Raw genomic sequence first — 144,179 nt, 5'->3', positions numbered from 1 at the left:
TTCACCTGGCACTCACCACATTAGCACTCCGTTAAAATAACTCCATTTATTATTCCAAAACAAAAGTAAAATCTGATTCACCAGACAAGGTAAATGAAATTATATACATATATATACAAAAGCCAATACGGTACCTGATCCTAGGGTTTCACTCCCTTCTAAAGGAGCTCTCTCCATTTATTATAACTTTTTTCATTTGTTTCCAACAACAAGTCAATCACAGGTCATTCTTTTATACAAGTGACTCATTCTCTTCAGCAGAGAATGACTATCTTGAGAAACAGTAAGTAAAACTTGTCAGTCTCAAAGTTCAACTTGAAATGTCCCTCAGCTACTTCTAAACATCGGAAAGTGTAAGCCCAAAGCTCTAAGTAAACCCTCAACTCTCTGATGGCCACTTTTGTAAACTGTCACTTTCAGATTTCTGACAGTTTGTGTAACTTCCCAATGTTACCTGAAAATAAAACAATCCTCTTCAAAAGTCCTCTCCTATTTTGTCCCTAAGGTCATTTCTTAGCCTTCAGGAAGCAGCAAAGTGTGGTAATCAAGGTTAGTCTGTACAATAAAGAATCAAATGCAAGTTTGTTCACACCCTGTCTCTGACATTACTGGAGGTAGTTAAGCAAGTGTCTCAAATCCTCTAAGCTTCAGTTTTCTAGCTTATAAATTACAGATAATAATGTCATATTCTTTATATAGTAGTTGAGTGGATTAAATGAACTGATATATGTTAGTACATTGGCAAGAAAGTATAATTGCTTCCTATTATTTTTCCCATTAATAACTTCTATTACGCATGTCATTTTATTATATAAGAACATTGGAATTTGGCCTACTCATTACAAAAAAACAAGTCAATCTATTCTAGAACTTTCTATTTTACTATTTTCACAACCTGGGTTGAGTAACTAAATGACAAGAGCTTTTTGTTCTCTTCCCTTACATAGCACTTTAGTTGAAAAGGGCTTTTCATGAGATTGCCTTTGTCTTCATGGTTCTGCATATATGCTTTGTTCTAAATGCACTTTATGCATATGTTCTTCCAAAGAGTAAATGCAATAACAAAAAATTAAACTTAGAGACGGGTGCCAATGACTCACATCTGTAATCCTAGATACTCAGGAGGCTGAGATCTGACCATCATGGTTCAAAGCCAGCCCAGGCAGAAAAGTCCATGTGAGACTCTTATCTCAAATTAACGACTCAAAAACTGGAAGTGGTGCTCTGGCTCAAGTGGTAGCACACAAGCCTTGAGTACAAGAAGCCTCAGGGACAGCACCTAGGCCCTGAATTCAAACCCCACACCACCAACAAAAAAATTTAGTACATCAAGGTATATTGAAATCAGTTTTTCTGCTTTCTTCTTCCCTCCTTCCTTCCTCCCTTTCTTTTTTCTTCCTTCCTTCCTTCTCTTCTTCCTAAGACAATTTTCATTCTTTTAAGAGAAAAGTATATTATATCTAGGCATAACCTATAATCCTAGCTTCTCTGGAGGCAGAAATCAAGATAATCACTGTTTGAAGCCACTAGTGGGGGAAAGTTTGCAAAGCCTCTCAACAACAACATAAAAGCTGTGCAAGTTGGTACATACTTGTCATCCTAGCTAGAGAAAAAGCATAAATAAGGGATGATGATGGTCCAGCAAGACTGTAAAATAACCACAGCAAAGGGGCTAGGGTCATGGCTCAAATGGTAAATTGCCTACCTATCCTGAAATCCTGAATTTAAACCTCAGTACCACCACCTCCGCAAACACAAAAAGTCAAGTGTAGTGGTACACACCTCTAATCCAGCACTACAGAAGCTAAGGCAGGAGGATCAGAAATGCAAGGTCAGCCTGAGTTACATAGTGAGACTGAAACTTTGTCTCACTATGTTAGTTTCTGGTCTGCAGTGATTTTAATGAACTTTACTGAGCAATTTTAACATCAAAATTTCCTAAATGCTTATCCAACAGTGAACATTATGTTGAATCCTGGAAATTCAGAATTGCCTGCTCTGCAGGAGCACAATACATATTTGATGGCACGGGGCCAAAAAAAAACAAACCCTGTAGAATCTGGATTATATAAAATCAGCAAAACAAATAAATGTGGCTCAGCAGATAAGATAAAGCAAATTTAAATTCATCAGTAAATTTTACACAAAGTAGGTAGAACTAAGGCCTGATGTCCACTGAACATGTAATCATGAATATGGACACTCTATCCACATTACGCATTAAAAAGGATGACAATCTATACAGTGATTGTTTTTGGCTACTCTGAGTTTTAGATTTTCTTCTCCTCTGTAGCCCACCTCCTTTATCCCACTTTATCTCACTGCTAATCTAGATGGCCAGCCTGTAGTTTCTAAATTCAAGCCTAGTGTAGAATTCAATGAGGTAAAGGTTACACACTTATGTAATCTAGTCCCCTTTACAATAAGCCTGAATTGCCATAAGGAATAAAAAAGGTTGGCTGATTCTCACCTTTATTACTCCCATCTTCCACAGGGTAGCTGGAATTTCCAGCTGTCTTTATATCTTATAATTTAGAGCTGGTGACAAGAGTTTCATGACATAGAAATGCTTAGATCCAAATGTGAAATACATGCTAATGCTCAAAATATATCTATTACTTTTTTTTTCAAATTTTTATTATCAAACTGTTGTACAGAGAGGTTACAGTTTCATACGTTAGGCATTGGATACATTACTTATGCTGTTTGTTTCCTTGTCCCTCATACCCCCCTCCCCCCTCCCCTTTCCCTTTCCCCCCCTCCCTGAGGTGTTCAGTTCACTTACACCAAACAGTTTTGCAAGTATTGCTTTTGTAGTTGTTTGTCTTTTTTTACCCCGTGTCTCTCAATTTTGGTATTCCCTTTCAATTTCCTAGTTCCAATACCAGTATACACGGTTTCCAATATACTCAGATAAGATTACAGAGATAGTGTAGGTACAACCACAGGAAGATGATACAAGAACATCATCAATAATAGAAGCTACAGATACACATGGGATGTTGAAAGTAGTTACAACTGTGATATAACAATTGTCTCCATAACATGGAGTTCATTTCACTTAGCATCATCGTATGTGTTCATAAGGGTATAGCTTTTAGGCCTTGTGGTGCTCTGCTATGAGTTGCCTAAACCTGTACTAATTATTCCCAATAAGGGAGACCATAGAGTCCATGTTTCTTTGGGTCTGGCTCACTTCACTTAGTATAATTTTTTCCAAGTCCTTCCATTTCCTTAAGAATGGGGCAATGTCATTCTTTTTGATAGAGGCATAAAATTTCATTGTGTATATGTACCACATTTTCCTGATCCATTTGTCCACTGAGGGGCATCTGGGCTGGTTCCATATTTTAGCTATGACAAATTGTACTCCGATGAACATTGTTGTGCTTTAGTATGTTCTTGTTTGTGGTCTTTTGGGTAGATGCCCAAAAGTGGGGCTGCTGTGTCAAGCTATAGTAATAAAAACAGCTTGGTATTGGCACAGGAACAGGCCTGAAGATCAATGGAACAGAACTGAAGACCCAGAAATGAACCCGCAGAACTATGCCTACTTAATCTTTGATAAAGGAGCTAAAAAATAGGATGGAAGAAAGATAGCCTCTTTAACAAATGGTGCTGGCAAAACTGGTTTAACACATGCAACAAACTAAAACTAGATCCTTATATATCACCCTGCACCAAAATCAATTCCAAATGGATCAAAGACCTCGAAATACAAACAGATACCCTGAAAACACTACAAGAAGAAGTAGGAGAAACACTTGGGCTCCTTGGCACAGAACAAAACTTCCTTAATAAAGGCCCAGAAATGCTACAAATCAAAGAAAGGCTGGACAAAAGGGACTGCATCAAACTGCAGAGCTTCTGCAGGGCAAAGGACATAGCTCCCAAGACAAACTGAAAGCCCACAGATTGGGAAAATATCTTTACTGGTCATACAACAAACAAAGGCCTCATATCTAAAACATGTGCAGAACTAAAAAAATTAAATTCCTCCAAAACAAAATCACAAAGAACCAACAGCCCCCTCAACAAGTGGGCTAAAGACTTAAAAAGAGACTTCTCTGATGAGGAAATGAGAATGGCCAAGAGACATATGAAAAAGTAGTCTATGTCACTGGCCATAAAAGAAATGCAAATCAAAACAACATTGAGATTCCATGTCAGCCCACTAAGAATGTCCTTTATTAAGAAAACTAACAATAACAAATATTGGAGAGGAAGTGGCCAAAAGGGAACCGTATTTCATTGTTGGTGGGAATGTAAACTGGTTCAGCCACTTTGGAAAGAGGTATGGAGATTCCTCAGGATGCATTGTGTCTCTTGCAGGAAGGAGGTGGCTATTTTCTGTAGCTTGGAGTCTCTACCAGGGAGCGTGAGAGTGGGTGGGGGTTGAGGCCTGTCTAGAATCAGTGGGGCTAGCTACTGAGACAGTCTTGGCCCAGCCTGCAACCACTCTCTGCTTTTACAGACTATCCAGGGCTTAACTCCTGCAGCTGGCTAAACTGCAGTTCTGCAGAGGGACAGGGCCACCTCTGGCTGTGTTTACCTGAAGCAGAAAGCTGTCTGACCCTGGGAGGAGGTAGGTCCCCCACCAGGGTGAGGCAACCTTCTCTTGGAAGGAGCTGACTTTCACTGCTCAGATTCCTTTGTCCTGTTGATAAATAGCTCTGCTGTGGCTGCTTCTCACCCCCCAGTTATCTGCTAGCTGCTCTGGATAGGTCTTATCCAGTATCAAAGATGACATTCTTTTCTGGTGGTGGGAGAAGGGCCACCTTCCAAATGCTGTTCTGTGAGCAGGAGTGAATGTCTTTTGTGAGGTACTCACACTTCCCCTTCATTTTTTTGGACAGTCTGCAAACAGCATCTATCTGTGGCCAGCAGGCTGAAGGTTTCCATTTTAATCATTTGCTTCGCACTAGAGGTGAGTGGGAAGCTGCGTGCACTCTGTCTCTGCCGCCTTTATCCTGGTTTTCTCTGCTGCTGATGCTGCCATCAACATGTGCTCAAACCTGCCTTCTTAAGCAGGCTGCCTAAATATTTCCTTTCTGGCCAAAATCTGTGTACCATTGTGGATCACTTGGTCTGACTGTCTAGCTGTAGACTTTTCACTGGAACACTAAAACTAGTTTCTTGGCAAGAGCTCAGTTAGAATCCAGCTGTATCTCCTCCATCTTCCATCTCCATTTCAATTACTTGTTAGCGTTTACTTCAGTGAACCTTCTTCTTTCCTCAATTTAAGCCAATTGAGTGTACAAAGTTCAGAGAACATTCTGAGGAGTTTTGATTAGTTTGCTCTTGTTCTGCTTGGAATCTGACAATTATATACAACAATCATTAAGTTCAATATCAACAACCTGCTAGTTTATCTAACACATATACTTTCTCTGGGGATTTCTGAGATAAAAGATGGCCAAGGGAGCCCACTTAAAGCCTAGGTGGCCAGACTAAATACACACACACAGACACACAGACACACAGACACACAGACACACAGACACACACACACACACACACACACACACACACTCTCACACACACACACACAGTAATGCTTTTTGGAATTTTTTTGTTTGATTTTTGTCTGAGACCAGGACTTGAACTCAAAGTCTAACACTTTTGCTCACTGGGTGGCCCAAATCATGACTTCAAGCCCAGATATCAATTCTCAACAGCTCTGTTCCTTTATTTTGAATAGCTTTGCCCAACATGCCTAAGAATCAGTAAACAAGAAAATCATATCCTGTTATAAATGTAACCTCTCTATCCTTTTTCAAAATATGGGAAATTTGGAGGGCAGTAGAATTGAAATCTCAGTTTTCACAACAAGAAGAGCACAGGAATCTGAGAGACATATTCTTCTATATTGTATGATTACCCATTAGCCAAAACATGAGGGGTTTTTTTAACCATGATATGATAGAAAGATGTCAGATTCATCTGAAAGATCATAGTGATCTCAATAAATACATTTTTCAAAAGGGAAAAAACTTCAATCTTTCTCTTATCTGGTCACATATTCACAGCATTAAGGAAGGAAAAGTGGGAGGAAGCATGTTTGTTGACTAAAGGTAGACTCTATTTCTGCCTCCTGATGGGAACTCCTGAAGTAGGCCATGTTTCTGAACCTAATTCTGCCTGCCTTCATCACAATGTGAGAAATTTAGCAACCCTTATGATCAGTTTTTGGTTCTTACTAAAAAAAACAATTTGAAGACAATGGGAAAGTCCCATTCAATGACCAGTTGCATTTAATAGTCATTCCAAATTCTATAAACATTAGTAAAAACTGATATACAAGATAAGCCCTAGAAATGCTGAAATTATCAATGAAATAGCATAACCACTAAAGTTTTCTTCACAGTTGAAAAATTACCAAACCTCTTTGCTAAAGCAGTTCAGATTTTAATCTCAAAGTTTCTCTATTAAAAATATGTATGTATGATACATCTAAAGATACGTATCACATGCAGAAAGTATGCCAGATAGATATGCCCTACCTAGGAAAATGATAATATTCACAAGTCAGTTACTGACTTATGCTTTAAAATCTCCAGGCTCACAGCAATATTGCCAGCCTTCTGGAATCTCCTCCCAATTGCAGGGTGGCGAGGAGCCTGCAGATATCTCACAGACGTTCTTGCCAGCTGTTTTCCTGAGGGGCTCTGCCAAGGGGAGGGACTGTCAGGAAAGGCAGAGGAGAGGGAGAAGACTTTGTGTGTTTTTTCGTCTACTTCTCATGCTATATAGAAACATTAGGGAAGGGAACAGGACAAATCGTGCAGTCCTTCTGTGCAATGCAGTTCCACAGGAATGTCAATCTTGGTACTCTATCAGTTTTAGCAGCATGGTGTTATAGCATCTGGCTCCAGCAGCAGCAACTGCAGCCACTAGAGCAGGGCAGTGTGGCTTTCTGGATTTTTCAGCTCAGTTGGGGCATAGGCTGCAAGTGGCCTGTAAATCCTGGTGATAGTTACAGCAATGGAATCTCATCCACCTCAAGGATAGCAATCCTGAATTCTGGGTAAACTTATTTCCTCTACTGCTACCCCATTCACACATGTAAGTAAGTATAGGCAACCTCACCATCCCTTCTTTACCCTTTCAATCTTCTAACAATGGCAAAATCAACATCTTCCATGATTTCCCTAATTTTCCTCACTGAACACTTATGACTATGCACTATCTTTCTTAATATTAACAAATCAAGTAAAAAAAGACATTTTGTTCATTTTTCCATAAAGATGGGCATATACACACTAAATGGTTCAAAATCTGATTATTAAAAGAAACTTACAGAAGCATAACTGAAAATGAAAACTTGAAAAGTTTAAAAACAAGCATATATATATATATATATATGTATATATAAATCCAACTAAAATAAGAGTAAAGAAATAAGGAATGCACTGGGTGCCAGTGGTTCAAACCTGTAATCCTAGCTACTCAATAGACTACAACTTGAGGATTGTGATTCATAGCCAGTCCAAGAACAAAAGTTTGTGCACAGTCTCATGACTAATTGACCACCAGAAAGCTGGAAGTAGAGCTGTGGCTCAAGTGGCACTAACCTAGAGCACCAAAGCTCAGGGAAATTGACTAGGTCCTGAGTTCAAGCCCTAGTACTAGCACACAAAAGAAAGATAAATACAAAGAAAGGAGGAAAGAAAGAATAGGAAAATATAGAAGAGGAAATGAGAAAAGAAGGAAAGCAGGCAACAGATACCAACAAAATTTCTTAAATTGGAAAGCAGATGAACTAGTGTAAATGGTGGCAGAGCTCAAAACCTGAATTTGAAGATTAAGTAACAAACCTTTATTTAAAAGTCTTAGGAATATACAGATTCCAGTGAGCTCTGAAGGCAAGACTATGGGTTGGAGTTAAAAAAAAAAAAAAAGGGAAGAGAGAATCAAAATCTGCATAAGGCATAATTTTCTGTCTCATATCATCTACCAGAGCCCTGTATTTAAGGGCTCCCACCTACATTTAATTTCATGGAAAATATATTTTTGGAGTCAAGAATAATAGCATAATTGACATCAGGCATCAGACCCTATTCTAGAAGTGATATTAAAATGATATTTTCATACTGAACATTGACATACCCATTTCCCCACTTAACACTGCTCAGGATGAGATCATCTACATTTTACACTCCAAGAAATTTGGGAGATTACCCAAGAGAGAAAATTTTGGTAAGTAGTGCATCAATGAACATAGTTGGCTAGTGGCTTTACGGTAGCCTTGTTTGTTCTCTATTAAATACATGTGCAGAAGTGGAATTTCTGGGTCATAGGCTAACTCTATGTTTAGCTCTTTGAGGATCCTCCATACTGCTTTCTGGAGTGGTTGAACAAGCTTATATTGCATAGAGTTCTCTTTTGAACACATCCTCACCAGCATTTGTTGTTGTTTATTTTCTTGATAATGGCTATTCCAACTAAGGTAAGGTAGAAAATGTTCTTTTTACTTGTATTCTCTTTATGACTAGAGATGGACAAATGGATTAGGAAAGTATGTTAGGTCAGAAGTGAGATGTGGATCAAGTGATTCACTACTAACCTTTAGCACAAAAGCACAGGGAGGTTATGTTACCAAGGACCTGAATTCAAGCCCCAGGATTAGTACAAAATTTTAAAAAAGAATTGAAATAGAGACCAAGTTATGCTAAAATGCTTTGTTAATCTTGCAACCAAGAATACAAGACATTCATTCCTTATATCAACTGTATTCAAAGTATACCTATTTTTTTTCTCAAATTTTTATTATCAAACGTACAGAGAGGTTACAGTATCATACGTTGGGCATTGGATACGTTTCTTGTACTGTTTGTTGCCTTGTCCCTCATGCCCCCCTCCCTCCCCCCTTTCCCTCCCCCCCCCAGGTGTTCAGTTCACTTACACCAAACAGTTTTGCAAGTATTGCTTTTGTAGTTATTTCTCTTTTTTTACCCTGTGTCTCTCAAATTTGGTATTCCCTTTGAATTTCCTACTTCCAATACCAGTAAACACGGTTTCCAATATACTCAGATAAGATTACAGAGATAGTGTAGGTACAACCATAGGAAGGTGATACAAGAACATCATCAATAATAGAAACTACACATACACATAGGACATTGAAAGTAGTTACAACTGTGATATATCACTTTTTTCCATAACATGGAGTTCATTTCACTTAGCATCATCTTATGTGTTCTTAAGGGTATAGCTATTGGGCCTTGTGATGCTCTGCTATGGCTTGCCTAAACCTGTACTAATTATTCCCAATAAGGGAGGCCATAGAGTCCATGTTTCTTTGGGTCTGGCCCTATTTAAAACTAAAATTTTATGGGTATCTGATAGTTTTGTTAAAGAAATGGAACATACATACTTCAAAAAAGAAAACAAAACAAAATGTGGCATGTATACACAATGGAATTTTACTTATCCATTAAAAGAATGATATTGTACCATTCATAAGGAAATAGACTTGGGAAAAAAATTATATTAAGTGAAGTAAAGTAGAGCCATAGAAATAAAAGTTGTATAGCTCCCCTCTTTTCCGGTAGCTATAATGAGCCTGTAAATCTATACATAAACACATTGGATGTTTTAAAAGTGGTTACAAATCAATTTCTCATACTATTTATTCACTACTAATGCAGTTTGTAATTTCTATAATGTTCAAAGGTAAATTTTAACCAAAATCAGGTAAAATTTTTATGAGTTTTGAATTATTTGGCCATCAAATTATTCTGGTTACTAAGTCACTTTAACAGATCAGGTCTTTATGACTACATAATGAATAGTCTGAAATATAGAATGTTTAAACAATGATCACTGGTTTGCTATGATCTCTCTTAGATTTGGGGTCCTTGCTCAGGGTGTCTCATGCATTGATATTCAGCTGGTGATAGTGGCTAATCTCAAAAGCTAACTTAAATGCATGACAAGCAGTTGAGGCTGTTTGTTGGTTACAATCTTAAATGATGGTGTTATTATTATCCATTTGCAGCATCTCCTATACTCTTATTTCCTTATAGCATGTCAGTTTAGTTCTAATAATCAATATTCCACATTGTCCAGGTAAAACTTTATCATCTTTTATGATCAAGCCTTATAAGCCACATAGCATTACTTTCTCCGTAATCAAAGGCCTCTGTAAGTCCAAAGGAAGGGAGAAGATGTTCCTACTTCTCAATAGAATGAATTGCAATGTCTTACCATAAGAGCAGGAGATTTTGTTACAGCTTTTTTGTAATATGTGCAGTCATGGGTCCTTTTGTTCCGGTATAGAAAATCTGCATTCATATACTCTTGAGTAACAACTGTCTTCAGAAGGATACGTGATCAGACCAGAAGATTTTATGCTGAGATATGTATACTTTAGGACATAAATAATTTCAAAAAATAAAATGCTTTAAATGCACTCATCCATCACAAAAGTGTGGAAATAGTCACACATTAAGAAAATGGCATGCCTTCATCCATTTTGTCTACCAGAATTTCTGAGTATCAAAAAAAAAAAAGCCTCCAGAGTTACAGAGAATAGGAGAACTCAAAATATCGGAGTTGATACTGAGAAAAGTAAATGACTCGTAAAACTGAATAATGAATCTGGAATTATTTTTGATTCTTCACTTTTAATAAAATTGAAAGCAAACCTAATTGAGATGACAGCTGGTGATCATTAAAAATAATTTTTGATGATAGATAACTATGTAATTTTTGGCATATAACTTGGAAGCAATTCAAATATTTGAGTGACATTGCTAAAACAAAACTCCATTCCTATCTACTTATTTATGGGAATACATTTTCTCAGCTCTTACATCCACAGAAACAAAAATAGAATAGATTAATGGTGTGTTTTGTCTCATTCTAGCAATAAATGATATTCCTCCACTGAGACATTCATGTCTGAACTAAAAAATAACCTAACCATCAGAACCATGGATAGATTTATAATATATTTTATGTGTATCTAAATGCAAAATTATATATTTGATTTAGATTGTGTGCTAGTAAGTATGATAAAATAATTCAAATGAAATGTTAGCACCTAACAGCTTGTAACCACAAATCCTTAATTGCTTTTCAATTTACGTGAGTATTTTTAAAACAGAAAAGAGCCATCAAAAAATTTCCAGGTAAATGAATGTAATAAACAAGAATAAAATTATATCACAAAATATGTATGGAAAAGTTCAGGGAGAGAAAAATTAAGTGACAAATATTTTCTAACTCATACAGATGAATTTGTCAAACATTTTAATCTGGACTTTTCTGGGAACCAGATACTTTTAGATACTTTCTAGGTTTGAGTTATTGAGTTTTAATGTCAATATTTATAATTTCATGTAAACTATATGTTTTATATATATTTAAGCTTATGATGAGAAATTATATAGTTCAATTTAAAAATATGTATGATAGGATATAGTGTTCGAAATTTACCTGATTACTGATTTCCTTCAAAACACATGAAACTGGAGCCTAACTTAACTGCATTTTACTACTTGCATTTGCTAAAAGAAGGAGCTTTTTAATATTTTCATATAGTATTCAACTGTGATATTTCTTGTAAAGTATGTGGGTGATGATGAGTCAATTGAGAAGCACAATTAAAAAGAAAATCTTATTTCTTAAGCATGGCAGAAAATTTTTATGATTGAAATTTATTATGTTGACTAAAACTAATTTAAAAAGCTGGTATTTCTAATTTTACCTACAATTTAAAATACCTAAATTATTGAGGAGTATAGGATATAGAAAAATACAGAAATAAATGTTTGCCCATTTCTTTTGAAAATGATTGTTAATGTTTACCAAATACAAGACTTGAAATCCATATACATGTTCATCCTTGCTCTCTTCAGTGTTGCAGTGTCCCTAAGTAGAAGCTGGTATAGCCAGCACCAAATAATTTTAATGATACTGTTTATCCCAGCTTCATTATGGTGCCTGGCACTGCATGGATGTTCAATATCCATTTGTTGGATTACCAAATGAATGAAGGCACTGAGGTTCATTTATTTAGTGAGTCTGTCAGTCCGTAAACCTTTCCCAAAAGTTAACACATACTCTGACAGCATCAACGTCACCCAGAATGTTATAAATTTAGCTTCCTTTTCCTTCCCCACACTACTACTAAACTGCATACTTCAGGAGAATGAATCTGAGAACCTTCATTCTTAACAGGCTCTCCAGTTTTGAATGGCATACACAGAATTAACAGAAAGCTGAAGAATCTCTTTTGGAAACAAGATAAACCTAGACCAAGTCATTCAGAAATTGAAATAGCAGTAAATAGCCTGGCACCAATGGCTCATGCATACAACCCTATCTAGTCAGGAAGTTGAGATCTGAGAATTGTGGTTCAAAGGCAGCCCAGGTTAAAATTTTTCCTCTAAGAACAAAAAAGCCATAAATGGAGCTGTGGCTCAAGTGTTAGAGTGCTAGCCTTGAACAGGGCGGGGGGGGGGGGGGTTGCAGGAAAGCTCAGGGACAGCACCCAAGCCCTGAGTTCAAGACACAGAGGCAAAGCCTCAGGGGAAAACTAGTTTGGTCAGAGTACCATTGACGGAAAGGAGCAGTGCTGAACATCTGTCACTGTTCAAGATTTGTATTTGTGGGACAAAGTGACTGTTGTCTACAGTGTTTCACATGATCCCTCCCATTGAGAGTGAATTCAGGGCCCATGATCAACAAACAGTTACACCAGACTGAATGTGGTGGGGAAGAGGTGCTACTTTAAGCATAATTAAAGTGATGTTAGAGAGCAGGAAGGTTTTATATCTTGCCAAAAAGAAAATTTCTAATATATGGCTACAGAGAGAGGAATGTAATGTCCCCTGGAGTAGGACATATTCTGTCAACAAACTTTTTACTGACCCTAAGCACTACGGAAAAGATTACTGCATCAAGAGTGACTAGGTAACCTTGATGATTTTCTTCCACTTGAGTCTATGACTCTGAATTACTAAATGCATTCCAAAATTATCCAAGTTTCATTGAAAGACAGTCAAACATTATGTAGAATCTTTTAGAAAAACTGAGTAATTGACTACATTGTTAACTTTCTTGCCATTATGTATTTTAAGTTGTGTGTAATGACAGTATAGTAGATATTGTCTTTTGCAGGAAACTAATTATCCGCTCAGCATTCAGACCTTCCAACCAGTCTACCTCCTCTGCTAAATATAAACATGTTCAACTTTTCTAAACTTTATCCCCTAGCATTGTCCATGAAGAAAATTGTCAGTTAACCAATTGTTTACTCCCTTTTCTCTTTTCATATCTCAATTTTTTACTTAAAAATTTCAAATCTAGCTGGGTATAGGGGCACACACATAATATAAAGATATATATATATAATACGCACATATATGTAACACACACAATATACATATGTATGTATGTGTGCATATACACAAGCCAAGCACTGGGGATGAGGAAGAAGTATGATTACAAGTTCAAGATCAGCCTGATATACATGCTGTGACTTGACTCACCTTCATTCCAATGGGGATAGCCTTTCCTTTGGCTCCCAGTATCTCCATAGTGTTAGATAACAACTGCCTACACCTCCACATCCTGAAACCTAACTGGGAATCCTGCTTTGCCATCTTGGATTATGTTGGCCGGATTATTGTCTAACTATCATCAAAACAGGAAAGTTTAGTGTGTTCATAAATCTGTGAATAAATGGTCACATGTGTAGATGTTCACTATTTAGTCAGGAAGCAAACATGGAAAAAATTCCAAATAAATAAATCACTACATTCTCACACTACTTTTCAGGAAATCAAATGCATATGTGTTTATTTTTTCTGCTTCGTGTCATTACTCTTTCAGTGATAGAACGGACATGGTATGCTGCTCTGTGAAGAATACCTCATTACCTGACACAGCTCTCTGAATTTCATCATGTTGCCAAAAATACCCTTTGACTAGAACAGCCTAGAAGAACAGCACTCAAGAGAGTCATGTTTCCATTCCACTAAACTTAGTCAGTAGACTGCAGTGGGTGATTGAATGGCACACTGCTAATAAATCAACTGGTATTACCCTTTTTTTCAACCTGCATTTTAGTTTTTCATTGAATATCATGTAGTGATATTTATTTATTTTCATTAGACATCTATCTATATTAAGAATTGCCTTTTCTCTCTTAAATTTGTTTTGATTATTGTCTTCAACATATTGAATAATGGCCAACCTCTTCAAAACTGCATACATGGTTATCTATAGAACAAATCCAGGAAAATAATTTTGCTCCCCTCAAGATAGAAAATATTGCAAATACATTGAGTCATGGTAGAAATCAAGTTTTTGAAGAAAAAGTCAGGCTATAGTTGATGCTTTTATTAGTGCTATAAAGAAGTCAATGTACTATAGCCCTGTGATAAAACCCAATGATATCTACCTGAATTATATTTTCACAGTAAATAATATTGATGTTGTTCAAGTATTATTAAAGCAAATAAAAAATAAAGATGAGGTAAATCTAAGTCTCTAAGATTAACCCATAAGAATCATCAGATTCTAGAAGATAAGTTATCCTGATAATTTTGAGAATTTTTGTGTTCTCACACTATATACTCTACATAGACAATCCACATTTAATAGCGATAATGGGAAATCTATAGTCAGATACAAAAGGTAACGAGGGAAGAGGCACTGCCAACTAGAAGTGGCACCATTAGAAAATCTGATTGTCTCCCTTAACTCAGTGGTTGTGACAATATGTGTGTCCTTGAGTATAAGCTTCTTGATCTATAAAGTGAAAATAATAACACCTCACTCATAAGACAGTGGGAGAGTAATGGGAGATAATAGAGGTAAAAAATGCTTTGTAAATTTTAAAGTAGCATGGAAATAAGATCCTATTAATTCTGTTCCTTGTTAGTGCCAAATCATGAGCTATGATGACATAGGTAATAGTCCTGGAAAGTACAAATTTAAGATGAAACATTTGTCAAAGCCACCCCATTAGAGGAGCAATATAAACAAATTTAATGAGCAGTCTCATGCTTCTGGATACAATAGTAGATAAAATATTACCAAAGATGTTAAACAAAAGCCTTTATTAGGAAGGCTGTTTTAAAAGGCATACAAAGCCCATAAAAGCCATTCCATAGTATTTCATATAGACAGGAGAGCCTAGCCATCACTGGACTACTATTCAAACAAACTGTCTCAAAATATTAATCAATTAGGGGGTTGCAATTTGCCTCTACAGGTGAAGATGAAGACATGCTGGTGCTAGAGTATCTACATATTTTGCAGAGAAACAAAGAACTATAGATGGAAAAAGCCATTGTTTCTATCAGTGTAGGATAAAAATCCATCTAGAGCTACAGGAAGAGTTAGTGATAAAGGTGAGCTAAAAGCTATATGGAGTTAGGTTCCCCAGAAGTCCCAGACCTGTCATTCTCCTAGCTACTAGGATACTTTCCACCACAGCTGTCAGGTTGAATAATAGAAAAGCTTCTGTTGCTTTCTGTGGATACTAGGTTCGCTGAAGGAGGCAATTTAACCACCCACTCTATACTTGGTTCTTTCTTCCGTGACAGATTGAACTTCTTCCAAGAATGATCTTCCATATTTAGTGCATCTGCTGGTACAGATATTTTTATAGCTTTTGATATCCACTGTAAATTTCCTTCATGAAAAAATAGGACAAATATATATTACAGGTAACACTTTGAAACTGTGAGTTTTTCCACATTTCTACAAGTTTGGTAATCATAGTTTTTCTTATATTACAATTATTCAAATGCAAAAAATAGAATGATCTTTTCTGGTCATGATGAAAGATAAAAGTTGAACCAAGGGGTTTGTAAAATGATTTAATAAGGCAAGTAGTATATTTTAAGTAAGAACATTTCATCAACATTGCTCTCCAAGCCTTTGTATGATTATGAAGACTTTACTATTTTTGATATTTACTTGTGATCAAGAATGTTTGATATATTATGTCGTCATTTGGATGTAGCTATTGAGTTATTGTCATCTTCTGCTAGGACTATCCTAGACATGTACTATTATTCCCAATGAGGGAAACCATAGAGTCTATGTTTCTTTGGGTGTGACTCACTTTACTTTGTATGATTTTTTTCCAAGTCCTTCCATTTCTTTATAAATGGAGCAATGTCATTCTTTCTGATAAAGGCATAAAATTCCATTGTGTATACGTACCACATTTTCTTGATCCACTTATCTACCATCTATGGAGGGGCATCTGGGTTGAAATCCAAAATATGGAAAGAAATGATTTATCTTGGTTTTTGTTATTTTCAACATGTCATGTGAAATTATGCCCTTTTTCTTTTGTCTTTCTTTCCTGTGGTTTTACCCCTGATATCACTGTAACTGATTTTAGTACCCTGGATATTGTATATATGTGTATTGGAACTAAGGAAGAGAAAGGGAATACCAAAATGGAGAGACAAATGATTAAAAAAAAAAAACCAAGTGCAATAGCAATACTTACAAAACTATATGGTGCAAACCAACTGTACAACCTATGGGGGGGCGGGAAATTGGGAAAAGGGAGGTGGAGGAAAAATGAGGGAGGAGGTAACAAATTGGATAAGAAATGTACTCACTGCCTGTCATATGAAACTGTAACCCCTCTGTACATCACTATGACAATAAAGAAATGAAAAAAGTTAGTAAAAAAGAATATTTGATGTTTTGCTTCATTTATCCCCACAATATTCACAGTGTCTTCACAAGCTGAACATACACCCTCACTTGCACAGAAAGCAACATCATCCAGAAAAAGAATGTTATACAGTTATATAACAGAATATTGTAAAACAATAGAAACATAAAAGAATAGCGATAAAAGGACCACAGATACACTGAAATCTCATCAGTGTTAAGAGAAAGAAATAACAGAGTATCTAATGATAAGCATACAGATTTTTCAAAAATGCCATATAATCTATGGTATTAGAAGTCTGTTTCGGGGCTGGGGATATAGCCTAGTGGCAAGAGTGCCTGCCTCGGATACACGAGGCCCTAGGTTCGATTCCCCAGCACCACATATACAGAAAACGGCCAGAAGTGGCGCTGTGGCTCAAGTGGCAGAGTGCTAGCCTTGAGCAGAAAGAAGCCAGGGACAGTGCTCAGGCCCTGAGTCCAAGGTCCAAGACTGGCCAAAAAAAAAAATGACTGTTTCCTTTAGGGAGAAAAGAGAAAAATAGTGTTTGAGAGCAATATACATGGGTTTTCTGATATTTTGTAAGCATTCTATTTTGTAATTTGGGTAGTCATTTCATGAATCTGTTCATTTTATAATGAATGTATACTTGTATGTATACTTACATTTTAGAAACATTTTAGTGAAGATTTCCAGAAACAGTTTTTAGTTTTAGTTTGACCCACAAGGTTGACCATGATCCCCTTACTGTTTTTCCAACCTCATTTCTTCCAAAAACATTATTCTCTAACTATATTGATTTATTCACATATCCCAGCCCAAGTTACCTTACCTTTTGAAATTCTTTTGCTCATACTGTTTCTCACTAAAAATTATTTACATGCATTCATATCAAAATTCTATCCATTTTTCAAAGCTCTGAGATGCTATCTCTCATCTTTGATGACTTCCCTGATTGCAGCATCTGTTCTCGCTGAGTTGCAATAATAAATTAAACCTCTCTAATCAAGTTCATTGTACTCATTCCTTTATTTTATAGTTATTGTTAATTGTCCTATCCTCTAACAAATATGTAAATAAATAGGGATCTTGGAACTAAAAATTATATACCTGATATTTCTCTGTTACTTTACATACTGCCAGCATATCAAGTCAATAGTTAGATGATTTTTGTGAAAGTCACTGAGTCATTGCCTTACAAATCATTATATAACTCCAAGATGACCCTTGGATTAAGCTTCATCCTAGCTCAAATACAGATGTGTCCTCCAGTGTCATCTTGATTCTAACCAACCAACTAGTAGATGAATGGTAGAAATTTATGTAACAGTTTGTATCCTATTGGGCTCCAAGTTACCAGATAAGCAGAATGATGAAATCCTGGAATTGGTAAATCTACTATCGGCTAAAGGACAACAGGATTTTTTTTCTTGTTCACATTTACTCATATCCTTCTCCATACTCACCTTCTACTCATCTCCTTCTTTCTTCCCCTTCATTTTCAGTGGTTAATAATAATATCTAGAGGACTGCTAACTTTGTCAGCAACCAAAATGTTCATCTATTTTCAGGATTTTGTGGTGAAATAAAAAACAGAATCATTAAGAGGTAGGATATACACCTGAGATTTATTATGAGCAATTGATTCACATTACTATGGATGCTGAAAAGTCTCAAGATCTGTAGCTGAAGACCGAGGAAAGCCTGTGGTGTCATTCTAGTCTAAGATGGAAGAACTGAGAACCAGGAACACACTTGTTACCAAAGAAAAACTGAATTAAGGAATAAGACTGAGGCCATAGCTCACTCAAGAGTTTCCACTTATTAGTACAAAAGTCAAGCTTTTTCTTCAGTTTAGTACTCCAATTTATTGGATAAGGGCTACTCCCATTAGGTAGGTCAATCTCCTGTATTCTTTCTATCCATTCATATCAACTCATATTTCAAAACATCTTGACAAATATATGAAGGCTAATATGAGGCCAAATAGACAGACACCCCAAGTCAGAGTCAAGTGAACATAATAAAATTAACCATCCCAAGGCTAATGAGATTGACAGGAGTGCTTTTTTTTTTTTTTTTTTTTTGGCCAGTCCTGGGCCTTGGACTCAGGGCCTTAGCACTGTCCCTGGCTTCTTTTTGCTCAAGGCTAGCACTCTGCCACTTGAGCCACAGCGCCACTTCTGGCCATTTTCTGTATATGTGGTGCTGGGGAATCGAGCCCAGGGCCTCATGTATATGAGGCAGGCACTCTTGCCACTAGGCCATATCCCCAGCCCGACCCGAGTGCTTTTAAATGATCTGAATATATTATCTACTTAAACATAGTCTTGATACAAAAATTGGAACATAGCACAAAGTCCGTTGATAATGACAATAGACAAGAAACAAGGAGCACTTATAAAGTAATGCTCACAAATACTGTGCATCTTAGCCACCACAGTAATGCACAATGTTTCTAGGAAATGTGCTTCTAGGAAAAAGAAGCTTCAACTCTTAGGCTGGATTTGGTACATAACGATATGATAAGTGTAACCTCCATATCCATGAGACTCACAAGAACTGTCAGCCTGAGCATACAAAAGCAACCCAGAAGAGGCGCAGGATATCTTATGAGCTCTGAATCAAATTGAACATGGATTTTTCAGTTATATGAGCCAGAAAATTCCCTTTTTTTATTTAAGCCAGTTTGAGGTGAGTTTAATGGACTTGCAACCGTAAAATTCCTAACAGATATAAAAACTGATACCACAATAGGGCGTTGTAAGGAGCACATCCTATAACGTAGAAGTTACCTAGTCAGGTAAGTAATAAGGGAGGGCTGAGTGTTCCCAGATGTAATGATAGGATCAAAACCCAAGCTAACTTACTCAACTGTGGAGTCTGAGTAAGAAAAAAAGTGTTAAGACATATTTGATGATATAAAAGTTTAAAATGGGGACTGGGAACGTGGCTTAGTGGTAGAGAGCTTGTCTAGCATGCACGAAGCCCTGGGTTTGATTCCTTAGCATCACATAAACAGAAAAGGCTGGAAATGGTGCTATGACTCAACAGGTGGAGTGCTATCCTTGAGCAGAAAGAAGCTCAGGGACAGTGAGTGCCTAGGCCCTGAATTGGCCAAAACAAAAGTTTAAAAAAATATTAAAGGCTGGACATGAATATAGCAAAAGGAAGCACAGCCAAGACTAGTAGTTATATTACCAAGATCTGGGAATATGTTTTGAATCCTGAGACTTTTTTTTATCTGTCTAGATCCAGTCAGAATGTGGAACCCACACAGAAAGATACATAAGGTGAGTTTGATAAGGCATTATTAAAGTATTGCAAGAGTAAATATAAAATATAGTGAATATACTCTAATGCTACATTAGCAGAGTACTTAAGGAGAGAAACATTTGGAAAGGGGTTTCATCCATAGGCAGTGTAGTTCATATCTGTGACTCACTGGATGACATTGAAATTAATAGATCTTTTCCAGGTTGGAGCTCTTTTATAGTCAATTAGAGATGAACATTCTAGAGTGTAGGTGAGTAGTGGACAATCTGCAATGGGACAGATGTGCAGAAAGGTAGAAGATCCACAAAGGCCATATTAGCAACCCATCATCTTAACCACTACACCACCTCAGTGCAAAGGCCTTATTTTAAAGGCCCAGAACTTAGAGAGGATGTGGCACTGCCTTTGTGGGAAGCCTTGAGGGTAGCAACAGTTTTCAGAGACCCAAAAGGGGAATGGGCACTGATGCAGACAAAAAGCCTTTGAGTACCAATTTCTACATTCAGAGCACAACAGGAAGGCTATTTACAGACCAAGGCTACAAGGTTGTAGAAGGACCATATTCTCAGTGCATGGCAGAGGCTAATCTCCACCAGAAATCTTTAGATGCATGCTGCTTGCCCACAGAATGGCAACCAGCGCCCTTCTTCTGCAATGTCCTCCCAACACTTTCTGTGGAAAAAAAAACTTAACATAGGCTCCACTATTTAAAAAGAGGCACTAAAAGAAATTATCTACAACAGAAGAAATAGTATAGCATCAACTTGGACCCAAGGAGAAAGAAATTGATAACTGGTACACAGATTGTATCAGCTTACATTAGTCAATAAATTACATTTTTCAGTTTAGACATTTTAATCTGGATTTTCTGAATATTACAACTGAAAAATGGTGGGTCCCAATCTCAATATCATCTATAACTAAGCAGAATTTTTCACTAAAAGTTATGCTTTTCTGGACAGCCCTTCAGCTACTAGTCCTGTTATAAAAAAAAATAAAAAGTTGAGGATACTTGGTCTCCTGTTCTTTAGATTCCTACTAATTGTCCATGATATAGCTGTGAGCTGCCTATCAGTAACATGTTTGTTGTAATAAGAACATTCAAGAAAGCACAGGCTTTAAGATAAAATGATGGGGCTGGGGATATGGCCTAGTGGCAAGAGTGCTTGCCTCGTATACATGAGGCTCTGGGTTCGATTCCCCAGCACCACATATACAGAAAATGGCCAGAAGTGGCACTGTGGCTCAAGTGGCAGAGTGCTAGCCTTGAGCAAGAAGAAGAAGCCAGGGACAGTGCTCAGGCCCTGAGTCCAAGGCCCAGGACTGGCAAAAAAAAAAAAAGATAAAATGATGATGGAGTTCTTATGTGTCTTGAAAAGATGGTAAAATATATTTTTATGACAATTGGCAATTTGAGTTGCCCTCAAATAATTAAGCTACTATCTGTAATAATAAAAGGCAGCCAGAACTTTCCATTGAGTTACGATTGCTCTCATATTTGTGGTTCTAGAATTCTACAGTGGCAGAAAGACATAGCCCAATAAATAAATATTGATCTTTCTCAATCTTTTCCCCCATCCCGTGTGTGTGTGTGTGTGTGTGTGTGTGTGTGTGTGTGTCTGCATGTCTCTGTGTCTGTGTGTGTGTGTACAGAACTACTGATGAGGGGTAGAACTTAAGAAATAAAACCATCATTCTTTATAGAATATTCTTGTTGGTAAAATAATTACTTTATGGAACAGATTTCCAAAGCAAGTTTATAACATCCATATGTAACCCTTTTAAAAGTTTGATTTTAAGATTAAGACTAATACATCTTTTAATTTTTATCTTTAGCAACTTTTCCTAAGTGTGTTAGCAGTCTTATCTTCCTTGACTTTTATAACTACAAAGTTTATTATTTAAGTTTTAGTTCACCTCAAATACGTTATGTGCTGTTGGAAAAGAAAGAAAAGAAGTATTGAGGGGGGAATTCATGTAAGAAGAGTAAACCCAATTTAACAAAAAACTGAAAAATTGTTGATGAAACGCTTTGTGTGTGCAGCCCAAAGGAAGCATTGGAGTGGCTCTGGGAAAGGGAGGTCGAGTGAAATGATGCAGTATCTCCTACTCTGCTGGCTTGTGTTGGATAAATGGTTCCTTTTATTGTCAGCTTGCTTGAGACTGAATGTCGACATTATACAGAAAGGTCTCAAAGGTATGCAGCAGTGAGAATGCTATACCAGCTTCCTTTACTCACTCCTATTAAATGAGTTCACACACTGTAAGATAAAAGTTAGATAAATTGAAGGCCAATAAGTACCTAGTTTTATAGCTGTAGTTTAAGTTCAAACTCCTCATGAGTTTACGTGTGTTTCTGTGGGAAGACTGCATCTAAAACAAGATTCTAGCAGATGAAATTACCAGAGGAAACAAGCCATGTGAATTGCTGATTTGTGGTCTCCTTTTTCCCCCTTTCAATAGTAATAGCACAATAATCAGCTCCAACAATAGATGGTATATTTGATTTAAAAATAGAAGAAATTCACTCTATGCCTATTTAAATTTTTTCTGGATTATCTATCAGGAGCACTTATCCATTCATTTCACAAAAATGATTGATTCCTTTCTGAATACCAGGAAACCATAGTTTCAGCTTTGGAATCAGTCTAGCATATAAGAAAGCTTTGTTCTTGTTTTAAAAATATGATTATTATGTGTTAAATGGGCATCACACATGAAATGGGATATGTAACAATAGTTTTTATATAGTGATCAAACCTCCAAAACACGTACGGATGCAAGCTTTCCAAAATGTGCACCTATGTGCATGGGCGCACACACACACACATGCACATAACAAATGGGAGAAAAGAGGGAGGAGAGAAGGAGGAAAATGATAGAGAATGAGACACTGAGAGAGAATGCTAATATTAAATGTATTTACCAAGTTTCACAGCACAGTATCTAATAAATCAAATGTAAATGGAATAAGATTGAGTTTTTTTATTGTCAAAGCAATGTACAGAAGGGTTACAGTTACATAAATATAGCAGTGAGTACATTTCTTATCAAACTTGTTACCTCCTCCTTCATTTTCCTCTCACCTTCCCTCCTCCCTGGATTCCTCCCCACCTTCCCACGAGTTATACAGATGGTTTATAGCACATTGTCTCTTAAGGGCCTCCTATCTAACATACACGTAGAACTCAAAGAAATAAATTCCCCCAAACAAATTCTGAAAGAAACAACTGCCTCCTCAATAAATAGACTAAAGACTTAAAGAGAGACTTCTCTAAAGAGGAAATGAGAATGGCCAAAAGACACATGAAGCAATGCTCAGCATCACTGGCCATAAAAGATTGAGTTTTGTAGTTCACACCTGTAGTCTTAGCTACTTGAATCCTAAGGTAAGGAGAATCATGGTTCAAGGCAGTGCAATTAAAACTTTGCAATACACTACAGGCAAGTTCCTCAGAATGGAAATGATCACTTATCCATCTCCATTATCAGTAAGAGGAGGGCTAAGAAATAAAGAATCAAAATAATGGTCATCACATATACTCTTCTGATTTTAGCCATCACTCAATAATAATTACTAAGTTTTTACTTCCTGAATATTTCCTTCATAAGATTCAGGACTGGACTCCTGTTCTGAATTATCTTCTGAATATATCTACTGCTTGTCCTACAAAGCCCATCAAACCGAGATGTTAAAGGGTGAAATAGATTCTCTATAAAGTATGTTTTTCATCCTGTATTTCCTGGTTCAACAAACAGCATTACTTCTTTCTCCATCACTATAGAAAGAAACAGCACAGTGGATTCTGGAAATTGACAATCATGCTCAAACCTGGCCTCCATAAATTACTAATGGTGTGGTACTTCTAGTCTGATCAGGCTATAATAACAAAATGCCATACACTCCATGGCTTAAATAACAATTTTCATAGTTCTGGATACTAGAAGGCCAATATCAGGACTTTGATACAGACAAGAGAGAGAGAAAGAGAGAGAGAGAGAGAGAGAGAGAGAGAGAGAGAGAGAGAGAGAGGCAGAAAGACAGAGACAGAGACAAAGAGGTATTTCTCTAATTTCTTCTTAAAAGGGCACTAACAAACTACTTATGAGAACTCCACTCTCATGACCTTCTCCAAACTTAATTACCTATCAAAGTACCCATGTTCAAATACTGTTGAATTACATTTAGATTTAGAGATCACCTTATAAATTTGGCATCACTTATTCCAGTTAATAGCAATATATTTGGTAAATTACTTTGTAGCATTTCATTTCTCTCATCATTGTTTTAACTTCCAAAAGTTTATTAAGATGCTTTGCCAAACCACAGAACTAATTTGTGAACTAGATATCTGAAAATTATTCTCAACTACTTCCTTTTGCTTGAACCTCAGAAAAATCTTTATTTTTTTCTTCTTTATTCTCAAAGTGAAATATAGAAGGGTTACAGTTTGGTATGTAAGGCAGTGAGGACATATCTTATCCAACTTGTTACCTCCTCCCTCATTTTCTCCCACCTCCACCCTCCTCTTTTCCCTCTCCTCCTCATGAATTGTACAGTTGTTTTATACCAACTGGTTTTGGAAGTACTGCTTTTGGAATCGTTTGTCATTTTATCCTTTATCTCTCGATTTTGGTATTCCCTTTCCATCCCTAGTTCTAATACAGTATCTAGGGTACTAAGTTCAGATACAGTGATAGCAGGGGTAAAACCACAGGAAGGGAATACAGAGAAAAAAAAGAACAAAAAAGGGAAATGATTTCACATGGAATATTGAAAATAATTACAGCAATGATATACCACTTGTGTCCATAACATGGAGTTCATTTCACTTAGCATCATCTTATGTGTTCATATGGGCATAGCTATTGGGCTATTGTGATCTTCTGCTTTCACTAAGCTAAACTTGTACTAATTATTCCCTATGAGGGAAACCATAGAGTCCACGTTTTTTTTTTTTTGTTTTGTTTTGTTTTTTTTTTTTTGGCCAGTCCTGGGCCTTGGACTCAGGGCCTGAGCACTGTCCCTGGCTTCTTCCCGCTCAAGGCTAGCACTCTGCCACTTGAGCCACAGCGCGGGGGTCTGGCTCACTTCACTTAGTATGATTTTTTTTCCAAGTCTTTCCATTTCCTTATGAATGGGGCAGTGTCATTCTTTCTGATAGAGGCATAGAATTCCTTTGTGTATATGTACATTTTCCTGATCCACTCACCTACTGAGGGGCATCTGGGTTGGTTCTATATGTTAGCAATGACAAATTGTGCTGTGATGAACATTGTTGTGCTGGTGGATTTAGTATGATCTTGCTTCTAATCTTTTGGGTAGATGCCCAAAGGTGGGGCTGTTGGGTCATAGGGGAGCTCTTTGTTTAGCCTTCTGAGGAACCTCCATACTGCTTTCCAGAGTGGTTGAACAAGTTTACATTTCCACCAACAATGTAGTAGGATTCCCTTTTGGCCACATCACCTCCAGCATTTGTTATTATTAGTTTTCCTGATAATGGAGATTCTTAGTGTGGTGAGGTGGCATCTCATTGCTGTTTTGATTTGCATTTCATTCATGGCCAGTAATGTACAGCATTTCTTGATGTGTCTCTTGGCCAATAGCTTCAAAACACATAAAATACTTAGGAATAACCTTAACCAAAGAAGTGAAAGACATCTATGATGAGAACTTTAAAAACCAGAAAAAGGAAATTAATGCAGAAATAAGGAAATGGAAAAACCTCCCATGCTTCTGGATTGGGAGAATTAACATTGTGAAAATGTCAATATTGCCAAAGGCTATCTACAAATTCAATGCAATAGCCATCAATATCCTGACACCATTCATTAATGAAATAGAGGACGCAATCCAGAAATTCATATGGAAAAATAGAAGACCCCAAATAGCAAAACCAATCCTAAGTATAAAGAACAGTGCTGGAGAAATTTCAATACCAAACTTCAAGCTCTATTACAAAACTATAGTAATAAAAACAGCTTGGACAAAACCATTAGGTGTAAACCAACTCTACAATTTATGGAGGGAGAGGAGGTGGGGGGAAAATGAAGGAGGAAGCAACAAGTTGAACAAGAACTGTACTCACTGCCTTACATATGAAACTGTAACCCCTCTGTATTTCACTTTGACAATAAGGAAAAAAGGAGAAAAAGAAAGAAAGAAAAATAAATTGATTAATTAAAACAGCTTGATATTGGCACAAGAACAGGCCTGAGGACCAATGTAACAGAACTGAAGACCCAGAAAAGAGCTCACAGAATTATGGCTACTTAATATCTGATAAAGGAGCTAAAAAGACAGGATGGAAAAAAGACAGGAAATGGTGCTGGCAAAACTGGTTTAACACCTGTAACAAACTAAAACTAGATCCTTACATATCACCCTGCACCAAAATCAATCCCAAATAGATCAAAGACCTGGAAGTTAAATCAGATACCCTGAAAACACTAGAAGAAGGAATAGAAGAAACGCTTTGGCTCCTTGGCACATGACGAAACTTCCTTAATAAAGGCCCAGAAATGCAACAAATCAAAGAAAGGTTGGACAAGTAGGACTGACTGAAACTGCAGAGCTTCTGCATGGCAGAGGACATAGCTTGCAAGATAAACAAAAAGCCCACATATTGGGAGATCTTTACCAGCTATACAATGGACAAAGGCCATGTATCTATAATACATGCAGTACTCAAAAAATTAAATTCCTCCAAAACAAATCCTCAAAGAACCAATGGCCCCCTCAACAAGTGGGCTAAAGACCTGAAAAGAGACTTCTCTGAAGAGGGATGACAATCGCCAAGAGACAAGTGAAGAGTGCTTTACATTACTGGCCATGAATGAAATGCAAATCAAAACAGCACTGAGATGCCTCCTCACCCCACTAAGAATCTCCATTATTAGGAAAACAACAACAAATGCTTGAGGGGATGTGGCCAAAAGGGAATCCTACTACATTGTTGGTGGGAATGTAAACTTGTTCAACCACTCTGGAAAGCAGTATGGAGGTTCCTCAGAAGGCTAAACAAAGAGCTCACTATGACCCAGCAGCCCCACTTTTGGGCATCTACCCAAAAGATTAGAAGCAAGACCACAATAAATTCACCAGCACAACAATGTTCATTGCAGCATAATTTGTCATTGCTAAAATATGGAACCAACCCAGATACCCCTCAGTAGATGAGTGAATCAGGAAAATGTGGTACAAATACACAACGGAATTCTATGCCTCTATCAGAAAGAATGACACTGCCCCATTCATAAGGAAATGGAAAGACTTGGAAAAAAAATCATACTAAGTGAAGTGAGCCAGACCCAAAAAAACATGGACTCTATGGTTTCCCTTATAGGGAATAATTAGTACAAGTTTAGGTTAGTGAAAGCCAGAAGATCACAATAGCCCAATTGCTATGCCCATATGAACACATAAGATGATGCTAAGCAAAATGAACTCCACATTATGGAAGCAAGTGTTATATCATTGCTGTAATTATTTTCAATATGCCATGTGAAACCGTACTCTCTTTTTTTTCTCTTGTATTTTCTTTTCGTGGTTTTACCCCTGCTATCACTGTATCTGATCTTAATAACCTGGATACTGTATATACATGTATTCGAACTAGGGTTCGGAAAGGGAATACAAAAAACAAGAGACAAAGGATAAAATGACAAACGATCCCAAAAGCAATACTTCCAAAACCATTTGGTATAAACCACCTGTACAACTCATGGGGGAGGGGGAGGGAAAGCGGCAGGGCGGAGGTAGTAGAAAATGAGGGAAGTGTAACAAGTTGAACAAGAAATTTACTCACTGCCCAACATATGAGACTATAACCCCTCTGTAATTCACTTTGACAATAAAGGGAAAAGAATCCTCAAAGAACCAATGGCCCTCTCAACAAGTGGACTAAAAACCTAAAAAGAGACTTCTCAACCACTTTCTTTCCCTTAGTTTCTGCATCTCCTTAGCACCTGACCTCTAAGTTCTATCAGTTCAGTTTTTATTTGTTTTCTGTGTTTGTTTTTGTTGCCAGTCCTGGGGCATGGACTCAGGGCCTGAGCACTGTCCCTAGCTTCTTTTTGCTCAAGGCTAGCACTCTACCACTTGAGCCACAGAACCACTTCTGGCTTTTATCTGTATATGTGGTGCTGAGGAATTGAACCCAGAGCTTCATATATACAAGGCGAGCACTCTACCACTAGGCCATATTCCCAGCCCTCAGTTCAGTTTTTAAATACTTCTTAATATATGCATTTGTCCTTTGTCACTTCCACCATGCTAATACAGGATCTAAACATACTTCAAACTGCCTATTCCTAGCCCTATCTAGCCTTTCTTCACACAATTGCTAGAGATAACTTTTAAAAATAAGCATAAATCAAACCATATCTTTTTACTCACTTTCAAAGTTTTGCGGTGTCTTTCTCTGCCTACTGGTCATGACAAACTCTTCAGTATCTAACTGATAGGGATCGACTTTCCTGGAATTACCTTTGTAGTGTCACTCTACATCATTTCCCATCTTTTTTTAAATTTTACACTGCCATTCTCTGAGCAAACTCTTTTGCCTTCATGACTTCTCTTTCCCCATTTTCTCAGTCCCCACTTCTCCTCTGAGAATTCCTGCTCAAACTCCAAGGCCCAGCTCAAATGTGATTTCCTCTCTCCTGTCATTTCAGAACCCCCAAGTGACACATGCATTGCTCCCTCATCTTTTTCCCACAGGACTGAATGCCAGCCTGTCAGAGCCTATATCACACGATAGTGCAGTTATTAATTTACTTATCTATCTTCTCAGCTCGACTCTAGGCTTCTCCTTAGAGATATAGACAGTGAAATATTTATTCTACATCAGTAGTCCTAACACACTACTTGGAGCATACCAGTGCATGTTATATACTTTACAGATATCTGCTGTGAAAAATGAATAAAAGGGAGGGGGTATAACTTGACTGGCACCTGGTATAGTTAAATATAATACTAACTAAATCCAAATTCAAGTTCATAGTAAAAGAAAATCTTTTAAATAGGTACTTGAAAGACATTATCTTTAAGTATCTTTCCAACCTGGAAGTTCTATCATCTTTTTTTTCTTATTTATTGTCAAAGTGATGTACAGAGAAGTTACAGTTTCATACGTTAGGCCATACGTACATTTCTTGTACTGTTTGTTACCTCCTCCCTCATTCCCCTCTTCCCCTTCCCCCTTTCCCTCTCTCCTCATGAGTTGTTCAGTTGGTTTACACCAAATGGTTTTGCAAGTATTGCTTTTGGAGTCGTTTGTCTTTTTATCCTGTGTCTCTCGATTTTGATATTCCCTTTCACTTTCCTAGTTGTAACATCAGTATATACAGTTTCCAATGTACTCAGATAAGATACAGTGATACTGCGGGTACAACCATAGGAAGGGGATACAAGAGGATCACCAACAATAGAAGCTACGGTTTCACATGGCATGTTAAAAGTAATTACAACAGTGATATAATAGTTGTTTCCATAACGTGGAGTTCATTTCACTTAGCATCATCTTATGTATTCATAAGGGCATAGCTATTAGGCTCTTGTGATCCTCTGTTGTGACTAGCCTAAACCTGTATGGACTCTATGGTCTCCTCATAGGGAATAATTAGTTCTATCATCTTATTAAGAACAAAGCTAAGGTATTCCTCCAGGCATACTTATGGTACTTTGTCGAGTGTGATCTAGTGTGTGGTTCAGGGTGTGATTCCAGTATTCCAGGATTCCAGGATTCCAGTATTTTCCATCATATTGACCTTCATAAATGGTTCTTTCAGTGACATGTGAGTCCTCAGCACCAAGGATCTATGAGGGAGATCCTTTCACTTTGTGACTGTTACTAGAAAATTGGAAAAAATATGTTAAGACCTGCCCACTTAAACTGTTATAATGCATTTTAATGCCTTTCACAGAAGGCTCTTTATTTTATTAGAAAATTCTAAGCAAATGATATTTATTTAATTATTTTCAAAATATAAGCACAATTCATGTCAAAATTGTGTCACTGCCAACTGTTTACTTGTGTAAGAAATCTGTCAGGCACTGGTGCCCAAGAAAATAGGGTACCACATAAAAAATCTCTTGCTGAAGGATACAGCGTATGCTCAATTAAACAAATGCAGCATGTGTAATGGTCTGATTCCATTTTAAGAAGAGCTGTCAGCTTTCTGTTCTGGGATCCGAATTTTCCTAATATTTGAACTTCTCAGTAATTCCCATATCATGAATGATGCAATCTTCAAGTTGATATTTCAGGGAAGGTTGAGCTTTTCTTTTTGTTTTGATACTCAGAAATTCTTGGAAATGTCACCCTTCCATTCTCATATACTATGTGTCTCTACTCCCTTTCGATAGCTCCTTAAACTTGTAAAATTTCTTAACTACAAGTTAAAGATTATATGTATAAAATACCAAAATCACAGCCAATTTTTTCAGAGGAATCAGTTATGGTTTGCGTGTTAACTTACTTGAGAAAAAGATTTCAAGTCTATTATTTTTTTCAAATATCAAATATACCCATATATGCTTCCAAATAAATGTGATGATAATGAATACAGTGGGAAATTCCACCATGTGAATTTTTTTCTATATATATATTTTTTTAATTTTGACTTATTTACTACTTTGTGTATGTTGGAGGTGGGAGGGCTTTGAGCACAGGACCTGGATGCTTCCCTTCGCTTTGTCCCTGAAGGCTAGTGTTCTCCCACTTAAGCCACAACTTCACTTCCAATTTTTGGTGGTTAATTGGTGATAAAGTCTTAAAGACTTGCCCACCCAGGCTGGTTTTGAGCCACTATTCCCAGATCTCAGCCTCCTGAGACTTACCACCAATGGCTCACTCCAAAAATTACAGGAGTAAGCTGCTAGTGCCCAGCATGTAATTTATTATTTTTAAGTAGTTGTACAAAGGGGTTTCAGTTGAACAAGTCAATTTATGAGTAAAATGCATCTTGATGATTGTCTCTTGTTCCATCATTCTCTCCTTACCTTTCCCAGTCCCATTCAATATCCATTTGATAGTCTATATTTGACAAGTTTATAACAATTCTGAGTTTCCAAGAGAGAAGAGATCATTTATAGACATGGTACATGCTCGCTTTTCCACAAAAAAATAGGCAGTATTAAATATATAACACTTAAGATATTTTTTCCTCTGTATTCTAAGAAAATATTATTTCTAAACATGAATTCTCTGCCATGACAAAATAAAATGATATTCTATGTTAACAAGCTGCCATCTACTGGATTTGTTCATTTAATACACAGTGCTTTAAGATATCACATTTTTTCTAATGACTTTTTTTTTCAGCTGTTTCTTGACATTCTTTCTTTCCCTGCTCCTATGCCCTACAGCCCAAGGAAAAAAATGTTTCAACTAATTATAGTCTTACCAAATCTTTTCACTTCATTTAAGACTTAGATTGATTATTCACAATGTCATGAAGACATGTCAGTTTCAGACAAGAGGAGGTTTAGAGAGGTTCAGACGCTGCAGAGTGCCACCTGTTTCTAAAGGGCACACTCATTAAAAAGCTCCAGGTGCAAGTTGTGGAAGCAAAACGGCATAATGAAGTCCTTCAGCTCCTTGTACACCTTTGAATTAATAACATCCTCCATCAGCTCCAGCAGATTGGGTACCACATTTGCTACGGAAAACTTTGAAGACTCTCCATCTTCCTCTGAATAAGGCAAATTGTCATTTATCTGTGACCAGAGTCAAAAGAATTAACAAGAACTACATGCTCTGGCACAATCTGCTTTAGAAGAAAAAACTAGCTAGAAGGCATAGATTGATATTTAATCAATAAGCAATTATTAGCATGTGCCACTGACAAAATGTTGCTTTTTTTCCTCTTCTATTTCCACACATAGAAATCCAACTAATTTTCATACTGATATCTGAGGGCAATGTAAAATTCTGAGTTGTGTAAATACACTGGGTGGTAAGCAAGGGATTACAAATGAATTAACTGAAGTGTCACAGACTCCAAGGAGAGTGCGAACTGTGTAATTCCTTTAAAATATTAAACCAAAGCCCACCAAATAAGTACTGGGAAATGGGAACTTCCCAGAGGGGAGGGTGGGGCCAAGGGAAGAGGGGTAGAAGAATGAAGGCAAGAATTCTTTTTATATTCCACAGAATTGAGAAATACAAGAGAAAGAGTGGGTTGAAGGGAGGTGAAAATATTGAATTGATGACACAGATCAAGGCACGTTGCACATATAAACTTCCTTGTTATATAGCAAAAAAAGTAATACATAACCTAAAATTAACATAAGTAAGGGAAGGAGTGAGTTGGGCAGGGTGACATTGATCAGATGCACTGTATTCATAAACCGCTTTGCTGAATGGCAACTGCTTTGTAGAACTACTGAAAGATAATAAAAATATTTTCAATGGAAATGGAAAGTTTGCATTTAGCAAATAACTCTTTATTATAAAATGTCATTGGTATTTCATATTTTACCTACATTACAGCTTGAACAGATAGATATCATTATCCACATTTTGATACTATGACTAAGGTTCAGAGCAATATTAAGAGCTAACATTTATTGATCAATTCCTATTTTCCTGTCATTGTCTTAATCACTTTAAAGGTATTACTGCAATTAATCCTTAGAATCACAACCAGGAGGAGATATTGTTACTGCCCTCCTTGCATTAGAAGTGATTTTAGTAAATAACCTACCCACAATCATATGAATTAATAAGCGGTACATATTGGATTTGAACTCAGTTCTTATTTACCCAAGCATTATACTATGAAAATATGTGTGTTGTAGATGTGTGTTATAATGCTAAATATGTATGTTAGTATTTTTGTTTTAAAAATTGGCGGGGCTGGGGATATGGCCTAGTGGCAAGACTGCTTGCCTCGTAAAAATTGGCAACTGTGTATATAATATTTTGCATGCATTATCTCATGTAAAAATGATGTATATATGTAATATTGATCCCATTTTACTTTTCCAACACTTTTTTTTGGCAGTCCTTGGGCTTGGGACTCAGAGCCTGAACACGGTCCTGGCTTCCTTTTGCTCAACGATAGCAGTCTACCTCTTGACCCACAGTGCCACTTATGGCTTTTTCTGTATATGTTATGCTGAGGAATTGAACCCAGGGCTTCATGCAAGCTAAGCAAGCACTCTTCCACTAAGCCACATTCCCAGCTTCCCATTTTACTTTTATGGAACTGAAGTGATGTTTGGAGAATCTCAATAACAGTAACAATGACAGTAAGGATCAAAGTAGCCCTTACTATATGCTAGATATTCTTCATACAAACACATGCAAATATAGTACTTATTTAAATACTGCATGAACAACATGATGCATTATTATTCCTATTACACAGATGAGAAAACTGAGGGGTAGAACAACCTTAGTTCCAAAGGCCCCCACTAAACATTTTAAAGTAATCATTCTGTTTATTGAAGCAAATGTTTGCAGCATTCCTTGACTACAATAGCATTCATCATAATTAGACATTTTGTTGCCTACCAAATAAAATCATTATGCACACTTGGAAAATAGTGGGAGGGAATCAAGCCTGTACAATTTCACATTGGTCAGATGTGCACAGTTTCAATGACAGAAAAAAATAAAATTCCTCACTTTATTTGTTCTAGAAACTCTACTGACTATTTTCCAGGTGCAGGAGTTATGAAATAAGACTCACTTTCCATCTGTGATGAAATGGAGAAACGTAAACAGGTAGTTAAATATAAAGGGATAATTGCTAGAAGTTTTCTTCCTTTCTTCCTAACTCTAAGCCAAATTCATAAAAACATGATATGTTGCATATAATTATAAGAGTTCATACATAGGATAAGGTAGCAAAAGAATAAGAAAGCACAACACCCCTTAATAAACACATTTAATAAAAGTCAATAAATAATGTTCTATAATAATTGCAATCTTACTTAAAATTCCAATAACGTTTGTGTGAACCGAAGTTGGAATCCCACAAGAATTTTATGATAGATCTATTCTTTGTTTCAGAAGAGCCTTATGTATATTTTTCTATCACAAAGATATTTAATCTCTGACAATTACTCTTATTTGCTAGTCCTGAGTTCGCAGGCCTTCTCAGTGAGGCCCATCCATTCAAAATCCAGCAATAATTAATCAGAAATCTGGGTAACAAATAAGAGACATCAATGTGGTTCAGCTCTTGCAGAGAATGTGTTGAATTGGCTTATATGACTAGGGCTTCCAAATAATAGAACTGATTCAAATAGGGCTAAATTCAGAGTTTCAAATGCTGTATTCACAGTTCATGTTTCAAGTCAGGTGTAATAGTGTATACCTTAGTCCCAACAACTGGGAAGTTGAGGCAGGAGAATTGAGCCAGACTTGGCTGTGTAGTACATTACATAATAATCTGGGCTAGATAGCCAGAATATATCTGAACTAAAGAACATCTCTTTCTGGATACTCTAGATACTGTACTACTCTTCCCTCACAATTTTCTCCCTGAGTTCCTGTTTCTGCTCATCTTCTGTGAATATTCTCTCTGTGTATATTGAATGTCATTTTCACATAAACACAGCTTAGCTACTTCAATAAAGAGAGAAGTTCTGATTCCCAATGCTCCTAAGACAATCTTAAAGAATCTAGGATTTTGATTGATGTTTCCTTATTCTGCCTTTCACCACTCTTCATGACTAGGTGAGTTAATACCCAGGATTGACTTATCAAAAATTTAAAAATGGGGCTGGGGATATAGCCTAGTGGCAAGAGTGCCTGCCTCGGATACACGAGGCCCTAGGTTCGATTCCCCAGCACCACATATACAGAAAACGGCCAGAAGCGGCGCTGTGGCTCAAGTGGCAGAGTGCTAGCCTTGAGCGGGAAGAAGCCAGGGACAGTGCTCAGGCCCTGAGTCCAAGGCCCAGGACTGGCCAAAAAAAAAAAAAAAAAAATTTAAAAATGACATCACACTTTACTAATTATTTCAAAAGTACAGGCAATCAAGAGACAAAAACTGAGCAGAAAAAGGTCTAGGATATTCTGACTCACTTGCCAGATTCTTCCTTTCAGTAGGCCAGGTTAACAAAGAGGTTTTCTATGGGCCATTGTGCATTATATTACAAACCAGGGGGATGTAACTTGTGAACGATCTCTGTTTATGCCTCAATTATGTAATATTACATAATGTTCTCTAGGAAAGCCATGTCCTAGAAATCAATACATTCCAGGTTGATTTATTTTAAAGTAATTCTTACCCAGGAGAACCCACATATAAGCTTTCTGTTTAAAAAAAAAAAGGTTTCCTCTGCCTGTTTCAAATAATTATCTTATTTATATAAATTTTCAGTTGACAAGAGTATTATACCAGGCTACCTGTTTTCTTTTCTCTAGTGTTAAGAAAGGAAGTTAATTTATTTCTTGCCTTCAGGAGATTGGGCATTTATTCCTTGGAAAATAAGAATCCCAAATTATGATGAGAGGTTCTAAGAAGTCCTTGAAGCAGGAGAGCAAGAGGAAAGCACATTGACAGGATATAAACTTTGACTGTTTATATATATATATATATATATATATATATATATATATATATATATATATATATTTAGTGTACTACTCTTGTTCAGACATGAGATGTTAAAGGTTCTGATGATGTTACATCTCTTTTGTTCTGAATGTTGTCTACTGTCTAGTTTGTTTCTGTGAAATAGTTCCAGCTATGTTCTATAGCTCACAGACTATAGCAAAAGAACAAATCATGGCAGTAAAGAATGGAAATTGGGGAAACTTTGGGGACCTGTTCAAAAAAAGCTAAAGGAATACCTTAAAAGGCCTCACAGAATGCAAATAGAAGGACCAAGCCTGGTGTTTCATGTATTTAATCCCAGTTCCTCTGGAAGTACAGACAGGAAAATCACAAGTGTGAGGCTAGTCCTGGCAAAGACAGTGGTGAGACATTTTCTCTAAGGTAAACACAAGTATAGCACAGTGGTAGAAAGCTTGGCTAGCATATGTAAGGTTCTGGGTTTGATCCTCATCACATCAATGGAAAAACATAGAGAATATATACATACTCAAACTAGGTTATTTTCTATCCTAGTCTCATGTCTTTCCATCTATTTCTGTACTCAGCTAGAGCAATTGAATCTCTTTTACAAGCAAATAACTACCTTACTGACCTAACGCTCCAACTGTGCTATGATCCTCTTTGTAGCTGCCATATCTAGACCTGTACCTGCTGAGTGAATCAATTAAAAAAATGAATGCATTTTTAGCATCCACTATCCCATTTCATGTGTACAATACAACACCTAATGAAGTCTTTTGTTTAAAAAATATTTTGTTTTATCATATATTGATGGTAAATTTCAGTGTGTTTTCCTATAGTTATAGTGTGATTCTTAACATAAATTTGCATATAATTTTGTATTGTTCCAAGGTTTCTTTTTTCTTTAACATATATGCTCAAGAAAACACTGCAGAAGATTTGCAACTGACACCATGTAGAAGTTTTGCCTCTCAGTCTCCAGCAGGGCCAGCCTCCTTGACCTAATTAGAATTTTCCACTCCCATATGGCTAGTAAATACTATAATTAATTTATAAAGTACTCTGAAACACCAGCTGGCAAAAATTTCCAACCAATGCTTTGTGCAGAATGAAAAGAGCCTGTAAGCTAAGAGCAGAGAAGTACGTGTGTATGCTTGTATATTTACCTCTTTTAATACAGTAAAGTTCTAAGAAAGTGAAATGATCAGATATATTAAAGAAATACTGTTTAGTAAGATCTTGTCATTTATTCCAATATATTTCCTTAAATTGTGGTACATGGGGGGAGGGGAGGTATGTGTGTCAAAATGTGCTCAGAAATGTATATTTGAGATATGTGAAACTTGAATATCAATGAATATTTGTAAATGTTAGTAAACTAATATGCTGTTCTCAAAAAGAAGTCAAAGAGAAGAAGGTGGAAAATTAGTTTAACAAAGATTTCTTAATACTTGAAAGTTACACAATTACACTGGTCATCTTCATAGTGTCTACCTATTCAAGAGCCTATTCAGGTTGGCAGGATTTTAACATGGCTCCAAAGATTGCCCTGTGGTAAACCGTGCCCTGTGAACATTAAGGGATGCCAGTCCATCCATTAAGTTATTAGCAAAGGTGGTGAAATACTTTCTGGTATAATCTCATTTATTAAGACTTCAGCAATAATAGTAGTAATAGTAAGTACTCATGGAGGTGTCATCAGTAGCAAGCTATAGAGAAACTCTCCTGGCAGCTTTGGAGAGGTAAACCATGTGTTTTCAAAAGGCTATGTGAACAGAATCTGGAGTCAGTCTCTTGGAGGAACAAGAAGGCCCTGGGAAATATCTGAAAAGCCTGTGGAGACTTCAGCGTTGTAGCTGCAAGGATTGGATTCTACCAACCTGAAGATGCTCGGAAAATGATATAGCAGTCCATTGTACCTTGACTGCTCACTGGTTAGGCTCTCAGTTCTAGAATCCAATTTCAACATTAGCAAACTTCTCACTAACAAAAATTGGAGATGGTAAATTTATGCTAACTTGTTACACTGCACGAGAAAACCAACACAAGAACTAGGTGCCATTTTTTCTACTTTCCCACTAGGTGCCTCCTAGCAGCTGTGCCCATACATTAGACCATGTCCCTGCATACTTTTCATAATCCATTGCACAAAGGTGCACCCAGGCTAAGAGGTTACAGTAGAGATGCCTTGAAAAAAAGAGACAGGGAGAAAGTTGAACCCTTTAGCAACACTATCTCCCATCCAGGGAGATATGCTTCTATGGCATTTAAATATATGATGAAATTCTTGGAGGAGGAGAAAGTAGCTAGGCAGGACCTATCTATAACAGTAATTTCTTCCCAAAAGAAATTATTGAGTCATGAGTGGTGGCTCAGAGCTGTAATCTCAGCTACTCAAAAGGCAGAGATCAGGAGGATCAGAGTCTGAGGTCAACCCAAGCAAAAAATTAGTGAGACACAAGTTTAATCAATATGTTGGGTATGGTGGTATGTGTGTGGAATCCAAGCTACTTGCAAGCATAGGTAAAAGGATCACTGTCCAAGACAGGCTCATAGCAAAATCCCTAAAACCCATCCAAAAATAAGTGGAAGAAAAATGGTCTGGGTAAATGACTTAAATGGCAGAATCTAGCAAGCACGACATTATGAATTTATGCCTCCCACTCTGAAAGAAAGAAACAAAGGAAGAAAGGAAAAAAGGAAGGAAGGAAGGAAGGAAGGAAGGAAGGAAGGAAGAAAGAAAGAAAGAAAGAAAGAAAGAAAGAAAGAAAGAAAGAAAGAAAGAAAGAAAGAAAGAAAGAAAGAAAGAAAGAAAGAAGAGAGAGAGAGAAAGAGAGAGAGAGGGAGGGAGGGAGGGAGGGAGGGAGGGAGGGAGGGAGGGAGGGAGGGAGGGAGAGGGAGGGAGGGAGAAAGGAAAGAAGGAAGGAAAGGAAGGAAGGAAGGAAGGAAGGAAGGAAGGGAGGGAGGGAGGGAGGGAGGGAGGGAGGGAGGAAGGAAGAAAGGAAAGGAAAGGGAAGGAAGGGAGGGAGGGAGGAAGGAAGAGGGAGGAGGGATGGAGGAAAGGAGGGAAGAAAGAGAAAAGAAAGGCAAGCAATTGACAAGTCATAGGGTAAATCATTTAGGGTAATCCTTAAGGGTAGACTTAGGGTAAGGCAAACATACTAACGTTGCACATGAAAACTTTTCCTCATTTTCAGGTACCACTTCTTTGTGTTCTTGTCAATGATAGCATTCCTGGTTAATTTCATATCTCCTGTTGCAAGGCAAAGTTAGCAATACTATTGTATACAGTGCCATAGCTCTTTAGATCCTCTTTAAAATTGAAGCAGATCATTTTTTTCCTCTGACGTTCCCTAATGGCATTTGTTTAATGTTAATTACAACTCACAACCCTACACCATCTATTGTGGTGCCTGTTACTTATGACTTCTAATAACTCTCAAAATGTTGTCATTGTGTTTTCTATATGAGAACCACAAACACAAAGGCTATCCAGAGAATTCAGGAGAGCCCTGCAAGAGGACAATGGCTGTCTGAGATGCCACAGGAGCCTGCATAGGTGTGATATGACTGCCCTGTTTGCAAGCAACAAGACAGGGGTGGGGACATTCCAGGATAAAGGACTCTGGCAGCCACTATGCCTCTCTTAGGTACTCTTAAACACACACTCACATAGGCAACTCCAACCCAAAGACATGCACTGGGCAGTGGGTAGTCTAGAACTAATCCTATGCATGTGTTAACGAATATTGGCTTCATACCAATAAACCAGCAACATTCTAGTGGCCCAATCTTGTGAGATGCTGTGAAAGAAATACTGCCAGGACTATCACCAACTTTGGATAGCCATCTAGCCACTAGGAATTTATACGACCACCCATCCTTAGTCCATTTCACAGAGGATAGACCCCATTCACTCCTGGGACAGTTAATGGACCCAGCACACAGTAAAAGAGCAGTATGCTAGAGAGAAGTGTGATCAGGAGAAATCAGGATTAGTAAAGCTAGTGTGGGGCCTTAAGTGCCCCCCGCCCCCCACAAAAGTCCCTCTCTTCTGCCCAGTTCCCAACATTAGATAGAATACTTGGGGGCTTCCTTTGTCTAAGATCCACACCATACTGGGTTTGGAGTGGTCCAAGACACTAAGAAGTTTCTACAAAGCACAGCCAGAACAGGTTGCAGGTTAAGAGCTTGGCTTGTTCAAATTTTAGGGTGGTATTGTGTTTTACTGTCTTGTGAACTAAGTAGGAAAAGCTGGTCTGATTAAAGAAAAGTCAGGCAAGAAACAGAAAGTGTGCTGCTGCAGTACAAGGTGGCTTAGCCTTTTTCTGAGTTTAATTTGCCCTCCTTCCCCTAGCATTCCATAAACTACCTCTTTACAATGTAACTCCTTCACTCCCCAACTCCTTTGAGGTGGACTGTTAAGTCATGCTTCCTTGAATATATTTATTTACATGCAAGCCTGGAAAGCCTAATACAATATCCAGAAACAACATTTTGACTATGTAACTTTAGAAATTCAATTTCACTATGTCTAGCACAGCTAAATAACTTCTTTGGAGGCAATATTTTAGGAAGACCTAGAAGAAACTGATATAGATATCAGAATGCAAATTTATTAACCTATATCTAATCTAGAAAAATAACTTATATAGACAATTAATGCAAGGGTTTCGACCAAGGTAGGTTACAATTACTGCCAACTAGAGGATTGTTTGGTGAGCAAATAATTATAATAGAAAGAATGGGTACATGGGCCCCAGTATCTCACACCTGTAATCCTAGCTACCTAGGAAGCTGAGATCTGACGATGGTATTTCAAAACCAGCCTGAGCAGGAAAATCCATGAGATTCTTACCTCCAGTGAACTTGCAAAAAGTCGGAAGAGGAGCAGTGGCTCAAATGGTAGAGCACTAGCCTTGAGCAAAAAAGCTCAGGGACAATCCACAGACTTTTGAGTTCAAGCCCTAGGAGTAGCACACACACACACACACACACACACACACACACACACACACACACAGTGGGCGGGAAGACTTCGTAGTTCTGAACAATATTTTTCAAGTTTTTTGATAGTTAAAATAAATGTGTTCTCTACTCTAAGAATAGTTTCCTTTCAAAAAAAAAAAATCAGTTGTACCAGCCACTAATGGCTCATGCCTGTAATTCTAGGTACTCAGGAGGCTGAGCTCTGAGAACTGAGGTTCAATGCCAGCCCAGACAGGAAAGTCTATGAGATTTTTATCTCCAATTAACCACCAGAAAACCAAAAGTGACGCCGTGGCTCAAGTGCTAGACCTCTAGCCTTGAGCTGAAGAGCTCAGGGACAGTGCCGAGGCCCAGAGTTCAAGCTACAAAACTGACCAAAAAATAAAAAATAAAAAGTTGTTATTTTTTAACTCAAATAACCTGTTCTGTCATTCCCCAATACATCCTTACATTATGCTCAGACTACCCTGGCCTTATTGTAGAAGTTGTTCCTATTAAAATAACTCTCAGAAAAGTTTTACTAACTACATTTAATGTTTGTTACAGTATTTGTATGCCATTTATCAGCACTAGCATCAACTAATTTAGCATCTACTAATTTTCATATCTCCTTTCAGTCACTATGGATTTTATGGATTCTAATTTAATGTCTTTCATATTAAGAATTCAGGTATGCTGGGAGCTTGTGTTTCACACCTGTAATCATAGTTACCTACTTAAGAGGCTGAGAGGTGAGAATTGAAGTTCAAATGCAGCCTGAGCCAGAAAGTCCATGAAACTCTTATCTCCCTTTATCCACCAGAAAACTGTAAGTGGAGCTGTGGCTCAAAGGCGTAGAATGTTAGCCTTGAGCAAAAGAGCTCAGAGACAGAGTCCAGACTCTGAGTTCAAGCCCCATGATCACACAGACACACACACAAACACACACACACACACACTTCATATACATGTAATCTTGAATATCAAATACCATTTTATGTCTGTTTTTTGCAATTCCATACTTCATAAGTGACATTCATGATGTTTAATGTGGTCACAATGTATTACTCTTATTGCTGTATATAGTACTCACAATTCCTGAGTGGTCATATGACAATTTATTTAAGCTACCAATAATAATCACCTGGCTTTTGTCAGGGAGTATTATGAATAAAGCAGTCATGAACATTGTTATGCATGCCTTATTTAAATGAACATGCATACCGGGCACCAGTGGCTCACGACTGTAATCCTAGTTACTTAGAAGGCTGAAATCTGAGGATCTTAGTTCAAAGCCAGCCTGGGTAGGAAAGTTTGTGAGATTATTATCTCCAATTAACCACCAGAAAACCAGAAGTGGCACTGTGGCTCAAGTGGTAGAGTGCTAGCCTTGAGCTGAAGATCTCAGGGACAGCCCCCGGAGTTCAAGCCCATGACCAACAAAAAAATAATAATAATAAATTAAATGAGCATGCATCTATATCTTTGGAAATACACATAGAAAAGTAATTTGCGGGTTGTAATGCATAGATACAGTAAGTTCAGTGGATTCTGCCATTTCCCAAGGTACAAATACTCCTTGATTTATGATGGATTACATTAAAAAAAAAAGCTATATGAGAAAGTGATTATAAGTTGGAAATGCACATTGCTGACATCCAAGTGACACCAGACACTGAAGTATATCATTGTTTACCCTGTGATTCCTTGACTACTTGGGAGCTGAAGTTATCTGCTACAATCGAGAATCACAAAAATGGGTACGAAATATTCCTAGACTGAAAAAAAATCATAATCCACAATGTGACCTATGAGATTGGTGCTGTTGGCTCATGGCTCTAATTTTAATGACTCAGGAGGCTGAGATCTGAGCATCACAGTTCAAAAGAAGCTCAACAAGAAAGTCCCTAAGTCTCATATCTCCAATTTAACCATAAAAATCTGCAGGCAGAAGTTCAAGGACATCACCTGAGCCCTCACTTCAAGCCCTAGGACCACCATTTAAAAAGTAGTGAACCACAATCACTTCTGAATATGCATCCTGGTCATACCACCATAAAAACCAAAAAAAAATTCTAACTCAAACCATCCTAACTTGAGGACCATCTGTAGATGTATCAACTGATATTTCGAAGAGCAACATGAGAATGCCCATTGCTCTTCCATTCTCCAACACATAGTATTCTCCATTTATCTTACTTTATTCATTTTGATGGAAGTATACTGACATCAAGTTATAGTTTCAGCATTTTGTTGATTTGCTGTGCTTGCCAATGTAGAGTAAGCTTACTAGAGTCCATCTTTTCCATTGATTACAGTAAACATTTCAGCATAAAATACACAAAGCAATTGCCTATGGACTCTGAGAAGTAAAAAAAAAAAAAATCTTCAAATTGGGACAGGGACTTAAAATCTACAGAAATGCAATGTATGGCTTTCTTTTATAGCTTTGACCACCAACCTAGCACCTAGTGGATCTATAGTGCAGTAGCACAAACAGCAATAATTGAGGGTTAAAAACAGTTTTCTGTTCAGATGTATGGGGGAAAGTTCTGTGAGTCAGAAGTTTGTAGAGGAATCCTTGGCACTTTTCCTTGTTTCCTCCCCTTCCCCCTTTGCTTTTCTTTTTTTCTCCCCACACCCTTTTATCTAGTCTTTGATAGAAGGGAGGGATGTGAGTATAGAGTTGATCTATCTATGAGAAACAGTCTAGACAAGGTACTGAGAAAGGAGGCCTCTGTTATCTTATGGGTGTGGAGGAAATATCACACCTTTCTCTCTTTCCCTCACCATTCTGGCCCAGGTTAGGGCTTAGATAACTACTATAGTTATGACAGACAGCTAAAACTCCAATAAAAAATTAGTATTTCTTCATAAGGGGACAAGGAAAAATTAACCTTGCAAGACAGGGTGTCAGAATAAAATAAAAGAGAGAGCTAGAGAGGAGATTCCCTAGTACTATGTAGGACCAATCCCACTCCATACACAATGTGCTCATACCAGAACTGAGTATGTGAAGGAGTGATCAGTGCAGCACAACAAATGGTGGTGAGCTGAACGACCACTTAAGATACCATCAAAATACCAAATTAGTTCCTGAGTGTGGCATGCATAGAATACACTCAAAGTATAATAACAAAGGCTTTGCAAAGCCAGTTGACATGGAGCCATAATGACAAGCAAGGGTGAATCAAACTGGTAGCTATTTTCTAACACAAAACAATCAGCATTTCCCCAAAGGTAGGATTTTTTTTTCCTTAAGACCAAGGTGGATATAACATAAGATTCAAAATATACAAGATACAATTCCTAATTACATAACATAAAAGAAATAAAAAAATATGCTCAATCCTCACAGGAATGTATAATCAAAAGCTGCTAGCTTACCAGCTAACAAGGAATTATAATTTTTAAAAATGTTAAAGTAAATATTAAACTTTAAAAGTAATTTAAGGATTTTTCTTCTATACACATATGTGTGTGTTTCTGTAAAATTTCTTGGTTTATGTACCAGAATCGATACATAAAGATGTTCACAATAAGAAAAGAAGGGCTAGAGCATCATAGAGCACATTATATGTATAGAGAACTGAAAGGCACTAGAGCTGCATGCAATTTTATGTCACCACCCAGAGTTAATTTTAAAACGTTAATATTATATGCAAAAAAGAAAATCTTACATAATAAACTATGCTATGTGACCCACCAGCAATTTAAACATGCAACTACACAAACTAAATCTTTTTTTTTTTTTTAGTATTATGAGTGTATGTTATAGGGAATTGCTATGCTTTCCAGATCAGCCTCAAGTTAGTGTCCCTCTGGTATTACAAAAAGCATCACTACACCTAGCAAAGTAAAACTTAAAAAGGCAAAAGAATAAACTTAAAATACATAAAGGTGTTCTACTTGAAAGAGGGATGGGATGAGGAATGATGGCAATATTCACAGTACTGCTAAGATCCTAGTGGCTGGTTGGTTCCCTTATTGCGCTGCTTAGCTGCTATATCTATGTGGGGTTATCAGAAAAAAAAATAGCTTTCAAAAGTGCAGCACCAGTGGCTCACATATGTAATTCTTATCTACTCAGGAGGCAGAGATAGAAGTAAACCCAGGCAGGAAAAGTCAATGAAACTCTTTATCTCTAACCACCAAAAGGCCAGAAGTGAAGCTATGGGTCAAGTGATAGAGTGTTAGCCTTGATCCAGAAAAGCAAAAATAAAACCTAAGGGACAGTGCCTAGGTCCTGTGATCAAGGCTCAGTAATGGCAAAACAAAATTAAAAAAAAACAAACAAAACAAACTCAAAATGAAATTTCTCACAATAAACAAACTGCTCAAGGTGATACTCTACCACTTGAACTATACTTTCATTTCCTCATTCACAGAAAGTTTTATGAACTTGTAATGTGAAGGTCAGATCTGGCCAGCACCATCATTGGCCATATGGCAAGGTGTACTATCTAGCATCTTGTCTTGATGGTGTGCCTGGATTCCTACAGGAAGGGAAGTCCCACCCCCAGGAACAGGGGTAGGCACATGGCCTATAGGTTACTGAACCTGTCAGTCAAGTGCTTGGGACTGGGAGTTTCCTGTGAGCCAGCCCCCTGACCTGACCCTATTTAGGCCAGCTCAGGTGCCATTACACCATGCCACATGTCTCCATGTTTGCATCCTGTGTCTTGTTTCCTGGCTCCTCTCTTGACCCCATGGTGTCATTTGTTGGTATCATTTTTGTTCTTTCCTCCCTCTCTGGCCTGATTCCTAATAGTGTTAAGGGCATGTGTGGGCTGCAGGAGTTACTTAGAAATCTTCCAGAAGTAAGTCTCTGTGTCTCTGTCCTGTTTTGTGTTACATGTTTTTCTGAAACCTGGGACCGTCCATCTGGAACTTCCCCAATAAATCCGTCTATTCTTGAGACTGTTTCTGAGGGGTGGAATCTTTGATGGATAGGGAATCCCCTCCTTCGAACCCCATAACAAACTTGTGGTTGCTGTGCTATTGTGGGTACATGAGACTAATTAGAGAATGAATATAGGAGATAGAAATAACTGAAGGTCTTGGAAAATTTTTGAAGAATTGGATAGAGAAGAACTAATAAGGAGACCTTTTTACACATGACCAGTTATAAAAGATTAAGACAATCTTGACCAATGGTATTGTTGGTTTACACATAATCCTTAGTATGAGATGTGTCAAACCTACATAATTATAGTTCCAGGATCCTCCTCAGTATGAAAGTCTTTAGTTATGCTGTTGAACAATCTGCCTGCTGAGTCAGCTACAGTGCTCAGTACCTATACCCTTCAACTACCAGGAGTGCATTAAAAAAACAATTCTTCAGTTCTAAAGAATGTGGTGGGTTTTCTCAAGGTTATCTGTACTTTTATAAATATAAAAGTATTGGTTTAAAAGATATCAGAAAAGAAATAGAATGCAGTCAAGAATTCAATTCATATACTACAAAATTAAAAACAGAAGAGTTGGGAGGAATGGGGTGAGAATACTGAAAGGGGTGACATTGATCAAGATACACTGTATTCATGAACTGGTTTGTGGAATGGCAACTCCTTTGTTTGACTACCTTAATAATAATAACATTCTAAAAAGAAAAGATATTCCCAGAAATGGAATAATTACATTGATCCTTCAGCATGCACAACACAATACTAAGTGGTTGAAAAAATGAGTATTCTTAGGAATATTTGGGGGGATTATTTAATAATATTTGTTAAAAGTGGCAAAACATCGTTGTGAAGTATCTTAAGTTACTTAAGTGTGGGGCTGGGAATGGTAGAGTGTTTGAGTGGCAGAGTGGTATTGTTTCCCTAGCATGCATGAAGCCCTCTCTTGAATTCCTTGGTTCCACATAAACAGAAAATGCCAGGAGGGACACGGTGGCTCAAGTAGTAGGGTGCTAGCCTTGAGCAAAAGCTCAGGGACAGTGCAGTATCCAGGCTCTGAATTCAAGTCCCAGGGCTGGCCAAAAAAAAAATATATATATATATAATATATATATAATAAAGTGACTTAAATGTGAAGAGATTTAATCAAGATACATTGCATTCATAAACTGCTTCAATGAATGGTAACTTTTCTGTACAACTACTTAAAAATAATCAATATATTTTTAAATTAAAAAAATAAAATGCTCTCTCAAAAACCTGAAATAAATTCACATTACATGATGATATCTAAATACACATATCAACATTTGGAAGGAAAAAAAAAAAAAGGTCATCACCTTTAAAGTACCCACCACTAACTTGAATAGCCTACCCTAGCCGACCCCAAAACGCAAGTTGGATGGCCAGTCCTTCCAAGCCCAAAGAATCATAGTCACTTCCGCCACCACCCCTCTAGCTCCGCCCACCAGAGCGGAAGGATTTTCCTTAGGGGTCCTCCCGCCTATAGGGGGCTCTCCGAAAATTCTAGTGCCACGGAAGCCTACTACCTAGGCTGTCCTAACGACGCCCGTTCGGCTGGTATTAGAAAAGACATAATATCATAACTTTTTGGCCAGGAAACAATCTCTCTGGCATCTTAACCTGGATAGTAACGTACAAATTCAGCCTGGGTCTCAAAGGCCTGATTGTCAAACCCCGAGGCGACGTTGGGCGGGAATCAGGCAGTATGAGGGCAGCCCCAAGGAGCTGAAAGCCCCCAACCCGCTTCCTCGGGTGAAGACGTAGCTGCGGGTGGCGGCGCTAGTGGCGGCATCCAAGATGTCGACCAAAAATTTCCGAGTCAGTGACGGGGACTGGATTTGCCCTGACAAAAAGTGAGTGTAAGGGCCCCGTATTGGGGCGGGGTTTCCTAGCGGAGGCTTTGCGGAAACTTCCGATTCGACATTATTACTAGTTTGTTTGTTTTTCCTCGTCACGACCGGGTGGAGGTGGCGAACTGCCGGCTCCAGGGCGGGAAGCGGCGCTCGGGCTTTTCCTGAGAAAGGGCGGGGGAGGAAGCTTTGTTGGATCTGGCAGCAGCGTCTCCCCGTCTTTATTTTCTCCAGGTGGCTGGCGTCTGTTTAATGCGGTGCTAGGTCAGCCTCCCTCCATCCCCGGTCCGATGGCAGCACCCCGCCGCCCCGCCGCGGCCCAGACCCGGCTACCGGGAACGGGGAAGCCTGCCCCAGTGGAGGCCGGCCCACGGCCCGGTCTCCCCACGTGATTTATTCCTGGGGAACTTTATATATTCTTGCTTTCCCTCCCTCGTCCTTTTCCCTCTTTTCGTTTCCCTTGCCTTGTTTTGGGTTTTTTTGGTCAACTTTTCATCTTGTTTATTCCATTACCCTAATGCCTTGTTTTGGAAAATTCTGGTTTCTTTTCCTTCTTTTCTTTGGCGATGTTTTAATTTCTCCACAAGGAATGGAGCTCTTTCCCCTTTAAGAGCTTGCATTTTTGCCTGCTCAGCCCTTGAGATGCCCGGGCACATGTATCAGTGACTCTGCCTTTTTATTTTTTTTTAAACATTGTTGCCCTTACTCTGTAGTCCTAAAGGTAAGCAGATAGATGTAACTGTTTAGGAACCTCAAAAGAAATTGTGGCCAGACGCTGCTGGTGGCTCTTATGCCTGTAATCTTAGCTACTTGGGAGGCTGAGATCTGAAGCTTAGGGGTCAGTTTTAAAGCCTGCCCAATCAGGAAAGTTTCATTTCCTGTTAACCACACCGAACCCGGAAGTGGACTTGTGGAAGTGGTAGAGTGTCAGCCCTGAATCAGCTCTCCGACCCTGAGTTCAAGCCCCAGTCAGTACCAGCAACAAAACACAAACAAAAAAACCCACTTTATTTCTTGTTCCTAGCCACTGATTGATTAAAGAGCAAAAATTAGAACAAACCTGGGTTTAGTCCCGTTTCTCTTTATTGACCACCTCTTTTAAGTATTTTATCTTTACCGAACAAGAATTGCTCTTTTACAAGGAACACATGAAAAGTAATGTGAATAGTGTGTGTAGAGCAGAGAAATATGGATGCCTATTAATAGTAGGTAGCTATTGATAGCTGTTACTGATATTAACATTAATACCTGTTGGTAGTTGTTCAATATTAAGACCATGAAAAAAACTCAGACTGAATAGAAGTTATGCCAGAAATACCATTTCTGTAAGTAGAGTGAGGCTTGAAGACACTTGATCAACTTCTGACTGTATTAGTGATCACCTTAAAATAGTGTTCTATAGTCCCAGTAAAGAATATTACTTGTATTCTGTTGTGAGATGCTAGTGGTTCACTTTTGCAGTCCTTGCTACTCAGGAGGGTAAGATCCTGAGGATCTTGGTTCAAAGTCAGCAAGGCGGGAAAGTAGGGGCGGCTCTTATCACCAATTAGCCATCAAAGCAGAAAGTGTTGCTGTAGCACAAGTGCTAGAGCCTAGAGCAAAAAAGCTCAAGGATGGTGCCAGGATCTGAGTTCAAGCCCTCCAACTGACACACACAAAAAGATGTATTCTTAATAACACAAACATTTAGGAGAACAATTTATTTTTTTATTGTTACAAAGGGGTTACAGTTAGTGTAAATCGGATAATGAATATATTTCTATTTTGACGTCACCCCTTCCTTTGCTCTTGAGGTGACTCAAAGAGTGAAATGTATATAGTCTTGTGCATTTCAGTTCACTTAAAAAATAAAATATTACTTCTTGACATGTATAAATCTAGAGGACATTTTTAGAGTATATTTTCATGGTCTATTAGCGTCATAAGAAATAATTTCTTAGGGGGGAAAGTCTTTAAAATTAGAGTGATTCAGTTTAGTGCTGTAACAGTATAAATATTTTTTAAATTTAAGCATTACATATCATTCAGAACATTTAACGTGTTTTACTTTAGTAGTTTTTAAATATAAGCATAAAGATATACTGTTTTACTCCTTTTCTTATTGGTTTGGTTGTGGAGTTATTTTTCTGTCTCAAGTTTGGTAAATACTCCATGTAAGACCGAATTTTATTATTACTGAAAGTATTTTTAGTTAATATAACTTTTCTTTACCATCCTTCATCCTATTAAAAAAAAAGAACATCAGGATCTATGAAGACCTTCTTTATCCCTCATCCCCACCCCCACCCATTGATCCAACTATAGAATTTTGTATTATGAAAACGTCACATTTTCCTATTTACTTTCTTTCCTATACTGAGAATTAACTTGAGTGTTTTAGTTTTTTTAAACTCCCTCATGTCTTGTCCCTTGAACTCCCAAGGGTTTCCATTGTAATTAATGATATGATAGTATGAAGATAGCATGGAACAAACTATAAATGACTTAATCAAGGTTGCATAACAAGTATATATAAGATTGGCATTTGTTGTCCTGGATTTGTGACTCACAATTCTTTTTTCTTTTTCTATTACATTTTCTCTAGTTATAATGTTAACATTAACATGACTCAAGTTAATTAGAAGTACTTATATTCCAGATTCGTTGTGAGGACATGTGAAAAAGTAGACTTTTTAAAGTTCTTTCTATAAATATTTTATTTTCAGATGTGGAAATGTAAACTTTGCCAGAAGAACTAGCTGTAATCGATGTGGTCGGGGTAAGTTCTTAATGAAGATGCCAGTAACAATTTTTATATAGATTGTTTCTTTTTCCAGATTTATATTGTATTATTTTTCTATTTTCAGAAAAAACAACTGAGGCCAAGATGATGAAAGCTGGGGGCACAGAAATAGGAAAGACACTTGCAGAAAAGAGTCGAGGCCTATTTAGTGCTAATGACTGGCAATGTAAAACGTATGTGATTCAAATTGTTCCAATCATACATCCAGCCATTAACCATTATATATTCTTACCACATTGACAAACCAATATATCTTTTCTAATAAATGGACATTTGTGTGTTAGCTAATAACCAGAAGGGATGAGAGACATTACAAATAACCATTCTGACTTCTCTGTTGATACATTTTAAAAGGTTTTAGCCTCGGTCATTAATGTTAAGAACATAGCAAAATTGATTTGGTTTTCTTTAGAATAATTTTGCCTGCCATGAAATACCATTCCTAATTAAGTACTTTGTTCTCAAGTAAATTTACTTCTGTACTGATTCTTTTCCACTATGCAGATGAATCCTACAGAAAGGACACTGAATCAGGGAACGATGTTATGTAAACCTTGATCCTATAAAATTTGTATTGAAAAAATGTTTTATAACTTATTTAACTTATAGGATTTGGTGCATTATGGAATTTAGTACTTAAAACTGATTCCTTGATGAGACTATTTGAAAGGTCTCAATAAAATTTTACTTGAGATGAAATCAGAGCCTGAAAAGTAGTAGGAACTTTAAGGTAATACTTTTTTCCTAAGATTGCAGAATCTGAAGTTACTATGTATTGTTTCTGCACATCACAAAGGCATTTTATATGCTGAATAGATTTTTGTCTCTGCCTAAGTGTTTCAGTCTATTGCTGGAACTCACATTCTCATTTCCATTGTCCTTAATATTACAGTGATTTCATTTTGAGATTCTAGGATGTTTAATAACTTAACATTTTTCTAATAACGTATTAGGACTTTCTGATCTGGTATTTCTCTCTGTTTTAGTTGCAGTAATGTGAATTGGGCTAGAAGATCAGAATGTAACATGTGTAATACTCCAAAATATGCTAAATTAGAAGAAAGAACAGGTAAGATAAAAACCAAATGATTTCTAAAAGAACTAAAGATTGTGTTTTTTGTGTTTTTATTTTTCAACAAGGCAACATTTACTTCTGTGCGGAAGGGTTTGCCATTGACAACTAAGCACAAGATTGGAAAGAATTTTAATTAACTTAGTTATACAGAGGGTAATTTCATCGTTGCATTTCTACATAAGTTTACAATGTTGCTATGATCAGTCTTAGTCACTTACTTCATTCCTTTTTTCAGTACAACTTAAACAGGTTTCTTTGTCCAGTTTTCATAGTTGCAATCTGTCAACCATATTCAAAATATATTTAAAGATTTTTCACCCTCTATTGTTATTTTTTTTTCTTTATCTCTTCTCAGTCTTCCCCAAGTTATCCCTTAGTTACAGTCAGGTTCTGTGTGTGTGTGTGTGTGTGTGTGTGTGTGTGTGTGTGTGTGTGTGTGTATAAATTGGTGTCTAAATGTATGTATGTGTTTGAATATTTATTTCTTTTACATCTAACTTCTGTAAGTGGATGAAACATTTGTTTTCTGAGCCTGGCTTATCTCAGTATAATAACCTCCAGTTACATCCGTTTTCCTGCATATGACACGATTGAAATGTTTCATCTTTAAAAAGTCACAGAAATAATGGAGCATTCTATTTTGTTTTGGGGTTAGTCACAGAGTTTGAACTCAGGATCTGGGCTCTATCCTTGGCCTGGGCCTTGACTGTCCCTAAGCCTTTCTGCTTAAGGCTAGCGCCTGTCACTTCATAGCTTCTCTTCTGGTTTTCTGGTGGTTAATTAGAGATAAGAGTCCCACAGTCTTTCCTGCCCAGGCTGCCTTGGACCATGATCCTTAGATCTAAGTTCTTTGGATACGAGTCCCCAAATCCTGTAGAGTATTATCTCTCAGTTACTTACATTTCACATAATCAAAGTTTGATGGTGAATTACTTGTCTGTTATCATTTTCTTTAATTTCAGATTACCTTCACAGTCTATTTGGTTTCTGGGGATTATGAGCCCACTGATACTTTTTAGGCACTACTGCTTTTTATACTTTCAATTTTAAAATATGTATGTGCTAATGGTCTAGCTTTCCAGCACATTCTTACATTCTGCCTATTATTCTTGGGAAGTGATTTTGACTTTTGACTCTGTGGTTTAAAAATGCTATTCATTTTTATTATTTCATCACTCCATAGTCAGTTTGTCTCCAAAGCCTCTCGTTATTGTCACCTTTTTAAATTGATGTCTTCAAACTTGCTTCAGCATTACCATGTAATGTTAACTTCACTATATCCTAATCAAGTTTATGATTTTCCCCCACTAGGACATGGAGCTCTTCCAATTATCTCTTTCTGTTTATTGGTTTTGTTCTCCCCTAAAGATTAATTTTGTTGTAAAAACCCTTTTGAATATTTTTAAGATTAAAATCCAGAATTTTTAACCATTTGTAAAATTTGTAGAAGCTGCAGTCACAAACTGGTTGGTAGGTAGTTTACGTTTGATTCTTCCTCATGTTGCTTCTTTCATTTTCTCTGCATCATTCTGGTACCCTGAACTTTTCGTACTTAACTGGCTACAGTATTTTTTCTGGCTGGCAACAATTGTAGATATCAAGTAACTTATCTAAGGTTTATGTGACTATAGAACTCTGAGAATAAATAGAAGCTTAATGCATACCCTGTGAGAAAGAGTGACTATTGCATAATGCCCCATAACATTGTGCATTATCTTATCTATCCATTTTTCTGTCTCAGAATTTACAGTTCAATTTTTGTCTGCTTTTTTTCATTGTAACCACAAAAACTGACTGCATAGAAGCATTATCTTAATACAATGGAATTGCTATTCTTTTAAATTCTCAGAAATTGAATTCACCATTCAGAAAATTTCCACCTAGTTCCTTAATTAAATTCATCCTCTCTTTTTCTCTCCCATTTCCATTTTATCACCCTAATCCAAGCCTTCATTTTAAACCTCTATTTGATTCTATATTGGTTCTTGCCCAGCTGATTTAAGTTTTAGTGTGACAAATTTGAAAATATCTTCCCTTTGGTTTTAGTATAAACAATATTTTTGTTTGCTTATTTTAGCTAAACTCTAGTTAAAAGCTTTCTAAAGAAATCGAAGTTCTTTAAATGCTACGATAATTGTGCTTTATATTCTTTGAAAAACATTACCCATTGTGTATTGTGTTTGGTTTACATGGATGGAAAAAAAAAACATGTATACGCAAAGGCTACTGAAAGTACTGTTTGTGAAAGCTGTGTTTAAGCTAAGAGTTTGAAAGATGATTTACTAAACAATGGTTTGATCAAAATAATGAAATGGGAACAAAGAACTCTTAGAAACTCAGTTGAAGAACTAGTTACCTCCAGAAAACAGACAAAAGATACAGGCAATGGCCATGTAAAGCATAGGAAACCGTTTATAAATATAATAGACATTTAGTTATAGGAATAATAGGGTTCCAAATTTCTCAAACATCTAGTAATCACTGCAGTAGAGAGATGACAAGAATAAAAGTAAAAAAGTTTTACAGTTGAAGCTGAAAATAAAAGAATAAAGGGAACCAGAATATTACTTCTTTAATAAACCAATTCCTCAATATAAATGGTATGTTCCATATGTAGGGGAAAATGAGTTGAATTTGTTTTCAGCAGACTGTTGTATTTCTCTTCAATAGTCTAAAAGAACAAGTAATTCCTTTACAATAGTTTTATGTATTTTTGCAAAATTACCTACATGAATTACAGTTCATTTTATAATCTTACTATATAACTTATCTTGAGGCCATTTCATGTTTTTAATTATTATTAAATGTAAGCATTTAACTCTTGCTCAGATTCCACATTACCTCTTAGTGAACTACACTGTACAAGTTAACAAAGGTTTCTATGTAGACAAAAATTTTTTTTTTTTTAGTGTAATCATTAGGATTTTATTTGTTTTGTTTTTTGTTTTGGCCAGTCCTGGGCCTTGGACTCAGGGCCTGAGCACTGTCCCTGGCTTCCCTTTTGCTCAAGGCTAGCACTCTGCCACTTGAGCCACAGCGCCACTTCTGGCCGTTTTCTGTATATGTGGTGCTGGGGAATCGAACCCAGGGCCTCATGTATACAAGGCAAGCTCTCTCGCCACTAGGCCATATCCTCAGCCCCAATCATTAGGATTTTAAAGTTTTCACTGATCTGAAATGCAATGAAGGAGCTAGCACCAGTGGCTCGCATGTGTAATCCTAGCTACTTCACAGGTTGGGACCTCAGGTTAGTAGTTCAAAGCCAGTCTAGGCAGAAAAGTCCATGAGACTCTTATCTCCATTTAACCACCCCCAAAAAAGCCAGCAGTGAAGCTGTGCCTCAGTAGAGCACTAGCTTTGAGCAAGAAAGCTTGGATAGCACCCAGGTCCTGAATTCAAGCCCAAGAAGACACACGTACACACGCACGCACGCACGCACGGAAGGAAATGAAAGGATGTTTCATTAATGTAATTGTTTTCAGAAAGTATAACTTAAAACATTTTAAATTTTTATTCTTGGCAAATTTAAATTTTTTTCTTAAAGTCCTTATGTCTAGGAATTTCTACCTTTATACTGGGATTAGCTTAAAGTATATTATTTGCTTGCTACTTCAAAGAACCTGACTGAGTTTTGACCATGCAGTAAGAAACAGTTGACATTCAATCCAAATCAACCAAGGCCGAAGGATAGTCCTTAATAATAATTTCATTAACTTTGCCTGTATAACGTTTTGGAAATGAATTGATGGTAGGGTGGAGGCTGGAAGAGAACGAGAGAAGGGGTGACATTATTCTAAAGGAAATGCATTCATTACCTGACTTACATAACTACATCCCCTTTACAATGATATTTAAAATTTTCAAAGAAAACCTAATGAAGTTGTAGAGAATATAAACAAATAAATTTGCCTGTATACCTCCAATTTTCCAAGTTCTAATTAGTTTAACAAAGTTTATCAAAAAAATTCAGGCTGCCTACAATTGGTAAACAGGAAATTTCATTCATGTTTTTTTCAAAACCCACTTTTCCTAGAATTCTGATAAAATATAGAGGAAAGGTTTTTTTAATACCAAAAAAACCCATGGTTATAGTAGAAGTTTAAAATCTGTTGATATTGTCCACACATATATTCTGTGAATGATCTGTGGTATAGCAAATTTTGGAGTTGAGAAGAGCTATAAATACAATCATGACTTTCTAAGTAAGATAATTAACTTTGAAATTATTCTCTATAATGAATTTTAACTTTTAAGACTGATAACTAGCAGGCAAATGCTAGAGTTTAGATTTTCTCTGCTGAAAGTCATATGGTTATAATTTTGTTATTCCAAAGAACTGTCATAACAATTTATGCCCTTTTTTGAAGGATATGGTGGTGGTTTTAATGAAAGAGAAAATGTTGAATATATAGAAAGAGAAGAATCAGATGGAGAATATGATGAGGTAAGTTCTACTTAGGTATAAACAATATAAATGATGGAAATATTAGAGAATATTCCTAATCCAAAGGAACATTTTTAAATTACTTATTTTTGTAAGGACAATAGTAGTAATGCATTTTCAGCCTACAGAAGTAATTTTGAAATTGTTTTCTCTATAGTTTGGACGTAAAAAGAAAAAATATAGAGGGAAAGCAGTTGGTCCTGCATCTATATTAAAGGAAGTTGAAGATAAAGAATCAGAGGGAGAAGAAGAGGATGAGGATGAAGATCTTTCTAAATATAAATTAGATGAGGTAAGCAATGTTGTTTTGTTTCCCCTTTGTCTTACTTGAACCGTTCCATAATATGAATACTTCCATAATATGAATGCTTTTGGCAGCCTTGGACCTTGGTGAAGATATTACGAACTTTTACTCTTCTCTCTACAGGTTTTGCTTTGAATATATAATAGTGACTAAGACAAAACCACCCTTACTGAATTTTGGAGGGGACAGATTAAATGAACAGCATAGTTTCAATATTGGTATTGTTGGGAAGACAGTGCATCTAATGGATAATAAAAAGAGATGTTTTGGTTTCATTGGGAAATTTCTGAAATGAAATCTGAACTGAGAATTGAGTGATAAGAAATAGCTAAAGAAAGAAGCTGGAGTGAACGTACATTCAGGCAGCAAGTTAAATGGAAAATAAGCCAGCAATGTTTTGTTTTGTTTTTAAGTCATATGAATTAGGCCACTGTGGCTAGAACACTGGAGAGAATAATGAGGAAATACTCACCTTAGTCTGGTGGTGTTTGTTCTGTAGGACTTGAATGTAAATTTTATAGTCTTGTTCTAGAGATACAAATCTAGCATTCTTTGGAGTCTGACTTTAAGAGGCAGAATGGTTTTCCAGAGCTAGAGAGACCAAGTACGAGCTTAATATGGGAGACAGAAGAAAAAAATAATTCTAAAATGAGATATGTGTGTGTTTATGTATATATGTGTATATTTGTATGTGTGCATGTGTATGTGCTATGTTGGGTGGAGTGGTAAGTCCTAGGATTTGAACTATGGGCCTAGGCACTATCCCTTAACTGCTCAAGGCTATCACTGTAACATTTGAGCCACAGCTCTGCTTCCTGCTTTTTAGTGATTAATTGGAGATAAGAGTCTCAGGGACTTCTTTGCCTGGGCTGGCTTCTAAATGTGATTCTCAGACTCCTAAGTAACCAGGATTACAGGCCTAAGCCATTGGCACCCAGCAAAATTTAAATTTCTGATAGCTAACTTACTAGTACATTATAGTAGAAAGAAAGGAAAGGAGTACAACCCAAATAGTTAAGTGTGTATAGCTATGGAGACATTCAGTAGGTGAATTCTAAAACTGAGAATCAATTTGTTTTGAACTGTTGGTAACATTCATATGAAAATATCTAGCACACAGACCTATTTGTTTTTTCTGGTAGGTGACATTTATAGCTAATTTTGTAAATGTAATTAAATTTTTATTAGGATGAGGATGAAGATGATGCTGATCTCTCCAAATATAATCTTGATGCCAGTGAAGAAGAAGAAAGTAATAAAAAGAAATCTAATAGACGAAGTCGCTCAAAGTCTCGATCTTCACGATCTTCATCACGCTCATCCTCCCCCTCAAGTTCAAGGTCTAGGTCCAGGTAAACGGGTACAGGTCAAGGGTAACATCAGTGAAAATGTCAGTATCTAACTTCTTTACTTACAATTTTTTAATAAGCCTTTCTTTGTATTTTAAACATTTTAGTCAAGTTATCCTTTGAAAGATTACATTTTGGTATTATGTAGTTATAACTATTTTCAAAAATGCGAAATGTGGAGCTGCTTTATCCTACTTTAGCAAAATACCATTTACTAGAATAAACCTAAAAATTTAATTACTTAGGGTTATGTTTAGTTACTTAATTCACATTAAGACATTTTTTAATAAATGAAAGGGAGATTTCAGTATGTTAAAGTAACAAATTTAGCAGTACTCGTTCTATTATATAACTCTAATTTGGAATTCCCAGAAATAAGTAGAGCATTAAGTTGGGGTTGGATTTGTATATTCTTTAAGTTTATAATGTAAAATATATATCATCTGTGATTTTATAGTTAACATTAACGATAACATTTTAGTTGAGAAAAAATCAAATCTTAGAATTCAAATAGGCCATCTATCTCCCTTTGTGCCATCTTTTCCTGTGTATGTTTTTTTTTTAAATTGTCCTTGCTGAATAAATGGAAAAACAGATCAGATACACACCACAACATTTAATGCTCATTGCTAGCTAGATAATATAGGAGTTTATAAATGAAAATGGTTAGAATTCTCCAAAGAACTTACCTTCCTGGATATGTTAATGGTAGTTGACTTCTAATGAATTATTGGTGAATATAAAGTATCCATTGTCTAATAAAGTGATAGGGTTCATTGTTTATAATCTAGTGATTTTAGAGTAATCATATTTGAAAAGTGATAGCTAGTTTTTTTCTTTAACTTTTTTATTATAACAGTAAAAAGCTTGAGGTGATTTTTTGTTGAAACTGTGTAGTTTGCCTGGATACCTTTTTATATGAAAATGAACTCTGATTTTTTTCACTGTTCATATCACAAAGCTTAATTAAATGGTCCTGGAAAAAAAATGATTCCATGTTGTTCCAGGTCCCGTTCAAGAAGTTCTTCCAGTTCGCAGTCAAGATCTCGTTCCACTTCCAGAGAACGTTCGAGATCTCGTGGGTCGAAATCAAGGTGAATGAGGTAGCAACTCTCTGTAAAACAGAGAGGAAAAAATATTTAAAAGCTGCAGAAGCTGTTGCTGCTTCCCCCCACCACACACACACACACACACACACACACACACACACACACACACACTTATTTTGCTTCTGTTAATTTTATTTTAGCCTTAGAAAACTAATGCACTTAACCTTGGCTTAATTTTCTCACCATGAAATGTTTCCATTACCAGCAGTGTGCCAAGACATTCCCATGATTGAATTAAGGTGACTATTTCATGTTATAGAAGATATGTTGTTTTGGAGCTAGAATGTGTTCAAATAGGAAGGTAAAGCCAGTTAAGAGCACTATAGCTCTAGTATAGTAAGATTTTTATGGTAGTGGAAGAAAATATTTGCCTGGAAACAGAAGGTCTTTTTTGAAAGGCAGATACTTACAGAAACAACTTTGCCAATTATATCAGATAAGGTTTCTAGGGAGTGCTATATACATATTTTCACTTCTCTAATTTTAAGTGGTATTGTAAATTGTGTTTGTAGAGTGGACATCTCTCTTAAAAGTAGAACATTAATTAGTGTGTGGCCTTAGGCATTGCTGTAAATTTTTATGTTGTATGTAGTCAAACCTGTGTTTATTTCTAAAGAAATAAATGAAATACTAAGTTTTGCTCTCAGTTTAAGTTAATGCACTGATTAATAAAGCATTTTACATAGTCCCACTTACTGAAATTCACATTAAAGTTTAATAATGTCCCTAGCAGTTGGGGAAAATTCAGTTTAGTCATACCAAAGATTATGTGCACATTTGTATTAAGCTAATACAAATAGAGAGCAAATAATGTTTAAGTTTTAGTATTTCCTCTGAGAACTAGTCATTTAGATGTATAGAATAGCCTTCGTATTCTTCCTAAACATTTTTAATTGCTTATAACTTTCCAAAGAATTCTTCTTTTGGGCTTTCTGCTTTATTAAGCCCAAAAGTGAATTTTTTGGGAAGTTTGAGCTAAATTCCTTCAGTCAAAATATGTAAATGAAGAACATTTGCATTTAAATACTGCATATTTACTTCTACCTGAAACATGTGAATGTCAACACTTCTTGCTTCATGAATATTGATATTTCATGAAGGTAAATATCGTGAATATGCAAGTTTTAAAGTTATTCACTTTTCTTTGAATATTTAGCTATTTGCTACAGCTACAGTTCTTTCTTACTCTTATACCATATCCTTTATTTTTCTATAGCAGCGCAACTAGTAAGTTGCAGAGTTCCACAAGAAATTACATTTTGTTTCACTCAAGTTGTATATAAGATACATATTTTCTCCCTTAATGGAAGAATATAATTTCTAAAACTGAAATAATAGAATTTCAGTTACCTGTTTATTTTACTGTTTATGCATTTTAAATTGAAAGCCTACAATGTGTGTTAATACAATAAGCCAGTTTTCAATTATAAGAGTAAATGCTTAGAATTTTTTCAAAAAGATTAAAATAATTGTATTTAAGTAGAGTATTTTCATGGTTGATCCAGAAGCCTTCTGTTGAGTAAGCTGTAAGTATTCCTTCTTACAAAATTCTAATAGTCAAGAGTTTTTTTTTCTGTTTTTGGAAATTGAACGATCATCTTTATTTCATCTTTTAATGAAATGTCTGATTTGTTTCTCAATCAATGAAGATCCAGCTCCAGATCCCACAGGGGCTCCTCTTCCCCACGAAAAAGATCTTATTCAAGTTCTTCATCTTCTCCTGAGAGGACCAGAAAGAGAAGTCGTTCTAGATCTTCTTCACCTGGTGATAGAAAAAAAAGACGAACAAGATCACGGTCACCCGAAAGGTTTGGGTTTCTGTAGAAATAAGAATGGGTGTTCTTAAGTGTATTTAATACATAAACTAAACTTCCTAGTCAAGGGTTAGATTTCTATCTCCAGTGTTCCTTTATTAAATTAGGTGTTTCATCTTTTTTAAGAATTGGATTGCTTTGTTTATCCTCTTACCTGAATGGAGTTGTTTAGAAAAGGTACAGATCAAGCCAGTCTCTGATAATTTTATTGCTGAAATTTTTATTTCCATGTAGTTATTATAGCCAACTCTTGGTTATATTTGTCTTTTAAAGATTACAACTCAGAAGCTGTATGTTGAAATAATAATACTGAGATTGATTTTTTTATATATATTATTTTATACTATTCTAAGTTAAATATAGTACGAATTCTAGGCCATCTCATATTATAAGTTTCAAGATCATTAGGACTTTGTCCTTATTTAAGTATGTATAAATGTATTTCCATTTAAAGTTGTTTTGTTCCTTTTATAAAAATATTTTTCTTTTGAAAATAACATTTCTCATCTGCAGACAGTCGTAAATCCATTTTTTTCTTCTAAAGAAGGATCTCTACTAGATTAATCTGTATATGTATATTATATTACAATTATTTATGTGGCTTGATCTAATGGCCTTAGTCCAGTCCTTTGGTCAGCTTTCTTACTGAAAGCTACTGCTCTACCACTGGAGCCATGCCTCCATTTGTCACTGGAGGATTTGTCTGCCTAGGCTGGTTCCAAATTTTGTTCAGATCTCAGTTTACTGAGGAGCTAGGGTTACTAAGACTGAACCACCAATACCAATTTTTTTTTTAAATTTTGATGGTTGTCATTGTCCTATGTCATTATTTTCTGCAACAGGCTTATTCAGCTTCATTAGTTTTGTCTTAGTGATCAGTATCCAACTATATTATTTTGCTGGCTCATTTGTAATCTTGGCAAATTTTACATATCCTCTTAATTTGCAAAGAGTTAGGATTTTGAAAGTCTTATAATGGATTATTTCATTCCTGCATGTACAGAATGGTTTTATTTTGAAGTAGATACTAAGACTACACACAATTAGTCTTGTTTTCGTACATTTGTTTCTTTGTAAGAAAATTACTCTGTACTCGAGTGCAATTTATTCTGTTGCTTTCTTACCACTTCTGCAAATTTTTATCTTAGCCACATATAATCCCCCTAGTTTTGTTGTCATCTAAACTTAATAAACATGTTCTCTATTCCATAAGCCAGGTGATTGGTGAAAACACTAAACAACCCTGAGCCCAGGGCCAACCCCTACGGAACACCACTACTTTACCCAGGTTGATATTCACTTATTCATATTAGCTGCATGAATATAACACTATAACTAATTGTACAGTCATCTATGTGACCAGATTTCCCAAACTTCATTGTTTATGAGTATATTTTTCAATACACAGAAGCCTTGCTATGTCTGTTTTACATACGGACTTTTTACCACACTTTTCTAAGTGTATCACTAGATTGGTCTACACACTTCCCTTACCAAGTTTATATGCCTTTGTTTTAGTTTATCTGTAACTATGCATTTTGCAAGGCGTTTCTTCATTTCCTTAAATAATTGAGAGGTGGCTATATTTTTAAAAGTATATTTTATAGAGTTTTTAAATTATACCATTACTGTGCTCACATGCGAAGTATAAATAGCAGGTGGTTTATGTGTGTAAATTTGTTCTTAATTATTCTTTTTGCCAGCATCAAGGTTTTAATTTTTTAAGTCATAAAGAATGGTGAAATCTAACTCTTGCTTATTACATTGCTTGTTTTTTCTCATTATGTCTTACAGGCACCACAGGTCATCTTCTGGATCATCCCATTCTGGTTCCCGTTCAAGTTCAAAAAAGAAATAGTGTATTAAAATTTACATCTTACAAAAAAAAAATCCAGTACAGTGCATGAAGCATATTTTTTAAGAAATTGATGTCTTTCTTTGTCAGAAGTGCTAAATCTGCTAGTAGAGGTGCATGCCTTTATTGATTTTTCAGAACAGAACAGTACAACTGTGTTTGTGACAGTAAATTGCATTTTAAGCCATAATTTCCCCCAAGTAGATGTTCTATTCATTATTTTACAACCACTTGCTTAATTTAAAACCATAGGAATACTTTGTTTCCTAATCTAAGTATATCCTGTCTATTGCATAAGGCAGGATTTTGTAGGTTTGCCTGAACTTTGACATACAGGCAAGACTAAAGGAAACCTGTTTGTTGATCTGGGAAAAGTCTGTTTATGTTATTAACCCATGTCAGAATGGTTTTTTAAGTTTTAGAACTCCAAATGAAACATTTTTATTTTATATTCCCTATGTTCAGGGTGCCTTAGAATCATTTTCTTTCTTTTATCCAGCTTTATACCAGTTTGCACCACCATCTATCATGCAAAAACAAATTGTAGAAGGAGAATGGTTTTCCTTTCTGACCCATGGGCAAGGAAGAAAGTCCTAACAGTTCATCTGATGTTGTCGACTGAAAAGAACATGTTATTCAAAATGTTTATCTTAAAACTAAGAAGCTTTTATTGATAACCTTTAAAAATCCAGTTGTCAAATATGACAGGGTTGAAAAGTCTAAATCAATAATGAGCCCATTGAAGAAAGCTTTCAAGGTATACATCTGGTGAAAAGCCAACAAAAACATTGTGAATTTAAAAGAATGTTTGCCATGAGATGTTTAATTTTCAGTAAGCTTTGTAAAGTTTGCTTAATAACAATGCTTATTTCTTTATGATTTAATAAGCAAAACCCATTATTCTTCTTCACTCAAAAAGTTTTTATGGCTTAAAATGCTTTGTTTTATTTCTCAGAATTAGTATCTGGTCATTTGAACTCCCATTCTGTTTTTCTGGCTAAAAAGTAGAAAGGTTTCTCTTAACAGTATCTTCAAAGACAATATAAGGTAAGTATCCTGAGGGATATAAAAAATGTGCTTGGGGTTCTTTTTATGGGGTAATGAATCTCCTATTCTTGTTACTCCCCACCCCCTAATATTGTCAGCTGCAATTTAAATGAAAAGGCGTTTTATGGTGTTTAGTAGACAAACCAAAATGTTTTTTATTTTAAAGTGGGTTTTTTTCTCTTCACCTAATCTAAAGATGAAAAAATATGTAGAAATATTTTGATAATATTTTTACAACAAGCTTTCCCTTGTTTTTGTCTTAATTTTCCTTGCTACATGTATGGTAGGTTGCACAAGAATTTTTATTCTCTTGTAATTGTGCCTCGACTTTTTGAAAGTCACCTTCTAAGTTGCCCAGGTGATCTTCTAAATGATACATGTAACATTGGTTTATTCTTGTGCTTTCTGTATTTAAATTTTTGGCTGTACTAAGCAAATGCAAGATTCTAAATTTAGCTAATAGTTTACAGACAATTCAGATGATTATGATTTCATTTGGTTCAACTGAGTTGTACTAGTTCATTTCTAAAGGAAATAATACTGTAGACAAATGTAAATAAAATCTGTGAGTCAAGCATCAAGTGGTGTTAGAAATAAACTAAAAATTTCTGAGCTGTTATTGGATGTTCATTTTTAAGCTAAGAAGTTTTTCTTTCTTTGGTTTTTAAGTGGTAACTTTTCATTCATATGAGTGCTGGGTTTAAAAGATTCCAAATGATCATTACAAAGTTAGGTGCTCTGATTTTTTTCATAATAAATACGTCTATTAGAACATTACATGCTTTATCCTCTGTAGTAAATAAAATATAAATATCATAGCATGCTTCCTGAATTACTGTCGAAAACTCTCCATTAAACTGCCAAGTTTCTTACTTTCCTTTTTGGAATCTTCTTAACTGAACAGTGTTGACTGGTAAAGGATGATAAATGTCCTAATTGAGAACAAGGATTTAAATAAATACATTACCATTTCTAAGCACAATTACAAAGATAGGAGATTATTTACAATTTTATCTCTTACTGTCTGGCATTCGTATCCAGTATTGTAGATACTTGTGAAAAGGTAGGGAATTTTTCCACTGCCCACTTTGTTGACAAAGGGGAGGGAAAGTTGCAATATTGGAGTTTGATCTCAGGGCCTTGCACTTGCTAGGCTGGTGTTTTACCAGTATAGCCACACCTCTACCTCTGATTTTTGCTGGTTATGGTTGAGATAGGGTGTTCCCAAACAGGCATGTAACTAACTGAGCAGCAGTCTACCTACTTTAGACTTCCAGTCATTTCAGGGATCCAAGTTGCATGCCACCATCCAGCGTTCTTCCATGGAAGTGGAGTCTTGTGGAGTCTTAAGCCTCAACTGTCCTCGAACATCAACCCTCCCAATCTCATTCTCCCATGTAACTTGGATGATAGGTGCATACCCATGCACAGTTTTAGATTGAGAAAGGGACTTAGGAACTTTTATGCCCTGTAGCTAGGATTACATGTGAGACAGCAGGGCCCAACTGAAATATTTTTAAAGTGTAAAATATAGTTTCTTTTGACCAAAAACTTGTAATATTTTATTTCTACACATGCTACACAATTTTGATGTACTATTAAACAAGGAAATTGAAATTTTGTGTAAGGACACTTAATTTTGTTGTTGCTGTTTTCTTTGGTGCCAATCAGTCCTGGAGCTTGAACTCAGCGTCAGAGCTGTCTCTGGGCTTTTCTACTTAAGGCAAGTTCTATACCACTTGAAGGCACAGCTCCATTTCTGACTTTGGTGATCAATTGGGGATAACAGCCCTCAAACTTTCTAGTCCAGGCTGGCCTCAACCGATGATCCTCACATCTAGCCTCCTGAGTAGCTTGGGTTATAGTTATGAGCTACCAATGCTCAGCCAAGTGAATTTTTTTTTCATCCCATTTTTGAGTTCTAACCACCTTTCCTGCTTTAGAATATTCATTCTCCTTAATGGATGTAGCTGGTTGTTCTGGGTGGGGAGTTGTTGTGATTTATCCCTCTTTTTTTTTTTTTTTTTTAATCTCAGGGACTAGGTTTTTCTAAAGGACATCATAGACGAGAAGTAATTTTTGTGGCCTGTGGGTGGTGCACATTATCTCTATAAGGTCCCTGGGGGTGTTAAGCATTTGTTTAAGGTAGGGGGTGCCTGTTTTTCCTTAACCTATTTCTTTAACAAGTTATTACGTTTACCTGACCAGTATATGAATAAGAGAATAAATAAAGGTTGACTGACCCCTTGCTAAGGGTAGATGGCTACATCTATTTGGAATTCTGCCATAAATATTTATCTCTGTTGTTTGTATCTAGATTTGTTATGTCTGTATTGCTTATTTTACTGCTTACAGTGTTCCAGCTTTGGTCATTGAGATTTTTTTTCAGATTGGTTCCTGTGTCCTTTGATAAGACAGGGATGTCTTAAGGAGAAGCAGGTGATGAAGACAGGGAAGAATTGCTGAAGAATAGCAAATAAAGGAGTAAATGGGCCCTTTCTGATAGTGATGATGGTGTCTCAAGTAAGAACCTTGGTAATAGCACAAGGTGTTGGACCCAATAGAATCAAGTTTATGGTTATTTGAGAGATCCTTGTTTGTTTTGTTTTTAACTATATTGGAAACTATTTGGGTTCTTATCGGATATTATAATAGTGAAGACTTATAAGAGAAAAACGAGTAAAGGTTAAATACCTTAATCAGATTTTGAGGAAAACAACCATATTCAGAGAAAATTTTCAAATTCTGGATTTGAAGCCAAAGATAGAAAAGCACTTACAAAATACTTCAGAGTAGAATTAGTCTCTGGGAAGTGGGAAGACGAAGGACAGGTTTATAGATGAGTAAGATGAGCTTTCTGGGAAAATAAACTGATCATGTAGGAAATAGAGCTACTGTAGCTCTGGGGGTGGGTCTTGGAGAAAGAATGACTGATGTTTGTAATAATGCTATTAGAATATAACATAAAACAACAATAATGATTTGAAGGCCTTAGTGTTGAGCCAAAACAAGGAAAATCATGTACCCTCCCTAAGAGAACATACATGTGGCTTTTTGAAAATAATGAGGTCATCCCAAAGCAGGTAAATACACATTATCTCCCGTTAGAATCAAAAGTACTTTTTGTAGTCCAGGATGACTGCCTCTTGAGTATGATCATTTTGCATAGTGTGTCATACCCATTAAATGAAAATAATGGCATCTATCTTGTATGAAGTAGAATTCTCAAGTGTGTTCTTCCCTCTCCTATAGAGTACTGGATTCATACATTAGCCTAGTTTGTATACATCACATGTCAAACCAGTCCACTGTCCTTGCTTTTCACATTGACCTAGCATCTGTAATTAATCTCATTCTCTGTTTACCCTCTGACTTGAAACAAAATCTATTTATTTAGAACTCAAAGCTGCAAAACCAAGCCTACTGTGTACTTTGTTAACACTGCCACTGTTAACAGAGCCGAATATTTTACTTGCTTCCTAAATGGTCTTCCTCTGATATTCGATAGGTTATCGATATTTTCTAAGTCTGCTTACGGAAACACTTTCTTACCAAGTCCTTTTCGTGTCATTTCTTTGCTTAAAACCTTTCAGTTGCCTTCCAGAATTAAACTAGTACTTTCTGCATGTTTTCAGTGTTTACCAAACTTCCTCTTTTTCTTGTTTTTTTTTTTTTTTTCTATCATCTGAGCCACACTTCCAGTTGTAGCATTCTTAAGCACACAGAACCTTTAGCCTTGCGGAGCAGCAAACATGTTTTCACTGCACAAGGAACATCCAGAACACTCCATTTCCACTCTACTGCATAACAGTTCAGAACACTTAAGTTACCATCCCAGGCTTTAAAACTTAATGTCTCTAAAAGTACTTCTCTTCCCAGTAGCCCTCACCCTTAATCCTTTTTTTAGTCACTTGTATATTTCTTCCAGGGACAAATATACAACAAATAATTTGTCCAGTTTTTTTGGTGGATAAGGCTTTAGTTCTGAACTTAGTTGGCAAGATAGACCATTAGGATAATTAGTAGACATTAATAGGTGTTGAGAGAAAAATTACTAATTTAATAAGTCCTATTTTTCACAAGTTGGGAGATGTTTGATGTTCCAGTCCAGTATAGATTTCCTATAAGCAAATGAACATACTCTCGATATATCTTGAGATATATACTTGGACAGCGAAACAGCTCTGAACAATCTCCAAAGGACATTCTACTCTTGACAGCAGTGGAGGCAAAGTGGAAACAACTACAAAGTAAAAAATTGAAATTAATGGAATCTGGTTTTTAAAAATGTTACTGTAAATGTTGTATATAAAGTGGTTACAGTTACATAAGTAATGAGTTTATTCCTTTTTGAACAGTGTCACCTGGTCCCTAATTTTCTCCCAGTTTCTCCCTTCAGCCCTCCTCCCCCCAAGTTGTATGGTTCATTTCTAGCATAGTATCTAGTGAGTATCACTGCTGAATTAGTTCACCCTTTGTCCTACTGTTTTGTTTTTAAACTGGAAACTTTTCAGAGTTGTGATGTTCAGCTAAAGTGGTGTCTGGAAATGACTGAAAACATAATAGAGTAGGAGAAATTGAGTATGTTAAAGTTTGATTTCAAGAATGCAGAAAAATAATTCGTAAAATACAAATTAGAAAATGAGAAGTAAACGAGGAGCCAAGAATTATTCAAGGTAAGGCTAACCTTTCCACCTGAAACATGGCAGCAGTTTTTGGTACTTCGGACAGAGGAGATTTGAGAAAAGGAGATGAATCAAACCTGCCTGCCTACTTGGAAAGATGTAGTATACATTGTTAGCCTGGGTAGAATATCTTATTTGCCCTGAGTTGACATGAAGGTGGGGAGGGAGTAAGCTCAAGGCCTTTTAGTTTCCTATGAATCAGTACCAAAAAGGATTTGTGTACATATATAACATATGTAATTTGTTTCCTGCCCTTAGTTAAACAATCTGTTGAAAAAGTCTGATGGAGAAAGCTCTGTAAGAGCTCCACAGATGGAAAACCTAGTTATAATGAAGCAATTTGTGCTTGTTTATAGCTAGTAATAGAGCAAAAATTTAAAGCAGTTCTGTATAAAACAGTGCTAGGAATTTCACCAGATTTGTTAAAAGTAGCCAGAAGATTGTGTGACTGACATTCTGTACATTTCAAAATATTGAAAAATAAAACTGCTCTTTAGTATGTTACAAGAACTTGCTAGATCTCTAATACACAACAAACACAGCTGGGTTAATGCGGAAATCTGAATCCACATGAAGTGATCGCAGATTTTTACTGTGAGTAAATTTCCTTGCTTAAAAGGTTCTAATTACGTAGTTAGGCTTACATGTACAAGTAAAATTTAACAGCATACAGACAACTGATGATTTCAGATTCATACTACAAGCTTGAAATCCTCTAAACCAAGTTACACATGGTCAAATGAAGGGGAAGGGAGTGGGATCAAATACCCAGTACAAATGGAACCAGAAAAAAGTCTAAAGGGAACAATAGGGTTGTAGTTTAAACTGGAACTTATCAATGATTAATGTCAAGGTAGGTGAACATCACAATTTTAAAAGTAGTTGTCACCACTGGAAAAACTAAGACCTGTGTGCTCTTAACAAACCTAATGGAAATAGACTAAAGAAAGTTTCAATAGAATAATGATTTATTAAAGAAGTGGTATTATTCATGCAATAATTCACAAGAATAACCACTATCATAACCTTTACTACAAAACAAATTTTTTTGAATGTAGAATTAAAGGCATTTATATGAATTAAGCAAAAGTGTTCTCAGATGTAAATTTGATACAGGACTTAGGGCGACACACTGAAAAGGACTTCTAAAAAATGGAAATGTGTACATTTTCCTGACTATAATGACAAAATGGTAGAAAAAGTAAAAGGCAAATGACAGTAGGCAAATGAGAAGCTGTTGATATCTTTATATAAAGAGCTACAAATTTCATAATAGAAAATTCATGAAATTCAAATGTAGAGCTTAATTGCACTAGTTAAGAAATCCAAATTAAAACACATTTTATGAAATGCTGTAAGCATTTTCAACTGCAATAACATGCAAGTCTAGCAAACACTAGAGAAGCTGAAACAATGTCTAATGAAAATATCTTTGGGCGTGAAGAGTGCACCCCATTCTAAAAAATTAATTTGGAAGTGAAAAGAACGGTGAGATTACCATTTTAAATTTCCATATGCTCTTTAGGTTTTAATACAGTTTTAAGTGATAACAAAACAGTAGATTAGAGATTGTATTAACTTCAATATGATAGTGGCTAAAAAGATGAGTACAAGTGGATATATGTGAGACCAATGATAGAAGACTCAAGAGCAGACTAGGTTTCTGGCTTGAATCTATGAGTGGTAGTGTACACTGAGATGAAGTTTCAGCCAAGAATGAGGAAGAGTTGAAATTCTGTTTGAACATTTTGAGATGAGCTATAAAAATGGTATAACAATTGGACATGTAGGCCTAGAGTTAAATGGGGCTTCAGAGGTAACATGCTAATTTGGCATAAAAAGTAACAGTCAACTTGTATTTGTGTAAAAATGGACATACCAATATGCACAAGAATATTGACCACTTTTTTAAGTAAAACTTACATGTCACCAAATGTTCCAAAATAATTGTTTAGACTTGTTATTTGCAAATTAAGGAATCCTATGCATATACTAAAAAGAGATGCAAAAGTTGTTTAGGTAAGATTTAGGTTCACTTTAACACAGGCTGGATAATAACAGTTCTGTAGGCTTTCGTTTTAATAAGGATAACTAATTCATCAAAGGACTGACTCATGACCTCATCACCTCGTCAAGACTTATCCTATCATTTAAATTTCAATGCCTAAATTTTGGAAGGCATATATTTAAACCATAGCAATGTCTCGTGTCAAAATCACACTGCCTTATAGATGACAAAATGTTGAAATTTTTAAACATAAAAACATTTTAAATTGTTTTAAGCTGGCAACCTTTCAAACAATCAAAGCAGAGAGAAAACACAATGGCAAGGTTTTGCTTTTTGTTTTTGGTTTAGTTTTTTTCAGTGGAGAGTACTATATCCCAATCACTCTGAATTTGGCTATAGGAAAACTCAGCCTTACTAACAAAACGTGGCAGATTTGGAAATAAGACTTATGAAATAAAACGAGTTTGGAAATAAGCCTCTTCAAATTAAAGCAGGAGATTCTGACAATGAGAACCATAGAAGACATGAGATTGAACTGCCCAAATCCATTTGTCACAACTAAACTGTAATGAGAGACTGGGAGAAAAGCAAAAAGCAGACAAGATTTAGTCTCAAAAGATAAATTTATTCAATAGGACATCTATGGTGTTAATGCTTTTCCTAAAAGATAACTTTTTTCACTGTGAGTTCCTTGTGTGATAGAAAACATTCCAAACTCAGAATGTCAGGATACAGCCTTAAACTGTTGTCTCTGAAGCCTCCACTTGTTTAACTCCAGCTTCACATGTCCAATTGATTTGTTATCCCATTTTGCCAACTCAGAGACACCTCAAAATCTTCAAATAGATTCCAAATCTTCCTTCCCATCCATGTGTCTACCTAAGACTCCATTTCAGTGTGTACTACTACCACCACCCATTCAGTCAATCCTCCCTAGCAAAGGAAACCACAGAAAGGCAACCCTCATCACTGACTGGCCAGCAAGTTATAGAGGCATGTGAGGGAAAATTCTGCAGGGAACACAGCTGAAAGAGCAACTATCGAAAACTGAGAACAGCATAGAACACTGCACGACAGGACAGGCAAAACTGGCAGTTTGAATACACCCATGTAAAATGTTAATGGATTCAAGAATTCTCAAGAAAAGGTATAATTTTGTCACTACATATATACTATAATTCCAGTTTTCATCAAATTACTAGGTATGTAAATAAACAGGAAGAAAAGGCAGCCATATCTTATTTTTGCATATACCCAGATGTTTTACAATTCAAAGTATCTCCTTCATTTTGTTAGTATCACAATAGTATTTACAAATGTTTGTTTAATTCACCTTGAATTCCTGAGATAAGCTCACTTGATTATGAAAGCTACTACCTTTTTCAGATTTTTCATGTAAAGGCATTTCATATACTTCTACTATAGAAAATTACTGGAGTCAGTGTTATTTTGTCCATTATTTGGATTTTAAAATCAAAATATTAACACCAACATATAAACTCCATAAACATAGATACTTTATGTATTGCTTTTGTATCCCCAAGAAATAAAATAGTGTCTAAAAGAGACAAGTACCCAAGGGCATTGGTTGCATAAATGGAAGTCTAAAATATATTATTAACACTGACTCTATGGAGAAAGAATCTCACTTTCTACCATAAAGAAGCAATGAGTGGACTATTTACATAAAGCTAGTTATCAGTATTCTCTTGAATTTGCATTTAAGAGTTCTTAGTAAACATTTGAAAGTAAATAGCAAAATTAATTCAGCACTATTCATATATGTTGTGAATTTATAATTGTAAAATACAGAAGTAATACAATTAGTGTTCAAAAATATTTCTATAGCAAAGCCAAATGTCATATTTCAAGCCTGTAATCCTAACTACTTGGGAGGAAAAGATTGAGGATTGAGGCTTGAGGTCAGTCCAGGCAAGAAAAAGTTTGAAAAACTATTAGTCAGTGGCTGGATGCAGTTGTGTGTACCTGTCATCTCAAATACATGAGGGAGCACAAATAGAAGGATGGCAGTCCAGGTGGGCCCTAGCATAAAGCAGAAACCTATCCCAAGAAATGACCAGCATAATAAGGACTAGTGGAGTGATTCCATTTGTACAGCACTTTCTTAACAAGTGTACAGTCCTGACTTCAAACTGTAATACTACATACACACATACACATGTATATGTATGTATATATACATGTGTATGTGTGTATATATGTATATATGGATTTCTACAGTGGAAGTTAAATATCACAGGTAAATAGTTTTAAATTTTATATAGCATGCTGCATGTTATTAGCCTCTAATGTCACTAGAGGGGAGTGTTGTTTCAGATCAACACAATACAATACAAATTTATTTTCTTTTTTTCTTTTTGGTAGCTTAGCAAAAAGTACGAACCAGAATCTAACTACCAGCTTTATACTGTGTGACTCCTCAAATCCTCAAAGTACCTGCTCACAAGGCAAAGAGCTTCAAAGCTAGGGTGAAAAGAATGGTGAAAGACTTGAAATGCTACTCATTTAATGCAAATTGTGTAGGTGAATAAGAGACATTTAACTCTGCTAACATTAGGCATGTCCTGATGCTTGTCATTTTTACAGACTGTAGCATGAAGTACAGTAGAAGTAATAGTGTTAAGTCAAATATCTCATAATACTAGTTTTGTATAACTAAAAAGACATAATTTGCTTTGCTATATGAATTGTGAAATACACTTACGTTTTTAAACATTACGCTAGAATTCTGTTAAACTCTGAAATTGAATTTGGCATGGATATCCATCCAAATGCTTATTCTGACATTTATGAATAATACCAAATATTGCTTTAAGTGAAGTTATTGTAAATAAGAATACTTTCCAAGTCATGAACTTGAAATGAACATTTAGAATAATAAGACAAAAGTTTGGGAAAGATTTAAAAATAAAACCATATTCATATTCATTGTAAATGTGGCAGTTTTAATAAACTCAAGTGAAAAAGCTTTTAATAACCACAAACAAGAGAAAATTAGTATTGTGATTTAGTCATTATAATGTAATTTGAGTCTTATTCATGCTTTCCCTTCTTGGAACATCATATAACTGCAATGATATTTTTCGATCAAAACAGCACATAAACAATCTCATCTCTTTTTACTCATTTACACTCAAAATAGCAAGGCTAAGCAAGGCAGAAAACTAGCCATGCTTGCTCTGAGATCATGGTCTTCATAATTCATGATTAGGTCTGATTCTTTAAAGATGAAACAAAGATTGTAAATTTTTTAATCTTTTCAATAGTAATCTGGAGGATCTCTGATAAAATGAAAATACAGTTTTAAATATTCACAACGAATCATGAAAATACATAGACTCGGCATAGATTTTGCCTGTTTTCAAAGGAAAAGTATTGGTATGATAGACCTTCGAGATAGCTAAACGCATTTCTTAATTCTAAAGGTATGAGAAAGCAAGGAGTGAAGGATGGTTGAAGACCTTATGAGGAAAAGCCTCCTCTCCTACCTCTGTCATACCTGGGCCAAATTCAGATATGTAAGAGACTGTCAAAGGCCACTTGCCATTCTTGCCCGTTTTGACTCTATTGGCTTTCTTTTGAGATGAGAGGGCAACTTTAGATGAGAGTAGATGAGAGGGCAACTTTAGATGAGAGATTTCTTACTTTTTGAATTAATCATCTATTTTGTTGTTGTTGCTTGCCTAAATCGAATTCCTTAAATCTCCAGGCATTCTCTCTCCCTCCAGACATTCTCCCCCTCCCCCCACCCTTGGTACTGGTCCTGGGGCTTGAACTCAGAGCCTGGGCACTGTCCTTGAGCTTTTGTGCTCAAACCTAGCTCTCTACCATTGAACAATAGCTTCACCGTCGTGTGTGTGTGTGTGTGTGTGTGTGTGTGTGTGTGTGTGTGTGTGTGTGTGTTTAATTGGAAATAAAGAGTCTCACTGATTTCCTACCCAGACTGGCTTTGAGCCCTGATCATCAGATCTCTGCCTCCTGAGTAGCTAGGAATACAGCTGTGAGTCACCAGGGCCCAGCTAGGCATTCTCTTTTAGTTGTACAGTTTCAGTGTTGCTTCCAGCACGGGGGTGGGGGGACAGTGGCCATTTCACTACCATTCTGCCTCAAACGGGAAATATTTAAATAAACGAAACTGCAGTGCCAAACCGAGTGTGCCTTACTTAGCTTGATTCCTCCTCCCACCCCGCCCCACCCACCCTGGTTGCACGTGTATGGATCAAGAAGAGGAAAGGCAGGCAGCCAGATTACTTGGCAGCTTGACCTGGGTTTGGGAAGTCCAGACTTCTTAGCGGCTCCTATCCACACCCACGCTGCCCCAGCACTGCGGGAGGCACCACTTCCCTCTGGAAGGCAAGTGGGCGTCGCTTCCCGCCAGGAACGGGGGCGTTTCCCGAAGGTTTACCCAGCCTTGGTGGGAGCCAACCCGCAACTGCCTAGAGAGGCGCTCTGTGGCTTCTCCGCCCTCTGCCCACCTAATTCTGTCCACACCCCTGGGCGCCCCGCCCCCTCGGCCTTATAGACGGTGGGGACGCCTGGGCACGCCCGGCAGCCAGAGGTTTACAGGAGCCGATCGGGCGCTCCTCCCCAGGGTCGCCTGGAGCCCCGGCAGCGGGGCTGCAGCTAACCAAGGAGCGGAGCCAGGCGGCGGCCGCGCCCGCACCATGGAGCTCAGCCCGATCCCAGCCCTGGTCTCCGCCAACCTCTGCCATCATCCGTGCCCTGTCTACCAGCTCTCCCTGCTACTCGCTCCGTGCGGTTCCCTCCTCACCTTGAAGCCAACATGAAGGAGCCCCGGGGCGACGGTGGAAGCGCCCCTTTCTGCACTGGCTTCAACCATTCCTACCCCGGCATGTGGGCGCCCGAGAGCTCCACCGAGGCTCGGGGCAACCTCACCCGCACCCCGGGGTCCGGCGAGGACTGTGGCTCCGTGTCCGTGGCCTTTCCGATCACTATGATGATCACGGGCTTCGTGGGCAACGCGCTGGCCATGCTGTTGGTATCCCGGAGCTACCGGCGGCGGGAAAGCAAGCGCAAGAAGTCCTTCCTGCTGTGCATCGGCTGGTTGGCGCTCACTGATCTGGTGGGGCAGCTGCTCACCAGCCCCGTGGTCATCGTCGTGTACCTTTCCAAACAACGATGGGAATACCTCGACCCATCGGGGCGGCTGTGCACCTTTTTCGGTTTGACTATGACTGTGTTCGGGCTTTCCTCGCTCTTCATCGCCAGCGCTATGGCCGTCGAGCGGGCTCTGGCCATTCGGGCGCCGCACTGGTACGCTAGCCACATGAAGACGCGCGCCACCCGCGCCGTACTGCTGGGCGTGTGGCTGGCCGTGCTGGCCTTCGCCCTGCTTCCTGTGATAGGCGTGGGTCAGTACACCGTCCAGTGGCCCGGGACTTGGTGTTTCATCAGCACTGGGCAAGGGAGCAATGAAACCAGCTCTTCTCATGACTGGGGCAACCTTGTCTTCGCCTCCACCTTTGCCTTCCTTGGGCTCTTGGCGCTGACGGTCACTTTCGCCTGCAACCTGGCCACCATTAAGGCTCTGGTGTCCCGCTGCAGGGCCAAAGCTGCAGTCTCGCAGTCCAGTGCCCAGTGGGGCCGGATCACAACCGAGACGGCCATCCAGCTCATGGGGATCATGTGCGTGCTGTCCGTCTGCTGGTCGCCGCTTTTGGTAAGTCGTAGTTCCTGGGTGGAGGAAGGCGGAGGGATGCTGGAATTTGCAGTCTTTCGGGAGGCTGCACCCTGGTGAATAAGTTTGCAAACTCAATGTTTTAGGGAGGGAGACTCCTGCGCTATCCTGGTTCTATCTGCAGAGATGAGCTTCTTGCTGAGCTGCCCAATGCCCACACTCCACTCAGGCATCGCACTACGCACCGGTTCTGCACACTTGGCTTTGCTACTTGTCTCTAATCCAGGGAGGGGTGGGGGAGACACAGGTTGTGCTTTAATGCCAGTGCTGGCATAGTTTGCACCGGACACATAAAAACAGAATGGTGATGGCCTCTGCTGGTACTGTGTGTTTTCTCTTTATTTGTAGCACTCCTCGATTAAGGTGATTTTTTTAGCCTGCAAAATAACCTACCTGCCACCTCAGACAGGCACCGCCTTTTTGCCACGTGTGTGCCCTTGCTGCCCAGCGAATGTGAACCTGATTTCTGGATGCACTCATGACCCTGACGAGGTGGGGAGAGGCGGTGAGGTGCAGAGGCCCTCAGTCCCCCGTCGTGTGCTTCAGTCTGCAGTCAGTCAGTGGAGGACCTGACATCCCAGAAGTTCCCCTGTCCTGCATTTGCTAGTTTGTTTGCTTGTTTTCTCCATAGTCCAAAAGTGCTGAGTTTGGGAGAATCCCAGCAGAGAAGGGAAGCGTTTTCCATCCCAAACACCATCAAACTATGGAGTGACCTGGGAGCAAATGGTACTTTCACAGGCTCTGAAATATTGCCTCATGGTCTGAGTTTTGCTTCTGTTTCTTTTTAGCTAGAAACTTCGGTAGGTATATGCTGTTGACTGGTTTCATGAGGATTGGGTGCACAAGTGGCTTACTTTAATAGATATTACAGAAAAGACCACCCTGTTACATCACTGTTATACCCAGTTAAACACTGAAGACATGCACATGTATTACACGGCTGTGCAAACCCTTTGAAACACAAAGGCAGGGGTGGAAGAACCCACCACATAAGATGGTGTTTTTTTTTTTAAAGTAAAGTAAAATACACATAACAAAATTTACTTTTAACCATTGTTAAGTGCACAGTTCAGCGACATTGAGGGCAGTGATATTATGGGGCATATCTAGTTTTAAGTCTCTAGTTTTGTTTTTCTTTTAATTAGAGAAACTGTTTCTTCCAACCTTCTCTGACTTTTGACAAATTCGGCATTGAAAGATCCCTGTGTGTAGCGGTATGGAGCATCTTTGAACACAAGCTTGGCCCCCAAACCAGTGATGTGGTGATCAGGAGAGCTATGTGAGGACCTAACTACCCACGAGTCACTGATTACAGCTCTGGGTTCTGGGAACCTGCTCTCAGGCTGATGTCATCTCCCCAAGTTCATCAAAACCCACACCAAGTTTAGACATTTATTACTAAGGTCAAGGCATGGACTGTGTAGGTGGCCATGCAGAAGGAGGGGAAAAGAGTTCTAAAAAAAGCATTTTACTGAAACTAATCTAACTTTAAAAACAGAGTGTATCAGATTTTCACAACTGTCTTTTGGGTCTTACACTTGTGAGTTTGTTGTGGCACACAATTTAAATCCTAGGGGAAAATGCAGGTGATTCAGGGGAATCAAATACTTTACAGTAAGTAAATCATATTTGTAATCCTTGTTCGCTCCTTTGTTCTGTTTATGAGTACAAAATAATGCAGTTTTTTGTTGGAAAGTTTAATTCACATACTATTCAGTGTGAGTGTATCAAAAAGAGTACATTTTGGTCTTGATCACTGTAACAGGATGGCCTGTTTACTATGGATTTGCTACTCACAGGTAAAGTACTTGCTTAGTATGTTCAAGGCCCTGAGTTCAGTCTCTAGTACTGACACAAAAGTCCACATAGAGGAAGACTGAATTAAAACGAGGCATATTTAATTTTAATTAATAGCCTCACTGAGATGTTTACTGGTGTGTAGCATTTTATCTGTTGGTCGTTTCTCACAAAAGCATTGAACTTAAATCCCACATGTGGTCATATCAAAAAGAAGAAATCCTCAAATCCAAAGTAGATTTTCTTGAAAGGAGCTAGTTCCATTTTCTACATTTTTCTGCCACTAAAATTAAATCTTACCTTGGTTCACAATTTTAATCTTAGCTAAGCAGGAGGGAAAGCCTAGATGATCACAGGTCAAAGGCAACCTGGGCAGGAAGGTGTATGTAATCTCATTTTCAATTAACCAGCAAAAAGCCACACTAAAAATATGGCTCAAGTAGTAGTGTGCTAGTTGTGAGCATGAAAGCCTAGTGAGATTTTATTCTATGCCTTGAGTTCAGACTCTGGTACTGGCACACATTTGGGCACACACACACACACACACACACACACATACGCATGCGTGAAAGAAAAAAGGAAGAAAGAAAACAAAAGACAAAAAATGAAGGAAGGAAAGAGGGAGGGAGGGAGGGGGAAGGTAGGAAGGAAGGAAGAAAGGGGCAGAGAGAGAGAGAGAAAGAGAGAGGGGGGATCTCCATGTATCCTAAGAAAGAGCTCTGGTACAAAAGTGGAATTATTTGAAAAGAAGGAACTGGTTAAAACTGCTCTCTTAATAGGTTAGTGCATTACAGAAATGAAAAAACTAGAATCTGAGGAATTAATTTTTTTCAGCCTCTTAGCATTAACATGAAAAATCTTTTCTTACATCTTTTTTTCTTACTATGAGTAAAGTGTCAATTTCCTATTGGCTTTGGTTGAGTTAGACAGCAAATACTACCACAGCTTTAATACTGTGTCATTGTCACTGCTGCAAAACTTAATAGAACCAAGTGACCATAATAGGAAAATGTCCCAACAATTGCAAATTCTCCCAGCATAAATACAGTGTAGTGCAAATATTTTCTTCATTATTTTTTGTGGAAAACATTGTAAAAGATCAAAATTAAGAAGAGAATGAGGAGGTATGAGTTTTGAAATATGACCATGAGAGGTGAAAAGTAATTGAAAACTATCATTACAATAGACATTCTATTCTTCTTACAGTTCTACACTGTTAATACAAATACAAGGTGTCAAATTGCCACACTGTTGGAATTAGCCAGTTGGAATCAGACAGTTCACAGCAACGCACTCTGTTAAATATATGTATGTATGTGTGTGTGTATTCTATCACTTGAATCATGCCTCTGGCCCTGTTTTTATATTGTGTTTAGTTTGGTGATGGAATCTCAAAGACATTTTTCCCAGGCTTGCTTTGAACCTTGGGCCTGCGCACCTCAGTCTCCTAAGTAGCTAGAATTCCAGTGGTGAGCAACTGATGCCTGGCTATTAATATTTTTTTTTCATGAGCTATACTTACCAAATTGCTCAATTATTTGACAAGATAGCCAACTTTTCAGGAAACCCTAGGATGTTGTTCAAGCAAACCCATGAGTACATTTTGTTCTTTATAACTTGGTATCCCCAAAAGGTAGATTGTGAGGAATCCTGTGTGGCTTTGAGTTTACTCATGTAAAGATAGACATATATATCATTACAATAGTAGATATAGAGCTAATTACATCGACATTGTAAAAAGAAAGTGATGAAGAACAAGGACTTTTTGTTTTAATCTACAGTAGTAGAACTTGATAAAAGCAGCCTTGAGAGCCTTTGGATTAAATCTAGATTCAGCAAACTTCCCACACAGTGTCTATAAATACAAACAGGTATGCTTTAGTTTGAGAAGCTATTTCAATACATATATAGATATGTATGTATATATATACATATATATATATTTGGTGGTGGTGGTGGTGGTGGTGGTGGTGGTGATGGGTTGGTGGTAGTGACTGGGCTTGAACTCTGGGCCTGGGCACTGTCCTTGAGCTCTTCAGCTCAAGCCTGGTGTTCTACCCTTTGAGCCACCGACCCACTTCTGGCTTTCTGGTGATTAATTAAGAGTCTCATGGACTTTCCTGCCTGGAGTGGCTTTGAACTGTGATCTCAGATCTCAGCTTCCTGAGTAACTAGGTGTGAGCTACCATCGCTGGGCTTCACAATATATTTAAAAAAAAACATTTGCACTTGCTTCTCTCTCTCTCTCTCTCTCTCTCTCTCTCTCTCTCTCTCTCTCTCTCTCTCTCTCTCGTGTGTGTGTGCATGTGGACTTGCAATTACTAGGCAACTATTCTACTACTTTAGCCAAATCTATATCATGACATTTCCTTTTAATATGCTATATGTGGTAGATATGTATGGTAGATTATTTGTAGAAGAATGCTATTATACAGTATATTCAACTCTTGTCAACTCCTTGTCACCTCTATATATAAATTTCAAATTTCTGCCATATTTCAGCTGTTACATCAGAGAAAATAATTAAGCATATCATCATTCCTTCATACTAGGAAAAATTTCCTATAATTACTCTTTATGAAAGTTTTAACTTTATTGTCACATCTCATTCTACAAGCCATCAGTTACTGCCCATGATTAGTTATGGAAAATGCAAGGATAAGCTATTCTTTTCAACCCTTCCGTCTGGTTTAGAGACTACCTTTAATCTTAACATTTAATAAAGTGATCACACTTAAAAAAAAAAAAAAAAGAAAGTTGAGGGCTGGGAATGTCGCTTAGTGGTAGAGTGCTTGCCTAGCATGAATGTAGGCCTGGGTTTGATTCCTCAGTACCACATAAATAGAAAAAGCCAGAAATGGCACTGTGGCTCAAGTGGTAGAGGCTAGCCTTGAGCAAAAGAAGCTCAGGGAGAGCACCCATGCCTTTAGTTCAAGCCCCAGGACTGGCAAAAAAAAAAAGTTGAGATTATTTGAATTCTTTACATTTCTGAGTTTACTATTAGAAAGGCTATTAAATAGACTTTCCTTGTCACGCTGTTGATCAAACCCAGGTCTCTAAACATTCTAAGCAAGCATTGTATCACTGAGCTACACTTCTAGACCAAAATAGAATTATAAAAAATCTGGTTCAAGAGTTCATTCCATTCAGAGAAGCATGCTTTTCACATTTATGAGTGAAACATCTAAAGAACAGTGAAGCAAGCAAGGAGATACTTCATGTCTTTGGCTCTCAGAAGAAAGTCTATCTATATTTGCCAGAGTGAGCATCCATGAAGATGTGGCATGACATAACTTGGCCTCATGGCAGACCTCAGAACACCAAGAACCCAGCCAAGAACACAGTGTACACACTAGAACAAAGAGAATAACAGACAGAAAATGCTCTTTAATCCAGATTGAGATATTTAAACTCTGAGTGGCAGGTGAAGACTTTGCTTTTTTGCCAATAGGCAGTAGAACAGCTAGTATGTGTCTTTGAAGGATGAAGAGAGTTAATTTGTTCGGTGCCAGCAGTGGCTCATTCCTTTAATTGTAGCTACTTAGGAGGCTAGATCTGAATATTGCAGTTTAAAGCTAGCTGGGGTAGGATAGTTTGTGAGACTCTTGTTTCCAATTAATCACACACACACACACACACACACACACACACACACACAGAGAGAGAGAGAGAGAGAGAGAGAGAGAGAGAGAGAGAGAGCCAGAAGTAGAAGACACACACACACTCAAAGCCAGAAGTAGAAGTGTTGCTGTTAGCTGTGAGTGAAAAAACTCAAAGACACCACGCAGGCCAAGAGAAAGAGAGAGAGAGAGAGAGAGAGAGAGAGAGAGAGAGAGAGAGAGAGAGAGAGAGAGATCTATTGTGTCCTGTCCTCCTTAGTGAAGTTTTCCTGCACATTACCTCATTTAATTGTCTCTCATAAGATGGTTCTCGCTGCTACCTGCACCACTCCGATGAAGTAGTTGAGCATGAAGAATATTGGGACAAAATTTATAATTCAAAATAGCTGACTGAGTTTACTTTCAGGCTTGGTTGTCTTCTGTTTAACCTGGAGACCAATAACTCTAAACCTAACAGCAGTACTGGAAAATTGTTTTTTTCTCATATATGGAAAGTACAGAGATAGGCCTAGACATCTTTGCCCAGTTACAGTATTTTCATGTTCTTTAATTTGGGATAATTACAGTCCTATGGACCAAAAGGGGACTATTTAGTCGATGGTGTGTAAGGATGGGTGCTATGTGTAACTGCGGTGTTGAATATGGTATATGTGAGTTGATGATGAGTTATTTGAATGATATATCCAGAAGTTAATATAACCCAAAGATTAATGAGCTAAATCATAGCTAAAAGATGTTTATTTAAAATTTTAAGTTTATGAGAAAGAGCCTAGGATTAAACATTTCTTAAGGTATCATCTTCAAAAAATTCAGATGATCTAGAACTGGAGCATAATTATGACTCACTGACCTTTCTCATTTGAAAAAGCTGTAAAGGTCAATAGCTCAATGACAAGTTTCCATAGATTTACCTTTCTGGAAATAGTACTCTGGCATATGAATTGTGAGCATTTGTAAGAATCTGAGATTGATCTCAAATGCTGAGGGGTAGCAGTGAGTCTCTGTAGGCTCTTTCAGATATGATTTCTGGACTAGTATTGCAGGGAAATTGTGGAGGGGAGAGAGAAAGCCATCCTTAAGTTTTTGCATTTGTGTCTTCTCTATTTGTATCATTCGTCTAATTCATTCACTCAACTCTGATATCTACAACTGTAATATGCCAAATTTTGCCTCTCCCATTTTCTGAAATTCTTTATCCTGGAGATAAGTACAAAATTTGTGATTTAATTCCCAACCACTGTTCCTATGGAGGATCATTAGTTTATCTCTCAAATCCTCCTTTTCTCCAGAGAATTAGAACTTTCATAAGTTAAAGATAAGTTAATTCTTTGATATTTTCTTTATATCTTTCCTCCTCAGTATATGAGATTTTTTACAGTAAACATAGTGGCTTCTTACAAATATATGAAAGTGTCTAACTTCTATAATGAGAGGGATGTACCAACACAAATACATATACACATAAAACATCTGTAAACACACACGTAGATTGTAGTTTCTACTCAGAATGCTTCTCTGTCCATTTTCCAGGTGTTACTTGACTCCTCAACCATTCAAAAGTGTCTTCCAAGTATTCATCCTTCTTGAATTGGTTGCATACCCCAGGCTCTAGTCCCATAGGGCCCTGCATTTTCCTGTCATATACTACATCACACTTCATTGGACATATTGGTAGTGTTTTTGTGTTCTCACAGCTCTCCCAAGGTCAGGTACACGAGTCTTGTCCATCATTCTTTTCCTGGGAACTCTCATAACTCCCTTGCCACATAAGGTATACTTAATTCCTTTTGTTGTCTGAATACTTGAACATCAGATTTGAGAAGACAGGTTCTACTCCCACTCACAAAGGCAATTATGCATGTCACTTTTGACAATCACTTGATGCCTCTGTGAGCTTTCTTCTTATAAAATAGAAACAAACATCTACCCAATCTGTGTCACAGAATTGTAATTAAAAATAAGATAAGTACATGTGAAAATAAACAAGAGGTGTACAGAGCTATGAGGATGCTTTATTGCTTCTGAATCCTGTTAGCAAGCTGGTAATATTTCTTCCATATTAGGAATACCACTATGATGTTTTACTGGACAACTCTGTTGATGTTTTGTGTTCCAACAGATCTTCCTCAAAAAAAATGAAGAAAAGAGGCTAGTAATGTTTCACAATTTGATTAATTATAGTTTACTGGCAAAACAAAAGAAAAATATGCCAGAGAATCTAATTTTTCCAAAGAAAGAAAAATTAAAAGAAATAATAAATCACATGTGCATAAATTTGTATAAAACATGCCACCCTTCTTTCCTTCTCCTTACCACTCCCTCCCTCTCTCCCTCCGTCCCCCCTTCTCTCATTCTTTTGCTTTCTCTCAGCTCTGGAATTCACTCCCTTTTAGAGCTGCCAGTTAGCTTCCTAAATCTAAAATATACTGAATTTATTACTCTTTCCTTAAACTTCAAGATTAGCCACTACCTTGTATTCTGCAGACCTCTTTAACAGGGGTAGAATGTTCTCCTTCTCTACATCTGTCAGAGGGAAATGACTTGTCTTTTATATTGGGGCTTAATACAACCTCTGCTATGGACTCAAAACTCAGAATTGAATTTACATAAGCCTTCAATGAGACCAGAGTGAAAAGCACAGAGATGCAACCTGTCTCATACAGTGTGAATAGATCCTGGTAATGTGTTAATATTATTTACAGGCTATGAGTAGCATAAATGTCATTTCCTGTTTGGTGATCTGCACAGATATTCCTTTTTTTTATATTTTCAAGGTGATGTACAGAGGGGTGACAGTTACATATGTAAGGTAATGAGTACCTTTCTTGTCAAACTTGCTACTTCCTCCCTCATTTTTCTTCCAAACTCCCTCCTCTCTAATCCCTCTACTCCCTGAGTTGTATAGCTAGTTTACAATATATTGCCTTATAAGTATTGGCGCTGTATTGGCTCGCCTTTTGCTCTTTGTCTCACCATTTTAATGTTCCCCTTCCCTTCCATGATTCACACAAACATATATATATATATAATACCCAGGGTACCAAAATCAAATACAGTGACAACAGGGACTAAACCATAGGGAAGATAAACAAAAGAAAAAAGAAATTATTTCACATAGTGCATTGAAAATAACAATAACAATAACAATGATAAACCACTTGTTTCCATAACTTGGACTTTATGAAATGAACCCCAGATATTCTTTGGAGCAACATTTATAAGCACTGTGCAGTGACAATATTCATGTTTATTCAAAGTCTGTGCATTGCTTTAGTGGTGCTAGTTTCATGATAGGAATTTGAAGAACAACAAATCTAAAAATGAAAATTGGTGGCAGGCACAGGAAAGGAGATTTGATTACTCACAATTTAATTCTACAAGCAAAAGGAAAATTAGCCATTAATTTAGATAAAAGCTATATAGGATAAATCTTACATGATCTATATGAAATAGCATAACTTCTTTATTAAAAAAAACCTTGGAGCTGGACACCAGTGGCTGTAATCCTAACTATTCAAGAGTCTGAAATCTGAGGATTGCTGTTAGAAGCCTGCTAAGACAAAACAACTAGGCCCAAAGTCAAGTTCTAGTACGGGCATGTGGCTGCACACACACACACACACACACACACACACACACACACACACACACACACACAAAACCCTTGGTAGCCCAATACTAAAAGATCTGGAAATTTTTTTTTTTCTTTTTTGCCAGTCCTGGGCCTTGAGCTCAGGGCCTGAGCACTGTCCCTAGCTTCCTTTTGCTCAAGGCTATCACTCTGACACTTGAGCCACAGCATTACTTCTGGCCATGTTCTATATATGTGGTACTGAGGAATCAAACCCAGGGCTTCATGTATATGAGGCAAGCACTCTTGCCACTAGGCCATATTCCCAGCCCTGGAAATTCATTTTTAAAGCAAGTATTTACTTAAAAAAAAAAGTTGTGTCATTTAAATATACACCTTTAACTAATCTATTTTTTCTATTTCTTGAAAGTATATTTGATATACTTATCTTTTTACCCTTCTCTGAATTTAATGTTATTTTTTGTGATTAAGAGTAAGCTGTTGCATGACTCATGAAAATTTGGAGGTAAATTGTTCAAGTTGGAAACAATGAGAGGTTGTGAAAGGTAAGATGCACATGTGGGAATCCCCATAACAGTGAAGTGGAGATTTGATTGTCTTGATGTATCATTTCTTTCTGTCAAACACCTTGCATGAGTTAGCACTTCTGGCAGAACTCATGCATCCATACCTTCCCACATAGAAGAATGCCTCGACAGCCAGCTTGCCAGCAGACGGAGAGTAAGTGACTCCCTGAATGAGAGTTATTGAAAATGCAGCTGAGGACCGCAGAGAGAGGAAGGCATTGGAGAGCAAGAGGCCTGGAGCTAATCCTTCTTTCATGTGTAGAAGTCACTTTATCTCACTGGTTTTCCTTGTATCAATAGATACAATAATTGAGATTTTTGTTATTTTCAGTTTGGACTGCCTATGTTTATACATAAAAGGGTCCTTGTTGTAGACACTGTTTTAGATTCATGTCAGAAAACACCTAACAACTTATTAGGATGAAGCATAGAAATGTATGCAAATTGGAAAGGGCCATATGCTTTAATTTTCAGTACTATAGACTGAATCCTAGACCTCATGTAGAGTAGACTCAAATGTTCTTTTAACTATAAATATTCTATAAATATTTATTTAGTACTTACAGTGGTAACTGTCTCATATAATGGTGATCATTATTTCCTATAGCTTGTGTTAAGTATAGCTCTAGAATATTCTATTTGATATTACATTCTATATGAATGATATTCCTTCAAGTTGAGCAGTATACACATATTCATACACAGATTCATAGTAGCCTTAATCATTCTAATAATTATATCCCATCATATGGGCACTATTATCATTGCTTTATTGCCACATGGTGCCTTTGTTTCAAGTTAATCTTCCAAGGGCAGAAAGGTGCAGATGATTCATTCCTCTGTGATGCTCCTGGTGACATGATCCATCCAAGCTACACTGACCAAAGTAAATTTCTAGTGATTTCTCTTGAACAGAGAAGTGGTGGAAGTTTCTGGAATCAACATACATATATCACAACAAGACAGATGTGATAAAGGCACAGGAAAGGTACTTTGGAAGAGTATCAAAGATCCCTCTTGATGCATTGATGGAGGTTGGGATTAGGGAGGACATCTCTGAGAACGTGTCATTTATAATGAGTCAAGAAAGATGAGATATGGAGAGAGAAAGAGCAGTGTGTGAAGGCATCAGTGCCTCATAATAATGACCTATAGCCTAATTTGACTAGAAATGGAGACTAAAGAAAAATTTTTGAAATTTCCCCTAACTTGTTTTAATAGGATGAAAGCTAGTATTGAGAAATGTACTTTTGGATCCAGGCACACCCTTCTATGCTTAGAGGAAATTACTACCAATAAATAAATTTTAAAACTCTGCCACCCAACATGCTGGCCCTTAGCACAGCCACTGATTTATAAAGGGAGAATCTGTTGCCAGATTAAAATCAGACCCAGACTCCCATTCACTCTTTATGGAAAAACCAACAAAGAACTTCCTTTTTCTTCTCTAGTCTCCTCATGATGGTGCTGGTGTGTGGGGCGCGCCTTGCAGCATTAAGAGGCAATCAGCTGGCCAGCTCCCAGCCCTTGGGCCTCATGGCTGTTAACCCCTCCTGCCTTCCGGGTCAGAATCAGAAAGGCGGTTCTAACTGGCCCCGCCTCCCAGTCTTGGGACCACGTGTAGCCAAGATGGCAGCTGGTGGTGAACTCGAGTCAGTCCTGGGGGCTCTGACTTAGATTTAGGCGGCCCCTTAGGGTGGTCCCTCGGCCCTCCACCCTTGGCGAACAGCTCGGGCGGGCCCCTCATAGCCCCTAGCTAGGTGCGCTACACCCCTCCCCTTCCTGCTGCTCTCTGAGCCTTAAAAGTGTGATTCCTCCCTAATTAAACTGAGACTGTGTGAGACTTCTCCCCGCTGTCTGATTGTCCTCTGGTGAAAGGGGGCTGGGTGCAGGCGGTTCGCTTACTCTTTACCTTCTTTTGGCTTGCCCTTTGGGGTGCGCTCCCCGCCTCTCCTGCTGGCTAGGAGAGCGCTGGGGGCAAAGGACCCCCGGCACTGGTGGAGTATTTGTGAGTTTTCAGGGCCATATTTCTTTTTCACTGTAAACTTCTTATTACCTTTCAATTTGCTTCTAGAAAATTCTCTGAAGCCTGAACTTTTAATGGTATCTTAAGACTCATATTCATCCTTGACGATGAAGGAGGGAACAGAGAGACCCACTGTCACCTATATCTCTTTCTTGTAGTCACCAAACAAATTCAAAACAAGAACAGTAAAGAAGTGTTTCTGATGATCAAACAGTGCTTCAAGATGATGTATTCAGTAAAATACTATATTGCTACAAAAGCAAATTTAAAATCCCACGTTCAGATTGTAAATATAAACCTAGCAACTGGAAGCTTTGAAGAAAGAACTCAGGACCTAGCCAAGAACCTGAAAAGTGACGTCTTAGTTGCTTCCTTTGAAGCAGGGTCTGAACTGGAGCTTTTGACACTGGGTGAGAAGCCAAGCTAGAGGTGGAATCCTGGCTTCATTCTGCCATGAAGTCACCCAAATGTATGTGAAAAAGCACACACCCTCTCTCATTTTTATTTCTTTGCTTAAGCAACTTTGTATTCAGTGTCTTTTGCTTGCAGCCACACCATACTGATTTTAAATGTATCTAGAGGAATACTCTCAGAGCTGGGAATATGGCCTAGTGGTAAAGTGCTCGCCTCATATACATGAAGCTCTGGGTTCAATTCTTCAGCACCACATATAGAAAAAGCCAGAGGTGGCACTGTGGCTCAAGTGATAGAGTGCTAGCCTTGAGCAAAAAGAAGCCAGGGACAGTGCCCTGAGTTCAAGCCCAAGGACTGGTGGAAAAAAAAAAAAAAAAGAGGAATACTCTCAGCTTAGAAGAAAGCAAGGCAATCAGTACAAGAACTAATTTAATAACAAATGCAATGAACAATTCCTTCTGAGACCTGGCTTAGAAATGAGCTTAGTCTGGATTTTTTTTAAAATAGGGATCATGTTCTTATGAAACCTTGCTAACTTCTGTGTCTCTGTGGGACTGTTCAGATTTATGTCTCATAGATTAAGAAAACACAACGGAAGTTGAGCTGTGGCTCAAGTTTTAGAGCAACATCCTTGAGCAGAAAAGCTCAGGGACAACACTCACCCTAAGTTCAAGCCCCAAGATCAGCATGAGAGGGGGTGGGAGGGATGCAAGGAGGGAAGGAATGAAAGGAGAAGAGAGGAGAGGAGGGGAGGGAGAGGAGGGGAGGGGAGGGGAGGGGAGGGGAGGGGAGAAGGAAAAAAAAAAGGAAGGAAGGAAGGAAGGAAAAGAGTTATAGAAATATTTAGCATCAGAGCTCTAGCCTCCCTAGCCTGAGTTCTGGGTAGCAAAATGCAGAGTCTGCCTTGTGCACAAAAATTCTGGGGGCTCACAGAGTTAACAGGAAGCTGGTAGCCAGATTTGAGAAGCATGCAGGACCCAGGATTCTCTGGGTACTGAGCAGCAGGCCATACAATCAAGTCCTTGACAAAAATGCTTACAGCATGCCACTATGGTGAAGCCATCATCAGAAAGCTATTGTGTGCTGTGTGTCAGTCTCTTAACATTCAAATCTCTGGTGCATGTCTTGTATTAAAGAGTCAAGAGAAAGACCAGAACCTCCAGCAGCTGATTTTTGAGAAATGGGTGGTGATAATGGAACAAAAGGGTCCTCCTAAGGGTAGAAGTAATAAAAGTTAGAGGTTCATTTCTACCACGTACTTCATTCTTACTGATGTTACAACAATTATGTGGCTTTCTGGTGTGTATGTGTGTTTTGTGTCCCTACCCATCAATCTGTTACCGAGTGGCATGAGACCGGTGGAGAGGAAGTTGGAAAGAAAGTAGAAAGAATAAAAAGATCCGTATTTATTGAATGCCTATTCACTATGTGAAAAGCCGTGAGAATTATGTTTTAACATATTGTCTAACATGGTCTTCACAATTTGATATTTTTCCTTTTTTATTTTTCAACAACAAATAGGAAAACTCAAAAGAATATATATAGCAGGGACCAATAGCTCACACCTGTAATCCTAGCTACTCAGGAGGCAGATTGTGATTTGAAGTCAGCCCAGACAGGCAAATCCAATTAACTAGCAAAATTCCAGAATTAGGGCTAGGATTCAGGTAGTAGAGTATTAGACTTGAGTAAAAAAGCTAAGGAACAGCATCCAGGCCCTTAGTTAAAGCCTCAGAACTGGCACTACATACACATTCACACACACACACACACACACACCACACACACACACAACCATTTCCTGATCAAGTTCCATGTAATTAGTAGACACTAGACTTTTGTGCAGTACTCTATTAGCTTATTAAAGCATTTTCAAATTACTTAATAAAGAAATGAACAGATTAGTGGAGAATACTAGAAAATTATTAAAACTGTATAGGCTAATCACAGTGATTAAAGACTTACTATAGAATCTCTACTGATTTATTAACTGATTGACTTTAGGAGATTGAGTTCCTAGAGAACATATTCTGAAAAATCTCTTTAATTTGTCCATCAATAATCTGTTTGATTATAATTCTGCATGATACTTGTAAAGATGTAGCATTCATTTCATCCATTTCTGTGTCTTAAAGGCTGGAAACATCACAGAGTGATAAAGTTTTACTAGGCAAATGTGTTTCAGTTGATATGACTCATAAATATTATTCTTTCACTAAACTATTTATAAAACAAAACTGTTTACTGAGTTCTCTTTGCTTAGTGGGAAAGTGTTTGACTGTAGTCAAATTTAGAAAAAATTGTTTTGACAGTTATAAAACTTCCAGTATGATACAGTGCAATTGGGATTCTCACAAGCCTACTTCCATCCTTTGTTTTGTTTCCCCTCACTTGTTATTGTGGATGAGAGAAAAAGTCTTAGAGAAGGACCACACCTCCTTATCTAGCACCCTCTTACTCATGTTCAGGGCCTTGGGATTCCTAAACTTAACTCTCAGGTCTTTGAACATAGCTACACATGGCAGTCCGACACTTTCTGTCTCTTCCTCCAGCATCTTTCCCTTCAATCATAAACCTCAACTTTCAGTTTCTAGAATGATTCACACAATTATAGCCATAGAGATATGAAGTCTTTGTCTTTAAAAATACTCCAAACTAAGTGGAGGAAGGAAAGGCAGGCACTTCCCTGAATCCAGAGGATGATTTAAATGTTCTCTTCAAACCAGAGTTGTGCACACACTGTTATATTTACACTTATGACAATGAGAATGATTCCCAAAGTAGACAAGTGCTCACTTTACAAGGCTCTGAACTGTTGTATTTCACAGGCACAATCTCATTTTGTTCTGTCAACAACTTTTGAAGATATATTACTATCTTTGCTTTTAGATAAAGAGACTGCTTTTGAGATGTTAAATATCTTTCCTAGGGTCACAAAACTAAAAAAAAGCAGAGTCACTCTTCAAATCTAGATGTCTGACTTTATTGCCTAAACAATTAACCATTGTACTATATGTCCTCTCTATTCTTAATATCTTTATATTTGGCTCCCTATGAATTATAAAGTGCTTCAGAGCAGATGTATTGCCTTATTTGTCAATAAATCTGCATGGCTCATAGCAGCCACTTAGTAAATGATTATGGAATGAATGAAGAAGAGAAAGTCTGATAAGTGGAAAGGAGATGAAATTTGGAAAAACAGATTGCGGTCTAAAACCTGACTGAGTTTAATAGGTTTGGAAAGTTTGTAACTTTCACCTCGATCTGTAACACAAATGATAAATGTCTTTTAATTTTACTTTTCCATTTGCTGAGGAAACCATGTGTTTTAAGACTTGTGGCTCATAAATGGCATTGATCAGTTGTTTTTGGTTGTTTTTATCCAAATACATTGTTCTCATTGCTATCTAAAGAGCAACAGGTCCTGTTAATACAATGAAATGTATGATCATTTTCGTTTAGCCAAAGAAACCATCTCAATAAATATCTTGAGTGAAACAGACAAAACAAAAATATTTGGTTAAGTATGGCTTAACTGGATATTCCAAGTCAGAATAGCATCTGTCTATCAATCCCTACAAAACCATTCTTGGAAAAAAAGGAAAAAAAACCAACCCTACACCATTATTTTGTTTATGTTGTTTAAGACAGTATATCATGAGGTAACTCAGACTGGCCTAGAACTCTTGATACTCTTGCCTCCCCTTACCAGGTTCCTAGATTATGAGTATGTGCCTGGTTCCTACATAGAAGTTTTTGTTGAATTCATAAAAAATATTTTCTCTAAGTAAACAAGATGACTAGTTTCACGATTTCCTCTTTAGGATTTTCCCTAAGAAGCTAAGAAAGTGCAATAACAACTGCTGTCATTGAGCTCATACTTTAAGGTGAATGAAAGCTAATGGACCCAGGTGCCAGCATCTGCTTAGCATTTTACAGAAGCCTGTGTCCTCATCCACATCAGACATTGGAGCCTTAGGTTACTTCTTCGTGTTCATTTTCTACCTGAGCCTATTATGTACTTTGCTATTGAACCAAATGGTATTAATCCAAATAAATGAATGGATAATTCCAAAGCAGTCTGTGGAGATAAACATAGAAAATAAACCACTAAACTCTGGATATTGTATATACGTCTATTGGAACTAGGGAAGGGAAAGGGAATATCAAAATCAAGAGACAAAGGATAAAAAGACGAACCAATGCAACAGTAATACTTGTAAAACTATATGGTGTAAACCAACTGCACAACTCATGGGGAGAGGGAAATGGGAAGGGGAAGGTGGAGAAAAAATTAGGGAGGAGGTAACAAGTTGGATAAGAAATGTATGCACTGTCTTACATATGAAACTGTAACCCCTCTGTACAGCACTTTGAAAATAACAAAGTGAAAATAATTTTCCATCTGCATGAATGAAATATAAAGTATTTCTCAAACTTTACTCCAACCTGATTAAGAAACTGGAAGTTCTAATTATGATTTAAATGGCATCTTAGAGTTTGATTTCCTGAAAAAGAAGAAAAACAGAATCATTCCACAAGAATATTTGGAAATATAATATTTAGCATAGCCCATGGCACTTGATGGATTTTACCTTCTACCTATGTATTAAGTGAAGAGATTGTGAATTGTAAAGATAGATTACAGTAATGCCTCCTAAACCATAGTGAGTGGAAAGGTTACAAAGAATCCATGCTTGTTGAGTGTAACTAGTTATATTCATTCTGTGGTGTGTCAAAGCCTTAAGACAGTGGTGACAATGGAAAGACTTTATAATTCCTTTTTTATACTATCTGAATAACTACAATAGCAAAACAACAGTTAATACATGGTGCTTTCTATAAACCAGAGCTTGTGAGTACTTGACAGTATAAGACATGCCTCGTACTTGTATGGTGAGTGGTTGCAAAATACTGATTTCGGAGGTTACCAGAATGTGTGGTTGGTGCTTTTCCTTTCCATGAAAATTAAGGAGTGATGTGGATTAAACTCAGTAGGCAGACCTTTCCATAAAGGTCAAGGTGTTGGAAACAAGCTTCCTGTTAAGGCTGGGAAATAATAGAATATTTTTAAGTATAAAAGAAACCATTCTACCCTGTGACACTTTTAACCTCTCCAGTTGGGGATTTAGTAGTACATGATGACTCAACCCTGAGTACAGTCAACAGGTAAAAGACTGTCCTGTAAAGAAAGATGGAAGATTTCATGAGAATGTGTTTTATAGTGGAAAGAAAAAACTGAATTAATTACTAGAAGAATAGACAAGAACTAAAGTATAACTGAATAGTTATTGATATTTGAACCTTTAACTTACAAGTTAGAGAGAAAGAGACAGACAGACAGATGAAACAAAGAAAATAGAGAGACTGAGAAATTCAACTTAATTCCTAAGTGTAAGGTCCTCTCCCTGAGGGCTCCATGTAGATGCCCCCACCTCATTAAGTCTCCACCCAGTTATCTGGGTAACCTGCAGACCTGGAGGCAGTTACCTCCCCTTTCCCTGAGGTCACATCCTAATCCACCTGGCCACACCCCTTGCCCCTGCCCTAGATATAAGGCAGGGCTGGGTGGGGGTCGCGCTCTCTCTCTCCCTTCTCTTCAGCCATGGATCATCTTGGCCACAGGCCAGCAGTTCGGTAATAGGGGTAAAAGGCAGAAATGTGGCCCCTCCTGGAGAAGGCAAGCAGCAGGGTCCCTTGGTGGTAGATGCCAGTCCTTGAATGAAGCCTGGAAGAAGTCTCATGAGGCAGGGGCTGGACAAAAAAAAAAAAATATTAAGGCAAAAGGAAGGGTTTAGTGCACAAAATTAAAAATTGGATGACTTGGACAGTTCTTATACTCAGGCATGGACATTAGATGGAAAAGCTACTATCTCTTGATCCCCCGGCTCTGATTAATTTTGAAAGGGCAAGACAAAGTGACTCCATTTAGGATGTGACATAATTTTCCTCTTACTCCTCTCCATGATCCTTGTTCCCTGAACTGGCTGAGTCCCAGGGGTCTAAGTGCTGTTGCTGGGATGGCTTGCCCCCATTGGCATTCATGGGGTTTGAACTCAGGGCCTGGGCACTGTCCCTGAGCACTTCTGCTCATGGCTAGTACTCTACCACTTGAAGGATCTTGGAGTGGAGTAAGAGGAAAATTGATCACATCCTAAATGGAGCTACTTTGTCTTGCCCTTTCAAAATTAATCAGAGCCGGGGGATCAAGAGATAGTAGCTTGTCCATCTAATGTCCATGCCTGAGTATAAGAACTGTCCAAGTCATCCAATTTTTAATTTTGTGCACTAAACCCTTCCTTTTGCCTTAATATTTTTTTTTTGTCCAGCCCCTGCCTCATGAGACTTCTTCCAGGCTTCATTCAAGGACTGGCATCTACCACCAAGGGACCCTGCTGCTTGCCTTCTCCAGGAGGGGCCACATTTCTGCCTTTTACCCCTATTACCGAACTGCTGGCCTGTGGCCAAGATGATCCATGGCTGAAGAGAAGGGAGAGAGAGAGCGCGACCCCCACCCAGCCCTGCCTTATATCTAGGGCAGGGGCAAGGGGTGTGGCCAGGTGGATTAGGATGTGACCTCAGGGAAAGGGGAGGTAACTGCCTCCAGGTCTGCAGGTTACCCAGATAACTGGGTGGAGACTTAATGAGGTGGGGGCATCTACATGGAGCCCTCAGGTAGAGGACCTTACAATAAGCATTGCTGAAGAAAGGCAATTTAGTTGCACCTGATTGCAGCATTTAAATATGCCATGTAAAATTATTGAAATCATCTAAAGTGGATCAATATAAAAGCATATGTGTATGTTTGGAGTTCTAGAATAAGAGAAAGGAAGGAAGGAGACAGAGAGAGACACAAAGAGGCAGAGACAAAGACAGAGAGAGAAACAATGACAATAGGGCCTAAACGGGGAGAGGGGAGGGGAGGAAAGAAAGAAAAAAAAACTGTGAATAGCGAGGTGCCTGTGGCTCATGCCTGTAATCCTAGTTATTTGGGAGGGTAACAGCCAACACCCAGGCTCTGAATTCAGGTACCAGTACTGGCACAAAAAAAAGCAAGGACAGCGGAGGGCGTAGGAATGATGAGAAGAAGGGTGAGCAAACATTGTCATTATATTCTATGTACATTACGCAAAAAATGAACTATTTAACTTGAGGGTAGGGATGGAAGAGGGAAAATGGATGATAATGAAGGAAGGGTGACATCGACCAAGAAGCACTGTATTCACTCATAACCTGACATAGAATTGTAACCCTTTGTGTAACTATTTAATAATAATAAAAAAACAAAATAACAAAAAACCCGAATTAACATAATGTTTGGAAGTTTCTGATGCCAAGACTGACTATAAGCGGGAACATTTTCAAGTGAATGAGATTGTTGTGGTAAGTACTACAGTTTGAAGACACCTTTAAAACCCATGTTGAAATTGTATTAGTATTAGTGAGGTGCCAGACTTTGAAGTCAGGCCCCACCACGTGAACCCCATTTTAGAATCGAACCCTGAACCAATCAGATTTGTACCTGTGTTCTAATCTTGCTTGCACAGCTGATTGTTGTAACCTTGTTCTTTGCCTTTATAAGCCCTGTGTAATCACAGCTCGGGGCTTCCTCCTAACCTCTGCTGTGTTGGTGGGTAGGACGAGGCCCGAGTTGGCAGCTCGTTAAATAAAGCCTTGCCTTGCTTTTGCATTTCGGAGTGTCTGAATCTCGGTGGTGTTCTTGGGGGTGGTCTTGCGACTTGGCACAACATTTGGGGGCTCGTCCGGGATAGCCCCAAAGACCCCGAGATCCCAGACTCCGAAGGTAAGAAAACAGCGCTGTTCATTTGTCTTGTCCTGTAATTTGTCTGTTTGTCTGTTTTGCTTTTGCTTATACTTGTAGGGCACGAGTCAGTTTGGTTTTTGGCCGGAACTGACCAGGAGGGCCTCCTAAACGAGACTCAACCCGCCCACCTTGTACTTGGGTCTGCTCCTTCTGCTTATCTGGCAGGAGGTTGTGGGCCAACTTGGGTCCACTCCTCCTGTACCCTGGCAGGAGGTTGTGGGCCAACTTGGGAGATCTCCAACTCGTAACTCGGGTCCACTCCTTCTGCACCCTTGCAGGAGGTTGTGGACCAACTCGGGTCCACTCCTTCTGCACCCTTGCAGGAGGTTGTGGGCCAACTCGGGTCCACTCCTTCTTACAGGAGGTTGTGGGCCAACTCGGGTCCATTCCTTCTGCACCCTTGTAGGAGGTTGTGGGCCAGCTTGGGAGATCTCCAACTCGTAGCTTTTCTTAGGCCTGTGTGTTTTCCTCCTTTTGTATTAATTGTTTCTTGTAGCCTTTTGGACTGAACATCTGATCAGAGCTATGGATAACGTTCTATCTTGATCTCCATCTAGCCCCCTAGACTTGATCCTAGCTCACTGGAGGGAGGTTAAGGAGATAGCTCATTTTTGTGTGTTTTTTTCTTGCACTGTGCCTGACTGACAAACGGATGATGGGGAACGTTCCTTCCACTCCCCTGGACTTGACTTTAGCTCACTGGAAAGATGTACAGGTGACAGTCCACAATCAGTCAATCAGTGAGAATGTCCGCAAAAAAAGAACTCTAGGGGCTGGGGATATAGCCTAGTGGCAAGAGTGCCTGCCTCGGATACACGAGGCCCTAGGTTCGATTCCCCAGCACCACATATGCAGAAAACGGCCAGAAGCGGCGCTGTGGCTCAAGTGGCAGAGTGCTAGCCTTGAGCAGGAAGAAGCCAGGGACAGTGCTCAGGCCCTGAGTCCAAGGCCCAGGACTGGCCAAAAAAAATAAATAAATAAAAAAAAAAAATTAAAAAAAAAAAAAAAAAAAAAAAGAACTCTAGGGGACCCCCACCCAACCTTCTTAAGCAGAAAATTGTTTGGTGCACTAAAATGTTTTACTAAGACTAAAAATGTTTTACTAAAACTATCAAGCCCTGGAAAATGAAGCTGGAGAATGCTAAAATCATTTGTTAAAGGTTTTTGTCTTAAAATGTACGGCTGATGCTTATTCAGCGCGCTTTAAGATCTTTTGAAAATGTATGTGTGTGTGCATGTGTGAGTGTGAACATGTTCAAGACTGCAGTATGATGCAAAACTAAGTTTAAATTCAAAGGTCTTCATGCCATGCAGTAACTGGGACTGAAGAAAAAAAAAAAAAAAAGAGGCTCTTTTGAAACAAGCAGCCCGTAAGCAAAGGGTGGCACCTGGTTTCAGATTGCCTGTGAGCTTGTTTTTCCGATGCAGATAAAAGCTAAAGTGTTAGTGTTAAAAAGGCTTTGGAAATCAAGAATACATTTCTAGATAAGAAATTTGGAAGTAAAATTGTCCTAAATAATTATTGCAAAGTGAGAAAAGGAGAATTATGGCTACCAAAATGTTTAATTGCCATTCCAGCTTCTTTGTAGGTTTTTTTGTAACAGTTTCCAGCAGGCCCACAGAGAAGCACAGGTGATTCCTACAAGTTTGTCAAGATCTAATACTGACCCTTAATAAGTTCCAGGTAAGAGAGCATGCTTAAAAACTACTTCTGTGTGGACCACCTTGTTGCTTATAATTGGAGTAAAGTGGCCCCTTATAAGACTCATTGATCTGAATCTGCGGTTCGAAGCCAGCCCGGGCAAAGAAAGGTCCCTGTGAGAGACTTGTCTCTAATCAGCCAGCAGAGTGCTGGGAACGGAGTGGTGTGGAGCTCAAAAGTGGTAGGGTGCTAGTCTTGAGCTGGAGAGCTGAGGGACAGCACTCAGGCCCTGAGTCCAAGTCGAAAGTCACTCCTCCTGGGACAAAAGTGATGGAGCATCCAGAGGCAGTAAGCCGCTGCTTGGATGGCAGAGATGGTGTCAGATCCTAGAGTCACTACTGTTGGCCTTTCAAAAGTTAAAGCCGGGAAGTCCTAGAAGAATAGTTCATAAGCATGCCTTTCCAGTGCCCAAGTCTGTCTACTGGGCAGGAATTTGCCAGTCATGTGATAGTGGTTGGTAAGGGTAAGTTTGTTAAATGAGAGGATAGATTAAAATCTCACCCCCCCCCCCCCCCGCATTTACTCAAAGCCCTGACTGGCAGTAAGAATTTTAAGTTGATACATCTGTTTAGGAAAGAAAGCTTGTAGACCTGAGATTGTGTTGTGTCCTTATTGAGATCTGTTAAAGGCCTGTCAGCTTGCCAATGCCCCCAATCAACAGATTAACCACGGTGGAAGGGACCCTAGACGGCATCGCCACTTGGGTTCATTGCTTCCACGCCAGGCCAGCTGACCCCTTTGCCCTGGATGACAACTACCGTGATGGAATATGGGAGGTCTCCAAGCACCCAACTCAGCCGCTTTGCCTTTGCCTCAAGAAAAGAAAGTTAGACTGAGACTAAGGTTATAGGTTCCTGGCTAGGTAAGGTCTACGCCCCTGAGTCAGCCTGAAGAAGTTACAGAAGATGGATGATCTTCACCCATCAGCCCCCCTTTAAAATCAAGGGACCAGAGTTGTTTTTGGGAAGATGAGGCAGGATAAACTAGAGACATGCAAGAGGTACAGAGAATATTCTTGTAAGAAATGGTGACAGGCCATTTGTTTACTACATTGGGCCCTACTGGCCCATGCCTTACCTCTATATCATCCCCTAGACATGCAAGCCATTGAAATGGACAGAATGGAGCCGTGATTGGCTCCCAAAGTACCAAAAAGAAAAAGGGGGAAATGAGGTGCCAGACTTTGAAGTCAGGCCCCACCACGTGAACCCCATTTTAGAATCGAACCCTGAACCAATCAGATTTGTACCTGTGTTCTAATCTTGCTTGCACAGCTGATTGTTGTAACCTTGTTCTTTGCCTTTATAAGCCCTGTGTAATCACAGCTCGGGGCTTCCTCCTAACCTCTGCTGTGTTGGTGGGTAGGACGAGGCCCGAGTTGGCAGCTCGTTAAATAAAGCCTTGCCTTGCTTTTGCATTTCGGAGTGTCTGAATCTCGGTGGTGTTCTTGGGGGTGGTCTTGCGACTTGGCACAACATTAGTATTGCCACAGTGTTAAGAGATGGGAACTCCAGCAGGTTATTAGGTCATGAAGTTCTGCCCTCAAGATGGAGTAATGCAATTATCATGGGATTACTTATTGTAGGAGGGGCTTCCTGATAAAAATGATTCATTCAGCCCAGTTTCTTCTCTTTATCTTGAAGGGTCACCTGCCTCCCAAATCATGAGTCAATAAACATGCATTGTTTGTAAATTACCCAGTCAGTGATATTCTGTTATAGTAGTCGAAAATGTAACAAACCATTGCATTATTTCTTAGACCTTGTTGGCCATTTTTAATATTTATTATTATTATAGGTGTCTCATTTGGGGGAGGGAAAGTGGGAGAACAGTGAGGAATGGATGACAAGTATGACAAGAAATGTACCTTACATATGTAACTGTAACCCCTCTGTACATCACCTTGACAATAAAATAAAATTAAAAAAAGAAATTGTAAGTCCCTGAGTTGAAGCCCTAACACTGCCAACTAGAAAAAAGAAAGAAAAGAAAGATGAATGAGTGGAGGCATGTTTTTTAAGAAATACAGACAGCCTCCTCTAAAGATAGGAAATGGCAAAGAGACAATTCTCCTTTAGAGCATGTAGAAAGTAATGCATGTTGGTAGATATCCTGACATAAATTCAGTCAGATCCATGTCAGACTTCTAACCTACAGAACTGTAGAGAAAGCCATGTGGTTTTTAAGCTATTGAGTTTGTATTAATTTGTTACAAAGCAAAGCCCTACATCCCATACTAAGCTCCAATGTATGCTAAGGAGAATGAGAAGGATTTAGCTTGAAAATAGCTTCCTCTTTCCATAGATCAAGCATCCCAGCAAACTTGTTTGCATCCTTCATTTCCTTGGAGAAATTTAAAGTGTGTGTGTGTGTGTGTGTGTATGTGTGTGTGTGTGTGTGTGTTGTGTAAAACATAAACTTTCATCCTAGATCTCTAGTCTAAATGAACTCTAAATTTGCACTTTCTAAATCTGGAATGCAAAAGTGAATGTTCTGTGACTTCATAGACATTCACTTGGTTTTCAATGTATTTGCCTAAAAGCTATAGAAATACTATTTTCAACTCTGTTCCTTTTATGATAAAACACGCTCATTATTCTATTTTTCTTACTTTTTGTATAGTCCTCTTAGAACCTTACTTCATTCAATAGTCAAATATATTTGACCAGTTCTAGAAAGCCTTCTAGATTTGGTCAAATATTTTCCAAAATTCACTTTAATTTTCATTTTCTTCTACATCATAATGTATTTCTTTCACTTTTTGTAAACAGGAAAATTAAAACAAATTATTTGCTAAAATGATACTTTAGAAACTATACACAGTTCTTTATTTTAAGATTACTTTTATGAGGCTAATAATTTTAAATTATTTTATAAGGCTAATATAGATTTACATTGTTTAGCACATTGCAATTTCCAGTAATTTCCTATTGATAATGCAATGATTATGAAATTATGAAATCAAGCTCTGTAAGCAATAGCTGGCACATGAGTAGTCACTCTAGCCTTCCCAGAAACCAGAAGATGTGCAATAGGGAGATAATTGGAATTAGAAAGCAGTGGGCATGATACTGCCATTTCCAAATGAGAGCAGAGAGAGTAGAGAGCTCCAATTCCTCATCTAATGTTGAGCATAAATGTAAATTTACGTCTCTTAACTTAAGGAGTTAAAAAGTGATTACAAATATTTGCATATGCATTTGAAAAGATTTCTATGACATCATCCAGATTTTGAGAGGAAACCTTCGGCATGACCATAGATTTCTAGCAGAATTTAATAATATTAGTTAAGTTCTACTCCTACAGAGGAAAAGGGACAAAGAAAGCAGAATATTCTATCAGTGCAGAAGTGATGTTTTCAAAAATAAATGCAACAAGGAAAGGGGGAGGCGGGCAGGGGAGGGCAAAATGAGGGAGAAGGTAACAAGTTGAACAAGAAATGTACTCCCTGCCTTACATATGAAACTGTAACCCTTCTGTGCTTCACTTTGTCCATAAAGCAAAACAATTTTAAAAATAAATGCATATGCATGCTTCAAGAATACTCTTTCTGAACCTCTACCTACAAGAAATAATCTTAGGTTGACATTGATCAAGATGCATTGTACTCATCAATTAACATGTTGAATTGAAAGCCCTTTGTCAGCTACTTAAAAACAATTTTTAAGGTAAAGGTAAATAAATAATCCATAAATGATCTCCTCAAGAGAGAGGTGAGATCAGTTCCTTCTGGAGAGAGGTGCATCTCTTCTAAGAACATGTTCTCTGAGCTCCCTGTGACTTTGGTAGGGCCTCTTGCCTTCCTTCTGATCATCAGCTGGAATGACAGCTCCCCAAACCCAAGACAGCTGAAACATAGAATCAGTGACCCCTACATTCTACATCCTTGCTTACTGTCAAGTACAAATAATTTGTATCATCTTCAAAGAGAAAAAAAAATGAGTTGTCCCTCTACCAGTAACTGTGCAAAGAATGACCAGGGAGAGCGTTTTTACTATTCAGCACTTAGACTTTATCTGATCACATTGGTACTTTAATCGCATACTTAAATTGTTCAGCATTTCACTTCTTTGTCTATTATAGGGATGGAGGATTGAACTTTGAGCCTCATGCTTGGGAGTCAGGCACTCTACCAGTTAGGCTGTATGCCCAAATGGTTCATATGTATGCCCTTGAATTATATAGGCCACACATATATACTGAAGATGATGCATAAATAAATTCAGAAAAACTAGTTTGTGGGGAAGGTAATAAAATGGGTTATCTCTGCCCTTAGACTCCATTTTGGGATGTTTTCACTTTTCCAATTTATTCCTAATATAAGTCTTTAAGGGAAAAGTTCCAAACAAGTCAACTTTTCTCTCAGGTGTTTTGTTTTGCACAATACTCTGTGATTAAGCTATAGGAGAATAACCAGATCTACTGGAAATTCCTGCTATCATTTGACAAATGTGTTGTATTATGATACACAGAAACCAGTTTGGGTCCTTTAAACCACTTAATTACATATTTGGAAGGATTTTCTTGTGAAGAAGCTTCACTCTGGATTAAAAACAAAACAAAACAAAACAAAAACAAGTGTAGTCTTTCAGTCTGCTTGCAACTCTGTTTTCCAGGTGTGAAGTCATCTCTGCATCCCAGATTCTGCTGTGTCCAGAGCTTTCTTACTTGTTCTCATCCAAACACTTCAGAAATTAATGGCTTATAAATATTTTTAAGTAGTTGTGTTATTGCATCTGCACTCCAATGTAATCTTACAGAATTTTAAAGTAACAGTGGATTACAGCTGAATTCTCTTGCCTGCTCTGGCATTATTTATGGCTTTTGCTCTGGGCTTTATTAAATTTGCTCCTCAACAGTGAGGTTGAACTGGATGGCCTCTGCATATGTTGGTATGGCTAAGCAATGTTAGGACAATGCTGCAAAATTATGTGATATAAACATTTCTCATTAGGAAACCTTCAAATGCGTGTTTTGGTTAAGGATAAATGAAGGAGAAGAGAGGAAAACTATGAAGTTAGAAAGTACAGTCTCGGAGAACTAGGAATGAGAGTCACAAAACTTTGGAGAGCATTATTTAAAGAAATAAGAGCCAAGCAAATTCACTGACTAGAGTTAAAAGCTTTCACTACTCTGACTCAGTTCTACTTCTGACTTGGACATCAGTTACCTAACTTTGATCTTAAGTCTTCCTTTCTCTACCATGTGATTAATAAATGCTTACTGTATATCTTCTCCATCTGGTAGTGTAGTTGCAAAAATTCAAATAAGGAGTAATGAGCATCTTATACAGCGTACCACTTCCCACCCCCCAGGCACTCTTGCACATACATCAGAGTGCTTTAACATTCAGAGCACAGGAACGGTGGATGTTCAAGGAAACTAATATATCATCTGTATATACGTTTTTCTTTAATTTAATTTAACCAAATTAAATAACAAAAGGTCAGTACCAGTGACTTATGCTTGTATTCCTAGCTTCCCAGGAAGCTGAGTTCTAAGGATTGAAGTTTGAAGCCAATATTGGTAGAAGTAGTCGATGAGACTAGCTAGCCTTGAGCAAAAAAATCTCAGGGATAGTGTCTAGTCCCTGTGTTCAAACTCCATGACTGGCACATACAAACACAAATTTCAACTTAATAGGAAAGATTCAAACTAAAATACCCATACTTACACTTATGTAAGTGGTTACTTCCATTGAATTTACTGCAAATGACATAATTTACTTCTTGTTTTTGGATGAATAATACTCCATTGTATATATATATATATATATATATATACTATATATTATATAGTATATATTTTACATATAACATATACATATATACGTAGTATATATAATCGTCACTTGTGTACATATGTTATAATAGTCACATTTGTATCCATTCATCTGTTTATGAGTAACTAGGCTGATTTCATAATCTGATTTGTGAATAGTAGCACAAATAAAGATGTACTGCCTTTGAGTCCATTGTATGAATGACTAGAAAATCTATTGAAATATGTTAATCCCATTTTTAATTTCCTAAGGACTTTCAGGCTGGTATCCACAATGATTGAACTAATCTACACTCTCTCCAGCAGTAAGATTTCCTTTATTCCTCTATCATATTAAGTGAAATAAGCAAGGCTCAGAAAGCTAACTATCCATTGATTTCTCTCATATGCATAATTTAGGATTAAAACAGATGATATGGAAGTAGAAAGTAGGATTGAGAGAGGTTGTTGAGGGATGAATATGATTGAAGTACAATACACTGGTGTTGAAAATTTCCCAATGAAACCCATTATTTTGTATAATTAATATACAGTAAAATATTTTAAAAATCTTTTTAGTAATGTCGAATCATTACTCAGTGCACACACTAAAATAATATCAAATTTTACTCCAAAGGCTGAGATCTGAAGTTGAGGCCAGCCCAGGCAAGAAAATCCATGAGGCTCGTGTCTCCAATTAACTACTTAAAAAGCCAGAAATCGAGCTGTTGCTCAAGTGGTAAAGAATGAGCCTTGAACAAAAAAGCTTAGGGACAACAGCTATGCATGCGCGCACACACACACACACGATGGTAAATGAGCCAGCAATCCACTGCAGCAGTATTTGCTACATAAGAATTTCCTTCTCAATTAGTATGAACTGTAAATCATGAGTGATTTATTTTAGTTTGGCTTAATATATGTATTATGTCTAGGAGAATGTTTAATCTTTCTCCTAAAAACATCACAAAATTCCTGGAACCAATAAGTATTCATGTTCTAGGTGAAAGGGAGAAGGAAAAAAATCTATTTTTTGAAAGCAGTTTTTAAAAAGTGAAAAATATTCTTTCCTTAAAGCATAGATGATAAGTTAACTTTATGACACGCAAGTAGGAAAATCTATCACTATCATTTTTCCAACCCATATACCTGAGGTACCAAGAGAAAGTCTAGACAACACATTGTTCTCAAGATTTAGAAAATGTTTATCCAAGTCTTTCCATTTCCTTATGAATGGGGCAATGTCATTCTTTCTGATGGAAGCATAGAATTCCATTTTGTATATGATCCTTTCATCTACTGAGGGGCATCTGGGTCGGTTCCATATTTTAGCTATGGTAAATAATGCTTCAGTGAACATGGTTGTGCTGGTAGCTTTTCTACGGCCTTGTTCGTGATTTTTTGGATAAATGTTTAAAAATGCTAACCTTCAAAAACATTTAAAGATAGTGTTTTCTCCCCAAACATAGTTTCATATAATCCCTAAATGTTCAATTTTTTATGCAACCTGGAGATCCATACTACTAGTAATAATTAAAAGCAGTTATACGCTTAAGGAGAAGAATCAGATGTGGGCTACTTTTGTATGTAGTGTTATTCATAGTACCATAGAAATACAAAAGTAGAAAAGCCTAAATGGCAAATAATTATTGTCAACAATATATACACTATTATAACTATTGTTGATTTATGCACTAGTGAAAACATCGGTCTAGGCACTAAGAATATGCTAGAAGGGAAAATAAATAGTGCTATATCCCTACTATCATGGAGTATATATTTTAGTATGTGGAGGGGACCTAAAACAAAAACAAAAAGAACAATTAGATACATAGTGAGCTCAAATTTAAGTTTGGCTTATCCATTTCACTTTAAATCTTTGTTTCTGCAACTGCATAAAGGAGATAATAATCATACTTATGTCATTTGTTAAGTACAAAATGAGGAAATTGAAATGGTGCCTGCAACTTAAAGATACAATAACACTAATAGTGACAAAAATAACAGTAACATTGCAATATTTTCTCCTTCCTTGCTTCTACTTTTTACACAGAGGAAATTTTTTTTGAAAAGTAGGTCATTTATGTTTAAATTTGTTTTTGTTAGAATTTTCTCTTACTGGGTCTCAATGCACTGGAGATTTCTACAATACGTAAATTTAGGTATTTTATAATGTTTCATTTCTAAGTTTCCTAAATTCCAGAGACAATGAGCTTGAGAATACACACATTTACAAGAGCCAAGGCATGTCAAACAGCAAAGAAAAATGTAGGAAAACTCATATCTTATAATGTGTCCTGTATCTGTAAAAGTTGTTGTACTCATTGTTTCAATGCAATCAACATGTTGAAAATCCAGTAGGTGCAAGACATTCTGCAGGAATATACAACCTTACTAATCCTTCTAATAATTATTTCTCTTTCTTTGTTAGATAATGATGTTGAAAATGATCTTCAACCAGATGTCAGTTGAACACTGCAAGACACAGGCAGGAAAGCAGAAAGAATGCAACTTCTTCTTAATAGCTGTTCGCCTGGCTTCATTGAACCAGATCTTGGATCCCTGGGTTTATCTGCTGCTAAGAAAGATCCTTCTACGAAAGTTCTGCCAGGTAGCCAATGCTGTCTCCAGCTGCTCTAACGATGGACAGAAAGGGCAGCCCATTTCATTATCTAATGAAATAACACAGACAAGAGCATGAAAGAGAACACTTAGCAAACTTGTATGTTCACAGTTTGGGGCAACAAATATCTCTAAACTTTGTGAATTTAGGCATCTCTGGCATGCTACTGTTTATGCATTGAGATGGAATTTTGAATATTAAGCTAAGATGGCCTGAGAAAGCCATGTGCCAAAAGTACTGAGACATAAACAAAGGAAAGTATATTAATAACAGTCTAATTTGGGGGGGATCTCTGCCATGTGGCAATTGAATATGTGATTATTTATGTGGATAAAACATTTATTATAAATGAGCTTAGTCTACTTGGGGGCCTGATTAGGATGGGAAATATTTCAACATACTGAGATGGAGATTTAGCCACAAATCTTAAAAACACGGCAAGAGCGATTTGTTTTTGCTTAAGGAAATTGCTCTTCTGTGTTCTCTTTCATTGTCTAACTCTTCCTCTGTCACCTTTTCTCCACTTATACTTAAGTTTAGGATGAAAAAAATGTGTCATGTATCCACAATATTCATTGATATCAATAGCATTTAAATGTTGTTCAACCATTGATGTAGTTCTGATCATGGGTAGTCTGGGGTCCTTTGTCTCACAGAGTTCAAAGAATGAAATTCATGGACAATGAAGGGTGACAGCGAAGTATTAAAGTCTGTTTATTTAGAAAGCAAAGCAAGGCTCCTCACTCTGGGAGAAATCCCAAGAAAAGATCACCCTTGGAACCTTTTGGAACTTTGGGGCCAGATGAGGAGGAGCTACTCATGCACCTTACACTATGCACAATGCATGCACTTTCCATGAGTCTGAGCTGAGCAACTAGCAGCCTGCCTTCCATTATCAGCCAGAGGTATGGTTATAACTTGAGCCTAATGCTGGAATTTGAGTCACCCTAACTATGTACATGCATCTTTTTTTCTGACAGTATCAAATTAATTTCTAACCTTACAACATTTACTTTTTAGTTTGATGCATTATTGATTTACTCCTTACCTAAAAAGGAGATAATTCCATTTGTTTCCAAAATGTCAGAGTTTCTGGCTGCCAAAAATTGCTAAATGTTTTTTTTCTTCTTATGAAGAAATTTTACATTCCAACCAACCAAGAGGAAATTTATGGAGCTGATCTATAGGACAGGATGATGGTTTTTCCTTTTCAGAATGCTATATAAAGATCTATTTTGAAAACTAAGCATTGGTATTCTTTCCCTTGTTTTATTACAAATAAATTATTCAGACTTTTATATCTTTATTATTTATTTATTTATTTATTTTTGTGTTAATACCGGGTTTTAAACTCAAAACTTCACCTTCTTACTTGGCTTTTTTTTTTTTTCTTTGCCATTCCTGGGGCTTGGACTCAGGGCCTGAGCACTGTCCCTGGCTTCTTTTTGCTCAAGGCTAGCACTCTGCCACTTGGGCCACAGCACCATTTCTGGCCATTTTCTGTATATGTGGTGCTGGGGAATTGAACCCAGGGCCTCATGTATACAAGTCAAGCACTCTTGCCACTAGGCCATATCCCCAGCCCTTACTTGGCTTTTTCACTCACACATGAGGTTCAATCTGTTGAGCCATGCCTCTAACTCTGGCTTTTCTTTTTGTGTGTGTGATTTATTTGGAGAGAGATTCTCAGATTTATCTGCCTGGATTGGCTTCAAACCACAAACCTCAGATCTCAGCCTTCTGAATATCTAGGATTATAGGTATAAGCCACTGGCATAGGCTTTTGCATCTTTAAATTTATACTCTGATTCCAAAACAAATAAATACTTGGAAAGTTCAATAAGATTTTCATAGTTTGGCCTGCATATAGGATAAAAAACTAATAATATTGATCTTCCAAAGATTTTTCCCTCTCATTAAAATAATTCTAGCTAAATATTTAATGCTATTTTTTCCTTAGAGTCAACATTAATATAAACTTTGCTAGCTAGGCTTATCATCTCTGTAGTAAAAATAAATCACTACTCTAACTTTTGAGAATTATACTTTTGAAAAAGTTTTCTCAATAAACATAGTAATGCTTCTTGTTACAACATGTTCACATATTTATCATACTTACCAATGCATTCATTTTTTAAACTCATTATCATTTTATTAGGAACACTTTAATTTTCAGTTTGTTCTGTTGTTTCCTAGTTTTTCAAACCTAGAAATTTATTTGTACTTCTTATTTTAATGGAATTAATTTTAACTGGTATAATGTACCTATTAAATTAGTTTGTCCACCAGTGTAGGGCATCAGTAATAACTAGGGCAAATCACTATGTCAAATTAAATTAGAAGACACAGAGTCTTTTGAAAATGTAGATGTAGTTCAGGATGGTTCCCCTAATCTAGGTGCTGGAAAGGTGAGAAATAAAAATCTAATACTAAGCCCTATAATGAAATCTTTCTATGTTAAGGTTTAGTTATCCTATAGGTCACTTCACAGAATATAAAACGAAATTAACCACATTTTCAACATACTTATAAGAGGTTTTACATGTTGGATGGCCTTGTAATAAGTTGTAATCCGATTTGTGATACAAATTTGAATGGTGATACAGATGTGTGATACAGATTTGAATGGTGAGGAGTCATCTAGTTATTCATTCCAACACTAGTATAGTATCTGGAGCACAAATTGTTTTATAAGTATTTTTTTAATGAATAAATGTATAAACATCTGTCAAAACTATGTGCTCCTTGGTAAGACACACGCCATACCATTGAAACATTTCATTCCATTACATACAGTCCATTAAGCCAATAGAATGAATTGTTTCTGCTTATTTAATTATAGAAATACAAATTTGTCTTTATAGGTATTGTGACATTTTATTGTACAACAAAGTGCTTTGTCTGCATTAATAATTTAGGAGACACACTTCCAACTGGAAATTACTGGAGATTACTGTAATGAGATATTTTCGTTTAACAACAAAATACAGAAAGACATAAAAGTCTGAAATGTGCCCTTGGTTACAAAATAAATTCCTGTCCAGGGGATATATGGTAGAAGTGAGTGAATGGCGACTTTTGACTAGCTTAGAGAAGACAGTGGCATGTGAATTTTGTTATCTAGCAAGCAATTGATTAAATAAAGGAAAAATTTATTAAATGAAAATCCCAAATTATTTTAGCCTTTTATGGTAGTTGAAGTTAAATTTCAGAAATGAGGTACAGAGATTCTTTCTGTTGTTAGGAAGTAGATAGACACAGTCAAGGAAGAAAGCGAAATCTATTCCTAGGTTTTATTTTGTTGGCCTTTAAATTATTTTCCATAAACCCAGTTTATATGTGTATGTATCTGAGCAGGAAGAAAAATGCATACACTAATTAGAACAGTTCCTGAAGTTAGACATATTGGTTTCAAAACAATTAGAGACCTAGAAAATCACATAAAATAAGTGAGTGAATGGCATGTAGAAATAAATACATGTAAAATCAGCAACTGTTTGATTTTTCAATTTTTTACTATGCTGTACCATAAAAGAGAAAGTTGGCATGTCAAATAAGAGCAATTTACTTTTCAAATGGATGTGATAAATGTCTTAAAATATTTTTCAGTTGAAGAAACAGCATATGATATTTCAAGATTTGTCAAACTTGCTAATGCTATCTATCATCTATATAGTAACTGTGTTAGTCACATGCGATCTAAAGCACTCTAAAAATACAATGCACATATATATTTCTACCTAACATTTTTTTTTTTTGATTTCTTTTTTTTTTTTTTTTGGCCAGTCCTGGGCCTTGGACTCAGGGCCTGAGCACTGTCCCTGGCTTCTTCCCGCTCAAGGCTAGCACTCTGCCACTTGAGCCACAGCGCCGCTTCTGGCCGTTTTCTGTATATGTGGTGCTGGGGAATCGAACCTAGGGCCTCGTGTATCTGAGGCAGGCACTCTTGCCACTAGGCTATATCCCCAGCCCCTCTACCTAACATGTTTTTATCTTATAAAAGATAGCTTTATCTAGTTACAGACAAAAATGCAGACCATCATGTAGGATAACCACAAAAGAATTTTTGGCCATACTGATATTGAGGAATGTAAAAATTAGGTTCTGACAAACAGTATTCTAACAAGATGGACACTTGGTAGTATTCAGTACTAGATTTTCAAGTGGACAAGATATTTTTATCTAACATTTTTCATGCTTTTCTTGGGTTTTTGGCTCAGATGACTGCTCTGCTTCACATTTGCTAACATCAACAATTATTTAGTAGTTCTTGTGGGTTGGGACAAAATCAGAGAGCGAAAAGAGAACAGTTTTGGTCTTTGAAATATTTGATGTGCGTATTGCTTACTTATTTTCACAGTAACTTGAAACTTTCTCTCAAAACAATCAAGATGCTTGAAAAGTGATGCAGTGAGACTCAGAGTATTTATTGCTATAACAAGTTAAAAGCTTCATTTGAATAATTAAAAATGTTGTTTTATCTATATGAGGTTTAAATATAAACCATGACATTTTCAAATATATTTATTGCTTGTTTTGTGTTTGTATATGTCTCAAAATCTGTGTCTAAATAAATATACAAAAATATGCAATTGTGGCAAAATCTGTAGAAAGATTTTCTGAGATGCAATAAAATATTGATAAGAAGTAAGCTATATATTGGATGTCATAATATTACTTATGATAGGGTGATTTATGCATCACCTAACTCACCTCCACATTTGTTGAGAAGCTGTCATCAATTTAGAATTATAACTCAGCTACCAGGTAGAAATTACATAAGATATATGAACTGGAGAAATAAGGAAAATATTTTGTTTTAAATATTGTTTCATCATTCCTAAAGTGAAGATTTTATTATTAAATTTTATAATTCATACAAGCTTATCATACCCTCATGATGTCATAAGCAGAGTACCTTATTATTCTCTAGAAATGCAATTTAAAAAGACACATAGTATATTCATTTATATGTCATACAGATCCACTATAGTATCTCAAGAATATTATTTTTAGGAGTCAGCTTCACGTAGCAAACTGCTTAAATAGTTAATAGATTTACATATGTCATCATTAGGATTGAGTCTTAGTTCCCTCTACATCCTTTCCTTCAGCCTGCTTATCCATTTTTCTCATACAGAGAAAGTAGCAGACATTATTTTCAATTGGTGAAGCTAGATTTTTTTAAGAAATAGAAAGCTTCATATTTCTAATATCCCAAGTCCCAGTCAATGAAATCTTTTTGTAATGTCTACTTTGACAGGGCCATTTAACTATGGGTGCAAAAACAGGAAGGAAAGAAAGAGATCACCATGAGGTACAAATCAGTCTTTTCATGCTTGTTGAGCATATTAGAGATGATCCCACATCTAATTTTTTTGGTTGGTCATGAGGCTTGAACTCTGGGCCTGGTTGCTGTCCCTGAGCTCTTCAGCTCAAGGCTAGTGCTCTATCACTTGAGACAGATTGCCACTTCCAGTTTTCTGGTGGTTAACTGGAGATAGTCTCACAGACTTTCCTGCCTGGGCTGGCTTTGAAAGGCAATCCTCAGATCTCAGCTTCCTGAGTAGCTAGGATTACCCACATCTGTTGGGGTTCAGCTTTGGCCTTGAGGGGGGAAGGGCAAAGGAGAGCTATCTCAAGATGCTGCCCTTCCCCCAGCCCTGGGGCAGTGTGGAAGCAAGCCATACTTTTCTGGGCCCAGAACCAGAAGAACTGGCTTTGCAACCAGCCCCCCAATCTCTTGCCAGCCCATGTGCTCCCCACTTTCGCGGGCTTTGCCCATGGGATGGTGCTATGCAAGTGACCTTAGCTCATGAGGGGGTCTTAAGACAAGCTCGCCAGCCTATCACCAGCTCTTGGTCTATCACCCCTTTTCTAGTCAGCATTACTATATCAACTGTTAGCCACTCCCTTATTAAATCAGATCTTGCTCTTGAAGCTGTCTCCGAGACTCCGTGTGCCTGGCTTCCTTCCTGGGTAAGGAGGGAGGAAAAGGGATCTCCTTATGGCCACGTGCACCTGAGGTCTTTCCTAGTCTGCCCCCACCCCCACCCCGCTCCACCCTGGCCTTGCCTGCAGCTCGGGTGACCAGGGGAGAGGGTGAGAAAGGGAGAGTAGATAATAGAGTAAAGCCTGACATCCCTGCACCAGGGGAGGCGACTCGAGTAAGCCCGGCACACATCTAAAGTGGTAGAGTGCTAGCTTTGAGCAAAACAGACACCAGGGACAATGCTAGGACTGGAAAAAAAAAAAAAAGAATTAGACTATTTTGATCCTTCAAAATGATCACATACCTAGACAAAATCAGAACAATCACCAGGCATAAGTAATATTTTTTAGTTTTCCTTTTGTGGTTTTCAGTTTTCCAAAAGCTCAAAAGTAAATAATCAAACAATGGAAAATACATGTAATTTAATATTATTTTTACTTTTAAAAAGAATGCTTGCTGGGCACTGGTGGCTCACCCCTCTAATACTTGCTATTCAGGAGGCTGAGACATGAGAATCATGGTTCAAAGGCAGCCAGGGCAGAAAATCCCGAGATTCTTATCTCCAGTTAAGCACTAAAGTGAGAGAGAGAGAGAGAAGAGAGAAGAGAGAGACGAGAGAGAGACAGAGACAGAGAGAGACAGAGACACTCGTTTGGTCTTGGGAAATAAGTATTGAACATAGAGAAGGAAAACAAGCCCATTGCCAACCTCCTTCCTCCTTTTTAGCCAGGCACCAGATGCAAAGTGAGGGAATAGATGTTGTATGTCTTTGTATACTTGTTCTCAGTAGTACAAAGCAAGGCATGACCAGTGCACTCACTCTCTCTTGCTCTTGCTCTCTCTCGTTCTCTCTCTCTCTCTCTCATAAAAGAAAGTGATAAAAGGATTGAGGTAAATGAACTTAGGTATTCATTAAATCTTAAAATATTATCCTCAGTGAGAGGATAGGAAGAAGAGAGAGAGAGAGAGAGAGAGAGAAGAGGGGGGAAGAGAAAATGGAGGGGGAAAGAAAAGGAAGGAAATTTTTTAGTTATATCCTCTTACTAAATGTTTTTGGACAAATAACAAAATAGCATATACATTTTAAGCAAATTAAAAATAGGCACTGATTATCCTGATCTTTACATGAGGAATGAATGTAAGCACCACTTTTTTGGTGTGCCTAAGGAAGAACTGACACCACTGGCTCTTCAATTCTACTATAAAGCTCAGTACAAAAAGTCCTTGTTGCTGGCTTTTCTCAGCACCCCATCCTTACACAGCTGTCTAAAGGAGAAGATGTTTTTGTTATCTCTATGTACAGCTATGATCTGAAGCATATTATATCTTCCAGTGTGATTGAACATCTGGTTTTCAATATTGTATAGCCAAGGAATAAAAGAAACTATGAGAAGTACCCCAATATTTTATTTTTGATGGCATTCAAGTCATAGCTAGCCTGTATATTTAATAAATGTATATCATTTATGCTGTCTTTGTCAATGAAAATAAAACTGAATGTTGTGAAATGTCCCTGTCTTTTTTTCCTGATGGTGATTCATGTCAGGAATATCTATCTTACAACTGTAGTAAGTATTTTACCAAAACAATTTAGCATGATTTGTCAAATAAAAATAGATTCTAAGTAACATAAAACTTCATGCTATCTATCTGGAATAATTAGGTCATGTTATTTTATACTCATGTTCTTACATAGAACAAAGTGTCATTAATTTTTCTATAAATCTGAGAGGTGCTCTTTCCCTGTTTTGAACATGATACTGTTTTTGATACAAAAACACATGTCTAGATTGTTCTGAACTTCCTCTTTCTTCTGGAATTGGGTATCATTACTATAGAAAGTTGGGATAAGATTTACACTTGCTCATATTCAAAATTGAATAGTCAGTGTTTGGGTATTAATGTGAGCTGACCCTTTGTGGGTGCCCCTGCTGCCCCATTTTCTGTGCTCATTCTGGTCATCCTCCTTTTGCAAGGAAGAGAAGAGTCTGTTAAAGCAGACTGTGAAGTCAAGCTTCTTAAGATGAACAAATTATGCATGCCTTCCTTGCTTCTAAGAAAAGGCATCTAGAAAGAAGCCGGTCCCTGATTCCTTACACAAAGGGATTCTAAAGTGTGAGGCTAGATCTTACTGCCCCTACCTCCTTATGTAGCATTTCAGGTAAAAGTCATCATAGTTGCCCTGAGTACAGGTGTCCAGAAATGTCCACCATTGTGATTGCCAGCCTGAAGGCCTTACTATGTGACATGAGTCACATACCCCTGATGCCTTTGGGTTTACTCCAGTCTTGAGAAAATCCAGTGTAGATGCTGGGTATGGAGAAATCCAAGCCAGTGCCTTGGGCTTATTCTTTTTTTCAATCTATAATTTTATTCTTATTATGTGCAAAGCTCTAGAAGCTATGAAAGATATAAAGATTAATAAAATCTTCAACTAAGTTCAACAAAGTTCAACTAAGTTATACAGTCTAATAGGGGAACCAAAAATAGTTCAGTCAGAACAACAATTAAAGAACTCACATGGCAGTATAAAAGTACATGGAGAGCGTCATGTTTACTCTAAAGCAGGAATAATCTCCCTTAGATGATATTTAATCTGTATTTTGGAGAAAGGAAAAACTGTTGGCCTGGGAGAAAAGAATATTTTAGGAAACTTTTCATTTAACTCTGTCCAAAGGCTTATTTCTAATGTTACAGAATAGAAGAATATCTAGTGCCCCTGTAACAAACATGGGTCCAAGTAGAACACATCTCCATGAATTTTCAGGGTGGGCTAAAATCTGTCTTTGCACTATAACCATACTGGGCCAGATAGCTCTTTGTCTAGGTTGTTGAAGAGCACTCTTGGACTCTGCCCACTAGATACCAATAATATGTCAATAACTATCAATAAAAATTATCCAATATGTACCATGAAGGGCTTCAAACCTCTGCTTTAGGGCGAAGTTCAAGCCCACTGAGTTGGCGTGACATGCCCACGGTTTGCAGCAGAAGGCCATCTGTACAGGCACAGTTCTGCTACTTCTTGTAGCAGAAGCAATTGTGTGTGACTGAACAAAAATATGGTGCTACCCCGACAACAATGCCTGGATCACCACACATTGTGATCAGCTTCCATAATCATATAAACCTATTCACACAGAGAAAGATAAAATTTCTTAGACAGTATTATCTTTCTTCTGTTGTCTCCAAGTCCCATTCTGTATTTGACAAAAGCCCTGTGGTTCTATATGCTTCAAAGGAATACCAACAGTTAGTCCGTTTCTCCTAGGATCTGTAAAAAAGCTCTTTTAATGCTCTGGAATGAAGGACACATTTCTTGAGAGCTACCTTTGTAAGTGAGAACTAATCTACCAGTAACATAAATGGGCTTTTTGCATATTTGGTTTGTGCAACAGAGCTGTAGAAGTTTTACTTCCTCTGAATGATTTTTATCAAAAGAAGTGAAATTGGGTAAATTCTCTTGCTGAGCCTGTGTTTTCCGAATTAATGCCAGTCTGTGTAGAGAGTTACTATGAAATATTTTGGTAAATTTGGATCCCCCTCCTCATAGAAAATTGTATTCAGTGTCAGAAATTGTACCGTTCTCTGGAAGTCTGTCTATAGAATTTTTGGAAGTGAATGAAGCTAAGAAACTTCACTGTGAACAAGTCTTTATGATTCAAGGAATTACCTGAGTTTCCACGATTGGTGAGCCAACTCAAACCTAAAGCTAAAACTAACTCAACATAATTACTTCTCTCTGAATGCCCAAATTCCCTGATAGTACAGTATACATTTATATTAGCAAATCAGCATAATCCAATGCAGAATTATCACAAAGCACTGCAATCATTTACAAGTTTCTCATCACATAAGGGTAAAAAGCAACACAATCTAAACTGGAAAAGGAGAAATACATGTTCTTCATCTGAAAATAACTGAAAAAATAAATGACTATCTGTAAAAGAACACACATATATATGTATGTCTAAATATATATGTTACATATGTACATATCCATATATGTTCTCCAGTCACTTATTTGCCTGACAACAGCTGGCACAGCCATATGTTTTATTATTCAAAATTCAATTTTAAAAATCTAATATGGGCACCAACAGATCATGCCTATAATCCTAGTGACTCAGGAGGCTGAAATCTGAGGACTTAGGTTCGAAGGCAGCCTGGGCAGGAAAGTCCATGAGACTCTATTTCCAATGAACTACTCAGAAACAGTTGAAGTGACACTGGGGCTCAAGTTGTAGTGCTATCCTTGAGCAAAAGAAGTTCAGGGACAATTCCCAAACCCAGAATTGAAGCCCCAGGACTAGAAAAAAGATAAACCTATCTCCTGCTTTTCTGCAATCAGTAAACATGCCTCATGGTTAGAGTATAACTTCATGTCACTATGATACATATGCTCACACAAATTTTGGTATATTTCAGCTATCACTAAATCTGGGCATTGCTATTTAAAATACAAAGATCATGGATAATCTTACTGAATGAGTCTTTTAGTAAGGCAAGGCATACACTTACAGACCTTTAAGCTAACCTATAAAGTTGAACTGTTGCATTTAGCAGAATGCTGGATTGTTGCTTATGGGTTGTATTTTCTACAGGAAAAAAAAGTATAGAGCAGTTAAGGACATCTTTGAATTTTTCTTGCTTTATTGAAGAAGATAGAAATAAGATCTGAGAGCATCAAATATTTGTTCATTAGAAATAGCTCTCTAATATCGAAGCAATCTACATTGTGGATATGTGTGCAACAACTGGAAGCTGTTGAACTGTACATTTAACATTGTCAGTTGATTTTTATCAATCAATGGCTTGGAGTCTTCTCCTTAAAAGATGCACTAAAGGCTATTTTAGAGAAAAGTAATTACTTTTTGCTATCTATTTTTAATGTTTCTCATCTATGTGAGTGTGTGTGTGTGTGTGTGTGTGTGTGTGTGTGTGTGTGTGTGTGCTGGTCTTGGGGTTTGAACTCAGAGCCTAAGGACTATCTCTGAGCTTTTTGGCACAAAGCTAGTACTATACCACTGAGCCACAGCTCCATTTACAGCTTCTTGGTGGTTAATTGGGGATAAGGGACCCATGCCTGGGCTTGAAACCACTATCCTTGGGATCTCAGCCTCTAGAGTAGCTATGACTATAGGTGTGAGCCAACGATGCCTGGCCCATGTGAACATTTTGCCTAACACTTTAATAATTAAGAGTAAGAAAAGTGATTGGGTATACCATATTCTTGGAGATGTAGTACTGTATTTCCAGGGTAGACTACTGCCTAATTAGGTATGCATAGCTATTATTCTTATATCAAATTTTTTCCTATCATTTTCATTGTTTTTTCATGCTGGACTTGGGGCTTAAACTCAGGACCTGGGCACTGTCTCTGAGTTTTTTTCACTCAAGGATAGCACTCTACTACTTGAACCACAGCTCTACTTCCATCTATTTTATTAGTCAATTAGAGATAAGAGTCTCAAAGATTTTCCTGCCTAGGCTGGCTTTAAATGATTCCTGTATTCTGACCACATTTACTTTTTAGATGAGTTTCAATGTAGAAATAAATGCTTAAAACCAAATTCCTAGAAACAGAAGGAGAATGTTTGAAAATAAAGATAGACAATAACAATACCACTCCCAGTAACAGTGGCATAGTTCATTTTATGGGCGCCTTTATTTATATATGTTGCCAGATTCTCAAGTCAAGTCTATAAAGTAGGTCTTGTTATCAGCACTTCCCACATGAGTTTACTGAGGTTCTTGGAGTTAAATTGCTTAGACAAGTCTACAGTTAGTAAGAAGTGAAGCTGAGGTTCATAGTTGGGCTCAGATTAAATATAATCAACTTGTCCCTGAGCAAAAAATAGTTTTCATATTGGTCTCTGGAAGCTTTAGTATAACTCAGTGGAAGAAGAGCTTTTCCAAAATGCCAGGAAACCTGTTGGGAAATAAGTCAGTTTTGCCCAACAGTACTGATTCAATTCAGCAAACACAATTCTCAGCAAAAATTTGAATGTCCATATGTCCAAGCCGGGTTACATGCACAAGACTGCAAATACTCAGACTTCTTGGTCAGATGCAGGATCAGATCTGTGGAAAGAATATCGACTCACTGACAGCAGATGGCTGAAGAGAATGGCCACTGCTCCACTTCCTGCACAGGCCTGTAGGTTTTGCAGAAGCTAAGAGTCTATCATGATTTGGTTATTAAAGATTACATATCTTTTAACCTGTCTGTTTCTTTCCTTCTCTTTTGTTTTTCCTTTTTCATTCCCTCCCAGTTCCTTGGGAGCAGTCTTGCAGAGAAGCAGAAAAGCAAAGGATACTTATGCCTCCTAATTACAGAGGGACTTCAGGGAGAATTTGTAAAATTCAGTATTGAAGAGAGCAGAGGCAGATGCATTGTCAGCGATCAAATCATTCTGCTTATGGCTTTCCTCTGCTTAATTTTGAAATTTGCTCTACCTTCTTCCTGCAAAATGCAATTTCAAAGTAGATTATATTTTATCTTTGAGAAAGAACAAGAACTTCTCTGTCCTGTTTTTGAGTCTTCTTGGCTAACAGGCAAAATGAAGTTGGTATATTTAGAATTATGTTCACACAACAGTTTTCTTTGGCTTCTACAGGTCAAACTTCTTAGAACAGTGCAGAAGAATTTGCTCTAAACAATTCTCATAAGTGTCAAGACTCAATTGCATTTGTTCAGAATGAACTCAACCAAATTACCTGTAAATCTCTACTTTCACAAACTTTTTTACTAGCTCAGTTAATTAAATCAAATCAAATGAGTTATTCCTTAGTTAAAATAAGTGATGCATTTCCTTTGACTTGCCAATTTCTACACACTTACATTAGATATGGAGCCTGGAGATCTTCATAATGGGTTATTATCAATAACAATATAATTTTCAAACAGACACCATTTCATAGAAGCATGTTTTAATAAAGCAATGTGTTCATAAAAAATAAAATAGCAATGAAGATTGTATTGCTTGAAGTTTCCTAATGGCGAACACACTTCACTATTCCGGTGAGTGAAAAATTACACTCAACCTTAGAGATCATTTTCACCAGCATACATAGACATTTGGTAGGGAGAAAATTATCATCTTGGAAAGCAGAACAAGACAACTATGATGTTGACCTGATTAGTAGGATCTCTTTTTGAATGAGAAGTGTAGGCAGGTAACATTCAGGGGTATGAGAATATGTGTTTTGGAGTCTTATCTTTGTTTCAAAGTTGGGTTAACAGCTATGGAACTAGAAAAAGACTGAACTTTTAAAAGATTTTTGTATCTTTATATGGAAAATTAGGACTGCTACATTTACTTTACTGGATAGCAGTGAGGATTAAATGAAGTAATGCGGGTAAATCTTTCAGAAGAGTGAGGGGTGAAAGAAATGTGGAGGGTTGTGGTTATTATTGTGGTGGCATTAGTAGCAGCAATGTAGTAGTAATTACTTGATTAACACACACACCATACTATGGAGAAAAATATCCTGACCTTTGAACATATTATTTAATAGCAATAAAGGACCCTCTAAGCACATGTCATTATATTTGAGAGCATGGAAGCTAAAATCAGATTAAATCAGTGGCACATCTGTTAGTTTACTGACTTTAACCATGCTAATTCAATCTTTTCTGAACTTCAGTTAACTATCAATGGAGACCATAATCTTATTTAAAATGTATTTATTATAAGCATTTCATAAAATAATGCATTGAAATGCTTATATAGTGACATGTACATAATAATCACTCAACAAATGATTGTTATGCTATTACAATTATTAATAATAAAATGAAATGCAGAAGACAAGCTTTTCAGTTTCTAATACACTTTGAATGTTTCACAGTATATAAACTTTATTCTATTCCCAAAATAGGATAAGAAAAAGATGATGAAGTGGATTATCTCTATAGAATGTATAGTTAATAGCAAACAAAAAATAACTATAATTGAATTGTTTCCTTTCTTTTAATCAGGGTCTCAGTATATAGCCCAGACTCACTTCAAACTCACCATCTTCCTCAGTTCTCAAATGCTGGGATTACAGTTGTGCACCACTACACCTGTCTGACCTTCTAATTAACTTTTTATTTGTAATGTAAAGAAATGGCTGTAGTAGTATGAAAGAATTATTTTGAAAACTCCATATAATAATTCCTTAAACAAAAGATGGTGTGGTTATGAATTGAAAAGTGAGAATATTATCCAATCATATTACTTGGTATTTTCTTACCACTAAATACTAAAGAGTAGCATAACATAACATGTACCTACCACCTCAATTTTCTAATCACTAAAGAAGTGCAGGATGAGTCATCTCTAGTTTATGGGGAGACTCTAAATATCTAAAGGAGTCATATAAGCAAAGCACTTGGTTTACATGCCAGGTTTTTCAAATAGTGATTACCCATCATCATGATGATCATTTCATGTGCAAAATTTTAATCCAAGAACCATAGTCCAGACAGAAAAATAACATATTGCTGGGTACCTAAGTTCATTTCTTTATTCTGGTTGTAAAGCTACTAACAAATAACTGCTGGAGAATTTTTAGGCTATGTTACAGTTGATAAAAGTATAATCAAAAGGGCATTAAATCAATTTGAATTAGGATAGTACTAGCTTGATCTTTGGTAGAAACATGATTTTCTCTAGATATGGCTTATCACCAAAGAAGATATGAGAATAAATCCATCTGTTAATTTGAGTTGATTTGATTCACCAGTTAAATGAATGACTGATTCACTTATTTAGTCATTCACTCAAAGAGACCCTATCATGTGGGTCTTGGTCCTGGAGGAAGTGAAGTTTACCAGTCACAGATTCTAAGTTTAAGACATTCTTGTTTCTTCAAGGTGAACTGTCAACTTTCATTTAGTACATCTAGTATTTAAATATTTCCCCCAAGTGTAAATAACCTGACATATACTTTTCATCATAATTAGAACATATATTCATGTATGAAATTCAAACAATAGAGAACACAAAGACCAGAAAAAGCCTCTAAATTATATAACTTACTCAAAATAAGCAATGTTTTGATCATATCCTATCAAATATTTGTCTTCTCAAGATTCTTCGCAAACCTCACTGCACCTAACAGCTATGGAGAGTTTCCTCAAATATTGGGAGTGTCGCGAGAAATAAGTATTCCATGCCTTATAGGCCTTGATTAAGACCTTGATTAAGCTACAGAGAGAAAGAGTTTGAGTTTATCTGAAGAAGAGCCAAACTAAGGAGGACTAATCTAAAAGGATGTGAGAAGTAATGAGTTTCCTATCACTTCTAAATCCAACAAGTACCAGGAAAGCACTAAGGAGTTTTCTATAGAAGGAGGGAATATAAATATCTTCCTTAAAGCTTCTAATTTGGTATTCTGTTATTCTACACATCAAACAAGCTATAGAAAGTCTAAAAAAAAAAAGACAACAACAACAACCGTGAATTAGAAGCCAGGAACAGCCAGGGGCCAGTGGCTCACGCCCATAATCCTAGCTACTCAGGAGGCTGAGATCTGAGGATCACAGTTCAAAACCAGCCCAGGGAAGGAAAGTTAGTGAGGCTGTTATCTCCAATTAACCACCAGAAAACTGGAAGTGGCAATGTGGCTTAAGTGGTAGATTGCTAACCTTGAGCTGAAGGGCTTAGGGACAGTGCCCAGGCCCAGAGTTCAAGACACATGACCAACCAAAGAAGAAGAAGAAGAGGAAGAAGAAGAAAAAGAAGAAGAAGAAGAAGAAGAAGAGGAGGAGGAGGAGGACGAGAAGGAGGAGAAAGAAGTAGAAGAGGAGGAAGAAGAAGAGGAAGAAGAGGAGGAGGAGGAGGAGGAGGAGGAGGAGGAGGAGGAGGAGGAGGAGGAGGAGGAGGAGGAGGAGGAGGAGGCAGGAGCTGATGACTCATGCCTGTAATCCTAGCTACTCAGGAGGCTGAGATCTGAGAATCCAGATTCCAAGGCAGCTTGGGCAGGAAAGTCTATGAGATTCTTTTTTTTTTTTTTTCTCAAATTTTTATTATCAAACTGATGTACAGAGAGGTTACAGTATCATACGTTGGGCATTGGATACATTTCTTGTACTGTTTGTTGCCTTGTCCCTCATGCCCCCCTCTATGAGATTCTTATTTCCAATTAACCAGGAAAAAAAGCCAGGAGTAAAGTTGTGGCTCAAGTGGTACCGTGTTAGCCTTGACCAAAATAGCTCAGGGACATTACCAAGACTATGAGTTCAGGATTGGCACTGAAAAGAATCAAACAAGTGGATTGGAATGAAAGAAACATTTTTACTATTGAACCTAGTATTCTGCTTCAAGCCTTTTCCCATGTGTATTTCTGTGTTTTCCCATGTATATCCTGCCTTATGTGATGCATCATGCTGGGCCTAACTCACACTAGACTCTTAGGAGTTCTATGTTCATATTATTAGCTTATAATTTTGCTTGAAATTTCATTCATTAAAAGTGAAAGAAATGTTATGTATAAATGTTTATGTGTATAGTATATAAAATATAAAAACATATATAATATAATGTATAAAATGTTATAATACAATAGTGATATATTATAACAATGTACAATATAGTACATATCTACTATAATAGATAAACATTTTACATATAAATATATAACATATTTTATAAACTCAATATTTTAAAAAACACATAAGTATTATTTTCAGTAGTCAAGTCAAAATTTATGGTCATTATTAACATTAGCTACAAGTAAATTATCTAATTATAATTTTTGTACATGAAAAGTTAATAAGAACTTGAATTGGTCAGTCTCAGCATATTATGTACTCTGATTATTTTATGCATAAAACATTTTGGAAGAATAAACCACTGTGAATAATACCAAATTTTTGCACAAGTATGTGTTTAAAGTTTTACCACAATGAGAAAAGAAAGGGCTGGGAATGTGGCTTAGTGGTAGAGTGCTCACCTAGCATGTGTGAAGCCCTGAGTTCTATCCCCCAGTGCCACATAAACAGAAAAAGCAGGAAGTGGCCGGGTGGCTTGAGGAAAAGAAGCTCAGGGATAGTGCTCAGGCCCTGAGTTCAAGCCCCAGTACTGGAAAAAAATAAAATAAAGAGAGAAAAGAAAATATACTTCAAAATATAGAAATAAACGATACACTGGATCTTTTTAAAAAAGGCTTTTAAAGTTTGGAAGAAAACCTGAGTAATAAATACTTTTGCATATATAGATAGGTTATTTATTTCTTCTTTAAATCAGGAATGAAATTATTTTTAAAGATTCCAGTTCAGCCAGGCACCAATATCTCATGCCTATAAATCCTAGCTACTCGAGAGGCTGAGAGCTGACAATAACTAGAACAAGCTTGGTCAGACAAAAACTCAAAAGATTCTTATCTTCAACTAGCCAGCAAAAAGCCAGACGTAGAGGTTTGGTCCAAGTGGTAGAGCATCAGCTCTGAGCTGTAATTGCTCAGAACTTCATAACATGTGGTACATACCTGAAATCCCAGTTCCTTGGGAAACAGAGACAGGCGTATGGGGATTCAAGGCCATCCATGGCACTAGCTGAGCATGTTGGCACATTGCCATGGTTCCAGTACTCAGAAAGCAGAAATGGTAGAATCATGGTGTCAAGCTCATCCTGGTTAGTGTAGAACAAACCTTACCTGAAAAAAAAAAAACCCAAATAAAGCAAAAGAACCGGGTAGTATGGGTGAAGCCATAAGAGTGCTTGCTTAATAGGCCATGAGTTAATCTCCTATGACAGAGGGAGAGAGGGAGAGGAGAGAGGGAGAGAGAGCAAAGGAGAGAGGGAGAGACAGAGAAAGAGAAGGGAAATGGGATAAGGGAGATGAGGAGAAAAGAAGAGAGGAGGAAAGAGAGAATGAAAATTTTGTCATGTGTTCTCATCTAGAGCTACACGTGCCATACTTTAGTGCCCAGCTAACAGCCAGTGCTCTGTCACAGGGAAAAGGGAGCATGCCTATCAGGAAACAATTTGTAATGTCTGCTACAATTGTAGAATGATCCCTTGTTTATTATACTTGTATTGCATGACTTTTTAAAATACCTTTCCTCTGAATGAAGGATTTTCTACACTGGAATCTAACAAGGTATTCCTGAGGATCACAGTTATATCACTAAGTATAAATATATATCGTGTAAAATTAAGAAGACTGAGGGAAGGGGCAAGTTGAGAAGGAGGCGTGAAAATGTTGAAAAGGGTGACATTGATCAAAATGCATTGTATTCATAAACTGCTTTTTTTTCAATGGCAGCTCCTTTGTCCAACTAATTAAAGATAATTTTAAAAATAGAAAAATTAAAAACTGACTAAGTAACTTTTGTTGTTTTTCATTTGAAGTTCAGCAGCTGGCTTTGCATTCTTTCATGCAGTTTCCAGATACCACAAGACCATGATGGAATTAATGGACCTTTGGTTGGTTTTCTTGCAATGCTTTCATCACTTCGAAAAGTGAAAAATTAGACTCCTCTCAACCATAAAATTCATGTCATTTATATCATATAATCAATACTTCTTAATCATACACATTTTGTAACATTTTTATGGTGTTTAAGCCCAGATTTTCTTTTAATGCTCAGGGTAGTAGTGTCTTATACATGAAAGCTGTATAATCAATGAGGGCCAAATTGAATTGACTTTCACAACCAAATTTAATTTATCTATCTGGTATGCAAAAGACCCTTGATAGCTTCTGTTCATACCCAACAATCATCTGAATGACAATGTTACACTGGCTTTGATTTAATTTGATTTTACTGGATGGTTGTGAGTTACAGCTATACATAGCAGCGCCACAGGGAATCGTTCCTCAGCTGTATAAGCATTCTGCCCCATACAGTGAGCAGCACATCTGCAGCTTCAGGACTGAGAAATCCTCCAAAATACAGAGATTAATCAATCAACTCTGACTTGGAGCGTAAGTACCGATTTATCATGAATCCGTACAATTACCATATTTATTATGCTCTTTAATCTCACTTAATCTTCCTCGGTCATTGCATTGGCAGAGTGCATTCGGTTTGTTTTTAATCTGAGCCATAGTTCCCTGGATTTATCTCAAGAAAATTGAAAATACAATTGTAATGAGATCCTTGACTTTCTCAGTTCCTGAGCTTTTTTGCTAAATGTTAAAGCTCTACTATTTGGGCTATGACTCTACTTTCTACTTTTTTTTCCAGTTAATTGGAGATTAGACTTACAGACTTCCCTGCTTCTGTTTATGTGGTGCTGAGGAATAGAACCCAGGGCTTCATACATGCTAGGCAAGCACTCTACCACTAAGCCACATTCCCAGCCTGAGGTAAATATTCTTTTGATCATAGCTTCTCCCAGCATTCCCCTTCCTTAGCCAAGGTGGTGTCTGTATGAAGGAGGAAGCTGACTATTCTTCATGGTAATGAAGAAGAGAGAGGAGGTGGTGGCTCTCTCCACACTAGTTCCTGGGTCTGCCCCTTTGAATCAATCCCTAGGACTTCCCTAAAGTTGGTTTTTGTCGTCTGGTTGCTGACAGATGCCGGTGCAACATGTGGACTGTGATTTCACACATTTTGAGACTCGTTGGCTCAGCCCCATTGGGAACTGCTCTCTCTGCTAGGATAGTACCTTGGCCCTGACTACAGCAGCTCCATGGTAGTCCTTCTGGCACTAAGCTTTCCAGTCCCTTCCCCTACCCCAGGGAAGGCCCAGGAAGGTTAGAGAAGATACAGGGAATTGCCACTGGTCCTTCCTCTCCTGATGACAATGTGCACCAGGACACCTTGTGAAGCTGGGTCATCAATGGCTTGTTGGCCATTTCTTCTTTCTGCCTAGGGTTTGTAGCTCCCTCTCACCCCCTGTGTTTCATTCCAAGGCAGTTGTGATGGGGAGCTGAGGAAATTATCCCCTACTTCTTCAAGCTTCATTCGTGTCTCATAACATTGGAAGACCTTTTGCAAAATTCCCTCCATGCAAATTCTCCTCTTCCTCCAGAGACTGGCTTCACTTTCTCATTCCCTTTGAGCTATAGTGTAGTAAAAGAGTTTCTATGAGAAAGACTAGGAGTTGGGAGACAGTACTGCTGCCAGTCCCAGAAAATAAATAAGGAGTGACTTAAAGACTTGGAGAAGCTTTTCTGTTAGGTCAGCAAAATACCCTCCAAATTTCTTATGCACAACTTCTCTCTTAAATGTATTTTAAATTGCACCTCAAAACTGTAATCCTAGCTACTCAGGAGGCTGAGATATGAAGACTGAGCAGGAAAGTCCATGAGACTCTTAACTCTAACCTCCCAAAAAGCTGGAAGTGAAGCTGTGGCTTAAGTAGAGTGACAGCTTTGCACACACAAAAAAGCTTAGGGAGAGTGCTCAGGACCTGATTTCAAGTACATATGCATGCACAAGTACACACACACACACACACACACACACACAAATGCAGTGACATTTAGATTGATAAGTGGAATGTGAGTTCCTAAGATACCCTTATTTTATCCATAGAGCTACTTAGAACAGTTGAAATAATTCTCCTATTTCAATTAATTTTTAAAATCTTAATATGATTTTATTACTATTAAGGTATACAGAAGGATTACAATTTAATAAGTTAGGTAATGAGTACATTTCTTTTTTTATGTCACCCCATCCTTCAAATTTCCTCCAGTTTTCCCCCAACCCTCAGCCTTGCCCACAGGTTACGTAGTTCATTTTCCACATAATGGTGAACTGAATAGCATATTCCAATTAATTTCAATAATGCTATTTAAAGCAATTACTAACAAAGCAGAAGCAGATATTTACATTAGCTAAGCCATATGCTATTGTGTATCTAGTAAAAAGTCATTCTCTTTACTCAGGTGAATGATTATGTGCCCACTTATCTCCCCCCATGGCAATATACTTTGAAAAACAAGCTTCCAGTGCAAGTTGAACCTCAGGATGAGGCTGCATCCTCCTGGTTCTGAGGAAAGATTGTGAAACAAATTGACCAAGTTCAATGAACTGGGAAGTGGACAGGCAGTGCAAGGAGATAGTTTCCAGAGTACTGGACTGTTGATACCAATAATCACACTTACTTTTCCACGGTTTACATTGAGAGCTGCTCATCACATAAATGATAAAACAGGATGTGAATCTCAACAGGTGTGTGTGTGGTTACCACCCAGGTTTAAGAAAGAAAACAACTGCCCTTCCACATTTAAAGACCATTTCAAAGTCAAGTCAACAAATGGTTGTAACCAGTGTGTCTCTGCGTTAGGCTTCATGTGGGTTTTTATAGAATGAAAGAACATTTATACACAGACCCTGATTTCAAAGAACTAGACTCATGTTGAAAAGATCATTTGTGAAGACATTAGGAGGGGGAAATATGTTACAAAATTAAGAAAATTTGAGGGAAAGGATAGATTTGGGAAGAATGGGGGAGAATGAGGAAATGGGTAATTTTGATGCATTGTGTTCATAAACTGCGTTATCAAATACAACTCCTTGGTACAACTATTTAAAGATACAAATGCAAATTAAATTTTAATATAATTAAAATAGATTAGATAATAAATTAGCATTAGATTTTGCAGAAGGTCTTCTTATACTAATTTATAATGTAGATATAACTAGAAAATAAAATTTAAATATAATTTAAATAACAGTTAATGTTAGTATTTGAGGTTAAAAAAAGATTATTCATCCATGTATTCGTTCACTCATCAAATGTTTATCCAGTTTTTATTTTGTACCAGGCACTATGGTGTGTGGAATGAAGCAGACACAATCTAGATATAGATGCTGCTTCCATGGAACAGTTTATAAGCCTGGTATTCAGGAAGCAATTGAATCCATCCCAACGCACCCGTAATTCTGGTCATACCACCTAAAGCTCATTCTGGATGACAACAGGAATCAGTTCCTTCAGAATCCTCTGGTGATTGCAGGGAGGGCTTGATGTCTCCACTGTTGCTTGGCAGATATATCTGCCTCACCAGTTGCTGTCTGTGTCACAGGTCCTTTAGCCTCTCTTTGCTTATTTCTGAGGTTCTTTCTTTTCTAGGCATTGTACTTTTACTGTGTGTGAGCCTTTATTCATTCTCCAGTCTCTACCCACTGAAGCCCCTCAGTTATATTTGCTTATTTACTAACTTGATATATATATAATATAATACACATATATTACACATATGTATTATATATAATATATGTGTAATATATATATACATATACATACATATATATGTGTATATATTGCCAGTCCTGGGCCTTGAACTAAGGACCTGAGCACTGTCCCTGGCTTCCTTTTGCTTAAGGCTAGCACTATACCACTTGAGCCAAAGCACCACTTCCGGCTTTTCCTGTCTCAGTGGTGCTGAGGAAGCAAACGTAGGGCTTCATGCATGCTAGGCAAGTACTCTACAACTAAGCCACATTCCTAGTCCCTTGACATTGGTTTTTAAAAAATATTTTTATTTATTTACTTATTTTCAATTGAGAAACAGTAATGGTGTACATTTATTTGACAATGTAGAGGGCATAATAATACTTGCGCGCAATGTGATATTTTGATACACATTCACTTGGACTCTTTTTTTTTTTGGCCAGTCCTGGGCTTTGGACTCAGGGCCTGAGCACTGTCCCTGGCTTCCTTTTTGCTCAAGGCTAGCACTCTGCCACTTGAGTCACAGCGCCACTTCTGGCCATTTTCTATATATGTGGTGCTGGGGAATCGAACCCAGGGCCTCATGTATATGAGGCAAGAGCTCTTGCCACCAGCCCTGAATCATGAGTCTTTAAGGAGAAGTCTACCTCAGCCCAGGGGTGAACGAGGATAGAGGAAGTGAAAAGACAGAGGGCACATTAAAGTCACAGATAACCACAGCTAATGTTTATTGACTGTTCCCATTCCTAGTTGTTCACAAATGAACACTATCTCTCCCAACTCAGTAAGGAGAGGGAAAGAGGAGGAAGAATGAAGGTGGGGAGGTGGAAAGGAGCTTTGTGTGCCACAAAATAGATTCTAATCTTCATTGTCAGGCAACAGGGAAGGAGGAAGCAATTTTATAAAGGATTTTTATGGTGAGTGTGGTGTTTGTACATACATAATTACAGGGCTTTCTTTTTAAATCCACTGTGTAGGTGAAGAATGCAGTGTCAAGTAATACATATGAGCAGAGGCAGTAGAATATTCTGACATTTTCCCATCCAACCATTCAAATGGCTGACATAAGAAATTTCTTCCAAGGCCTTAAAAATGAGGAATACAGCAGTCTGACTACAAAAAGGAAGGAAGCACATGTGAGAGTAAGATGAGTTACCTGTTCATCTGTGATTTTAACATGGTTGTAAATTAATCTGGTAAAATAATTTCATGGAGAAGAAATTCTCATCACAGGCAGTTGGATAGTGATGCCAGTGAAGCTCAATTTCCATGAACATTCATTTTTAATTAGTCTTTCCTAGACACTGTACTTAGTTTTATACTAATATTATTTAATCATAAATTGCATCTATTTCAAGCTCTACAAAATCTGATCCCACCTCTGTCTGGGATGGTACCCAGGAATTCATGTAGAAAGTAAGATCTGATTGGTTCTTGCAAAATGAAAGACTTCTCTGCATGCAAAAAAAAAAAAAGAGCTCTTATTCTGAATGAGGGTAGCTATGAGACAGTGTCTAGATACATTGAAGGGCAGTAACTTGATTTGCTGATAGACACCAGGATCAGTAAAGTAAAAATCAGATTACCCACATTGTTGTCTAAGGTGTTTGCACAGTTTAGCTATTCCACTTCTTTGGTATGTAAGTAACAGACTTCTATTTAGATTAATTCAAGCAAGTTGGAGAAGAGGAGGCATATTTAATATCTTTTATGCATGAATGAAAATATCAAAGGGGTAAATTTGATGCATATATGTATAGAAAAATCACAGTGAAACCCCTTTGTGCAATTAGTCTATGATAATAAAATCCTATTAAATGAAGAGGCTTATTATAGCAGAATATTATGTATTAGAGAATACTAGTGGTATATTAGGTTAGAGTTGAAAGGTCAAACAGGAATCCCCAAATGAACAACTAAAAATAAAAGGAATTTCATGCCTGCCTTCACTATTTCTAAAATCTACCATTATTTTATACTTGTTTGTGTTTCCATTATCAAATCGTCTATTCTTTCCCTCTACTGTCAATTAATACCTTACCTCTGTCACCTACATCCTTTTGGTTCTGTTCTTTATGCTGTTTGTTACCTTTACTGATCCTTTCAAATTTTATATTCTAAAAAAAGCAAATCTCAGCCTCAACAGGTCATTGTTCCTTGATTGGCAAGTGCAGAGGTCTTGGCTTAACATATGACTTGCTCTGCATACTTGTTCAACCTGATATGCTTGAGATGTACAGAATTGTAGTATAAGACATGAACATTTGTGTTGTTCTTTCAGCAGAGATTGTGAGCCAGAGACTTTCCTCTACAAGAGTCTTTATGTGAGGTAGGCCTAAATATACAACACAGTCACCATTAATCCTTCCTAAATTTTGCTTTGTGTCACTGTGTCAGGTTCTGTTCTAAGCAATTTGTATATGCATTAACTCTCTTAATGCTACTAACAATTGTACAGTCATAATTACTACCATTGTCCTCATTATAATGGGGACAAAACTGAAGACCAACAGCTCAAATAATGTGTTCAAGCTAACAGCTAGAGGAGTGAGGAGTCTGGTGAGTAATGTTGTTCTGTAGTTCATTTTTCTAGACCATAGGACTAAATATGAGATTTTATGAAGGACAGGATTTGGCATAGACTACACGTAGAAAAGTCACTTTCTAAAGAAAGTTGATCCCAAAATTGGTGGGCCCCTAAAAGGGCAGGACAGGGAATTGTTAGGAAAGAGGTATGACGCAGGCATGTAAAAAGTATAAATCACTTAGATGTGGTGATGGCTTAGAATATGGATTTTAAAATAGATTTAGTGCTCACATGAACATTATATAGGTTTCTGATGAAAAGGAGCCAATTGAAAAGAACATGAAGTTTCTTAGCCTTAGAAAAAAATGACTTGCTATTTGGAAGTATCACATCTCGAACTTTCATACAATGCTAAAGAAGGAGCTGTTATGTTCTTCCTTACATAAAAGTCTTGCCTAGTGCCAAATTTCCTGCCTCTAGATAATCCCCAGAAAAGGCTAGTTAGACTTTTAGGATGTTTTAAGACACATTTTTAAGGGAAAGCTTTGTATCCCTTACTTCATAACATAAAACAAAGAACCCTTCTGGGATAAGCACCATCTTCATTGTTGACAATCTGGTTTCTTGGAGCCTCTGGAGATCCAAACATGAAAGCAGACCTGCCCTGCAAAACCCCAGAAGCAAGAAAAGCATGAGCTCTTCCACAGCCTTGAGAAAAGCTTGAGCAACCATTTCTTCTTAGGAAGTAAGGGAAGAACCTCATACAGAACTTTGATAACCAGTCATTATTTATAATCCTCAAAAACGATATCCAAACCCTATGACTTGAATAGGGTAGCATACAACAGTACAGACTACTTTTTCAACAGATGCCTATCTCTACCCAATGGGTCCAAAAATGAAATGCTGTCATTGCCAGCTGCATTTGCTCACATCCTTCGAATCCTGAGAACTCAGTATTTCTTTTCATCTTTACTTGTCCTTTCCCCAATTCTTTCTTCCAGATCCTATACTCCTTTAGGAAAGCTCAAGCCCTTTAAATTACTTTTATATTTCTCCTTTCTCTGAATTCCCAAAGCATCTACTGCCATATTGTGAAGAAACCAATCTGACTAAGGTTCATTCTGTTTACCACGTATGTTAGTGTTTGGGAAAAGGGTAAAAGACAAAATACCCTTTAAAATATCAAGATTCAAACAGAAGCCCAGGAGTTACAAAGCTTAGTAGCACTAATAGATATTTTTTTACTCACCCAGAAAATGAAGTTACATTGAGGAGGAGTTTATGAAGTATGAGAGCTTTAACTAAACCTGGGGTTGCTCCAAATCTCAAAGAAAGCCACAAGAATCACCATTGGAAGAGCAGACCCTGCCTGCCCACAGCTTCTCTAGACAGTGTAAATTCAGAGAAAACAATAAAGAAGGGAAGATAACTGGACAGAAATAACAGAAAACTGTTTCTTCTTATTGATAGGGTAATTAAGCAGGACCGTTTTCTTAAGGGTTTTTCTCAGGTTATATACTTATCCACAGATTAATCAAATAATTCTTTTTTTCCAGAAAGCAATATTTTAAAATCATATAAGAAATTAGAAACCCAAAACTTAATTTCTAGTTCTAGATCTGGATTTGAACAAGTCATTTAACTGCACTGAGCTTTAATTCTTTTGTATATGTAATGAAAATGGTCTCTATTCAATAAAAACTCATTAATTCAAACACTCTGTAGCAATTAGCATTATGGCAGGCTCTATGTAATCATGCAGGGTCATCACCATGCAAAAACGGTAAAAATCTGGGTCCTGATGGGACTCAGTGACAAATGTACTTGGTGAGATCACATGTCTCATTTTTTGTTCTGCTTGTTAAACCCTCCTTTCTTTCTCCTTCTTTCTTTCATTTTCCCTTTCCCTTCCCCTTTCCTCTCTCTTTCCTCCCTTCTCTTACCCTTCCTCCTCTCTTCTTCCCTTTCCTCTCTCCTCTCCACCCTCTCTCCATGCAAGTATTTGCTGAATAACTTATGCTCCAGGGTGTTTACAAGTGGATCAAATCTACTATTCTATGAGGCCTAGTGACAGAACAAAAATGAGGAAGCTGGATTTCAGACAAAACTTTGCTGAAAACTAGCTTTGTGACTATAAAAACAACAACAACAATAACAACAACAAAATAAACCCTTGGCCTTCTGCCCTCATCTGTAAAGGAGAGTTAAATTACATGATCCCTAATGCTCCCTTAGCTTTGAGTACACAGTTTCATTTACTCCCACAAAGATCACCACCCTGATGACAGCTGGCATGGTGTGATGCCTGAGAAGAAATTACCAGCTCTCAGGATATGCCCTGAAGATTCCAACACACTAATGAAGATAAACATTATCATGTTATACTATAGAATAGGACTATCTGCTATTTTAAATCATTCCTTTTTTCCTACTTGATTCTTGTGATCGAAACCAAGAAGTGATACATAGGTGCATATATATTTTTCATATATCACACACACACATATGTCTAGATTAGGAAAAACCAAGTTGCTATTATAAACTTGGGTTTCTAATTTAATATTGCAAAATTATTGAAATACATCTCTTTGAATTGGTCAAATTCTACTTCAGTTCTCAAAGTTAGCAGTTGATTCACTTATTTTATGCATCTTGGAAATATTACATTTATCTATTTCCTCAGAAGAATGATTTACTTATTCCAGACTAAAGTTTTATGACACTTGAGTAAAAAGAAAGAGACGGGTTTGTAAATAAGAGAGCTTACCCATACAGGAACATCTAGTCTGAGACCTAGAAGACCAGAAATGGTATCATAGCAGATTATCCAAAGAGTAGTTTTATTAGCATAGGAATGCAGTTCAATTACAGGAAATTAGAGGAGGTGAAATACTAAGTGTTGCCAACACATGTGCTCTAGAACCAGTCTGGCTGCATTTGAATCCAAACTCTGCCACTTCCTTGTTATTGACTCTACAAGTTACTTATTCAAGCCTCCATTTCTTCATGTGCCAATTCTCCACATGCCAGGTGGTTATGAAAATAATCAAAGGAATTAGTGTTGGTAAATGTTTAGAACAGTGTTTGCCTTTTTTTTTGGGGGGGGGAGGGTTTTTTTTTGTTTTTGTTTTATTTTGGCAGTCCTGGGGCTTGGTACTCAGCCTGAGCACTACCTCTAGCTTCTTTTTGCTCAAGGCTAGCACTCTACCTCTTTAGCCACAGCGCCACTTCCGGCTTTTTCTGTTTATGTGATACTGAGGAATCCATCCCACGGCTTCATGTATGGTAGGCAAACACTCTACCACTAAGTCACATTCTCAGTCCCTAGAACAGTGTTTGACAAAAAGAAGATACTTTATAATTTCGGTGGACTGTTTAAGAGACATTTGAAAGGGCAAACAGCAAGTAGAATGTGCTTACAGGAAATGGTAGAGTCACAGAGCCCAAGTGCAGGTATTTGCGTATATTTTGTTTCCCAAGGCAAGACATAATTAAAAGTGGAAGGACAGGATCTAGTAAACAGGGACCCTGAAGAAAGAGGGGATGATCTATAATAAGTACACAGGTAATTAGAAATAAAAGGGAAGAAATCAAGAGGTGTTTTTTTTTTTTTTTCTGTTGTCTTTTTCTTCAAAAAAAAAAAAATCAGGGGCTGGGGATATGGCCTAGTGGCAAGAGTGCCTGCCTCGGATACACGAGGCCCTAGGTTCGATTCCCCAGCACCACATATACAGAAAACGGCCAGAAGCGGCGCTGTGGCTCAAGTGGAAGAGTGCTAGCCTTGAGCGGGAAGAAGCCAGGGACCTTGCTTGGGCCCTGAGTCCAAGGCCCAGGACTGGCCAAAAAAAAAAAAAAAAAAAAAAAAAATCAAGCTATTATTTTTCACATGGAAATTCCAAAGGCAACAGAGACGATGGCCACAGCCCATATTGTCCAGGATTAGGCAGTGGATGGGGATAAATTAGTGTGCTAAGGTAGATGAGTAAAGGGAAGTCTAAGGATATACTGTAAAAATAGCTCTGTGGTATACCTCAATCATTCTGGAAGGACCCTTGCAGACAAACGATTGCAGTGTTCACACAGAGAGGCACTGTATCTCTGTGAACACAGTCAAAAGGCACTCTCAGCCAAACCAACAGCCACAACATCAACCACCAATCCATTTTAGAGGTCTCTTTGTTCAAACTTCTTTGTTCAGGTGCCTGGGAGTGATTATTCATACATTAGTCATTTTAGCCTAATTGGCACAGAAAAATAATTCAATCCAAGTGTAAAATTCACATTGGAGTCAAATTGACATCCAAAACTCCTCCCATATTTACATATTCATATATTCAAGAAATCAGAAGTACAAAGGGAAAGATTATTTTCACAATTCATATACAGGAATGGCCTCTTCTACTACAAAAGACAGCTTGTCAAACAGTGTATCCTACGCAATGGGTTACTTCCTAGACCTCCTAGGGTACATGCATCAATTCTCTGTGCTCCATCTCTTGTCTCTGCTTGTTTCACTATTAACTATTCACACTGGGGCCTACCACTAGTGTTCCCCCCAAGCAGAAAAGGCTATGGGAATAGAAAGAATAGGCCCTTGTCTAGACATGGGACAAAGGTTTATGTGTCATTTATGTTTCAAGGTTCAACCAAAGATCAGGTTGAAGCTAACGTCATCTGAAATTCCATTTCTTCTCCTCCTTCTCCTTCTTCCTTTCTCTTTATCCGGTCCCCTTCTTTCTCCTGAGATCATATCCTTCATTACTAGCTTACATACAGATCTTTGGTTCAAGGTCTGCTTCTGGGAGTACTCAATCAAAGACAGCCCTTACTTATAACTCATTCATTCATTCATTCATTCAAAAAACCTCACTGAGTATCCATGTGTTTTCTGCTGAGTTCAATGAAGACAAGTTAGGTAAAGTATAAGCATGAATATTCTCAAAGTATTATGTGGGACACATGAAAATTATCCTTGTTACAGATAAGGGAAAAGTTAAAGGTGTGAGTAAACCATCACCTGGTAAATTCTTTTTTTTTTAATTTAATATCTTTTGTTAAGGTGATATACAGAGGGGTTATAGTTACATATGTAAAGTAGTGAGGACATTTCTTGTCATACTTGTTACCACCACTCTCATTTTCTCCCACCTTTCCTCCTCCCCCAGTAGAAAAGTTAATTTCCAACATTTTGTCTTGTGAATATTACTGTTTCATTGGTTTCCCCTTAATCCTTTGTCTCCCCATTTTGATGTTCCCCTTCCCTTCCCTAATTCAGATAAATGTTTACAAAATACCCAGGGTACGAAAATTAAATACAGTGACAACAGGGGATAAACTATAGGAAAGAAAGACAAAAGAAATAGTTTTACATAGTACATTAAAAATAACAACAATGAAAAACCTCTCGTTTCCATATCTTGGAGTTCACTTCACTTAGCATCATCTTATATGATCATAAGTACATAGCTATTAAGCTATTGTGTGCCTCTGCTAAGAGTATCCTAGACATACTAATTATGCCAATGAGGGAAGCCATGGAATCTATGTTTCTTTGGGTCTGGCTCACTTCACTTAATATGATTTTTCCAGGTCTTTCCATTTCCTCACGAATGGGGCATTGTCATTCTTTCTGAGGGAAGCATAGAATCCCTTTGTGTACATAAACCACATTTCCTTGATCCATTCTTCTACTGAGGGGCTTGTGGCACTTTATGATCCTTCAGACACAGCCTTCATTAAACAGAGATCGTCCTGCTGTTTAACACACTCAGGAGTTGGAAAGCTGAATGTCTGTATGGACAAGTATGTAATGACATGCCACTTAGGACAGACACACTGCCTTGGATGATCTCAGTAACATTTTTGAGAGAGAAAACACTCGAGGAGACCCATAAAAAATAGACTGAACAAAAACATTAGATTTCATTTCTTTTTATATTTTTTTCCTCATAACAGTTTCTGTTCATTTCATTCTGTTCCCCCTGAAAAGTATTACCAGAAAATATATGATATATTTTTAGCTATCAGAAGTTTTTTTAGATTTTTTTCAGTGGCATTCAATAATTCTAGGTTATAATCTAACAAGTATGTTTCTATGTGCATCAATTTTGTAGCCTCATCTGTTCATTTTGCAAAGTCGTATTGGCCAGGCACTCTAATTGTTGATGGAGATGCAGTGGCAAGAAAAACCAGAGGCCCTGCTCTCAGGATGCTTACAGCTTAGATATAGTGACAAATACCAAATGAACAATTACTGATAGAATTGCTGGTTTCAAGAATGAGTTCCTAAAAAGAACACTGGTATTCCCCATATGAGGTGAGGGAGCAGTCTTAGTCAACAGGGTGCTTTCTAGGGAAGTGAATTTTCAAGCTGAGATTGTAGAAAGATTGTGTTAGCCAGGTAAGGAAGGAATGAAGGAATGAAGAACAAAGGCCATGAGGCGGGAAGAAAACTGATATGGTTGATAATGTTCAAAGATGACTGGTGCAACATGCAAAACAAAGGGCAAAATGTTTGAAATGAGAAGTTTCTGTGAGCATTCAGAGCAGAGGGCCTTTGAGGTAAAAAATTCTGGTCTTCACCCTAAGAGCCAATAGGAAATAATGAAAACGAATATGCTGAGAAGTGGAAAAATTAGATTTGCCTACAACAAATCATTCAACGCAGCTCTTCAGCATTTAACCAAAATGGAGGTATCTGTTTTAAAGAATTGCAAGTCCTAAGACTTGGTAGAGTACCTGATGTGGAAGAGCTGAAGGAACCAAGAGTGAGAATCAAAACTTGGAGGTAGGAATGAGATAACTAGTGGAAGATAATAGCTAAAACATCTTTATTTACTTCATCACAACCAGTGTGAGTTGGTGTGAGTTGTTTGCTTTCACAATAGTCTAGGAAATGCCACCTGACAAAAGGGGTCTTAATAACTATGTTTCCTGAAATCCTTCGTTCACAGATCAGGTACCCCACAAACAACTATGCTTCCAGTTCCACTTCCTTACCCCACCAATGTTCTTCAACCTTGATGTGGAGTGACCATTTGGAAAGGTGAGATTTAGAAGCTACTTGGATGGGAAGGATAGACTTCCCTCATTTCTCTGTTCTGGGGCAAAGGCAGAATATCCCTAAGAATTAGAATGCAAATTAAATACACACATCTGATTAAGGAGGACTAAATTCCATAGGAAAGCTTTTACTGTTTATAAAACTCTACTTAAATTACCTCCAACTAAGAGCTTCTGAGCCTGGCTCCAGTCTGCTCCTGGCAAATCAATTTTCTTGCAGTGAAACAGCCTTGCCTTGACATCACCGATTTTTTTTTTAAATAATAAGAACATTCTATAGAGGATTTTAAGGCCAAACTTTAGAATCCAATGTATCCTACATATGGCTACTAGATAACTGGTAATCTTTTTTATTAGATTATTTTGTGTGAAATATATACTTCAATGAATGGACACTACAGAAAACATAAATTTAATACTGAATCAATGCATGATAGTCTATGTTTTTTTTTGTCATGGTCAGGGACTTGAATTCAAGACCTGCCTCTCAGCTTTTATGCTCACAGTTAGCACTCTACCATTTAAACAACAGCTCCACTTCTTGCTTTTAATGTGGTATTTAATTGCAAAAGAGTCTCATGGACTTTTCTTCACCCATCTAGCTTCAAACTATGGGACTCAGAGCTTCGTCTCCTGAGTAGATAGGATTACAAGCACGAGCTACAATTGCCAAGTTTATGTTAAATACTACACTAATTTCTGCTCTCAATCACTTCAATATTTCTGTTTGGGCAATAGGGTTAATTAAATGAAAAACTCTGCCAGGAATTATTATACTAGGTGATCTATTTTTTAAGAGAGAATGTGAGCGACAAGATTTCATTATTTTTCCAAATGGCCCATTAACTACTACATCTATCTCTTCATTTTAATAGAAATCAATGTGCTTCTTTATTTAATTCTCCAGCTATTCTTAGATATAAGAACTCTTCTACTCATACAAGTTATTTTGAGTGTGAACATTCACCTGATTAATTTCCTTGGTCATGTGTCTTCCTAATGGCTGCAGTAAATCAGAGATGATCACTTTGTTTTTCAAGAGACACTGAATGCTTTTCAATGGGGATAATATGCAACTAAGCCAATATAAAAGGGAAAAGCTGGATGATCCTGAAAGATAGTTTTAAAATGATAAATCCAATACAATTATTATTCATCTGACCTTTATAATTCTACATCCTTCTTTTAATAATTGAGAGATATAAATACATATTCTTGGGCATTGTTTTGCTATAAACACAAATTTTGTTAGAGGTGAGACAAAGGAAAAGATGAGATAACTTCTCATGTCTCCTTTTTATAGATGTATTCTAATTGTATTTTCAATTTTAAGGTAGATTTTATTGTACATATACTCCATTATATAAAAATAAACCATAATCTGTATAGAAACGTTGAGGGAAAAAATAGACATAAATGTGGTTTGCTAAACTTGAGTTCCACCACTCAAGAAAAATCTATCCTTAGTTTAGAATAGTTTGTTATATTCTTTTCTCCCTGTATTCTTCCGGAGTTTGTTTTATATACATATGATATTATATCTGCATTTTGAACCTCTTTCTTATTTCAGTATAAGCATTTCTCAGATGATTTGCAAATATTTTACAAAGCTATTTTAATATTTATATGAGTCTATCAAAACAGTGTACTACAGTTTACTTAACCATAATCTGTGGTCACATTTAGCACCATAACCAACAGTACAGCATCATTTCTGGAGGGCTGAAATGATGAGGGTTTTTTTGATGTGTGCCATTAAAAAAAAGAAGACTTTAAAGAAATATATACTATACTGGTTTTAATGTTCTTTTGTTTATTTTTTCAGTTGTGGGGTGTGAACTCTGGGCCTGAGCTCTTCAGCTCAGGCTAGCACTCTACCACTTGAACCACAGCACCACTTCTGGTTTTCTGGTGGTTAACTGGAGATAAAAGTCTTATGGACTTTCTTACCTGGACTGGCTTTGAACGGCAGCCCTCAGGTCTCAGCCTCCTTAGTAGCTAGGATTACAGGTGTGGGCTACTGTGCCCAGTGGTTTTAATGCTCTCTCTATATATGGATGTAGTCAGTTTGTGTCCCAAAAGAATAATAGATTTTGCATTTCATTAGCAGTGAAGAAAATTTATGCTTTGTTTCACCCTAATCAGTACTGCATTTATTATTTTAAAAACACACAGTACTTTGTTTAATAGAAGAAAAATGTATTTCTTGTTCAATTTCTTGTTTCAATTTTTACTCGTTATTGCTTTCTGACTGTAATTACATATTTACAGGTTTTATTTTAAGATCAATTGCTTCTATTTATAAAACATATCATTGCTTCATACAAGCATGATTTGACTATATATGGACAGCTTGCCATATCTCACTCTCACTATACACAGAAATTTAAAAGTATATACCTATGCTTGCTTATAGCATCTCTCTCTCTCTCTCTATTCTAACAGATAATGAAAGAACAAAGGTGGATTTTTAAATTGCAATTCCTGCTTCCTGAGTTTGTATGTCGCTTCCCATTTAAGGAGAATTTTGTGCTTTTATTTGGATTGTATCCTTATTTTTGTCTCATACTTTATTTCAATGCTTTTTCCTTGTCAGTAATACATACAGAAGTTAATTTTATTATTATAATCCATATCCATGAGTGTTTACTTGGTTCCTTTAAAGAATTTTGAATACTCCTTTAAGATGCTAGGCAGAGTCCCATAATTATTATTGTTAGAAAATGTGAGCAAAAGAAAGATGGAATGCATGTTCTCCAACCACATTCTTTTCTCTGGCTGTATCTTACCACATTTGGCTATCTTTACATTTGCTACAGTTTCTGATTTTCCAGTATGAATTTCAAGAATCAGTATAAATGTTTATGACAGTAAAAAGCAAACACATGAGGAGCAATTATTCATTTAATAGGCTATGACTTAATGGGATAGAAAAGTATACTTCATGAAAGTAGGAGCTATCATAGTACTTAAACAGATTGTATAATTAATTATAGAGATACTGTGTCCTTTTGGGATACATTTGCAAATAAAACTTCCTAACTTTCAGTTCTGGTTACAGATCATTTAGTAATCCATTTAGCTATTATATGTTTCTTCCCTTAAAGACAAAGGGATGATAAGACTAAGAGAACTTTTGAAATGTCATTAGTAGTCATAGCTCAGTAATTCTTAAATATTCAAGTAAAACAGTGGAAAACATCAAGACAAAACCTCCAGTTATTACTTCATTTGTTTTATTTTTGAATCACAATGAAGAATCAACTATAACTTCTTCTCAGGCTCTCATACACTCATGCAGCATCTAAAATAGGCAAAATTAATGAATGACAGTGTACATCAAATGCTCTGACTTCTATGAAATGAACATCTATTTTGTCTGTATTCGAATAAAAATATTCTGTGGAATTTTTAAAAAGTAATTTGAGTCATCTCATTTTCTTACCTGCTTTGAAGTTCAACCTTCTTTCCTCTTACTTCATCCTCCATTCCCCTCTTCTTCCCTCCCTTCTTCCCATTCACATATTCAATATGCACAGGACCATGCTTCATCTTGGGAAGAGATGAAAATAGAGAATCATTCATTTCACCATTGTGAACTCCATTGTTATTTTTGTCAAGTAGACTAAAACAATCATTGAGTCATGAATCTCAAAAACTTGGTGCAGTTCAGCACAACCATGCTCACTGAAGCATTACTTAACATAGGTAAGTTATGGAACCAACCCAGATGCCCCTCAGCAGATGAATGGACGGATAAGATGTGGTACATATACACAATGTAATTCTATACCTCCATCAGAAAGAATGACATTGCCCCATTCGTAAGGAAATGGAAAGATCTGCAAAAAATTATATTAAGTGAAGCAAGCCAAGTCCAAAGAAATGTTGGTTGCATGGTAATTTTTAATAACTAGAATATGTTTATGACATTCTTAGGAAGAGGTCACAATAGCCCAATTGCTAGGTGCATAGGACCATATATAAGGAAGCATATCAAAATGAACCCCAAGGGGCTGGGATTATGTCCTAGTAGCAAGAGTGCTTGTCTCATATACATGAAGCCCTAGTTTCGATTCCTCAGCACCACAAATACAGAAAAGGCCAGAAATGGCGCTGTGGCTCAAGTTGACAGAGTGCTAGACTTGAGCCAAAAGAAGCCAGGGATAGTGCTCAGGCCCTGAGTCTACACCCCAAGACTGGCAACAAAAACAAAACAAATAAAACAAAATGAACCCCAAGAATTGGAAACAGGAGGTTCTTATTATGTCCTATATGCAGTTATTTCTATTTTATAACCTTTTCTACTTTTTCTCTCTGTTTTACTTTTCTCTACCCTTTGACTTGCATATAAGTTTACCTGATCCATGGAAGGTAAAGGGAATCACAGAAACAACTGAACAAAGGAGGAACTAATGTAACAATGATACTCACAACTTTGGGAGGGAGGGAAGTGGGAGGGGTAAGCAGTAGAAAATGAAAGAGGGAATAATAATGTTTAAAAAGAAATGTACTCATTACCTTAATGTATCTGTAACCCCCTTGTTCATCACCCTTACAATTAAAAAGATAGCCAGTGGAGTTATGCATTAGCTGTCAACTACAACTAGTTAATTTTATTTCAATTTTATATTTTATTTTTATTTATTTATTTATTTTTTGTCAGTCATGGGGCTTGAACTCTGGGCCCGGGTGCCATCTCTGAGCTCTTCAGCTCATGTCTAACACTGCACCACATTTTCCACAGTGCCACTTCCAGTTTTCTGGTGGTTAACTGGAGATAAGAATCTTACAGACTTGCCTATCCAGGCTGGCTGTGAACAGCGACCCTCAGATCTCTGCCTCCTTGAATAGCTAGGATTACAGATGTGAGTCACCGGCGCCTGGCTTCAATCTTGTATTTAAAATAATTTTAACCCGAGAAAATCTGATACCTTACACAGTCCATTTTCAAGTTGAAGGTCAGTTAATTGTATTGAGCTCATAGTATTTGCCACTATTACAGGAGGGCCCCTACTCCAGTTGATGTGTTTGCTATCCATCTCTGTGGTCTATGAGCTGTCACTTGTTTATTTTGTGTTTTTTTTAATCTTTTTTTTCCCTTTATTGTCAAAGTGTGGTACAGAGAGGTTACAGACTCATATGAAAGGCAATGAATACATTTCTTGTTCTACTTGTTACCTCTTCCCTCGTTTCCCCCCTCCCCCTTTTTCCCCCAAGAGTTGTGTAGTTGGTTTACACCAAATGGTCTGTGAGTGTTGCTTTTTGAATGGTTTATCTTTTTGTTCTTTGTCTCTCAATTTCGGTATTCCTTCTTCCTTCCCCAGTTCTAATACCCATGTAAACAGTATCCAGGGCACTCAGATGAGATACAGTGGTAACAGGGGTACAACCACAGAAAGGGAATACAAGAAAAACAAAATGAAATAAACCAATCAAACAAACAGACAAGGAAAAAGAGAAAAAAGTATGAGTTCACATATATTGAAAATAATTACAACAGTGGAATAACTCTTGTTTCCCTAAGGTAGAGTTCATTTCATTTGGCATCACCTTATGTGATCATATGGGTGTAGCTATTGGGTTATTTTGATCTTCTACCTTGACTAGCCTAATCATGTACTAGCTATTCCCTATGAGGGACACCATAGGGTTTATGATTCATGGGTCGGGGTCACTTCACTTAGTATGCTTTTTTCCAAGTCCTTCCATTTCCTTACGAATGGGGCAGTGTCATTCCTTCTGATGGAGGCATAGAATTCTATTGTATATATGTACCACATTTTCTTGATCCACTCATCTACTGAGGGGCATACCAGTTGGTTCCTGTTTTAGCAATGACAAGTTGTACTGCAATGAACATAGTTGTGCTGGTGGCCTTAATGTAGTCTTGCTTGTAGTCTTTTGGGTATATGCCCTAAAGTGGGACTACAGAGTCATAGGGGAGATCTATATTTAGCCTTCTTAGGAACCTCCACACTGCTTTCCAGAGGCATTGAGCAAGTGTGCATTCCCACCAACAATGTAGTAGGGTTCCCTTTTGGCCACATCCTCGCCCAGCATTTGTCATTATTGGATTTCCTGATAATGGACAGTCTTACTAGGGAGAGGTGGAATCTCAATGTTGTTTGATTTGCATTTCTTTTATGGCCAGTGATGTAGAGCACTTCTTCATCTGACTCAGCCATTTCCTCTTCAGAGAAGTCTCTTTTCAGGTCTTTTGTTTTGGAGGAATTTAACTTTTTGAGTTCTGTGTATATTTTAGATATCAGGCCTTTGTCTGTTGTGTGGCTGGTAATGATCTTTTCCCGATCTGATTTGTGGGCTTTCTATTTATCTTGCAAGGTATGTCCTTTGCCGTGCAGAAGCTCTGCAGTTTGATACAGTTCCACTTGTCCAGCCTTTCTTTGATTTGTTGCATATCTGGGCCTTTGTTAAGGAAGTTTCTTCCAGTGCCAAGGAGTCCTAGAGTTTCTCCTATTCCTTCTTGTAGTGATTGCAGGGTGTCTGATTTTATTTCCAGGTCTTTGATCCATTTTGAATTGATTTTGGTGCAGGGTGATAAATAGAGATCTAGTTTTAGTTTTTTCCAGGTGTTGACCCAGTTTTGCCAGCACCATTTTTTTGAAGAGGCTGTCTTCATTCCAACCTATATTTTTAGCTTCTTTGTCAGAGATTAGGTAGCTGTAGGTCTGCAGGTTCATTTCTGGATCTTCAGTTCTATTCCATTGGTCCTTGGGTCTGTTCTTGTGCCAGTACCAAGCTGTTTTTATTACTATAGCTTTGTAGTACAACTTAAAGTGTGGTATTGACATTCCTCCTGCATTGTTCTTTCTACTTAGGATTGTTTTTGCTATTTTTTTTTTATTGTTCCACATGAATTTCTGAATTGCTTCCTCTATTTCATTGACAAATGATGTTGGGATATTGATGGGTATTACATTGAATTTGTAGATAGCTTTTGGTAATACTGCCATTTTCATGATGTTCATCCTCCCAATCCAGGAGCATGGGAGGTTTTACCATTTCTTAAGTTCTGCCTTAATTTCCTTTTTCAGGTTTTTAAAATTCTCATCATAGAGTTCTTTCACTTCTTTGGTTAAGGTTATTCCTAGGTGTTTTGTTTTTTTTTG

At 37.4% G+C, this 144,179-nt stretch overlaps 2 protein-coding genes across 7 annotated transcripts; both read left to right on the top strand.

Annotated features, from left to right (window-relative positions):
* The first annotated feature begins 46,992 nt into the window (after window positions 1-46,992).
* On the top strand, window positions 46,993-63,615 carry Zranb2 (zinc finger RANBP2-type containing 2). 4 transcript variants are annotated; one of them, XR_007211639.1, is made up of 11 exons: window positions 46,993-47,222; window positions 49,925-49,977; window positions 50,066-50,174; window positions 50,988-51,070; window positions 55,444-55,520; window positions 55,678-55,812; window positions 57,013-57,176; window positions 58,181-58,267; window positions 59,932-60,090; window positions 61,891-62,064; window positions 62,451-63,615. XR_007211639.1 is itself a non-coding variant. In XM_048351583.1 (11 exons), exons 1-10 carry the CDS (start codon window positions 47,167-47,169, stop codon window positions 61,341-61,343), a joined length of 957 nt encoding a protein of 318 aa, XP_048207540.1. In that variant the 5' UTR covers window positions 46,999-47,166; the 3' UTR covers window positions 61,344-61,384; window positions 61,891-63,615. The 4 variants fall into 4 exon arrangements, 3 of the variants coding, with proteins under 3 accessions (XP_048207539.1, XP_048207540.1, XP_048207541.1); XM_048351583.1 differs by adding an exon at window positions 61,310-61,384 and having other exon boundaries at window positions 46,999-47,222; window positions 61,891-63,615; XM_048351582.1 differs by having other exon boundaries at window positions 61,891-63,615.
* Window positions 63,616-74,132: 10,517 nt separating this feature from the next.
* On the top strand, window positions 74,133-139,709 carry Ptger3 (prostaglandin E receptor 3). Of its 3 annotated transcripts, none has more exons than XR_007211638.1 (5): window positions 74,133-75,392; window positions 105,144-105,323; window positions 129,739-129,783; window positions 136,938-137,029; window positions 139,492-139,709. XR_007211638.1 is itself a non-coding variant. In XM_048351581.1 (4 exons), the coding sequence occupies exons 1-4, from the start codon at window positions 74,496-74,498 to the stop codon at window positions 139,493-139,495; spliced, it is 1,173 nt and encodes a 390-aa protein (XP_048207538.1). In that variant the 5' UTR covers window positions 74,133-74,495; the 3' UTR covers window positions 139,496-139,709. The 3 variants fall into 3 exon arrangements, 1 of the variants encoding a protein (XP_048207538.1); XR_007211637.1 differs by having other exon boundaries at window positions 129,736-129,783; XM_048351581.1 differs by lacking the exon at window positions 129,739-129,783.
* Window positions 139,710-144,179: the final 4,470 nt, after the last annotated feature.

This window comes from Perognathus longimembris, chromosome 7 (genome assembly GCF_023159225.1).
Source record: "Perognathus longimembris pacificus isolate PPM17 chromosome 7, ASM2315922v1, whole genome shotgun sequence".
Lineage (NCBI taxonomy): Eukaryota > Metazoa > Chordata > Mammalia > Rodentia > Heteromyidae > Perognathus > Perognathus longimembris.
The sequence above is the reverse complement of the archived record's forward strand: the minus strand, read 5'-3'. Positions and strand labels throughout refer to the sequence as shown.

Coding starts and splice junctions, on each gene's coding strand:
- Zranb2 (XM_048351582.1), top strand. CDS start 47,167: ATGTCGACCAAAAATTTCCGAGTCAGTGACGGGGACTGGATTTGCCCT. Junction 49,978..50,065: donor CTGTAATCGATGTGGTCGGG/GTAAGTTCTTAA, acceptor TTCTATTTTCAG/AAAAAACAACTGAGGCCAAG. Junction 55,813..57,012: donor CTAAATATAAATTAGATGAG/GTAAGCAATGTT, acceptor AATTTTTATTAG/GATGAGGATGAAGATGATGC.
- Ptger3 (XM_048351581.1), top strand. CDS start 74,496: ATGAAGGAGCCCCGGGGCGACGGTGGAAGCGCCCCTTTCTGCACTGGC. Junction 75,393..105,143: donor TCTGCTGGTCGCCGCTTTTG/GTAAGTCGTAGT, acceptor TTTCTTTGTTAG/ATAATGATGTTGAAAATGAT. Junction 105,324..136,937: donor TTCTACGAAAGTTCTGCCAG/GTAGCCAATGCT, acceptor CTTCGTTCACAG/ATCAGGTACCCCACAAACAA.